The sequence below is a fragment of the Neolamprologus multifasciatus genome, chromosome 6 (genome assembly GCF_963576455.1).
Source record: "Neolamprologus multifasciatus chromosome 6, fNeoMul1.2, whole genome shotgun sequence".
In the NCBI taxonomy this organism is placed as follows: Eukaryota; Metazoa; Chordata; class Actinopteri; order Cichliformes; family Cichlidae; genus Neolamprologus; species Neolamprologus multifasciatus.
This window is the reverse complement of record NC_140444.1, coordinates 38,495,998-38,640,176: the sequence shown is the minus strand read 5'-3', so window position 1 is coordinate 38,640,176 and position 144,179 is coordinate 38,495,998. Positions and strand designations below refer to the sequence as shown.

The following is a 144,179-nucleotide window of genomic DNA, read 5'->3' as shown; positions in this document are numbered from 1 at the left end:
AAAATAAAACTATTATTTTATAATTGATTGATAACTGATTGATAATTGGCCACATTCACAGCGGTATTGACTTGTTGTGGAGGCGGTCTACTTCATGTTAAAGGACTGTAATTAACAGATTGAAAACAGCGACATTAAGGGAAGAAGATGCAGTGCCGCACTATCAGATGCAGTGACGGTCAGTGATGAATCAGGTGAGCTGGATTCATGGCTGAATCAGCACATAGACAAGGTCACGGAGATATGAGGATCCTTCGCAGCAGAGACAGACACAGAGACTGCCAAGACAGCAGTTGGGGTCAAGGGTCATACCGTTTGGGCTCCTGCTAGTCACCAGAGGATGGACCCCATAACCACAGCAATAACCACGAAGGGGTTGGCGAAAATCCAGAAGCACCAGACCAAGGAGGGTTTGGCCAAAAAAGGGGGACACGGCTGTGACCCCAGAACACAGATCCCAGCCAGCTGGGGCAGAATAAATCCCCTGATCTATGCAACAAACTGAAGGGTAGTCTAACCCCTGACACTGAAGAAAGAAGAGCGCAGAGAATCGTCCATTTGTTGTTTAACTGTAAAGAAGGTCAAAAGCCCCTCAGACAGAGGTTCTAGTCTGAGCACAAAGGTGGAAGCAGGAAACAACCAGAACGGGAGATCTGACAATTAGCTTTAGTAGTCGTCTGTGATTTTTATGTTATGACCATTGCCCAAACATAGCAGCCATCCCATATATGCTCCACCTGGTAAAGAGAGCCAGAGAGGGAACAGAAGCAGGATAACTAAGAGAACTGACACCTATTCTGATGATTCTTGGCTTTTTGTTTTCTCCATTAATCATTTTATTTATTTGTTCATATTTTCAAGATTGTTGACTAACCTTCAAACGTTAATCTAACTTGTCTTTACATAAAGACAGCAGATTAATATCAAAATATATACAGTGGGGCAAAAAAGTATTTAGTCAGCCACCGATTGTGCAAGTTCCCCCACTTAAAATGATGACAGAGGTCAGTAATTTGCACCAGAGGTACACTTCAACTGTGAGAGACAGAATGTGAAAAAAAAATCCATGAATTCACATGGTAGGATTTGTAAAGAATTTATTCGTAAATCAGGGTGGAAAATAAGTATTTGGTCAATAACAAAAATACAACTCAATACTTTGTAACATAACCTTTGTTGGCAATAACAGAGGTCAAACGTTTACTATAGGTCTTTACCAGGTTTGCACACACAGTAGCTGGTATTTTGGCCCATTCCTCCATGCAGATCTTCTCAAGAGCAGTGATGTTTTGGGGCTGTCGCCGAGCAACACAGACTTTCAACTCCCGCCACAGATTTTCTATGGGGTTGAGGTCTGGAGACTGGCTAGGCCACTCCAGGACTTTCAAATGCTTCTTACGGAGCCACTCCTTTGTTGCCCGGGCGGTGTGTTTTGGATCATTGTCATGTTGGAAGACCCAGCCTCGTTTCATCTTCAAAGTTCTCACTGATGGAAGGAGGTTTTGGCTCAAAATCTCACGATACTTGGCCCCATTCATTCTGTCCTTAACACGGATCAGTCGTCCTGTCCCCTTGGCAGAAAAACAGCCCCATAGCATGATGTTTCCACCCCCATGCTTCACAGTAGGTATGGTGTTCTTGGGATGCTACTCAGTATTCTTCTTCCTCCAAACACGACGAGTTGAGTTTATACCAAAAAGTTCTACTTTGGTTTCATCTGACCACATGACATTCTCCCAATCCTCTGCTGTATCATCCATGTGCTCTCTGGCAAACTTCAGACGGGCCTGGACATGCACTGGCTTCAGCAGCGGAACACGTCTGGCACTGCGGGATTTGATTCCCTGCCGTTGTAGTGTGTTACTGATGGTGACCTTTGTTACTTTGGTCCCAGCTCTCTGCAGGTCATTCACCAGGTCCCCCCGTGTGGTTCTGGGATCTTTGCTCACCGTTCTCATGATCATTTTGACCCCACGGGATGAGATCTTCCGTGGAGCCCCAGATCGAGGGAGATTATCAGTGGTCTTGTATGTCTTCCATTTTCTGATGATTGCTCCCACAGTTGATTTTTTCACACCAAGCTGCTTGCCTATTGTAGATTCACTCTTCCCAGTCTGGTGCAGGTCTACAATTCTTTTCCTGGTGTCCTTCGAAAGCTCTTTGGTCTTGGCCATGGCGGAGTTTGGAGTCTGACTGGTTGAGGCTGTGGACAGGTGTCTTTTATACAGATGATGAGGTCAAACAGGTGCCATTCATACAGGTAACGAGTGGGGGACAGAAAAGCTTCTTTTTTTTTTTTTTTTTTTTTTTTTTTTTTTCGCCTGTCCCATTTGGTTCTTTAGCCGTCAGAATTGTTGTCTGAGGACCAACAAGGATACCCAATGGATTTATTTTGCCAAATGGATCATCATGGCATTGCCGTATTGGTCCATTTGATCGACCTTTGTTTTTATTATTTATTTTATTTTCAGTTGTTACAGACGGGACAGACATGAGTGAGGGATAGGAAAGGGAGAAAGAAAGAGGAAGGAAAAGAAAAACAGAAGGGGAGAGGGACAGTGAGAAAGGGGGGAAGAAAAAATATCTCCGGGATCACCTGTTGAGAGAAAAAGAATAGAAAACAAGCAAAAAAAAAAACAAAACAAAACAATGCAACATACTATACACAACACCATCGCATTAATCTAGCTAAGTGTAAACAGCAGTAAATACTAAATATTGAATGTTGTTGTGCAGCACGCAGGACAGACAGCGCACAATGTGCTTTGAAGTAGCAGCCAAGAAAGGTGTGATTTAAGTCTACGAATAGTGAACACCCATGTGCACACCTGTGTGGATCGGCGCGCTTGTATTCAAATGGTTTCCCCATGTAATGGTCTGCTAGAGGATGTAGAGAGCCATAGCCCCGTCCCCCAGGGCATGAAGCAGGCATGGAGGAGATCCAGGCCCCAGACATCCAGAGGCCCCAGAGTGCAAGAGCCCAAGGAGGACCACCGGAGGGGCATCCGTGCCACCTTCATGGGAAGGGCTGAGGATCCCCAGATGAGGGGTCACCCAGTAGCCACCGGGCAGAAGCTAGAGGGGGCTGCACCGGCGTGCCCGCCGGCTCTGCCGGCAGCCAGCTGTGCCAGAGTGAACCGAGCCGCAGGCACAGAGGCCGGAGGCCCGAGGGCCCCCCGCGCCCCGGAAGAGGCCTGACCGAGCAGCAGGCGCCAGGCCCCGCCAAGTAGTCACCGGGAGTGAGCTGGTACATACCTGAGCGCCCAGCCCCGGACACCAAGAACCACCAACGCACCGACCCCTGAGGGCATCAGTCACCGGCAGGGAGTGTGGTGAGGGGAGATAGGCCTCCACACTTTGGAGGGCCTTGGAGTTCCCAGAGAGGTGAAGTCTAAGACCCGACCTGACATATAGACACAGACAAACAGGCACACACAGACACAGACATGCATTCCCACCCTCATGCACACATATACAAACACTCAGCACTCACCCAACGCAGGAATAAACGTAAATGGACATGTACACACAATCACACTCCCCAAACATACTCTATATCCCGGGTCCAGGTATCCTCACCCCCAGAGATGGAAACGGCACCCAGACCCAAGAGATGTTACCCTTCCCTCCGGGGTGGAGGCAAGCAGGCCGCCCCAGGCTCCGCAGCAGCAGGGAGGCCAATCGGACAGCCAGCATCTCTTCCCAGCCCCCCCGCCCCGATGGCTAGCAGAGAACAGGGGTGTGTTAAGACCCCATACCTCCCTCCTCCCGCTCAAGTGTAGTGTTGCTGCGTGTTGCTCTAAAGTGTATTTAAAACAAGGGAGAGCATGGTGCTGCTGCCAGAGAGCAGCAGGTGTTAGCACGGCCCCTCCCGAGAACCCTCAATGTCTACATGGATTTAAAATTGAGAGGTGGGCACCGGCGCCAGAGGCAGGTTTGAATACACAGACCGTCTACTGGACGCCGTTAACGTGCCCACCCTCAAGGCCCTATATATATATATATATGTGTGTGTTATGAGAGTGTAAGTAATGTGGATGTCTAAGTTGTGAGATAAAATTGAGGCACAGGTGGCCAGAAGAGGACAGAGGGGGGGGGAATGTCTCCCCTGCACCCTGGTGACACACCCGCACCCCAAAGCCCTACCTGTGTGGGTGGGTGTGGTGGAGCGTGAAGAGGGAGGCAGCCGGGGATGGGGAGGAAAAGAAGGGAGGGGAGGGTGTCCCTCCCTAGGGCCAGCTCCCCCGCTGACCCCAATATGCACCCCCGTCCTCTGGTATCCACCAAGGCAAGGGAGCCCAGGCCCATCCAGACCGGGGCCTACGGCAGCAACACCGCCAAGCCCCACAGGACCCGGGGCAGCCCACTCCACCCCACCGCAGAGGAAACTGTACCCACCCCAACATTCAATCATCTCCCAGACTACACAAGACACAGACACCCAGGTTAAGTTTATTCTCCACCTCTCCTATGTCTCTCCCCCACCTGCAGAGTGGACTCCTGCAAAGATGGAACAACCTCCCTGCCAGTTCAAGAGCCCCCCGGTTAGGCCGATGCACAAGAGGCCCCCTGCGCCAGGGCTGAGCCCCCGTGCACCCACCCGCCCACAACCTCGGCGACACACCGACGAGGACCGAAGCCCCCAAGGCCCAGCCAGAGCCCCAGCAAGGAGGCGAAGCACCCCCGAACCCCAAACCCCCACGCCCGCCCCGGATCCACTCAGGGGCAGCCAGGCCACCAGGCCAGTAACCTACGTCCGCCAGCACAGACCATCCTCCAGCCCCGCTGCACGCGGCCACGAGGAGAACAACCTCTGAGAGCGACCAGAGCCACTAACCAGGTTATGAACACAACCCCCGGGTTAAGCCCTCCAGGGATAACGTCTCTAGGGGTCCTCCAGGTGCCCTAAGCCCATCCCAACCTCCACATCAACCACAATAGCCAAGGCGGGACCAAACCACGACCCCCCACCCCCGCTAGGTGATGGAGCCGATCAAAGGAGCCCAGAGGGATTGATCTAATGTGGTGGCAGAGGCTATATCGAGACTAATGTGATCTATTAGATAGTTTCTGTATTGGCTAGAATTAAGATTATTTTTATTTTTCCAGTTCATGAGGACCGTTTTCTTGGCGATGCATAGGGCAATAAAAACCATGTGGACTGTATTAATTTCTGTAGTGACATCATCCAAATTTCCCAACAAGCATACTAAAGGGGAGGTTGGAATTTTACATTTCAGACACTTTGATAAGTCCTCACATATCTCGTGCCAAAACTTCTGCACTGGTGGACAGAACCAAAGAGCGTGGATGTAACTGTCTGGTGTATTGCCTTGACAGTGTGAGCAGTTGTTGGCGGATGTAAAGCCCATCTTAAACATTCGATGACCTGTATAGTGCACTCTATGCAGTATTTTGTATTGTATTAATTGCAGATTGGGATTTTTAATAAATTTAAAGGTTTTTAAGCAAATCTGAGACCAGACGTTTTGGTCTAAGCTGACTGATAAATCTGCTTCCCACTTTGCAATAGGAAGGGATATTGATTCATCTATTTTAGAAAGTGTTCTGTATATTTTAGATAATAGTTTGGGGGATTTAAGAGTAAGAAATTGAACCACACTTGGTGGTGTTTGTAATTCAACTTGACTGAGGATAAATTTCTTTTTTACTATGGATTTAATTTGTTGATATTCTAAAAATCTTTTCTTGTTGATCCCATATTGTGTAACTAGTCTGTCAAATGGAATAAATTCTGTTCCCTCTAATATATGTTCTAAGTATTTAATTCCTTTACAACTCCATTCTGGGAAATTAATCATATTTTTGTTTTGTAATATGTCAGGGTTATTCCAGATAGGTGTACGTTTGCATGGGATTAATGAAGACTCCGTTATTTTTAGAAACTCCCACCATGCTGACAGAGAAAAGCTGATGTTGATGCTTTTAAAGCATTCATGTCTTTTGATGTTTGAGCTAATAAATGGTAGGTCTGAAATCTCTAGATCATTGCATAGTGCCTGTTCAACATCTAGCCAGGGCTCATCTAAGAGGGTACATTTTAACCATTCTGAGATGAACTGAAGCCTGTTGGCTAAGAAGTATTGGTGAAAATTAGGCAGATCTAGTCCTCCTCTATCCTTGGTTCTTTGTAGCGTTTTTAAGCTGATGCGCGGGGGTTTATCTTTCCAAAGGAATTTAGAAATATGTGAATCCAGAGATCTGAACCAATCTTGTGATGGTTTGTTAGGGATCATTAAAAATAAGTAATTTATTTTTGGCAAGATCATCATTTTTATAGTGGCGACCCTTCCCATGAGTGATATGGGTAGAGATTTCCATCTAGTCAGATCGCCTTCTACTTTCTTTAGAAGTGGGATGTGGTTTAATTTAATTAAGTCTGAAAGCTTAGGAGAAACAATAATACCTAAATATTTAATATTTCCAGATTGTAGTGGGGCAGAAGATGAATTGTGGAAGGAGCAGTTAATGGGAAGAACTGTAGATTTTGGCCAGTTAATTGAATAGTCTGAAACTCTTGAAAACCAGTTTATTAGAGTAATTACCTCAGAGAGGTTGATTTGTGAGTTTTGCAGAAAAAGCAACACATCATCTGCATAGAGACTGATTTTATGTTCTACGTTATTACATTTTATGCCCTTAATTGTTGTAGCCTGTCTAAGTGCTGCTGCTAGAGGTTCGATAAAAATTGCAAAAAGTGAAGGGGAGAGTGGGCATCCCTGTCTGGTGCCCCTCAGGAGACAAAAGCTGGAGGATGTCTGGTCATTTGTTCTGATACGAGCTGTTGGGGAATTGTATAATATTCTTATCCAATTTATGAAAGAGTTTCCAAAACCAAATTTGTGTAAAGTTGCAAATAAAAATTTCCAGTTAACTCTGTCAAATGCTTTTTCTGCATCTAGAGATAATATTATGGTTTCAATGTTTTTATTGTATGAGTAGTCTATTAAATTAAGAAATCTACGAGTATTTGTTGAGGAGTGCCGACCTTTTATGAAACCAGTTTGGTCAGGATGAATTAAGAGGGGGGTTATTTTCTCTAATCTCTTTGAGAGAGCTTTGCAGATTATTTTAAGGTCTACATTTATAAGGGATATTGGACGATAACTTGAGGGAAATAAAGGGTCTTTTCCTGGTTTTAGCAGGAGACTAATGTTAGCAGAATTCATATTTGGTGGTAGTCTGCCATTTTTCTTGATTTCCTGCAACATTCCATGGAATACTGGTGCCAAAATTGTCCAGAATTCTTTGTAGAATTCTGCAGGAAAGCCGTCTGGACCTGGAGCTTTATTAATGGGCATACTTATCAGGGCTTCCTGGAGTTCACCTGGCGTCAGTGGCGAATCCAGTGCCATTGCTTGACTGTCTAGTAATTTTGGAAGAGTTACGTTGTCAAGAAACAAATCAATTTCATTTTTAGACGGGTTTATTTGTGGTGAATATAAAGTTTCATAGAAATCCCTAAAAATCTTGTTTATTCTTCCAGGGTCATATATTGTGTTCCCTGATAAATCTTTAGTGGCACATATAGTTGTTTTTTCTTTATTTATTTTTAACTGGTTTGCTAGAAATCGACCTGGTTTGTTACTGTGTTCAAAATTCTGCAAGCGAAGTCTTTGTACAAGGAATTGTGTTTTTCTATTAATAATTTCATTTAATTCTAGTTTTGTTTTGCATATTTTGTTCATTATTTCTTGATCTTGGTGGAACGCGTAGGCTTCTTCTAAGGATTTGATGGTTTTTTCTAATTCCTGAATATTTTTGTTTTCTTCTTTCTTTTTGTGTGATGAGAAAGAAATTATTTTACCTCTCATCACAGCTTTTCCTGCTTCCCATAGAACAGAAGCAGATGTTCCGGGAGTGTCATTAAAGTCTAAATATGAAGTGACAGAAAAGCTTCTTACAGAAGACGTTACAGGTCTGTGAGAGCCAGGGATTTTCCTTGTTTGAGGTGACCAAATACTTATTTTCCACCCTGATTTACAAATAAATTCTTTACAAATCCTACCATGTGAATTCAAGGATTTTTTTTTTTCACATTCTGTCTCTCACAGTTGAAGTGTACCTCTGGTGCAAATTACTGACCTCTGTCATCATTTTAAGTGGGGGAACTTGCACAATCGGTGGCTGACTAAATACTTTTTTGCCCCACTGTATCTGTAGCACTCTGCCTGTTAGCTTAGCACAACAACAATAACAAAAAGTCGCTCTCTCACCCAGGAAACACGCAGAGAGAGAGCGTCACCCTGTAACCATGGCAACCTTAACGCTGCCGCCTGGAACAACAGAACGTAGCTGTCAAACAAAACCCAAACAGTCCTGACCCGCTACAATATGAAACAGGGAAGTACCGCCGTGTAATCCATTTATTTCAACAAAGTAACTGTATTCTAAATACCACCTTTTTAAACGGTAACTGTAACGGAATACAGTTACTCATATTTTGTATTTTAAATACGTAACGGCGGTACATGTATTCCGTTACTCCCCAACACTGCTCAGCGGTAACACAAGGTCGTCGACTCTGTGGAGGAGGAAACGGCGGGGCTTTCATGGGAGACTCCAGCAATTCAATCCACAGATGATTTTACACTAGAACAACTTGTGACAACACTGATCAAAATCGTTGGTCACATGGATGCAGCGTTCACATTGCCATACTTTGTGATGATTAGGGACAGATTATATCAAGAAAGTGTTGACACTTGCATCTAGGAAGAAGACACCCAGTTGTTAGTGTTTAAGATCCACTGGGAAATGATTTTCTAGGTGGCTCATTACAGCCCTATGGCTGTCACATGGGATATGAAAAAACTCTATGCTCCAATTTGGAACAAATAATGTTGTGTAAAGATGAGAACACCACACACACATAGATAGTGGAGGGACAGGTAGAAATGGCACCATTCAGTTTCCACCTTCCAGTCGCCATTCACCCGGCCACTCCCTCAAACGGCTTTATATACTGTTGGGAATAAATAATTCGCAGTGCTTCAATAATGCTCTGCTTTTTCTTAATAATAAGTGTTATAAAGTTATATAGTGTAGTATTAAGTGGACACAGCCCTGAAAAATAAAGGCATGAAACCATGTGTCCTTGGGGAGTAGAAAGCTGCAGACTCTCGCTCACGCTTGCCTGGGAAAATGTAGATAACAGGAGACCATCTCTAGAGAAAGTTACTGAGACACTGTTGTTTCGACTAGAATGAGAGAGCTTCTGTAATAAAACTGTTAGGGGCACACCACCATTTGGAGATCCGTGGCAGCGTGTCATGCAGGACGCATCTCCCTTCTAGAAGTAATAAAGTGTTAAATCAGGGGTCGGCAACCCTGGGCACGCGTGCCACAGCTGGAAGGGTTAACTGATGGCACGACCATAGCTGGACTGGCCATTGGGATACCGGGCATTTGCTCGTGTGTCGATGGTGATTTTTCGTCTTTATGGGTCGATGATTTTTTTTGTAATGGTATAAACAATGAAAGGTGGTGGATTGGCCAGATGCTGGCAGATGTGTAAAAATAGGTCAGTTGTTTGGTGGTGGCTATGGCGGAGCTTCCACAGAGGCCAGCAGGTGGATGAGGCAAAGGGGAGGCAGGAGGAGGAGAGACCCGAGGCAGCCGCCGGTCCGAGTGTCAGGTGAACTGAACTTCAGGTAAGAAGTTATGAGCTGCAGTCTATCTGGGTCAGATATAAACCAAGTTTAGGTGGAGTTTATTTTCGTTATGCTGACTTTTTGCAGTCAGTTACAATAACTCGTACTGCGTACTAGCTAGCATGACGGAGTTTATATACAGCTGGGTGGGTGCTATGATGTTAGTGATGTTGAACTTTATTCATAAGGTTAGTTAGTAGAGTTGCCAACTGTCCCGTAAAAATGAAATCGTCCCGCATTCAGAGAAAATATTACGCGTTTCGTATTGAGCTGAAAAGGAGCTTCACAGTCTGTCCCAGACAGAGTTAATGCCAGTTAATGCAACATCGAAGCAGCTGGAATCCACAGCTGTGTGTGTTCATGGAGCTGCATGTTCACCTGCTGGACGTCACTACCTGACAGGTTTAACTGTCTTCAGAACTTTGCAGAGGCCTTATTGACAGTATTTGGCTCTACATGTCTGTGTGAGCAGATTTTCTCTCACATGAGTCCTCAGGTCTGAATGCTGGACACTGGGAGACCTGTGTCTCTGAGTGGGAGACCAGAGATCACATTAACATGTGTATCTCTGTATTAACAAACATGCCATATTGACCCAGTTTATTTTTCTTATCATTGTTGTGAGGAGACCATAAACAGCATTTGTATTTTCTGTTGTTCAGTTCATTTGCTGTTATGGATAAAAAGTCTTTTTTTGTTTCATAATAGCTGATAACTATTCACTGACAGCTGCCAACATCTGTGAACAAATATAATTCTATAAAGTGGTTCTATATAGTGTGTAACTGTTGATATAGAGCGTTATTACATTTATTGCTAATGCATCATTTGGCACACTGACCTCTGAGGAAAGTTTAAATGGCACTCGCCATCAGAAAGGTTGCCGACCTCTGTGTTAAATGGTCTACTGAGCAGTGTTTTGTCTTCCATCAGATGCCTCTGAGAAATCAAAAGAACTCGGTGAAGTGTTGATATTTACAACTGGGGGCTCGTCCGGGATTCCAATAGGAGGCTAAGGAAGACTATGAAATATTCTTACTGGAAACAGTCGCAAAGTGTGTTTCTCTATGATTATAATGGGCTTTGGAGAAATTCACTTATATGATGGGACACTGATCATGGTAAGTCCTGAGTCCAAAAGGATTACAGCGACTCAATCCAGTCAAAAGTCATAAAGAATAGTTTTCCTTTTAAAAATGATGATGTGATCTTGCTGGTGATGGAGACTGGGCTAGGTTGCGCGTGAGACTCCACTGTCAGCAATACCTGGTATGGATGTGTGTGAATGAATGCGTGTGACTGGACTGTGATGGACTGACGATGTGGACTAAAGTTTTGACTGACTTGATGCTGAGACAAAGACTGCACCAACCCTAGGATTAGTAAATGTGGACAAACACCCAGCTGGTAAGGAAAGGGTGGATGCTTTGTGTTGTTTGTTTTGCAGGAGCAGGAGGGCAAGAGAGACCGGAGGGGGAGACTGTAGCTTCACATGAGAGTGTGGAGCTGCAGACTGAACCCTTTGGCTGCTAATTTTGAGTTACTGATGTTTGCATGAAGAAAACTGTGTTTTATTGGCTGTGTTTCGATTACAGTATCACATTATATCGTTGGGAAGGCCAAATGCTACAGTGGAGAAACTTTTGATATCACTGGAATCTGTTACTATCAACCATAGCAGGCCACTGTAAGAAGTCTATTACATTTTATAGAGGACAGCCAAAACAATATTTATGAATAAAAGGGGAACGGTAGATTTGTCGTGTTCAAAATAGAGCTATGGAATAACAAACACTGGTCCACGTGACCAAGGTTTTTCCCCTTAAAATAGTCAATTATTAAAAGTAGAATACAACTGACAGGGGCATGTGACAGGATGTGGTACTGCAAAAAGAACAAAAGCAAAATAAAGAAAAAACTATTGTGTTGAACTTGTACCATTACACTCAGAGGATCAAGATGAAATCAAAATATGCAAATTTTGCATGAAGCACATGACTGATAACAGCTTTTGTTTTTTACAGCACCCACTTGGCCACACCACCAGTTTTACGCCGCCAAAGGAGGGTAATTGCAAATGTTTGAGGGAGGAATATCACGGAAAAGTGGAAAAGGTAAGCCCCGATGGGGTGATAACACCATGAATGTCACTTATGGTCACATTCCTAAAATGTGACACAAAGCATAAAACTCAGAGACAGAGAGGAGTTCTATATAAATACAATTTAGCAAACCCCATGGGGATTGAGGGTGAGAATCTATAATATTTTGAAATAACGCTCAATTGGCCATGTTGATTATGTTTATTCCAATGTGCAGAGATTGGCTAATATGAGCAGGACTGTCAGAACAGTCGCTGTTAAAGTCGCCTTTGACAGTCCAGACTAGGGTGGCGTTGGACATCCTCGGGGTGGAAAAGGGTTAGTGTGACCAAGGTGTGGTTTGGCTTGTTGTATGTACATTTCAAAGTGATAGCTCTGGAGGGGCCAGTCACCAGGGCATGGAAGAATGACACATTATCAGAAGATGAAAGGGAATTTTCTGGGATTGAAGATCCTCTGGGTGAGTGGTTGACTGGAGCATGCAGAAAATAAAACTATTATTGATAACTGATTGATAATTGGCCACATTCACAGCGGTATTGACTTGTTGTGGAGGCGGTCTACTTCATGTTAAAGGACTGTAATTAACAGATTGAAAACAGCGACATTAAGGGAAGAAGATGCAGTGCCGCACTATCAGATGCAGTGACGGTCAGTGATGAATCAGGTGAGCTGGATTCATGTTTGAATCAGCACATAGACAAGGTCACGGAGATATGAGGATCCTTCGCAGCAGAGACAGACACAGAGACTGCCAAGACAGCAGTTGGGGTCAAGGGTCATGCCGTTTGGGCTCCTGCTAGTCACCAGAGGATGGACCCCATAACCACAGCAATAACCACGAAGGGGTTGGCGAAAATTCAGAAGCACCAGACCAAGGAGGGTTTGGCCAAAAAAGGGGGACACGGCTGTGACCCCAGAACACAGATCCCAGCCAGCCAGGGCAGAATAAATCCCCTGATCTATGCAACAAACTGAAGGGTAGTCTAACCCCTGACACTGAAGAAAGAAGAGCGCAGAGAATCGTCCATTCATTGTTTAACTGTAAAGAAGGTCAAAAGCCCCTCAGACAGAGGTTCTAGTCTGAGCACAAAGGTGGAAGCAGGAAACAACCAGAACGGGAGATCTGACAATTAGCTTTAGTAGTCGTCTGTGATTTTTATGTTATGACCATTGCCCAAACATAGCAGCCATCCCATATATGCTCCACCCGTTAAAGTGGGACAGAGAACTGACACCTATTCTGATGATTCTTGGCTTTTTGTTTTCTCCGTTAATCATTTTATTTATTTGTTCATATTTTCAAGATTGTTGACTAACCTTCACAGACTTAATCTAACTTGTCTTTACATAAAGACAGCAGATTAATATCAAAATATATATTTATGCCATGAAGGTGTCATGAGTCATCTCATCTGTCAAGCAAAGAAGGAAACAGGATAATTCCCGATCCTTTAAACTATTTCTCTAATCCATTCTGCATATATTAATGCGTGTCATCAGGTGAACCAATGTATGAGAAGACAGTGGACTGGTTCACTTGAGAGCTGAGTTATGTCATTATGTTACGAAGATAAAAACAGCGCAGCTTCTTGTCAGCTGCCCGCTGAGTTTTCTGACAGATTTTTCCTGTTTGAGGTGAAATATGGTTACGCTAAACCCCCGGGGCCCCTCCACCCACACACTCTTTATGACCCCAATCATGGCTGGCGTGTTCGAGCACACATTTTATAGATACCACACACCCCACTACTGCTGCTTTATTTTTCCATAAAGTGATATGAATATAATGAGTTTATGGAACAGCTTCTTTAGGACTCACCGCAGACACTGACGGGGGCGGTTGTTGGGTGAGGCAATGGCCTTCAATCAGATTTTACTGCTGTTAACCGTTTGAAAATGACAGATTTGCACAGACACGACGAACCTCGAGATGAAGTTTGATGGGATATTTTTCATGGAAGGAACAGCTTCAGTGATATGTGAGCTTAGTCACAGATCCAGGGACTTGTCAAACATAGCCTGTTCGGGTGCATGCATCTGGTTTTGGTCTAAAATCATATATAAAATAGAATTTTTTTATGTGAATTTATTGTGTTGTGGGTGTTTTGGATTGTTTTTTCCCACTGACACTCTGTTGCTTGACTTTAAAGACTGGCACAGTTAATGGGAAACACAGGTAAGGGCTGCCATACAGAGTTTAACTGGAATTGTACAGTACAGTTAAATATATTTGGAGAATTGTCTAAATTTGAATTCCACAGCTTCTGTCTAAACAGTGTTGTTATTATTATTTCATGCCCTCACCCCAGAATATGTTGTCCCCTTACCAACCAGTCCGCCGCCTGAGGAAGGAAACAACTTGCAAGAGAAAGTCCAGCTTTCTGCATCAATCAACCCTTTCAAGTTATTGTTGAAGACGTATTTTATAAAATGTGTTTGTAACATTTCTTTTTAAAAATTTAAGGTGATTTTATTCTTAACTATTGAGTTATTCCTGTTGCTGTTTACTTGGTTTGCTTCAATCAACAACTTCTCTCAAGCTGCAGTTCCTCTAATGGCCACATGAGTATTGGCTCCCAGATACAGGAAGCATTAGACGTGCTCGTAGCTTCAGGTCTGAAAAATGAAGCCAATACAGCAGTGTCTTAAACCTGCATTCTATCTAAAGACCACCAGATGGCGATAGCTGTGTTTGCAAAAAGGCTTCCAGTCCTATAGACAGTGTTGGGAAGGTTACTTTTAAAATGTATTCCATTACAGATTACAGATTACATGCCCCAAAATGTATTCTGTAACGTATTCCGTTACGTTACTCAATGAGAGTAACATATTCTGAATACTTTGGATTACTTAATATATTATCATGCTGTTTACAACTACATGAATGTACTATTGCTGTGATTTATTACTGTTACTGAAGGTCCGCGGCTCCGAACCGTAGTAAAGGGACCTCTGGCTAATACGGTGGGTTCTGTGTCGGGCTTGTAGCCGAAAACTAGCTTTACTTTGTTGTCTGGGTCAACTTTGCTAGCGAGAGACAGAGAGAGGCGTTGAAAGGCTGCTCCAACAGAACTTATTGTTTTGGAGGAAAACACGAACACGGTGTACAGTCGAGTCTTAATAGCTTACTTACAGCTGGGCTCGTCAGGCTCTCTTCTTGGCTGCAGTGGTTATTATTATATTTACATGCTTCCAGCTCCCGTTTCTGCTCGATGACAGCTCGTACTTTTCCTTTTTCTCCCTCCCTCGCTCACAGACACATAACGTGTATGGCAGTCCATTCTCCCTGCAGCACGGACTACACTGCCCATGATGCTACATTCTTTAGAGCTATACCTGTAGCATTCTGCCTGTTAGCTTAGCACAACAACAACAGGCGCTCTCTCACCCAGGAAACACGCAGAGAGAGAGCGTCACCCTGTAACCATGGCAACCGTAACGCTGCCTGGAACAACAGAACGTAGCTGTCAAACAAAACCCAAACAGTCCTGACCCGCCACAATATGAAACAGGGAAGTACCGCCGTGTAATCCATTTATTTCAACAAAGTAACTGTATTCTAAATACCACCTTTTTAAACGGTAACTGTAACGGAATACAGTTACTCATATTTTGTATTTTAAATACGTAACAGCGGTACATGTATTCCGTTACTCCCCAACACTGCCTATAGAAGTCTATGTGAAAACAAAGCCCTCTAAACACTGTTGGTCATACTGTGTTTCAAATTGGAGGGCAAACTGCAGTCAACGTGCTTTCTCATTAGCAAACGAGTCAATCATGAGTCATAGTTAGGGGTGTGGTCACTTTGATCAACAGGTATTTCAAGAGTTGTAGCTAGTTGCTTTCTACAAAGACCTCACACTCACTAATTTGAGTTACTAAATCATATTGGTGTTGTTGACCTCTGATTAGGATTAGGAAATCATTGTAATTGTCCTTCAGCTCATCCAAAAAACTTTTCCTGAAATTTTTGCTGAGTGAAGTCCAGTGTCCTTTTGCTCTGTTATCACTAGCTAAGTGCTAGCAATCAACCGCTGATAGCTAGTGCTAAGGTGGCCAAAACACAAGCAATGATGCTTCAAAATGCCAAGTCCAGACGTCAGTTGCTGAAGTCATGGTGGCAAAATGCATGTTTGATTTTACTCTTTTTATTCCAGATGCCAGCCTCTGTATTCATGCATGACCACATGCAAAACACTTTGTAATGCTGGGGTTTGATAAGCGCTATGCTAATAAACTTCATTTTTTGTTATTACTGTCATTTCTGATGACAGACTCTGAGAGGGTGAGAGGCAGGGAAGTAGAGAAGTTGCCTCCAGTCGTATGTTAGGTGACAGCTGGACAACTGGAGACTGTGATTTCTGCTCTCTTACCCTGGAGCCGCAGTCTGGCAGTATCAAGAGGGAAGAACACTGTCATTGCAGTCACGCTTCCCTAAAGGGGCAACAGTAAGAAATCCATGGCATGCCATTTTTTTCACATATGGAACAAACCCTTGAATGAACCCCATATAAAAATCGAGGAAGTTACAGGAACATACATGTAAACGGCTTAAAATGCACACTAGGATCTAAAATAAGACGTTTTATATATGATATATATAAAAGGTATATTATTCAGTATTCAGTTTGGCGCGTTTAATAAGTTGCACGTACATACAGGTTATTGTAAACACTTTTACAGCTACAGTAGTTCTGTTTGGATATCTTTAAAGCATATAGGTAGTGACACTACAGCAACTCCCATTTGTGACTTTAAATTAAGCAGCGCATACTGAAACTAAGATCAACTTACCACTGCTCCTGAGACAGCATGAACCAAACTCTCATACGAGAAAACCTCGTTCATTGTCACCGCCAAATTGAGCCTGTTACATTCAATAATATTCGATATGCTTCGACAGCCAAATAATTATTATTCTCTTGCTAGCTGTTCTTGTTTGCCTCTCTCTAATAAACAGCTCGCTGCCTCATTTCAGACTTCAACATTTATTGTATTTGTTTTAAATGTTATATACTTATGTGGTATGTGTATTTTGACTTTTGTTGCCATGAGGCCAGGTCTCTCTTGGAAATGAGATTTTTGATCTCAATGAGATGTTTTTACCTGAATAAATACAGGACTAATAAAAATTTAGATACAACATGTGGGTTTGGCTACAGAGCTTTATGCATCAGTTTCTCATACAGTCACTGACCACTTTATTAAGTGCTAGTACAGAGCTAGACACCTTCAGAACCTCATTAACAGCTGCTAGTTTAAGTGAAAATATATTGATGGGTTTTTTTGCACTAATAAAGTTGTGGAGTTGTAAAGTATCTTGTCTCGTGTCAATTATATCGTCAGTTATATCGTTATCGCAAATTTTCAAATGTATATCGTGATAAATATTTTTGGTCATATCGCCCTGCTCTAGAGACAACTGTTTATAAAATGTATAGTCATACTCAAAAGGTCTCATCAAGTCCATATTCGATTTATGCTGTTATCAGTGTTTGCAACGATAGCATGGCTGTGGTGTCATATCAGTGTATGCTCTCGGTGTTTGCTGATATCAAACTGTGGTGTGAGGACCACTGTAGATAATCTTTGTAGTGATACTCAGAAGGTTTATCTTATAAAGTCCTTCTTTGGTTCTGGTTTAATTCTGGTATAGAACCAGTTGAATATTTGTATATAATCCCTGCAGCTGACTCTAACAGGGGTCACCAGCCTTTTTAAAACTGAGAGCTAGACCTGTGAACAGTTTGGTTCATCTTTAGTTATATGATAATAACAATTCTATCTTGATATGCTGTCATATCACAGGTTAATTTTCAAAACAGGCCTGGGTCGTGTAGCAGCCAACAACTCCACAGAGGCTGTCCTGGTGAGGGAGATGCCCCACTTCTTGGCGGAGGGAGCAGCGTCTTTGCAGCCAAAAGAACATTTGAAGTCCCAGCGACTTCCCCACAGCGGCTCTGAGCCACCCACAAACCTCGAAAGAGCGTTCCTGCCTTTTTAAACATTTTCTTAATAAATGGAGCTCTACTCCAAAATAAACTAACCTCTCTTTATTCTCTTAAATAACTGGCCTTCACTATGTTCCTATGTTGTAGTATATTTTTTCATTAGTATAATATGAAATCAATTCTACATGTGTCATGTTGTGTGCCAGTATTTGCTGTGTAACTGAGACATTAGTCATTACAAAAATGTACTTGAAATAATATTAAAATTCTCAAACATTAAACATAAATATATAAAATATTTTTACAGAGAGACAGGAATAAGAATGGGGGAAGAATTACATACATTTTAAAGCCTAGCTTTAAACCCAGCTGTATTCATTCAAGACGTCAGATAAATAAGTGTATTAAAGAGATAAAGAGTTGAAGAGTTTCCTGCTGCTCTCCTATGGAGCTGCTGGGGACTTGAACACCACTATTTAGACACTGGTGTTTAATTATGTAATTAATTATTAAATAATTAGATAAATAATAATTAATTACTAATAATTTTGTAATGATTAATGATGTGTCCTGTCTCCCTCTGCTCTCTTCCCCCTCACCCCCACCCGGCCACAGCAGCTGGCTGCTCCTCCCTCAGCCTGGCTCTGCAGGAGGTTTCTTCCTGGATCCTTTTCCACCCCGACAGTCAGCCGACTGACTATATTTATTTATTGCTAATGCTCATATTCTCAGGGTGTTCCCTCCTGCTCACTCCCCAGTATACACACTACTTTTGCTTTCTTCTCAGGTGTCGCTCTGTTTTCATCGTTCCAGGTCGTCTGTCTTCTCACCGTCCACCTGCACTTTCCTCCTCTGAATCAGCGGTTCGGTGTAACTGGAGACTCAAGCTTTGACTCGTGACCCAGTACTTCCTGCCATCCTGCAAGAGAGGGATATCCCTGCAAGCTGCCACACCGACTGTCTGCAAAGAAATTTCCCAGATAGTTAAAGACCCGTTAAATTATGCAGACATGAAAACTGGGTATGCCAGATGTTTTATTTACCGTCATTGTCTCAGTTTTATCCTGTTAGTTCTGTGTCATGATTCTTTTTAACCCTTTTTACTTTAGTGGGAGAAACGAGGGTATGGATGTCTGAGTGAGGTAATAAAAGTTAATGTGTGTGTGTGTGTGTGTGTGTGTAATGCTTAGGTGGGAGGGAGTAACAAGGCGACAGAGCAGGGTCATAACACTTTAAACTGTGCTGCCAGCAAAGGGAGGAGTGTTCACTATTCGCAGTTTAACTCCCTTGCTGTGAAATGTTTCAAGGTTAAATGTTTTGGACTTATTAGCTTTGGTCTGTCTTCCCTTACTCTAAACACCTCTAAGACTCTTTACCAGACTGTGATTCAGACAGAGCGCTCAGGAGATGCAGAAGACCGGCAGGAAGAAGCGAGTTCCAAGGACCAGCAGGAACCTCCCAAAATCAGCTCCTCAGTGAGTAACAGACAGAGTATCATGTCTGGAAAAGATTTGCTTCAGTTCCTCCTGCATGCTCAAACAGACACCCATTCAGGGACATTCTTATTAGTAAAATATAACAATTATACAGAAGGAAAAAGAAAATTTAATAGGGTGTAACTTAAACTTAAGGGGGGAATCTAGTTTAACAGTGTTGGGTGATTTATTCTTTATTTACAAAATGTTTCATCTGGTGAAATAGCTAGCGTTGTGTAGACTGTGTAGAAGGTTATTTCCCTTTTTTACCCAATACTACACACATGTATGCATGTATGCATGTATGCATGTATGCCTATTATACTTATATTATTATTATATTGTTATATTTTTGTAAGTGATGATATGATAATAGGAAACTCATAGCTTCCAAGATGGTAGTGTACTAGTGATTCTGACTGATCATATACACACACACACATATATATATATGTATATATATATATATATATATATATATATATATATATATACATATACATATATATATATACATATATATATATATATGTATATATATATATATACATATATATATATATGTATATATATATATATACATATATATATACATATATATATATATATATATATATATATATATATATGTATATATATATATATACATATATATATACATATATATATATATATGTATATATATATATATATATATATATATATATATATATATATATATATATATATACATATATATATATATATATGTATATATATATGTATATATATATATATATACATATATATGGTGGGGCTTTTGTTTGCTAAGCTAAGCTACGCAGTCACTAGCTGTAGCTTCATATGTAAAAAAAAAATACTTCTCAATAGTCTGAATAAAATTAAATAATGACATAATTTTATATTTGAACCATATTCCTAGAGTTATATGTGCGGCCCCACCTCAGTTCAGAAAACTGGTAGCCATTCCTGAAGATGTTTGATTCAGGGAGTTAGGAGTTATGTTGACTTTACCATGACCTGAACAAATGCCCCACTTTGATGAGTTAAAAATAATGAATTGTTAACAAAATGACTTCTTGTTTTTATCTTGTTTTTGTTTTGTTTTTTACAGTAGTTTGTATTATGTGGTGGTCCAATTAGATTTAATGGTATGGTCACAGTATCTCTGTTCTGGCTTCAGCTTAGTAGACATAAATGAATCATGTGGTTCCTGTTTGTGGACTCTAGTCTCAAAATAGTTCCCAAAATGTCATTAAATCCAGTTGCAGTGCCCGTCTCAGAAGACCAGAGGTGATACTTTTGGCTGTCAGTCACACACGTTTATACCGTTTGAATCCTCAGAGCTGTTACATTTTCTTATTTTTACTTTTCACTTTTGATTTTTACTGTTTACTTTTATAGAAAATTACTTTTCAGGCACTGCAACAACTGAGGAGAAGATCATGACTGGAGATCAAATATTCTGTTCACCAAATTCAAAATAATGGAAACACAAACATCAGTTAGACTTTGGAATAAATGACATTAGTTTCAGCATTCATCACGTCACAAAAATGACCGTAAACACGTATGGCTGCATTCATGGGTGTAGATGTCCAAAAGGTCAGAGACTCATAATAAGACTGTGAGCAGAGTGCTATAGTGCATATGGATGTGTGCTGGTAAAGATATGGCCCATAATAATAATAAATCTGACTCGTCACACAAACACAGTGGACGCTGTTCAACGTGCCGTCACTTTCACTGTCTGATGAAGCAACGTTGTTACCTCTCACAGGTCTTAGGACAGTGATGCTGCTGTCAACACCTCCTGAGACGTGCATCATGTGAGATCAGACACGTGTGTGCAGCACTATTATTTAACTTTAAAAACAAATGTTCTTGGCACTATCAAACATTCAGGCATCGGTAAAGTTTCCTGCTGCTTGTTGCGTCTTCTATAAAAGTCAAAGGCTACAGTTTGGCATTTATAGTCCACAAGAGAGGAGCGGGCACCGTGTGATCGCCCTGCTGCTGCAATCACAGACAGCTTTACGACGAGCAGCCGCTTTGGTCTGTCCCGTCCAGACGGCTCTCGGACGCCGGTCACAAGACAGACAATATGGCAGCCATTTCCCTGGACACGCAGACGGGGAGGGAGAGAGCACTTGAGCACATCCTTTCACGGTGTCTTGGACGGTCACGTACATGGAGACAATCACATCCAGTCTCAGCCTTTTTTGAATTACAGTTATTTTAGCGTTTGAAGCTTCACCATCTCTGACTAACTGCTTAATCTAATTTTTACAGACGGACAAACTCACACCACCCATAGCAAAAATGATTTGTCCGTGATCATCAACTGTATCTAAACAGTGATGCACAGCTTCCTGTTCTGAAATGTGAAGCCAGCGCTACAGCATCATAAACCTGCTGTCACAGTCTGGCAGAGGCAGAGTGGATGGAGCGACGAAGAGGACCCCAAACGCACACACCAAGGAACGTGGAACAAAACTTGAATGTTAACAAAAAGCGAGCTGTTTAATAAGGCTGATTAAAAAAAAAAACATTGCAAAACAAAAGGCACACGGACACTGGGGGAAACTAACTCGAACTAAACTTTGAAAACTGAATGCTGAACATAAAATACAAAGAGCAAAACCTTAAACGTGGAAAATCCTGGAAACATGGAAACATGACGAAGAAAAACTGACAACCTGACAATGAATGAAGAGACTAAATTCACACAAAGGTGATTATGGGAAATGAAAACAACTGACACTAATCTGACATAACGAGACAAAGGAAGCAAAGCTGACTACACTGACATAGGACAAAGACCTTCAAAATAAATTCTCTCTAAAGACCATCAGAAAGCGACTGCTCTATATTGCTGTCATTGCTTTGGGCCCATTGTTACATAACTTGTGCCATTTAAGCTTTGAAGTCATGTCTAATCAATTTAACAATGCAGTGGAACCATAACAGCTGAATGGGCTCATCAAAATGATCTATTCCTGTGAGTCCCTGCAGTGAAACGGCACCTGAGGCCCACACAGAGAAAAGGTCTGGATAGATGGTCGAGTTGAATTATCCCTAATCCTGACCATAGAGAAGTACTTATAATAAAATGATCTATAAAAGTTAAAGACACACAGACAGACACTATTTGACCTTCAGACATCAAGGAAACTGACGACCATTTAAAGTAGAGAGTCATGGTTCTGCTGTCCAGAGCTCATGTGGTCCACAACTTTGTTCTTGTTTAGACAGACTCTTAAAATAGTTGTACTAGACTCACAGCTGTCACTGTAAAGTCAATACAGAGTGGAACATACCAGCCAAAGTCTGGAGGGTAAACTTGCAGTAAATTCATGAATTCAGTTCGATTCAATTTGATCTATATAGCACCAAATCACAACAAAAAAACAACTCAAGGCACTTTATGTTGTAAGGTAGAACATACAATCATACAGAGAAGCACCAACAATCATATGACCCCCTATGAGCAGCACTTTGGTGACAGTGGGAAGAATAAACTCACTTTTAATGGGAAAAAACCACCAGCAGAAACAGGCTCAGGGAGGGGCGGGGCCAACTGGTTGGGGATGATGGGAGGAAGACAGAAAGACATGCTGTGGAAGGGAGCTAGAGGTTAATAATAACTATTAATTAAATGCAGATGGGTGTATAAACACATGAGGTGACAGAAAAAATAACACCCAGTGCATCATGGGAATCCCCCAGCAGCCTATTGCAGCATAACTAAGGGAGGATTCAGGGTCACCTGGTCCAGCCCTAACTATATGCTTTAGCAAAAAGGAAAGTTTGAAGCCTAATCTTGAAAGTAGAGATAGTGTCTGTCTCCTGAATCCAAACTGGAAGCTGGTTCCACAGAAGAGGGGCCTGAAAACTGAAGGCTCTGCCTCCCATTCTACTTTTAAATACTCTAGGAACAACAAGTAGGCCTGCAGAGCGAGAGCGAAGTGCTCTAATAGGGTGATATGGTACTACAAGGTCATTAAGATAAAACAGGCCCCACTGCAGTGCAATACCTGTAATACCTACAGCATGTTCTAATCGCTCTAATAGGATATTATGGTCGACAGTATCGAACGCTGCACTAAGGTCAAGAAGGACAAGCACAGAGATGAGTCCACTGTCAGAGGCCATAAGAAGATCATTTGTAACCTTCACTAAAGCTGTTTCTGTGCTGTGATGAACTCTGAAACCTGACTGAAACTCTTCAAATAAACCATTCCTCTGCAGATGATCTGTTAGCTGTTTGACAACTACTCTTTCAAGGATTTTTGATATGAAAGGAAGGTTGGAGATTGGCCTATAATTAGCTAAGACTGCTGGGTCTAGAGATGCTTTTTGAGTAAAGGTTTAACTACAGCCAGCTTGTCTTATTAAAGACTCACTCATTTAAATAATTTAGTGAGTTTGTTGTGGTGTATAGACTTGCTAATTAGGCTCTTTTAAACACACTTTTTATAAATACTTTATATGAACAAATGAGAGCAAACACAACACCAATGATTCAGTTAAATTCAGATGAACCCACCGCTGCAGTCAAAAAAGGGAAACCCTAACCCTTCACTATAATGTAAAAAAACTATAATATAAAATTACAAAGACTTTGAAGATCACTTCAGGAATCTCAATGCTGAAAATGAACAGTGGGCCTCCGTGATCTTCAGGCGCTGCATTTCGAAACAAGCTTGATTCTGTCGTGGAAACCACTGCATGGGCTCAGGAACAGTCCCATAAATCATTGTCTGCAGTGTTGGGGAGTAACGGAATACATGTACCGCCGTTACGTATTTAAAATACAAAATATGAGTAACTGTATTCCGTTACAGTTACCGTTTAAAAAGGTGGTATTTAGAATACAGTTACTTTGTTGAAATAAATGGATTACACGGCGGTACTTCCCTGTTTCATATTGTGGCGGGTCAGGACTGTTTGGGTTTTGTTTGACAGCTACGTTCTGTTGTTCCAGGCAGCGTTATGGTTGCCATGGTTACAGGGTGACGCTCTCTCTCTCTGCGTGTTTCCTGGGTGAGAGAGGCCTTTTTGTTGTTGTTGTGCTAAGCTAATAGGCAGAATGCTACAGGTATAGCTCTAAAGAATGTAGCATCATGGGCAGTGTAGTCCGTGCTGCAGGGAGAATGGACTGCCATACACGTTATGTGTCTGTGAGCGAGGGAGGGAGAAAAAGGAAAAGTACGAGCTGTCATCGAGCAGAAACGGGAGCTGGAAGCATGTAAATATAATAATAACCACTGCAGCCAAGAAGAGTGCCTGACGAGCCCAGCTGTAAGTAAGCTATTAAGACTCGACTGTACACCGTGTTCGTGTTTTCCTCCAAAACAATAAGTTCTGTTGGAGCAGCCTTTCAACGCCTCTCTCTGTCTCTGCTAGCAAAGTTGACCCAGACAACAAAGTAAAGCTAGTTTTCGGCTACGAGCCGACACAGAACCCACCGTATTAGCCAGAGGTCCCTTTACTACGGTTCGGAGCCGCGGACCTTCAGTAACAGTAATAAATCACAGCAATAGTACATTCATGTAGTTGTAAACAGCATGATAATATATTAAGTAATCCAAAGTATTCAGAATACGTTACTCTCATTGAGTAACTGGAGCAAAGCCCATTTAAAATGGACTGAATGCTCTGTGGAGCTGCAGAGTATCATCAGAACTTGGTACAGAAACCTTTTACCAACTGACTGCAGCTAGAATCAGTCACTATGTCAGACCACAACTGAGCCGTGTTGCTTTCCCAAAGTTAAGCAGCTACTGGTGTGAGATAGTGGACGTGTGTAAATACTGTGAGTAGAGGAAAAGCTGAATAGTTGGCCAAAATATTGCAGAGACAGAGTGACAACCATTCTTGCTCACATTCACTGCTACAATCAGTTTAGATAAACACGCTTACATGCATGTTATGACTGTGGGGAAAGACTCTGTGGCACCACCAACTCAGAGAAACTGCACCACACTTCCAGCCTGTTCTGCTCCATTCAGGTGACCTAAACAGTGGTTGTTATTCCTGACAGTATATTAATCTACTCTCTACGCAAACACACGATATGGATGCGCTAATTAAGTCATCTGGATGACTCAAGGCAGGAATCTATCTGGGTGTAGATACAGGTATCGAGTTGAGTGGGAACATGAGGTCTAACTCCACAGCATGTGGCTCATCCTGAACAACACTGCATGTGTCCAAGTATTCTCAGTGGTAGTGTGATTTAAGTCAGCAACTCAAATTCATCAAACTAATGGGAGTTATGTTGAAAGCTATACTAAAATAGAGCCCTGACCAGCTTCACACCAGCGGTCTCCAACCTTTTTTGCGCCACGGACCGGTTTATGCCCGACAATATTTTCACGGACCGGCCTTTAAGGTGTCGCGGATAAATACAACAAAATAAAACTAGTACCGGTACCGAAAAAAAGAAGATTTATTCATAACACACGTGAAAAGACCCAGGAAAACCGAGTTAACGATAAAAACGATAACAAAATAACGATAAAAACCCTGAAAACTATACATTTCACACCTGAGCCTCAACTCTCGCGGCCCGGTACCAAACGACTCACGGACCGGTACCGGTCCGAGGCCCGGGGGTTGGGGACCGCTGCTTTACACAATTCAACCTCAAAACAAAGTGTGAGAGACATGACCGACAGAAACTTCAGTCACAGCTGACAAGAAGCCATAACGCATCACCACAAACACACACACACACACACACACACACTCAGTGAACAGTTGCTAATAAAGTTCAACCCCTGACATTCAGTTTAAAATGAGCCAGCAGTGCAAACTCATTGCAGAAGCAGATGACCACATTGCAGCCATTAGACTCGAGTCTCTCACATAACACATACGTTGCATAATTGAACTTGAGAGAGTTGTTTTGGTTTATTTTTAATGTCTGACTGCTCGACAAAGACTGCAGATTCTAAATCAGCAGGAAGGCCCATTAATCATAGTGGCACTAACCAACAAGTCATCTATGAAATGTGGAGGGGAGATTGCTACTCTGACATTTGAGTCAAATATTATCCAGAGGTGTGCTGGACACTAGTTTACAACTTCAAACTGCGCCTCAGAATGTGAAGTAAGAAAGAAATGGAGCTTCTCAACCCTCGGTCTTTGAGTTTGGACTTTTCAATTCTTTGTAATCTAGATTTTCATTTGCTCTTGTTTCTGTTGCCTCCTGTTTCAGCTGCTCTCCGACCTGTTGCTTGTTTTCTCCCTCGCTGTTCGATCCCTCTCAAAAGCTTAATTAACCATTATCTACATGGTGGGCGTCCTCAACTGAGTAGCGAGTTCAACCACAGAAAATGGGATAGTGTTTTCTTTTCTGAAGAAGTGTGTGTGTAGGTCTGCAGTCATCCAGGTCATGGTAGTCTAAGGAGCTTGGAAAGAAAGCGACTGGACTTTTTTAAGTTGCTTGAAGACGTTTCACCTCTAATCTGAGAGGCTTCTTCAGGTCTAAAACCGAATGCTGGAGATTCCCAGGCATTTAAACCCAAGTGGGAGTTCCATCTACTCGGATCGACTAAGAGGTTCATTGACCCACTATTGATCATCAACCGCACCACATGAGCCAAGGTGTGAAAATCAGCAGAGGCTTCGTGTTTCCTGTGAGAGCTTGCCTAACCCAGTCATGTGACCTAGTGAGGTCACCTGACCCAAGATGTGCGTGGGAGGCTGTGGCACCTGGGAAGTCATCTCAAATCTGCATCATAAGTTGCAGACAGTTGTCGTAAGCCACACCCTATATTCAAAGATGGTCGTTTACGGCGTACATAAACGACCCCTCTCAAACCGTCATGTCTGTCCAAAATGTGAACTATGGTGTTTATGTTGGCACAAACCTGTTGCTGGAACAGCTGAGACAACTCTACTACAATGGCAAAAGCAAGACACAAGTCACCAGAGCTCTTTGTGTGATCGCGTGCACGAGGGAGAGGACTGAGACGAGCTCTGTTCCTGCCACTCGAACCCCAGTCGCTCTCAGTCTGCTCCCCCGTAGCACTGCTCTTTATTGTGGTTACGTGAATATGCATAGCTCCATTAACATGTGACGTCTCAAACAGGCAAATATGTGAACGAAGAGTACCGTCTGTGTGTACATGTAGGTATGTGTGTGTGTGTGTGGGTCAAAATATGACCCTGCGAAGGACTCCCCAAAGCTGGTGCCAGGAGTCCAGCAGTCCACCTAAACAAAGGGCTCTTATACTTAAACAGATACAGAGTAGGTGTCCTGCTATACTATAAATCAGGAAGAGAAGGTACGACCTCTCTCATGACCTTAGGATGCCAGAGCACTCTGGCATGCACACACAGAGTCTTTGCAGACTGCTAAGGATCAGACATCCTATCAATAATCAATCGATTATATACCTCTAAGCATAAATAACAATCCAACAATATAAACCTGACAAATGGCATTCTGGAAAGAGTGACCATCATCCTTTAGATGCTTTTGATTTGAGATCCCCTCCGAGGCACCTCAACCCCCACTCACATCTTGCATCAGGTGATCTCAATGGGACACACGATAGGGTGACGCATCTCTCACCTGCTTCACCGAAACCTCTGCTCATAATGACCCACACCTTTTTTCGTACCTTGGCTCATCACACATGATCAACAGTGGGTCAACAACCCTCTTAAGGGACAACTCCCACGAGGGTTTAAATACCTGGGAATCTCTACCACTTGGTTTTAAAACTAAAGAAGCCTCTCGGATTAGAGCTGGAACGTCTTTAAGAAACTTAAAGAATTTAAATCGCTTTATTTCCAAGCTCCTTAGACTTTTTTGATGAAGCTTTAAAGTGCACACTTTGCCTCTCAATAGCTGCAAATTGCATCTAATCATTAAAGTACACTGTTAAAAAAAACGGCAATATTCCAGCAGCTGGGGCCAAAATACGACCGTAAAATATCAGAAAATAACTTCCTCATAAAAATACGGTTATTTCCAGTAATGACAATAGAGTTTGTTGTGCTAATCTTACATGGGATTCTGCCTTTTCCAAGTGCTTTTAAACATTAAATTAGGAACATTTTAACGTGATCAAACAATGAAATTACCTATAAACAAGGTCAATGAATGTGGCAATATGAATAATAATACTGTACAGAAATATACAGTTAACAGTTGGTTTCAATAATAATGGATTGCCCTGGGACAGACTGACAGAGGCGAGGCTGCTGTATCGGACCATCGGCCCCTCTGACATCACCAGTAGATGAAGAGTCTTGACCACGGACACGACACCGAGAGCGTCCGAGCCGGGGCTCAAACCGGCAACCTTCTGATCACAAGGCGAACAGCCAACTCTTGAGCCACGATCGCCCTAAACAGCAACGATAATAATACTTATGTGATGTAACACAAGCTTATAGGAATCATGTTATCTTCCATAGCATCACATTTGAATTCAACAGTTCAATCTTTCAAATAACGGACAGATATTTGTGAAATCATGTGAATTATTTTAACAATCTAAATAAGCTCATGTACAGACAGATACATTTAATATTCATGACAATTATGTTTTATTACATTACAGTGATTTAACGTTAATTTACATTTGAAATGTGAAATCAGTCTGTTTACGTAACTTTAATGATGTTCTAGAAGAACAAAACTGTAAAATGCAGTAAAATACTTTTATATCAGGATTTTTTCCTGCAGTGCAGCCAAACCCGCGACCTCGTGGTTGTTAGTTCACATTCATTGGCCGATGCTTAGCGTCATGTTATTATTCAATTCAATTCAATTCAATTTTATTTATATAGCGCCAAATCACAACAAATGTCGCCTCAAGGCGCTTCATAGATACAGAGAAAAGCCCAACAATCATATGACCCCCTATGAGCAAGCACTTTGGCGACAGTGGGAAGGAAAAACTCCCTTTTAACAGGAAGAAACCTCCAGCAGAACCAGGCTCAGGGAGGGGCGGCCATCTGCTGCGACCGGTTGGGGTGAGAGAAGGAAGACAGGATAAAGACATGCTGTGGAAGAGAGACAGAGGTTAATAACAGATACGATTCAATACAGAGAGGTCTGTTAACACATAGTGAGTGAGAAAGGTGACTGGAAAGGAAAAACTCAATGCATCATGGGAATCCCCCGGCAGCCTACATCTATTGCAGCATAACTAAGGGAGGATTCAGGGTCACCTGGTCCAGCCCTAACTATATGCTTTAGCAAAAAGGAAGGTTTTAAGCCTAATCTTAAAAGTAGAGATAGTGTCTGTCTCCTGAATCCAAACTGGAAGCTGGTTCCACAGAAGAGGGGCCTGAAAACTGAAGGCTCTCCCTCCCATTCTACTTTTAAATACTCTAGGAACAACAAGTAGGCCTGCAGAGCGAGAGCGAAGTGCTCTAATAGGGTGATATGGTACTACAAGGTCATTAAGATAAGATGGGGCCTGATTATTTAAGACCTTGTATGTGAGGAGCAGGATTTTGAATTCAATTCTGGATTTAACAGGAAGCCAATGAAGGGAAGCCAAAACAGGAGAAATATGCTCTCTTTCTAGTCCCTGTCAGGACTCTTGCTGCAGCATTTTGGATTAACTGAAGGCTTTTCAGTGAGTTTTTTGGACATCCTGATAATAATGAATTGCAGTAGTCTAGCCTGGAAGTAATAAATACATGAACTAGTTTTTCAGCGTCACTCTGAGACAGGATATTTCTAATTTTAGAGATGTTGCGCAAATGGAAGAACGCAGTCTTACATATTTGTTTAATATGTGCGTTGAAGGACATATCCTGGTCAAAAATGACTCCAAGGTTCCTCACAGTGTTACTGGAGGCCAAGGTAATGCCATCCAGAGTAAGAATCTGGTTAGATACCATATTTCTAAGCTTTTCAGCACCGAGTACAATGACCTCAGTTTTATCTGAGTTAAGAAGCAGAAAGTTAGTGGCCATCCAAGTCTTTATGTCTTTAAGACATTCCTGCAGTTTAACTAATTGGTGTGTGTTATCTGGCTTCATGGACAGATAGAGCTGGGTGTCATCTGCATAGCAGTGAAAATGTATGCTATGTCTTCTAATGATGCTGCCTAGGGGAAGCATGTATAATGTAAACAGAATTGGTCCTAGCACCGAACCCTGTGGAACTCCATAATTAACCTCAGTGTGTGAAGAGGACTCTCCATTTACATGCACAAATTGGAGTCTATTAGATAGATATGATACAAACCACTGCAGTGCAATACCTGTAATACCTACAGCATGTTCTAATCGCTCTAATAGAATATTATGGTCAACAGTATCGAATGCTGCACTAAGGTCAAGAAGGACAAGCACAGAGATGAGTCCACTGTCAGAGGCCATAAGAAGATCATTTGTAACCTTCAATAAAGCTGTTTCTGTGCTGTGATGAACTCTGAAACCTGACTGAAACTCTTCAAATAAACCATTCCTCTGCAGATGATCTGTTAGCTGTTTGACAACTACTCTTTCAAGGATTTTTGATATGAAAGGAAGGTTGGAGATTGGCCTATAATTAGCTAAGACTGCTGGGTCTAGAGATGCTTTTTGAGTAAAGGTTTAACTGCAGCCACCTTGAAGGCCTGTGGTACATAGCCGATTATTAGAGATAGGTTGATCATATATAAGATCGAAGAATTAATCAATGGCAGGACTTCTTTGAGCAGTTTTGTAGGAATGGGGTCTAAAAGACACGTTGATGGTTTGGAGGAAGTAATTATTGAAGTTAACTCAGAAAGATCGATTGGAAAAAAAGAGTCTAACTTAACATCAATGGAACTAAGAGTAGCTGTAGATAATATTACATCTGTGGGATGATTATTGGTAATTTTTTCTCTAATGATAAAAATTTTATTTGTGAAGAAGTTCATGAAGTCATCACTAGTTAACGTTAAAGGGATGGTTGGCTCAAAAGAGCTCTGACTTTTTGTCAGCCTGGCTACAGTGCTGAAGAGAAACCTGGGGTTGTTCTTATTTTCTTCAATCAGTGATGAGTAGTAAGCTGTTCTGGCTTTGCGGAGGGCTTTCTTATAAAGCAACAAACTATTTCTCCAGGCTAAATGATGATCCTCTAAATTTGTGACACGCCATTTCCTCTCCAGATTACGAGTCATCTGCTTTAGGGTACGTGTTTGAGAATTATACCACGGGGTCAGGTACTTCTGATTAGAGACCTTAGTTTTCACCGGAGCTACAGTATCCAGAGTCGTACGTAGTGAGGAGGTGAAATTATTAACAAGATAATCGACCTCTGTTGGGGTAGCGTTCAGATAGCTGCTCTGCTCTGTGTTGGTACAGGGCATTGACGATGATAACAGTGGCTGGATTATATTCTTAAACTTAGTTACAGCGCTTTCAGAAAGACATCTACTTTGATAAAGTCCACTCTCCACTGCTGCGTAATCAATTATTGTAAATGTAAATGTTATCAAGAAATGATCAGACAGGAGAGGGTTTTCAGGAAACACTGTTAAATGTTCAGTTTCTATGCCATATGTTAAAACAAGATCTAGAGTGTGATTAAAGTGGTGGTTGGGTTCTTTTACATTTTGAGAGATTATGTGTCCCAACATCCACATGTCACTTTGTTTTCATGGCCACACCCTCACCCCAGGTGCAGAGGCCTGTTTCTGTTCAGGAATGTTGGGAATACTTTGAGATTCATATTAATTGCAATTCCTGCCTCTACATTTATTTTTAAAATATATAATTAGCACAGCGTGACCGTGCAATGTTTAAATTTTTTTGTTTTTATTCCTATTAATTATATTTTCACTTGTTACCTCTGAATTATTGAATCAGACCTAGATGACATGAACTTTTCAGCACAATTATAATTCAAATACTCCTTTAATTATTGATTATTCTCATTAATTTTTGATCATTTTATATATTTTTCCATTGTATTACATTTGAATTTAACAGATCAATCTTTCAAATAATGGACAGATATTTGTGAAGTTATGATACATTTCTAAATGTATTTTTACAATCTAAATATGCACATGTACAAAAAAATATATTTAAAAAACAAGTAAATTGTGTTTTACTATATTTACAGTGATGTTATGTTATTTTACCTTTGACTTGTAAAATCACAGTGTACTTATGTAAATTAATGATATTCTAGAAAGACAAAACTGTAAAATATACAGTAAGATACTTTGACATTACTATTTTTTGGAACAGTGCAGCTACCAACATATTGTAATGAGTAGCCAGATAACAATGTAAACAGCTGTAGTTTAATATTTTTCTACCATGTCAAGTTGAAAACCTCCCACAAAATTGTGGCAGCAGTATAAATGTATCAGGATCAGTTTTTCAGAGATTATTATCGATAAGGATAAACTTGGTGAACCAGATTTACTAAATTAAGGTTAACTTAGTAAATTGGATCGGCGTCTTTCAGTGTGTTTAATGATGTCTGAACATTTTCTAGTAATTTTTAAAAATACAACTGTTCTGGAGTCCCAAGGAGCTGCCTATGAAACTTCAATTACTATTTTCTATTCGTGCTAAATTGAAATGTCACAGAGTACCAGGGGGATAGGCCCACTCTGTCGCTCGTTGTTAAGAAGGAAAGCATAGATGCAGATGCTGCATTCATCAAACTGATGCTGAACTGTGATGTGACGACTGAAAGCCTTTTTTCCTTCAATGCTCAAACAGTGGTAACAGTGTAAATTCAAACGCAGTAAATTATTGTACATTAACCGTGTTTCCCTGATCATGAGAAGTATACATTTACTACATTAGAAAGTTTTAAAAAATCTTTTCAACATAAACTCAGCTGTGTAAAGTAAGAAATCCCGAGCTATATCACTGCATCTGTCACATTAAGGGACGAGCATGACTTGTGTTGCTGTCAACATCTATGATTCAGATATTTGAAACTGTGCTGACCGTCTCGCTCCAACCAGCCACGTGGCTGCCGCCCTACTCTTGGAAACTATAGCAACCAAATGTGCACTGTGAGAGTGAAGTGCTTCACTGGGATATTATACTATGAGGACTTTCATATTTCATGAGCATCGTGTGACAAGAACATTTAAAGTTAATAGACATACTACGTAGAAAGTGTACGGCCATATTCCTCACAGTAACCCTCTCTGTCATGAGTTAAAGCTATTAAACTATTCCCATACAAAAAGGCTGTGCTATTAAGGCAAACTAATCAGACTTTAAAGTGTAAATGAAGACACTGCTGAGCAGGTTATCTTCTGCAGTTACTTAACTGTCCCCCATGAAAGAGATCGTTGGGTTTATAACAGTCAAAGCTGATTTGTACAGAGGTTCATGAAGTCATTAGTACTGAGAATTAAATGAATATGAGGCTCGACACGACGCTGTACAGTGTTTACAGGACTGAAAAGTAACCTGGGATAGTTTTCCTCTATAAATGATGAAAATATAGCTGTTTGTTCACATAGAAGAAAATGATAACAGAAGGTATGTCCTATCTGAGCTTAGTGCATTTCCACAGCCTCGGTGCATTTTGCATGATAACGTATTTAGATTCACGTTCACGCAACAACCCAGGAGCTGTCTCACATTTTCACATACCTAGACTGTGCTAGTTGTTATTTCCATCCAGCCATTCTGTAGGTTTCTGTTTTCTTGTGTAAGGCCAGCAGGCAAGTACCTGTGACAGGTGCTCCGTCTTTGCCTCAATTAATTAATAAAAACGTAATTTAAACTGTAGTATGAAAGAGGCTGTCCTGTTAGTGTTTATGAGGAAGAAAAGTAAATGGAGTCCAGTTTATGACTGACAAATGTTTCTCTCACCTCTTTCATCACACCAGTTGAAAGCAAAGAGTGCTTTAACAGATGTGTGTGTGGGGGGACTTTACTGTCCCAACTGGTCTGAATGCGGCATTGCAGTTTATCAGGGCGACCGTGGGGGGCGATCGTGGCTCAAGCAGGACCGTGCAGAGATGTTCAAAGGGGCGGGTGCTCAAAGTTAAAAAGGGGCACATTGAACCAGGCTGAATAACAACAACACACATTCATCAAGAATCTAATATGGAATTGCATCATACTATATCACTGTTGTGAGGTGGCGACAAGGCAAAGCAATCGTAGCCGATGTTTTACCTGATGGTTACAATGTTGCTGTTGAGGGGTTGCTGTGGATAGTGCTGGAGGACAGGGCTGTGCTGATCTGAGACTGTAGACAGTAAAAAGTCCATAGGAGAGATGGTAGCTGATTAAACAAGTATCATGAGATAATAACAAAATGCAAAGATTGGTGACAGCGCTTGGAACCATACGGCAACAAAAAACTGTAAGAAATAAATTAGGCACAACTTGCTACTGCAATAAACTATAATCTAATTATCCACACTAGGGGTGGGTTTTTATAATCGATTTATCGATTAAAATCGATTCTGGCTTGGATAACGTAAAATGATTCATTAAAATCCTGAATCGATTTTTTAATATAAATTTATTTTGCCCAAAATGCCAGAATCTCAGGTGAAAGATCACAAAATTTCAACAACCACCAAACAGCTAAGACAGTAAATGAGAGCAGGTACACGGATTTTGCACAAAGACGTAAACACACAGCGCGGATCAGAATCAGTGAGATGTCGCCTTTCTCAGCTGACGGTGGGGCTGAAAGCCGACAGATTCTGATTCTGATCCGCGGGTCCGCGCTGTGTGTTTACGCCCTTTTTGCGCTGATCATAAAGCTGTTAGTTTGATCTCTCTCCAAACAATATTGACTGAACCAGGAGCAAAAGAAGATCCAAACTACGCTTCACATAAACATCGTCATGAATTCCCTCTGACTTTTGCTGTTTTGCTTCCACCAGGATAAAATCACACTTCATGCACAGCTCTCTCTCTCTCCCTCTCTCCCTGTCTGTCTGTTTTCTTTATTATTTGCTTGCTTGTTACGCACAAGTCTACCGTTGTTTACAGCGCTGTCGGCCGACGTTTTTTTTCGTTTTACATACTTCCGAAAAGAAAACCTAATTTCTGCCGTTCAATATTGAACAAATTTCAACTTTTTAAAATTATGCAAAATGCAAAAGGCTCTCTAATAAAACCGCTGTAACTTCAGAGGTAACATTCATGTGTTGATTAATGGTTTTCTTTCGTTTTTGATGTACTGCAGAATATTTTTATAAAATCCCAGAACAGGAAAATCACCTTCATGTGTTTCTGTGTTTTATCTTCAGCTACTTTGACACAAAGGCCTCTGCTGTGATGCTCACACCTTTGATAAAGTCTGGAAAGTGGCAGCTTCCTTTTTATAGATACAAAAATATGTAAATGTACTGATCTGAATTATAATATTTCTGACTGTCAAAATTTCCCAGATTCAAATCGAATTGAATCGAATCGAATCGAATTAAATCGAATCGTGGATCAAATCGATTCGGGACCTTGTGAATCGGAATTGAATCGATTCTAGAAATCAGTGACGATACCCAGCCCTAATCCACACCTAACAACTCTTGCACTTAATCTATAATAAAATGACGACAGAAAAATGTTATAGCACTCCCTTTAGTAGCCTCACACAGCTCCTACTGTTTCCTCCTCATGTCCTTACCAGCCATGTCTGGACAATGTTATATCATGAGTAATAATTTTTTTAAAAATCCATCTAAATAAAACACACACATGCACGCACACACAGGGACATTTTAGACCTTCTTCAGAATACTGTATATACTATGGGCATCACGGTGCTGATCCAGAATCCTTACATTATTATTTATTACTAGAGCTACACTAATAAAGCAATGGGGTGGGGGAAGTAATAAATATGAAATAATGTATTTATGATGATTCCATTTGTTTCACTATCCACTCTGTGCAGGAGCAAAGCTTATTACATTTTTAAACTGTAGAGATACAATCATTTTACTGCTGTAAAATCAAATTTTTTTTATTTAAAATATAAATCTAATATAATCTGCTTCTTAATGTATGTTCTTTAAAATACAGCGTGTGTTTTTTAAAATATTATAATAATGCATAATTATGTGGACATGCATATTAGATCGTTTTTTAGTGAAATATAATCCCTCCAGAAAGGCAGGAAATGCCCGGAAACTTACTTTAAAACTAAATATGTTCCCTAAAACGGTGACAGAGCTACAGACCCATGACAGCCTTACACAGGTAGCCAGCAGCTATGACCAGCACTACTTGTGCAGTTAATAAAAGGACAGGTAATGTTTGTCGCGCTGTTGCACACACAGCACGCTCGTTTGTTTCAGTTCGTCAGTTGCCGCAAAACAACTTACCAACGTGTACATAATAAGCTAATACTCCTGTGTGCTACACACTACAGTCTACGCTGTACACCTACTTACTGGTTTTGTCGCATCAGTCTGTGTCTCTGAGTTAACTTGTGTTTCTCCTACACCTCCGGACTACAAAAAATGCGCGTGCTCTTTGTGAGCTCGTTGCCGGCTCGTAACCAGCGCGTTGCCGTCAAGGGCGATCATTGGTTCAATGTGATCATGTGACTGATCCAAGCCAGATCCTTTTATTTAGCAAAACTGTGATTAATAGTTAAATATTATTGTTGAGGGGCACAGACAGGACTCCGCACGCCCACACACATAAAAATATATATATATATATATTTTTTAAAAGTGGCCTTAACAAAAGGGCACTTTGGGCACCCATCAGGAAAGGGGCGGGTGCTCAAGCCCCTCCAGCCCCCCCCCCCTGCACGTGCCTGGGTTCAAGAGTTGGGAGTTCGCCTTGTAATCGGAAGGTTGCCGGTTCGAGCCCCGGCTCGGACAGTCTCGGTCGTTGTGTCCTTGGGCAAGACACTTCACCTACCGCCTACTGATGATGGCCAGAGGGGCCGATGGCGCGACATGGCAGCCTCGCTTCTGTCAGTCTGCCCCTGTCAGTCTGTGGCTACAACTGTAGCTGCCTCCACCAGTGTGTGAATGGGTGGATGACTGGGTGTGTAAAGCGCTTTGGGGTCCCTAGGACTAGTAAAAGCGCTATACAAATACAGGCCATTTACCATTTATCAGCAACAATATTTTTGAGAAACACACTCGGTTTTGCTGCTTTTGGTGAGATACAGATTTAACACAATGCACCCAAATTACTATTATGAATATTTTTTGAAATATGGTTAGAGGTAAGGGTCAGGTTGCTTTTATTTTGAAAAACCACGGCGGAAGCGTTTCCCGTTGCAGCCGATGGCGGAACACGGGCAAACACTAACTGGCTGAAGAGGATTCGCGGTTTTCGGCAAAAACAAAGACCTACGTCAGCTCACAGTGAAAGGTATTTATTCAGATGCAGGGACGTGTTCTAGAAATTGTATCGGCGGCTGTTCGTGTGACGGAACTGCTAGCATGCTTTCCAGTAGCAGACGTTAGCGGTAGCTAAAAACCAGTTAAAGCCAAAATGGCTGGTATGTAGAGACTCAGTGTTTTCCCGGTTTTCTTTAGAACAAATATAGTATTCCGTTCACTCCAGCGCAGGCTGTTGTATTCCATTTAGGGACTCGATTGATTGTACGTCTGCACCGGTGTGTAAGCGGTAACGCTAAGGGTAAATAAGGTAGCTGTTCCCGGTTCAGAACACCAACACTAGGCCCTGCAGCACGAGCGGATTTCTGCGCACCGTGCAGAAAATTCACGAAGTCTCTGTGGGGTTGTGAAAATCAGGAACATTAGACTACAAGACAGACATAAGAAAATATGCTCGCCCTGTGCATTCTGCATGCGGCAGTGCAAAGGCCACATTGTCGCACTTGAAGCTCTGACTGTCCGGAGGATTGTGCTCTTTCAGTCCATCTGCACCTGAAATTGCGGATAGTTTCACTTTTAGATGGTCAGAAAACAGTGCTGCGTGAAATGACGAGGCGTGGCTCCTGTCCGAAATATCAAGCTGAGATGTCGATTTCTCCCAAAATCTACATTTGTGGAATCAGCAGCAGCTGTAAAAATCCTTACAACATATGTGCTGTGGGTCCCACAGGAACTTAGCTCTGTCGGCGTCTCCGTACTCGTCACAGGTGTTTCTGTACACTATGACAGCCACTTAGTTATGGCTTTCCATGTATGCCCTGCATGCTAGCATTTTGCACCCGGCTGTTATAAAGGATAAATACCCTACAATAATGCAAAGAAAGTAGAGAAATCCCAACAATCATCATCATCATAGTTTATTTATATAGCACTTTAAAAACACAAGATCAAAGTGCTGAACAATAGAAATATCAAAGATGCAATAAGAATAATAAATACGATAAAATAATAAACATAGTAAAAACACTAAAATATGTAAAAACAGTGGAATAATAATAATTATATGACCCCCTGTGAGCAAGCGCTCAGCAGAACCAGGCTCAGGATGAAATGTGTGGCTTGTTCTGACAGCACCCTGCAGCACAGAGGTACCTTTTCATTATCTGGATTCATTTACACTGACAATGTTGATCACATGAATGAAGTGCTCCAGGCACATCTAACCAATCTGGGTGTTTCATAGATCACATGACTCTTCTTCCACAGAAGATTGGTCACATCTACCTCAGAGACATTATCAAAGGTTGATGAAAAGTCTGTAAAGACTTCAATTGAGTTTCATTCATATTGTGCCGAATCACAACTTGTAGTTATGTGTAAAGTAAGACCATACAGTAACTGAGAGAAAACAGAGACAACCCCAACAGTCAGATATCCCCCTATGAGCAAGTGTGTTGGCAACAGTGGGAAGGAAAAACTCTTTATACAGGAACAAGCCTCTGGCAGAACCAGGCTCATGCAGACTCTGCTGCAGCCTCTGGCTCCCAGCAGCCTAGCTAAGGGAGGAGACCTGATCCATCCCTAACTATAACTATATAGAAGTCCAGTTAGTTAATTTATCACCGAGCGCGTTCTTGGTGCTGCTGTTTATTGCTAAGGTAACAGCTGCATACCAGAGCTATGAAACTTTAAATTGGATCCATGTAACCATTAACGTTTACAGTCCCACAGCCTGATAGAGGAGACGTGGAAAGTGCTTCAGTTTGTCACAGATCAAAGTGAAAAAATTTGATGGATTGAGCAGGTGTATTTCATCCTGTGTGAAAAACACTCATCGGCAGACTGGAGTCAAGTAGAACGATACTTTATCAATTTCTACACAAGTTAATGCACAGATATTTCCTGGAGAATGTGATACACAGTTTGTGTTTCATTCATTGGCTTCAGTAAGGTACAACACATCATATCTGTTTTTCATGTGAGAAGGGGTCCCCTTCACCAAAGGCGTGAAAACACAAAGGAAAGAGACAGTGCTACCTGTATCTGGATGTCATCCTTTTCCTCCTTAAGTCAGGGCTCTAACACACAAAATGGGCTTAAAAGGCTGATTTATTTACAGTATAGTTGTAGTTACTGTCAGCAGATAATACAGACCCTCCTGTCTCCAGACAGTGGACAACAAGCTGGCTAAACAACAACAGCCGATATTATGTCAGCTAATGTTGGGCTTTAGGGTCCTAAAACTCACATTTTGCTCTGATAAACAGTTTGAGTACATTCTCATGTTGAGTTTATTTCCTAAGTGCCCAGGTCCATGATGTCACTAATGCTGGATAACAGCAGCTAATAGTAGTGATGGGTAGATGATGCTTCATGGAGTGTGTAGCACTTTGCCTTTATTGTGTCGGCACTGTTAGACAGACACTGTGTTGGTGTGCTGCTTAACAGTGACATCTGTTGGATTTCAAACAATATAACCTGGATAAAGAGTGTGGAGAGAAACTAAACCAGTTTGATATGTGGACACCAAACGAGTGATAAACGTCGTCTCCTTTACATGTGTAGGAGTACTCTACTCTGAACCCCTCCGTAATAACTGCACTTCTCACTGCATCGCTGCGAGAGAGCCCATCCACCTTTGGGAAGAAGGTCATTTAAGCCGCTGACGAGCTGAAAACATAAACACACAAACAGCACCAAAGACGGTTTCCTCAGCACGAGTGCACATGAACCCACAGTTGTGCTTTCGAATGAACAGAATTTGCCACCTCAGCGCTACGTGACACAGCAGCTGTATCGGTCACATGATTTTTCTTGCACTGGTGCAAGCTTGATACCTGTGGTACATATCAACTTTGATTCCATAATTGTATTTTTTAACTTGAGTATCTCAGGGTCGGTCTGATGCTTTTTACATTTTATTGTAAGCGGTCGTCAATTCCACGGAAACGCCTTGGATTACTGCACCTCTTCTAGCTTTCTTCTTGGACCTAACACACTGTTACTCTGTTACTAATGTCTTCTTCATCTGGAGGTAAACATTAGGGGTGCAACGATACACAAAATTCACGGTTCGGTTCGATACTTTGGTGTCACGGTTCGATATTTTTTCGATACAAAAAATGTTCATGCTTTTTTAATTTGTCATTTATTAAAATTATAAATATATATTTTAACTCAAAAGTACAGTTTTTAAATTTAATGTTGCTGAAACAACAAAGTAATAAAAAATAAATCTATCTCATGGAGAAATCACTCATCTTTGGAAAACAGAGTTTATTACAGAGAAATGTCTCTTTCCAAAATAAAAGCTATACTATACGCTTCTTCTGGGCTATACTCTCAGCAGCATATTAAACATATCAGGTCCCCATAAGGAGAATCATGTGCTAACGGCTGTCTAAATGACTCGGGTAAAGTTTGTAGCTGCTGCTTGTTGTTTTTGTCTGCTTCCACTTGTCTTTGCACTAGGATGATGTCGGAGTAAATGTGCAGTCATATTCGTTGTGTTCCCACTAGTGCTGTCAGCGTTAATCTGAAATGACGTTAACGCCACAACACGGCAAATCTCCGTTAACGAGCTACCGCGGATCGCCCCGTACGTGGGGCTGGACGGCTAACACGTTAACGAGCTAACTGCGCTAACGCACTAGTTCCCACCAATGTAATTGAGCATTGCTGGCACATCCGACATACTGTTTTACTATAGTCCATGACGCGCTTACCTTCAGGGTCATACGTCACATGAAAACCAAAATAGTTCCAAACGCCAGATCTGAATGAGGGTGGGGGAGGTTCAATTTGCCATGTTGCAACGAGCTTAACTTCTGTCTTGCTAGCTTGCCCTGCGCTCAGTGAATCTGCGTTCGACTACTCCGCCTAGGCTGCACTGTCGACCACAGATCCACTGAGCGCTCAACACAGACAGCACCGTCAGAAGAAAAGTTGATAAAATAAATTAAAAATTTTGTATTGTTCGATACATATGCATACCGAACCGAAAGCACTGTATCGAACGGTTCAATATCGATACGAGTATCGTTGCACCCCTAGTAAACATGTCTACTTATTTAGAGAAACTGGGGTGGGACAGTATGAAGAAATCTGGAGATTGTCTTTGGTTCCAAATAATTCACATTTACTAGTGCCATGATGAGAACAAAATAGGGCATGTTTCATAAATCTAACGGTAACTTTGTGTGCAAACTAATTTTTTTGTGCAGGGTAAGAATATTTCCATGCAAATATGAGTAAATACAGACCCCTTACAAAAATTAGAATATCATGGAAACATTCATTTATTTCTGTAATTCCATTCAAAACGTTAAACTTTCATAGATTATAGATTCAGGGCCCACAACTTAAATGATTTTAAGTACTTGGTTGTTTATTGGTACATAATTTGGGCTTCCAGGTCATAAAACCCACGAAAACAGAATTTCAAAAAATTCCGTTGAGTTTGCTGGCCAGTCAAGCACTGTGATGGCATGGCCATCAAACCAGGCTTTGGGGCTTCTGGTGTTATGGGCAGGGGCCAGGTCCTGCTGGAAGATACAATCTGCATCTCCATACAGATCCTCAGCAGAAGGAATCATGAAGTCATCTAAAACACTCTGGTAGACTGTTGTGGTGACTTTGGATTTAAGAAAGCAGAGTTTACCAACACCTGCACCGGACATTACACCCCAAATCAAGACTGACTGTGGATATTTCACACTGGACCTCAAGCAGCTTGAGTTGTAATCCTCACCCGTCTTCCTCCAAACCCTTGGACCTTGATTCCCGAATGAAAAGCACACTTTCCTTTACCCGAGGACCCCAACAGTTGTAGCCCATCTCCTGCATGCGTCTGAATGTGGTGGTTTTCGAAGCTGTGACTCCTGCCTCGTTCCCCTCTCTCTGGATCTCTGCCAGATGAATCTTCTCTGTTTGAATTAAAACAGTCATGCCCTGTAAAATTTGGGTTGATGTCTTCACAGTGTTCTAATTTTTTGAATTCCTGTTTTCGTGGGTTTCGTAAGCTGGAAGCCCAAATCATGTACAAATAAACAACTAAGTACTTGAAATTGTTTAAGTTGTGGGTCCTGAATCTATAATCTATGAAAGTTTAACATTTTGAATGGAATTAGAGAAATAAATCAACTTTTCCATGATACTCTAACTTTTTGGAAAGGGTGTGTATTTGGTCCAATATCATGCTGAAAAATGGAGTCTTGTTCCAGATAGATCTAATGGCACTTTTCTCCTTTCATAATTCCATCAGTTTTGATGAGATCCACAATACCACTGGCTAAAGGGTTTTAGGCCTCCCAATTATTCTTTTGTTATTTACTTTTCTTGACTATTTCAAAATATACTGCATATCAGCCGAGATACGCCAGGTTAACTCACCTTGTTGTGGAACTTATTTTATGCCTATTAAACTGTTAGATTTAGCATTTTTATAGATTCAATTTGAGAAAATGGAACCAAGTTATGTATTTTGTGGCAGGGTTCTAGTAAAAAAGTGCAGTAAATTATAATTTGGTTCTTTGTTGTTTATATGTAGGCACAACACTGGTTTGTTCCACTAGTTAAGAGCCTTTTTTTATATTTGTGTGATTCATATGTCAGCATCACGTGGATTAACAAAGAAGATAATATTTCTCTGAAAATAGTCAGGTACAAGAATTGGACTGAAAATAAATGAAAAAGCAGCCAAAAGAAGGACTTTGAAAGACCGACGTCATGGTAGTCAGTAGGGCTGTTCGATATAACGATATATATCGGATGATGATATAAAAACATCTATCGTTTGTTTCGTGGTGTCACAAAATAAACAGTTTACGTTGATATTTTTTTCATGATTTGATGGTCACTGTAGTTATTATTAATTTCTTAAAGTTCTCTCTTTCTCTTATATTTAATATAACCACACTACAGACAGACAAGCGCCTATTTTTATGCGTTGTCGTTAGCAACAACGATGGTAAAACCACCGCGTGTCCGCTGGTTTATTTTCCACATAAACCTTTCACAATAAAGCTCAAGATCCTGTTGAGATTTTTCAAAATAAACTGAATCACGTGAAAGAGCAGAGTATTTACTGATGAGAAGTAAAAAGAGCCGCCAGGTGCTAAAAAATAAACCTTAGACTGAAATGTTAGAACAGGCTTTTCCCCGCAGCACGCCGTGTAATAAATACTCACAAAGAAAACGGCGGCCGTTACAACTTATGTCTAAAAATGTATCGTTTCATGCATCGGTTAAAACACTCGACTCCAGCTACATGACGCGCAGCTGGAAACACTTCACACAAGTCGAGCTGCCCGAGATTCACAGAATTTACAGAGAATGTTAAATGTTTGTGATTTATATCGTTATCGGGACGATAGATGTCTTATATCGGGATATGAGATTTTGGTCATATCGCACAGCCCTAGTAGTCAGTAATAGTTGGTTGATGTTAACAGCCATGTGAACATTTATAACTGTTGGATAGCTGTGGAAAAGAGAGTTTTACTAATCTATTGAAATTCCTCATGATGTGTCCTTTGGTGCTGTGAACATCAACTACGTCAGCTGTTAGTGACGGAGGAGCTGGGCCTGTCTGCATCCATGCTGTGTCATGTTTTGTGTCAGGGTATCAGTGATCTTGCAAATGTGTCCAATCCAGCAGTAAGCTTTACTGTCACTTGATATCAGTGTATCCATTTTGTTTTGTCTGTTTGTTTTGACAACTCAAGTCTCTGTTAGAGATGGAAAAATGTTGCGTTTGAAGAGCCTAGATTAGGGCTGTTCGATATAACAATATATATCTGATGACGATATAAAAACGTCTATCGTTTCATTTTACGCTATCGTTTGTTTCGTGGTGTCGCAAAATAAACTGTATATTAATTTCTCAAAGTTCTCTCTTTCTCGTATATTTAATATAACCACACTACAGACGGACAAGCGCCTGTTTTTATGCGTTGTCGTTAGCAACAACGATGGTAAAACCATCGCGTGTCCGCTGGTTTATTTTCCACATAAACCTTTCACAATAAAGCTCAAGATCCCGTTGAGACTTTTCAAAATAAACTGAAAGAGCAGATTATTTACAGATGAGAAGCAAAAAAGAGCCGTCAGGCGCTAAAAAAATAAACCTTAGACTCAAACGTTAGAACAGGCAGCACGCCGTGTAATAAATACTCACAAAGAAAACGGCGGCCGTTACAACTTATGTCTAAAAATGTATCGTTTCATGCATCGGTTAAAACACTCGACTCCAGCTACAGGACGCCCAGCTGGAAACACTTCACGCAAGTCGAGCTGCCCAAGATTCACAGAATTTACAGAGAATGTTAAATGTTTGTGATTTATATCGTTATTGGGACGATTGATGTCTTATATCGGGATATGAGATTTCGGTCATATCGCACAGCCCTAGCCTAGATTCACTGTTAGTTTAAAAACTGCATTGCTTTTAAATTTTGAATCATCATAACAAACGCTCTCTCGGTCTCTCTCTCTCACACACAATTTGGTTAAAGGTTCTTAAGATTCATTCAAAAACATTGACCTCAGACGCAGGAAATTTGGTCATGCTATTTACTATAAGGATCATTAAAGAATGCAATGCTTACTCATGCTGTTTAAAAACCCGTTCAACCCGACTAGTCCATCTTGTTAAAGGAAGCATATTTAGTTTATTAGCTTTAATATATCGTGTTTGGATTTCTATAGTGCTTTTTCTAATCATACAGACTAATCAAAATGCGTTGTTGTTTCTGCTTGATCATGTTGACTTTCAGCAAATGGTAAGTGTTAATCCTAATTTCTAAATATTAGAATGGTGGGAGGTAAAACTGCATTATGCACTTGTAGGGTGATTTTGTTCTGTACATTTTACCCAGGAGACGACTGTCATTATAGCCACATTGCATTGTGTTTAATATATATAGGAGGGTAATGATTGGTGCTTTGGATGAAATGTTCAGGTTTTTACCTGTCAGGTTAGATTAACATGTGTAGTGTTTAATTTGGTTGTTTCGTTAGTATTTGTTGTTTGGGGTCATCGTTCTCACTGTTAGTTGTTTGTGCATAATGTTGCTTTGCTTTTCCATGACAAAGGAAAAGCAGGATGGGCGACACGCTCCACTACTAGACTTAAAGCTGACCAAATTTCTTAAAGTTTTCAAGAAGGCACCGCAAACACAGCGAGGACTGGTAAACCTTTTCAAGTGCCTGGAAGATAAAACAGAGACTTTATTTAAAAGCTGCTGTTGAAATGAAAAATGAACTCTCGTTTATTTGTAATAGTATATTTCTGCTTTTCACCTCAGCCTCGCTGTCCGTACAGACAGTAATTCACGTCTTACTCCTGTCCTTAATTTGGAGCCCATCGCCGACACTACCAGAGGGACCCATTTCATATTTGGGCCTACGGCTGGTCTTGCTGGAGTGATAGCTCTCCGATTGGCGCAGGTTGAGACCGAGGCACAGATTGCTCTCCGGCAGCTTGCTGCTTTAGCGACCATCACTTTCGGCAGCCAGTGTCACAGCAACTGGTTTACAGCAGCGCTACCTCCTCACCTGGCCCTCCTGACTCTTCTCAATCGACCTCAGGCTGTGGGGTACTCAAGCTATAAAACCTACAGAACCACACGGCCTTGTCCGTCTGCTGCCATGTATCACCAACACCCACAGGGCTCACAGCCATTTTCTAATGGGGGCAGACCGCCACCTCGTCAGCCACCTCCGAATCAACATCAGACTCGCTCTAATATGCAGGTGATGGGTTTCCAGTTTCCTCGTCCGACCCAACTACCTGATGAGCTTGAGTCTGCACTGGCAATCCGGGGTGCCAGGGACATGGACCACCGCCAGATTGATCACATGACCCAACCAGATCCACACCAGAACCAAGGTTCTGGGACCAGTCAGCATGGAAACTTTGGCTCTAACCCAGTATCCCTCCCCACTGACAGTCAGTCTGAACACCATCAGAGAGTAGATTGGTCAAGCTACCAACCTCCAGCTAAACTGTTTGCTGCTCCTCCACCTTCTTCAAGTCATCAGTCACAACAAGCAGCCCAACAGCCTCAGAACACCCAAGCAGGATCAAGACTCTCAATTTGGACTCCGTCTGTATGTGAATCTCTTTCGAACCAAGTTCGGCATGTCCACGGTGCCAGTGGGGAGGGTCCGAGTTTATACACACCAGAGAGCGCAGGAAGTATCTTGGCTAGCTTTGGACTTTCAAATGAGGACTTGGAAGTCCTGAGTCACTACCCTGATGATCAGTTAACCCCAGACACCTTGCCGTTCATACTCCGTGATATCCAAATCAACAAGTCAGGGAAACAGAAGACTTTGGCTTCCACTAGCTCATCCTCATTTTCACACGGCGCCCATGACATGCCATTGCCTCCTTCCCACTCGTCTGCATTGGCATGTCCTCCCTCTCCAGAAGTGCCCAGCCTCCTTACTGTTACACAGACAGCCGGTAAAGTCATTGACTATGGGCATGCCAGTCGCACCAAGGACGAAGGCGCTAACGTGGGGAACTTCAAAAGAGAACCACTGTCTAGTGAACGGACAGTTAAAATGTTCCCAGCCTTGTCCTCTTCATCGGCTACAAAAGTAGATAAAAGTGAAAGACGGCAGGTTCATTTGGAACACACTGAACCAAGCAAGCATGGAGACAGTGACTATCGCAGGACGAGCAGCCTCCAGCGCGAGAGCAGTCATTCACCAGGGAAAGAACTTTCGCTATCTCCTAGATCCCGTGATCTAGACAGAGACTACAGGCATGATGGAACCAAACAAAGATCTGAAACGAGGAGTGACGTTTCTTCGAGAAGGTCCCTGTCCTCTTCCTGTGGGTCAAAACCACACAGCAGCGGCAAGAAGTTACCTACACCCACCATGATAAGTGATTTCTCAGCTGTGTCTCCAAAGGTGTATCCCCATACCTGCTCCCTATGCCACATAGTGTGTGACCAGGAAAAGGTGAGTGCCCTCGTGAATGCCCATTTAACAGTGTCCAACAGTTTTCCTAAACGAGTACCTCTGAGTAATAAATTGTAGTCCGCAATCTTCACCAGACAATTGTCGAGATGTTGTGTTTTATATATTTTTACATGGATGATGTTTCCTATACACAAAAAAGGCAGAAATCATCAATCATTAAGCCAGATATTTGTACTTCTGACAGCTACACGTGGCCGTCACCGTCTTGGATATAAGCTGTTGTCACAGCTGAAGTTCCCTTAAGTGTTGCTAACATACCCTACCACAGGGATAAAAAGAGAACTGTGGAGGTACTAACATCAGTAGGTAGGACTTAACAAGCTTTAAATAAAATTCATTGGGACTTCATGTGTTTCCCCACTTTAAAGAAAGCAATCCCACACTTTCAAATTACTCCCTGTTATATTTAATTACTCTTAAATATCTATGGAGTGCAGTAAATGGTTATTTGAAAACATAATTTCCTTCCTTAGGGATTATTAAAGTATTCTAAATGTTGCCACATCCTGTGAACTTTGACTAAGATGCCTCTCACTGACCAACTTTTAGTCAACTATTTGGGGACAGGTAAACAAAAACATTGGTGATGGCAAAGCCTCGTGGAGAGTCCATGATGGTAAATCACAATAGTAATTAAATCGAGGTTTGGGTTTTTGTTTTGTTTTGTTTTTTTGCTTGTTTGGTTCTTTGATTGTTTGGGAAATCAACTTGCTAAGATGGCAACAACTTAAAGACCAATTTTTCTTTACTTCCTTTTGTCTCGTAATGATTTCATTGATACGTTAGAACAACCATTAGAGGTGGGGGTTGGTGTGTAGTCATCCGACAGCATCTGCGTATCCTCGCCCAAATTAGGAGGTGCTTCCACAAACAGAAGAGTCAGACGTTTGGTTTTTCCTCTTCAGAAACCTCAGGGTCTTGTCACTACCAGGTTTTCTTCAAGAGAAGAGGCAACTGTCTGGTGAAGTTAAATGATTTGAAAGCGTTGCCACTATGGCAGGAGAAATCGGCTGTTTCTTAACTGTGAAACATGTTACTCCGCAAACTTATCAAAAGGTTAAACCTGGAACTGCTTCTTCAAAAAGTACTCTCCCGATTAGCTGTTTGATATAAAACTCCATCGAGTTATTGCTTAAATAGGATACTACTTCTTGGTTTTTTAATAGCTGTAGTAATAAACGTGTGTACTGAATAAATCCTTTTAAAAAGCTGTTAAAACTCAGGAAAATCAAGGATAATGAAATAATTCTTAAAATTACTACTGTTAAATAAACTCTTTTACTCAGTGCTTTGGTTTTTGGTTTTGTGGTGGGTATCCCTGCAGGTTGTGTTTTCATTGAGACATCAAAGTTTGACAATTGTTTGTACTGTCTTTGAAGCACCTCGAGGCAACTGTTGACATGATTTGGCGCTATATAAATAAAGTTGAATTGTCTGTAATCACCTATGTTTAGGCTTATAATTAATATAACTTTAAGAACCTGTATAGTTGAGAGACACAAACATTTCCCATATTTGACAGTTGGTTTAACTTTTCTTAAGAAAAACAAAAAGACAGAATAAGTAAGGTGGAGACAATCTAATCACTTGGCATAATGACCTTTTTAAATGGTTGAATATATTCATTTTCATACATCCCAGGATCTAACAGGGATTCCACAGCATAGGAAACTGATTGGTACATAAATAATGCTGTTCAGACCAATCCAGTGTCCAAAAAAGACATTGGATTGGTCTGAACAGCATTTGCCTGACTTTTGTTAGTTTGAAGATGAGTAACTACACTTCAGATGGTGGAAATAGAAGAGTGCAACCAGATAAACAAACGATGTCACTTCTGCCAGCATCTGTAACAGGATGTGAGCAGAAAGACCAAATCCCAGACACGGGCCTTTTGCACACCATGCTGCCAGCTGACACAAAGATCCACTACGCAGAATTTACATTAAATTTCTTTGACTTTCTGTCTTTGATGAAGATTTGATGATTTTATTTTTTTTTCCAGGACTGGGTTAAACATGTTAACACTGTCAACCACACAGCTGCCTGCAGAGATCTGCGCAACAAGTGAGGAATCTTTAATGTGTTCCTGAAACCTTCTACCTGCAGTGTAGCAGGATAAATAGTGATGACTGTTGTGCTTTTTTAGGTGTCAGAAAGTAAGAAATGCATGCAAAGTTACACGCATATTGTTTGTGAATTACTTTGTGACAGATGAATACCGGGGCAATAAGTTAAATGCTCTGTCATGTAAGTGGACTCCAGCTCTATTGGTGCTGGTGGTCTGGACAAAAAGAGCCTATACTATTAGAAAGGAAAGCCCAACAATCAGACGCTCCCCTATGACAGAGCATGTGGCAACAGCGGGAAGGAAAACTCCCTTTTAACATGAAGTCACCTCTGACGGAACCAGGCTCCGGGAGGGGCGGGGCTATGTGCAGCGATCAGTTGGGGTGAGCACCAGTAGTGACGTTTCAGGGGAGAATACAGTTAGACAGGGGAAGGGATGAGACCAACAATGATTCAACTGTCAAAAAAGGACAATGACCTTTTAAACAAATACCTTCCAGGCTATTGAAAGTATTTTTCCTCAGGATATGATGGTCTCATCATATACTGAGGAAAAAGACCTAGAGTCTTGTATTTGATAGGTTCCTGACTCTCTTGATAATCCCATCTGCTTGTTTTTCTCTAAAGGTACCCTGGCTGGAAACCAAATCTGCGAAGGTCAGTCAGACCTGTCCTCTAATGGTTCCCATAAACTGTTTTTAGCTCCACAACCAGTGGAAGTCGCTTTAATCAGATGGCTTGAAAAGGTTTCACATAACTTGATAGTGTTTAAAAAAGGAGAAATTACTTAGAAGTTGTGTTGCTTATACATTTGAAGGTGGTTCTGAATTGTCTTGTTCCATAAATGAGTCCATATGTGATGGATGAGTAAAAGTAATCTTCACTACAGTTTGCTTCCTTGCATAGAATGTGCTTTATTGTTATTAACAGCTTTATCAAATTGCTATTGTTCAGTATGGGCACTTGAACACTCTGTAGGGTTAACTATACACAACAGTGTAACAGTCACATGTCTGTGCAGTATTGGCTGCAGTTAAGAAATTGATGACAAATAGAAAGAAACAGCAAACAGAATTTCATGAAGCTCCTCCTGCATCGCTCTCCTGATCCAGAAATGTGTCCCATCATAGAGCCAAAGCCCCCTGCAGTTAGAAACAGGAGCCTGACCTCTGATTGGGCCTCTCCATAGTGTGAGTGGCTAAAACGAAGGCTCATTACAATTTAATCTTTTTTTCTTTCTGTTTCTAGTCGGAGTGGACGATATGGCAGCCGTGCTCTGTGGGATCCCAAGGATGGCTCTCCATCCCGCTCCATGTCTCAGTCCCTGTCTCGTTCTCGTTCTCCAAGTCCTCCTTCAAAAAAACGTCGGGTGGACAGCCACCCATTCAGGCCACAGAGGAGGCGTAATTCCCCTCAGCGTTACCCACAGCAGACGCATGACACAGGTACATCTCATGCCAGAAGGGAACATGATGTACACAGTTCACAATGTGTAATCACGCTACACTCCTCTGAAATATAATTTTGTGCCATTTCAATTCAGTTTTTGTTATATAGCCCAAAATCACAACAGCAGTCACCTTTAATAGCTCCCCAACTGAGTTCAGCTGTTCACGAATCAGTTTTTAGGTTTGGTTTTAAAGATGACTTTTGTTGCATTGAGCCGTAGTTTAAATGCATGGGCTCTAATTATATTGTATGGAGGCTTGGGGTGTGGAGTGGGCTGTTTATTTCCCACTAACAGGCAGCTTTTTATTTATCAGGAGACCACTGAAGCACGGCTAAATGAAGAGAGGTGTAGTCTGTCTTAATTAGTGGATATATTTGGACTTGTTAGTTAAACAAGTCAAATCTTTAATCACTTTTTAACTTTGTGGTAACAGTTAACAGGACCAGTAGCCTAATGAAAACCATTTACATAGATCAGATATGGTGCAACCTGTGGCTTTTAAATAAGGTGTGCACTATGCTTTTGTTATGTACGAGGTGCTGTGCTGGAAAACCTCTGACTTCACTCATCATTTTGCATTTAGAACACAGGGATCGGTTGAAGTACCGCCACTCTGGCTCACACAGTCCGTCTAATATGAACCGAACATTCAGAGAGTACTGGAGCGCCCGGAGGGACAGGGTTTCAACAGGTTAGTGTGTGGTGGGTTTTTGTTTGTTTTGGTCAGAAAACACCCAACATATGTCTGATATATAGGGATGGGTATCGTTTAGGTTTTATCCGATACCAGTACCAAACCGGTACTTTTGAAACGGTGCTGGTGCTTAAACGGTGCTCGAACCGGTGCTTAAAGAATGGAGAACACAAACTTTGTCCAAAAACCTCTCATGTTCAGCTGTTTTTTTGTAAAAAGATAACAATGTTAGCCTTTTCTGCAGCTATGGGGCATATATGGTATCACTCTTGGCTGGAAGCAGTGCTTAAACAATGGAAATGTGAGGGAGCAAACTCCTCAAGATGGGCGGTGACCATGGTGGCCATTTAGAAGTCGGCCATCTTGGATACAACTTTTGTTTTTTCAATAGGAAGAGGATCATGTGACACATCAAACTTATTGGTAATGGCACAAGAAAAACAATGGTGTGCTTGGTTTCAACGTAACTTTATTCTTTCATGAGTTATTTACAAGTTTCTGACCACTTATAAAATGTGTTCAATGTGCTGCCCATTGTGTTGGATTGTCAATGCAACCCTCTTCTCCCACTCTTCACACACTGATAGCAACACCGCAGGAGAAATGCCAGCACAGGCATCCAGTATCCGTAGTTTCAGGTGCTGCACATCTTGTATCTTCACACCATAGACAATTGCCTTCAGATGACCCCAAAGATAAAAGTCTAAGGGGGTCAGATTGGGAGACCTTGGGGGCCATTCAACTGGCCCACGGTGACCAATCCACTTTCCAGGAAACTGTTCATCTAGGAATGCTCGGACCTGGCACCCATAATGTGGTGGTGCACCATCTTGCTGGAAGAACTCAGGGAACGTGCCAGCTTCAGTGCATAAAGAGGAAACACATCATCATGGAGCAATTTCAAATATCCAGTGGCCTTGAGGTTTCCATTGATGAAGAATGGACCCACAGCCATCGACATGTCAATGGCTGTGAACAAAGAGAAACTTGTAAATAACTCATGAAAGAATAAAGTTACGTTGAAACCAAGCACACCATTGTTTTTCTTGTGACATTACCAATAAGTTTGATGTGTCACATGGCCCTCTTCCTATTGAAAAAACAAAAGTTGTATCCAAGATGGCCGACTTCTAAATGGCCACCATGGTCACCACCCATCTTGAGGAGTTTGCCCCTCACATATACTAATGTGCCACAAACAGGACTTTAACATCACCAACCATCCCCATGTTATTACGGTGTATCCATATAAACGGCCCCTCCCTGTACACTGGTGTAACTGTGTGTGTTTGCACATGAGAAACATCCTGGTTTGGTTCTGGTGTCCGTCCCACGTTTTCTACATTTACAGATCCTGACAGAGCAGTTTGATGTTATTATACATGTACTAGCTCTTAGTAATGAAACAAATACACAGGTCAACATGCTGTCATTTTGTTTTCCCGGCATATCCGTTTTAGGGAGTTTCTCTCGCGTTGCTGTGAAGCGTCCACGCCGTGACTCAACCAAGCACCCCACTGACACTAGCCGAGATCGAGCCTCACACTTGGGGGGTCACGGCTCCAAGCATGGGTCATCACAGCCCTCCACCAAAAGCCTTAAGGCTCTGAACAAGCATGGACCTAAGACGGCTAAGATGGTAAGTGACAAAACTAACATCACCTTTAATATAGTTTATTTTAGTTCTGACAAAAGCCACAGTTCAGACACACCTCGGTCCACATTTTCAGTTTAACTTGGTAACACTGTGGAAGAACGTGTTGGGTAAATAACTGATAAAAAGCAGAACAGATGGAGGGGTAATATTCTAGAAAACATTTAGATCATATAATCCTCACGCTTACACTGCAGCTCTGTAGCGTAATGTAGCGTCAGACATGCGGTGCTGCCTACAGTGGCAGCTGCTGGAAGAGCGAGGACAAGATTATTTAATTTGAGACAACACAATAAAAAAGTTACCTTGGCAACAAAGGTAACTAAGGCAGTAAAGGTGTGCTACAGGTTTCCTTCCTCTCCTGTGTAATTTCATCCAGAGCTTGTTCAAATCATTTACTGGCAGCTATATCTCCAACTTAAACCTGTGTTCTTTAACCCATATTGACTGTCAGGCTCATGTTTGTCACAAACTGCGGTTAAACATGTGCTGTTGCTTTCTCTTTGGTAAGTCTGCCAAGCCTCCACCGGCCAAGAAGAAGAAGAAAACTGTGACTCCAGCCTCACAGGACTCTCAGTCTGTTGCCAATCGTCTGGTGTATCTGACGGGCATCCCAGAGGACGCCTCTGAACAGGAGGTCACCGATTTGGTCGGGGCCTTTGGAAAGATCAATAACGTCATCCTCATGCCGCGTTCAGAGGAGAGCGAGAAGGGCCAAGGACAGAAGGTGGGTCAGTGGGCAGGGTGTTTCTTTTTTAAACAGATGATAACTAAAAATAAAAAGTGTTTTTTGTGTCATTTATCCTTTCTGTAAATGTGGTGATCTGTTAGTTTAGTTTAGTCTGGCTAGTCTAATCTCTGTCCTGGTGTTTCAGGCCTCTGTATGCATGGTGAAGGCTGAAGACGCCCAGGCTCTGGCCACCTCCACAAACCTCTCCATCAGAGAGCAGCACATCACAGCTTCAGTAGCTAAGGTGTGAGAAATGTTTTTCCTATTTTGAATCATGTCCGTGTAACAATCCAGACAATCCGGCTTTCTGGCTTTGAGAAGGTTCCAGAGCAACATGATCATCTAGAACTTTCCTCAGTGAGGCTTAAAGCTGAAGACAACTGTTGTGACACCTACAGAAGGTGTTCTGTGCCACAGATGAAGAAGTGTTAATACACACCTGTGTTTCACTGCTCCTCCCTCTTTCTTACAGAGCCCTGAAGGAGAACAGTCCACTGATGCTAACAGGTTTGTCACAGTTATTGGCTCAACACTAGAACTACCAAACACCCTACAATAATCCATGTAACGTGTTTCTGTTTGCAGTCAGCTGTTCAGTCTGTCTCATCTTTATAACTAGTGCCACACGCTATCCAAAACTTCATGTTCTTCCTCTGTAATAATGACATTATTTACATCTCTTATTTATTGAACCCTTTATTAGTTTCTTCTAATCTCTATTTTAACTTTATGAGCTGTAAACATTTACCTAAATACTTGTTTTGTGTTAATTAAAATGTAAAGAAGAATATGATTAAAGAATGAAAAACGTGACTGTTGTTGCAGGACAGGGTCAGAATGACCTGATGGTGCTTTTGAAATCCTGTTTTTCTTTCGTTCACAGCAAACCGTCCGTAGAACAGAACAAAGATGCAGCTGGAACAGACACAGGTAGGAAACATCTGCAGGTAGGAAACATCTGCAGTACCACCAAAGACACGAGTCATGGTTTACTTAACTACCAGCTACTGCCACGAATGTGTAGTTTGTGTTTTTAAAAATTCAATTCAGTTTATTTACATTTTTATTTATACAGACCCAAATCACAACAGGCTCTTTATATTGTAAGGTAGGCCCTACAAATCATGTGACCCCCTATGAGCAGCACTTTGGTGACAGTGGGAAGGAAAAACTCCCTTTTAACAGGAAGAAACCTCCAGCAGAACCAGGCTCAGGGAGGGGCGGGGCCATCTGCTGTGATTGGTTGGGGTGAGAGAAGGAAGACAGGATAAAGACATGCTGTGGAAGAGAGACAGAGGTTAATAACAGATACGATTCAATACAGAGAGGTCTGTTAACACATAGTGAGTGAAGAAGAAACACCCAATGCATCATCATCAGCCTACGTCTATCACAGCATAACTAAGGGAGGATTCAGGGTCACCTGGTCCAGCCCTAACTATATGCTTTAGCAAAAAGGAAAGTTTGAAGCCTAATCTTGAAAGTAGAGATAGTGTCTGTCTCCTGAATCCAAACTGGAGGAGAGAGACCTAATATTTAATAATCCACATTTCACAGTTTTACTCTGTGGTTCAGATGTGGATACTGTGTTGTTCTTTCTTTGTGATTTTCTATGTTTAAGTTGTTTGTTGCTGGTATTTAGTTTGTTTTTTTGACACAGTCTCTATGGAGATGGGTTTTTGGGGGGTAGCAGGAGGAGAGAAGCTGCAGAGAGGCGTGTAAGACTGCAGCTGTGCTTCCTGGTCCCAGCTCTGGTCATATTTTGGGGGGTTTAATAAATTCGTCCATATTTCTAGAAATGAGAGCTGCTTTTAATGTATTCATAGTAACAGAAGATAAGACTCAGTCATCACTACATGATCCAAATACCTCACTTCAACAAAATGCAAACATCATGACTTCCTCTGAACTGTCTTAATGAATTAAACACCAGCTGATGTGCAGATGAGTTTGTATCTGAAAGCTCAGTTTAACTCACGTTGTCGCCCTCTCACCATGACTCTCAGCTGCAGAAGGCAACGCTGACCAGAAGACGTCTAATGAGGTACATAATCTGTATACTGAAGCTTGATTAGTGTAACATATTCCACCATGTCTGTCTGGGAAGGAGAAAGACATCGGTTAATACAAACTGTCTCATACAGAAAGGCAGGCTGCTGATCACAGGACTTCCTGAGAGCGGCTGGTCAGAATGTGACATCATTAACTTGATCCAGCCCTTCGACACTCCCTCTGACATCATCCTGGCAACACAAATGGGAAAGGTTAGTAATTATACTTTGTTGTTTCTAATAGATGAGAAAATGCTTTGACACAGCAGCGAGGTGAGACAGACGTCCTCGCCTGCTGTCGTTTTGCTGTCGGGTCACTGAAAGTGTCAGGTTAAGATGAAGGAACTGAAGTGTCGTCTCTCCCATCAGTTTGCTTTAGATATTACATTTGTGCATGTCGAGGATGTCTCGTTTCATCACCGAGCAGCAACTCACAAGTTTGTTTTATGCAGCGAACAGCAGTGAGTCATGTGACCTGCTCTTATTAGTGAGCATGCACAGATTCTGCCAACTGAAAGCAGAGCTGACAGTTGGTTGACTAAACCAACTCTTCCTAATGTTACACATACATGGGTTTGGCTTTTGTAGGTCAACTCTTAGACCAGCCTTAACTGTCTCTATGGTTAGTTTCTCAATAAATGTCATAAATACACAATGATGTTTCTGCCTGGCTGGGATCAGCTCGCACTGGGATGGTTAAAGCCAGTACCTGGATCAGTGGGTTTCCCCTTCGTCTTTTTGCATCAGTAAACACATTTCTCCAGAGTGTGTTTTCACTTTTAATAGTGTCCATAAGTAATATGTCTGCAGACTGTTTCCTGTATAGATTCAGTGTCCTCGTTCAGAAATGTTGACAGTGGAAAATGATGCTGTTTGTGTAACAAATGACTTTCCTTTGGTGTGTTAGGCACTTGTGTCAGTGCCACACATGGACGTTGTTCAGGAGATGGTAAAGGTCCACACGTTCGTGCCTGCCAAGGTGAAAGACTGTGAGGTTAAACTGACGCCGCTGAAACAACACATCAGCTTCAACACACCGGTACGACTCGGCTGATCGTCTTCACTCCTCTGTTGCTTCTAGTTTTCTGTGTCGTGCATCTTCAGTTGAACGATGTGATCTGGTTTCCTTAAACAATGATTGATTTGAACACAACACTCTTCACACAGGTGGCGCTCTACAATCTTCTGATGGGACCAGTGGATCCATTAGTGAGTACATCTTCACGTCCTTCATCCCAGCATTATGAGCTCTTTTGAGTTTTGAGTCATGAAAGGCTGCTGGTGGTTTGTACATCAGCTCGAGAGCGAAGTGACGTAGGAGTTTAAATTAATACCAGAAGTGTGTCTACAAAGACCACAGTGACCTCCAGAGCAAAGGTCAGCTCCTGAAGGTCACCTGTTGACACCAGAGATGTGTGTACTTAAAAAATGACCATTTTGAATCTCAGTGACGTTGACTTCAAAGTCAGAGCAGGGGCGTTTATTTTCCACTCATATGCAGGTGTTAGCTCTGTAATGTGCATTAAATGTGGTTCAAATACAGTAAGTACACACGTTCATATACATGTAGTCTATAGCTTTATTTTCTGTAGCCCATAGCTTTGGTGCCTATGTGGTTTATTTAAGGTTTATTGACCCTGTGCACGAGAAAATGCTAACTTCCTGGTTCCTAGTTTAGATCGATCAGTTGTTTACATCACTCAACACAAGCAGAACTGCAGCAGAAGACACATCGTCCACATTCAGAAGCACATCTCTGTACAGTGACTGTTACTATGATTTAAACAGGCAAATGTTCAGCATTCAAACTACAGGTGAACAATAGTCAAACCAGATGTTTCCGTTATGTCGTTATCAGCTAGTCAAGTACACACCTACACAGCATGTTAACAAACCGTGAAAAAAGCCACACAAAAAATGAACGATTGCTGGTAACGGTTTCTATACATTAGTATTTACGAAGGGTATGTTGTGACTTACCCTCAAAATTACAGCGGTCCCTCGCTATAACGCGGTTCACCTTTCACCTCGCTGTTTCTTTAGTGCAAGTTTGCATGCTTTTTTTTACATCACATTGCGTCCTGATCGCTGCAGACGATCTCCTCCGTGACGTCTCTCCTGTACAGAATCGCTGCATCGGTGCAGCAGTGTGACTCTGAAGTGCAGGGCTGTATGTCCACGATGTCCACGAAACGTTTTGCACCGTCAAAAATAAAATTGGCTTCTTGATTTCACCTATCGCTGGTTATTTTTAGAACATAACACCCGCGATAAACGAGGGACAGCTGAGAAATATAACATTTGAATCCATTTTCTCTTTTGCTCTGAGGCGCGGGGAAAAATATCGACAAGTCGATGAACATCATTTACAGATATATTGGGTAAATGCCCGAGACATCTATAGAAATGTAAATCGCCGCTTGATTCATTCATTTGCTTAACTTGTTTTGGACCGTAAACAAGGCGCGAATAGGACACCGGAAACAAAGCTCCCCACAGGAGTTTTCGCACCGGAAGTAGCATATGCTAACGTGCACGTAGTCAATTGTAGCCATGCTAAAAGTGTTACTGTCAGCTTGCTTTAATAAACTGCACTGTCATGTACAAAACTGGAGTAGCTGTAGAGGTGGCACCCCTGTAGATCCACGGCTGAGTGACCGCTCATGCTTTCTGAACATCTTCTGAATGCAGGAAGTTGAGAAAAAGGCGAAGGTGGATTTTGATATTTTGAACACATTCGAGCACATTTTTTCCATGTTCCATATATTTATTCATTATTTACTTGACCTAAATCAAATCTAATGACAAAAATACAGCTGAAGGAAATGATCAACAACCATATCCGCTGCTAGTTTGCATTAAAGTCATTAAATGTTGCTGCGTGTTACAGAGTCGAGCTCCAGTCAGCTGGAACAGCCTGCTGGTTATTGGGAATGTTCCCGACACACCAAGCGGGTCCTCTGAGGTCGAGAAATTGGTGCGACGCTTTGGAACAGTCATCAAGACCCTCGTGCTCAGCAGCATGGTGAGAGCTGTGCAGCTGTGCAACACTCAGCTGCTCGGCTTTAAAAACCTCGAGTCACCTCGAGGAAAGTTGTAAAGACACAGGACTCAACTTCATAGCATTAAACTGCTGTTTGCCCGACTGTTGCAGACATGCAGTTTGCTAACAAGCTTGTTTGTTTTTGTGGTTGAGAGTAAGCATTTAAAACCAGTGGGTGACATCCACATGCACCCCTCACAGTCCCTACAAACATTTTGCAAAACAAAGAAACCTCACGTGCTTCACGTCACGTTTTCTCTTCCTGCTCAGGTGATTTGTGAGATGGCCACTGCAGCCATGGCCCTGTCCGTGTACAAGCGCTTCCAGGCGTTTCCGTGTATAATCCAGAACAACCCGCTGTTCTTCTCCCGCAAGCCCGACCCCAAAGCCAGCACGCAGACTAAAGCCATCGCTGCCCCTCACGATGCATCCGAGGTCACTACCACTGATATTTGGTTACAGTTAACACGGTCCATGTACGTTTACTCATTTCTGGAGATTCAGCTTTTCTTAAATGCTTGTGTGTGCGTGCGTGTGCATCTGCAGGATCCACCTGCGAATGGCCAAGCAAAGCAGACGTCTGCAGACAGAGAGGAAGCAGCGCACAGTTCAGGATCTCCCGAGGAGAGGATTGACAAACACGGAGATGCTAATAAGATGACGGGCAGGGAGGAAACAGCTGAAGAGGTTTTAGAGGCGTGCAAAGACGGTGACGTGGAAAAAGACGAGCTCACGGTTTGTGACTCTGCACCGGAGAATCAGTTAGAAGCAGACACAACGGGAACGTCAGGCATTGACGTCAAGACGACAGAGGAGAGTAAAGTCAGTGCATCTGAAGCAGAACAAACTCCTGCAGACGAAGAGTCACAGCCGCCTCGCCTGGACGGCGAAGCAGGTTCTGAGGAAGCAGCCGAGCTGCCCAAGGTGTGTGCACACAAACACGTGATTACATGCATACAAATGATGTTTGACAATTAAAACAGTGTTTCTGCTGTGACGTCACCAGGTAACTCAAGCCATGGTTAATGCGCTGCTTGTGGAGTGCAGAACAGGGCCCACCGGCAGCAGCAGAGCAGCACCCCCCGGTGGAGAAAAGGGGGAACACCAGACAGAGACTAAGCTGGGCCAAAAAGCAACAGAGACTAAAGAGATGACCAAAAAACAGATGGGTGTGGAAGGTGAGGTGAAGAGGCAGGAGAAGGAGAGAAAAGAGGCAAGAAAGGAGAAGGAGGTGAGGGAGCGAATGAAGAGGCAACGGGAGAGGGACCGAAGGGGCTGGGAGAAGGAGGAGAGAGCCAAGAGGGAGTGGGCTGAGAAATCCAGGAGGGAGAGGAGGGAGGAGGAAAGAAGGGAGTGGGAGAGGAAGGAAAGGGAGAGAAGGGAGAGGAAGAGGGCCCACGGCAACGGTTTATCGGGGTCGAGGTTTTCCTCCAGGTCGGAGGGATCCAGGCTAAGCTACGGGAGGGATGAGCGCCACAGTGTGGAGGCTGACGCCAACGCGGTGAGGAGACGTGAAGGCTGAAGTTTACAGCGTGTGGAGGCCATCGCTTTATCTGCAATCCTGTGTCTTTGTCCTTCCCTGATCGTAGGAGGAGGAGCTGGACGAGTTCCCGTTCGACATGAGTGACTTTGTCACCGTGGACGAAGTCGGAGACGTGGCCGAGCTTCCACTCAAAAGATCAGAAGAAGGGGAGACCCCGCCCACATGTGTCCCACAGGACACTCCACAGGTAGCTTCACTGTGGCTGTGCACACAGAACTTATCATGTTTGATTAAGGACGTTTCAGCCGATGCTCTTCTCCTGTTACCCACTGGTGTTTTTATACTCGCTGAAGTCCAGCCTGTCACTCGGGACGGTTCATGTAACTTTGAAATGATACGGAGGCTCTCGGGGTTATAAAGAAGAAATACCCAGAATATGTTTTACTCCTCTGCTGTAAAGGCTGATGCTTCCACCCTGCCAGGCGGTGGCACAGACACCTGACTGTGTGAATGCAGTGACCAGAGAACGAGCTTCCAATAGATACCACGGGTGTTTCTACTAGGAGGGAGACCGCTAACACCGCCATTATTTCTTTCTTTATGGGTCTGTTTGGTTTCTTGTCACCACAGACCTTCCTGGTTTTAGCTGTGCACAGACTGTCTCCATCACTCTGTCCATGTTTACACTTTAAGTCTCCTTCATGACTCCACTGCTTCGTCTGCACCCACAGACATCCGAGAGTGGATGCTGCAGGCTTGTGGTAAAAACAAAGATCCTGTGTTTCAGTTCTTTAGTCAAACTGAAACTAAATCTAAGCTCAAAGAAGACTTTAAAAGCCTGATATGAAGCTGGAGGAAGGGCTGCTACAAATCTGGGAATTATTAAGCAGGCTTTCGGTCAGTAATTGCAATCTTAGTGACTTTTTAATTATTCATACATATTTGATAAGAAGAAATCAAAAAGATGTGTTGTGATGTGTTGCTGCTAGTCTCTGGACTGCAGCAGCACAAGTGTTGTGTTATAGAGTCACAGAGAGTCTAATCCACTCAGAGGCTCTAAACACTGAAGCAGTTTTATTTTTACAGAACTAAATCACAGCGACAGTCGCCTCACTGCGTTTCTGTATTATAGGTTGGGACAATAATACAGAGAAACCCCACAGTGGGAAGCAAAAACTCCTTTATAACAGGAAAAGCCTCTGAAACTGGCACAGGGAGGAGCTCCGCCTCCCAGTCTACTAACAACAGGTAAACAGCAGTGTGAGGGCTCTGTTGGGCTGATACAGCACCGCCTAGAAGACGGAGCCTGAAAATTCACTTGTATGTGATTCAGTTCTGGATTCACTGCCACTGTGGGAGAAATAGTTCCTGCTGCGGGATTTTGGATCAGCTGAAGAGAGTTTTTAGGACTTCCTGATAATAATTACAGTCGTCCAGCCTGGCAGTAAGAAATGCAGGAAGTAGTTTTTCAGCGTCACTCTGAGACAGGATATTTCTTAGTTTTAATGTGGTTCGGTGTATGCATTATTGATCCCTGTGTCATTTGTACATGAGGTGGACCTGAGTGTGAGTGAGAAACTTTACAGCAGCATGTGCCGCCTCTTGTTTTCTACTTCTAGGACGCAACCATTGATGTCACAGCAGCTCCAGCGAAGCCTGAGCTCACACCTGAGGGGGATGTAACAGCTAATCTGCTCCCCAGTGCTGCTGTGTCCCCACCGCCAGCTTCACAAGCCGAGCCTGCACACAGCCCAGTGCATAACCCATCCGAGGCTGACGTCACACCTCAGCCAGGTACTCTGAATAAACCATGTTTTTTTCAGCCCTTCTGTATGTGGCGTACTTGAACCTGAAGTCTGTCTTTGCCCTTCAGATTCCTCATTAACTGCTGAGTTCGCCCCAGAGGACCAAAGTGTTCCCGTCCCTGCAGCTGCAGCAGCTTCCTCCTCAGCAGCAGAAAGAGGCCAAGATGGCGATGAGGAGAATCTTCTGGAACCTCGTGAGTCTGTTGAAGAAGAGAAGATGGGATTGGTCAAACAGGAGGAACACTTGAAGGTGCAGGACCAGGAGAACAAGGACAGGAGAGAGACAGCTGCAGAAACTGGTGAGGTGGATTCATTTAGCATCTTGAGAAGAAGAAGTGGTTGGCTGATGGTGTCATACACAGATTCACCCCCCGAACAAACAGCACTGGTGACCTGGGATGAGATCAGGGGTTGAGTTAAGCCCTGTTTTTGTCCGGTCTGTTGCAGGGAAACAGGAGCAATCTGAACAAAACCCCAGTGCTGAAGAGGAGAGCGAGAAATTAGAAACAGAACATTCCCTCCCTCCTTTTGACCCCAGCAACCCAGTGGGTAAGAAACTGTGTTGTCTGTATTTGTGTAGCATGGCTCACTCACAGCTGTTCAGATGTCCTGACATCTGAATTCAAACTCTGAGTCAGCAGGATTTATGCATTAATGCTAACATGCACCCCACAGTTAGACCAAGAGTCATTCTGTTTGTGTGTCCGTCCACAGGTTTGGAGTTCCTGGTCCCGAAGACGGGTTTTTTCTGTAAGGTGTGCGCTCGGTTCTTCAGCGGCTCCAAGGAGGCTGAAATCAGCCACTGCAAAACCCGCAAACACTACGAGACGCTGCAGGTAGAACACGTAGTTATTAGTCTGGATGTATGAAGACGGAGTTCAGTCTGTTGTTTGTTTCCTACTCATTACCAGTCTGAGTGCACCTTTAAATAAGTAGGACTTAAGTAGGCAAGAAGTCCCAGGTTTGCTAACGTGACCAAAATAAAAGCCTTACAGGTAAAACACACCTGGCTGAGGCTCATCTTACACTTTTAGCTCTGATTGTAACCAGTTTACACGCCCACACATCTGTTTGATCACAAAGAACTTGTTCTGCTCTAATCGCTTTCTTATGGATTTTGTCCACGTTCTCCTAGAAATACTTGAAGACGTCCAAAACTACGAGCGAGACTGCCAAGCCCGACTCCAGCTGAACTCCTGATGCTTTGGGTCCAGATTCTCATGTAGATTTAGGAAACTGTCACATTTTAAACTTGAACTGTTAACTGTTTTTTTGTAATGTTTGAGGTTTAATTGAACACTTTAACTCCATTTCTAAAGACAGTTGCTGTTTGCTTCACGGCGTCGCCACGTCCAAATCTGATGTTTGTTTTGGTTCTTGATGGGTGGGGGAGGCTGAATTTGATTGCATCTCATAGATAACATTAGTGATGGAAACTGTGCGGCTGAAGATGAACTCCATCAGGAATCGTACACAATCGAAATGTTTTTAGTGAACTATTGTTTTCCTCCTGAGTCTCATTTCAGCTGTGAAATAAAGATATCAATATTCTGAGCACCCACATCTGTAATATTTGATTGGCCAGATGTGTCCATCACACGCTGTTATCCAATAAGCAGCGTTTAGGTTTCACAGTCAGGGTAAAAAGTAGGGATGCAACGATACCGATTTTTACAAACCGATACGATACCGATACTTGGATCTGAGTACTTGCCGATACAGAGTACAAAAACTGATACTTCTACCACACACACACACAAATGCAATGAATTGGAAGACAGATTTTATTATATTCTCTGCTGATAAAAAATAAAATCTTAATAAAAATGACCACAAAAAAATTTCAAGTGATAAATAAGCACTTCTGTTAAATTATTGCAGAGTCTCCACATTGTAATTTTACAAAATATCACTGAACTATTGGCACTGTCTCGAGCTTTCAGAATAATAAACACTTCTGTTGATTTATTATATTTCATATCGCAGCTCGAGTATGCTGAGAAGACGGTGCAATCCTATTTTTTCCATGACCGGCATTGGCTGGTCATCCAGAGCGATAAAATGAGTCAGAGCCTCTGTTATTTTAACTGTTCGTGGATTTTCTCTTGACATTTTTCATCGCTTTTCCAAAACCTGAGTTAAAGTTGGCTGTTCCACACTGCTGACATTTTGTTTAGCCTAGCTACAGCAGCCTCCAGTTTCTCTTTTTTATCTGGAGCTGCCAGTCTCACCCGCCTAACCCTGTGCCTGTTTAGCGCGGGATGTCCCCCTAGTGGCCAATCTAAAAAACTACAACAGAAATGACAAGCCACTCTCTGACTAATGAAATAAGTTGGTATCGGTTCATGGTATCGGTTAACTTTTACGAGTATGAGTACACACATATTTTACAGTATCGGTGCATTCCTAGTAAAAAGTGTAAAAATGTTCTGCACACTGACTGACGAGAGTTTGGAGCATCTGAAGAGAGAAGGAGAACTTCATTATAGAATAAGGGAACAGTTTCGGTTAAAATACACACAGTACACCTGCTGATCAGTGCTGAGTCATGGAGAAGCTCAGTTACCAAAACAAACTTGTTGGTCAGGCTGTACAACTATTATTATCCATAACACAGCCTAGCATCACACACAGTCTGTTTGCAGGGTAGTGATGTTGTGTTTGCAGTAAGAAAACGATTACTGTTATCGTGCACATGTTTCCATCCAACGAGGCTCCAGCTTGTTGGCATCGGTGGAGCCATTACAGCAGGGCAACAGGGTGAACGGGCCTCCCAGCAATTATTACCCAATGGGAGGCGATTGCCCACCAGGTTGCCAAACACTTTTTTTCCCTCAACCAGACTGTGACAGCATTCCTGTTTGAACAGCTTCCAGCTGAAACGAAACAGCCTCGGGCGCTCTGTCTGCAGAACGAAAGACGGAAACGTTAGGAGTGTGGGCTCCCTGATAGACTTGATTGATCCCACAAGAGAAATGGATTTACAGCAGCAAGAGTGAAACCAGTACAGTCTACAATAAACAACACAGTTAAATAAAAGTGCCGTATACGCTGAGATAATACAGAAATGTAAATATATAAAGTGATAAAAGTTCAAATGAAGTTGGTTAAAAACAGTAAAATTAAGACTGATGTGTAGGAGAGAAGTGCAAATTGCTTTAAAGTCTTAAACGCCAACTTTTTTCCACTCAATAAAAGTTAACGTGAGGATTCCTGATGGTTATATACTGGAATATACTGCTGCATGTGCTGGGCTGTAGTTACATCGTATGGGTTTAAAATGAACAGTGATAATAAAAACTGAGAGGCTGACAGTGATCACTGCCTTTCTTTAGGGCTTGTTCAGATTCAACAGAACAAGATAGAAAACATTAAAGCATATTAAAAACATAACAGAGCAGTTTGGACCCAGAAGCAGGATTCATATGTCATCACTTATAGACCGCATAAAGCTGTATTTATATAACCTAAGATTAATCTTCATGTAGTTGTATGTATATCTATCTCACAGATTATTAACATTGGATACAATAGATTGCATAACATGGAATAACATTTGTATGATTTATAGGGTTTCTATTTCTTTCTGTGCATTTAAATAGATGTTACTATACTTTCCCTCTTTGTTTAGATAATAAAAGATGCTTACTGCATTATTTCCCCTAATTAGAAAGAATTTATTTTGATCGTTAAATCTGTTAAATTATAATATATGTTATCAACGCATTTCTTTAAATGTTCTGAGCCGAAGCCTGACTGTGCAAAATACCTGCACATCCTGTTTCCAAGGTGGTAGATTATGGAGAGTCAGGGTTTAAAAAACACAACCTTAACACCTTTAATGGGCCTACATCAGCAGAAAACATGACGACACATGTTAGGGAAAAATGCTAAATTAATAGAATATATCCGTGTGGGGATCTCCAGGGCTCGAGGGCTGGTTTTCCTGCAGATTTTAGATCTCTCCCTGGGTAAACACACCTGAATCACATGATTATTTCATTACCAGGCCTCTGTAAAACCTGAAACCTTTTACATCAGCTGTGTTGGATCAAGGACACATCTAAAACCTGCAGGACGCCGGTCCTCAAGGCCTGGAGTTGGACTTGAAATAAAAAGCACATGCATTGTCTAATTAGAGCTGTGTTTGCTCTGTGAGACAGAATTTATCTAAAACAGCATACCTCTACAGCTGCACCTGTCGAGCAGGTCTGTTTGGATAAATGCCGTGGGTGGGGTGGGGTGGGGGGGTTAAGAGGAGGGATCAACTAAACAATGAAGGAAAAATGACACGAATGTGAAAAGTGAAATCCAGACTGAGAGGAGCAAGAGAAGGAGAGGAACGAGCTACAGGGAACATCTCGTACAAACACTCAAATATAACCTCAGATAAGGTAAGACGTGTTAACATGTGAACTGTGGACTCTGTTCCTGTTGTTGGTCAGGATTAGTTCACCCAGCAGCCTGTAGAGCGTCATCTGTCTGTCAAAGGAAGCTCTGTATGTGCTTATATGTAACATAAGTACTGATATTTAATGTTATCATCCAGAGGACGGTCCACAGAGAGCTCGCTTACACTTATGGGTTATGTGCTTGATCGATAGGTGATTATGAGCAGTGTGTGAAAGTGTGTGAAAACATGGCTGTTGGTGGAGAACTCGTAAATCTCGTCTTTGTTCAACAGACCACAAAATTATCTGAGCATGTAAAAGTCATACGTGGCTGACGACACACGCTACCTGTTTATACGGCAGCTTTACAGCTTTAATAAATGATCTCACTGTGTAACCTCAGGAAATGGTTGTGCAGGCAGGTGTTATCGAGCTGCCTGTACGGTCGGATACTCCAAATCTGTTTCATGATGACGTGAAAGAAAGCAGCCGTGTGTCGCCACATGAAACTTCATATAAGCCTTTGACACCAGTGTGCTCACCAATCATACAGTCTGTTGTCGACATGTGTGCGCCGCCACGATACTTTTACCAAAGCTGGACTTATAAACCAAACACATTAATCGAATCACAACGACAGTGATGATGCGTCATTGTCGTCACACTGACTGTTGATCAGAGTTTCCCCCAAAGTCAAAATGGTCAAACTTCACATGGTCTTTGTGTTCTTATTGGTCAACAGTAATGTTCTGTCATGATGGGTAGGCGGGGCTAAATCACTATTTAAAAACCACGTTTTGTATTCAGTTAAGTTCATCATCGTCTAATAAAAAAGTGATTATTAATCTCACACATTTAATTGTGACCTAGACTTTTTCTAAGCACTGAGGTTGAAAGAACAACACAAACCTCCATCATAGGTTCACCAGTGTTAATATAAAGCATTGTGTTGCACACAGTTGTGATTTTACACATTACTTTTCATTAAATGTTGTCATCTTCTCTCTGAGGAAGCTTCAGGACACACACAGCTCTGTGATGTCTCTCATATCTCAGTAATGATCACTGTCTTCAGATTGTTTACCACATGACTGAGCAATGTACAAAAAGCAGCTGATCTTTGGATTTGTGAAGCTTCCATTCTGCTAATTTAACACGACAGCACGTTTCTGCCTGGTATGAAGAAACTAACAGAAAGATCACTGAGGTCACTGTGACACAAGCAGGCTTCCTTTCACGTCTCTTATTCATTCAATTCAATTCAATTCAATTTTATTTATATAGCGCCAAATCACAACAAATGTCGCCTCAAGGCGCTTCATAGATACAGAGAAAAGCCCAACAATCATATGACCCCCTATGAGCAAGCACTTTGGCGACAGTGGGAAGGAAAAACTCCCTTTTAACAGGAAGAAACCTCCGGCAGAACCAGGCTCAGGGAGGGGCGGGGCCATCTGCTGTGATTGGTTGGGGTGAGAGAAGGAAGACAGGATAAAGACATGCTGTGGAAGAGAGACAGAGATTAATAACAGATACGATTCAATACAGAGAGGTCTGTTAATACATAGTGAGTGAGAAAGGTGACTGGAAAGGAAAAACTCAATGCATCATGGGAATCCCCCGGCAGCCTACATCTATTGCAGCATAACTAAGGGAGGATTCAGGGTCACCTGGTCCAGCCCTAACTATATGCTTTAGCAAAAAGGAAGGTTTTAAGCCTAATCTTAAAAGTAGAGATAGTGTCTGTCTCCTGAATCCAAACTGGAAGCTGGTTCCACAGAAGAGGGGCCTGAAAACTGAAGGCTCTCCCTCCCATTCTACTTTTAAATACTCTAGGAACAACAAGTAGGCCTGCAGAGCGAGAGCGAAGTGCTCTAATAGGGTGATATGGTACTACAAGGTCATTAAGATAAGATGGGGCCTGATTATTTAAGACCTTGTATGTGAGGAGCAGGATTTTGAATTCAATTCTGGATTTAACAGGAAGCCAATGAAGGGAAGCCAAAACAGGAGAAATATGCTCTCTCTTTCTAGTCCCTGTCAGTACTCTTGCTGCAGCATTTGGATTAACTGAAGGCTTTTCAGTGAGTTTTTTGGACATCCTGATAATAATGAATTGCAGTAGTCTAGCCTGGAAGTAATAAATGCATGAACTAGTTTTTCAGCGTCACTCTGAGACAGGATATTTCTAATTTTAGAGATGTTGCGCAAATGGAAGAACGCAGTCTTACATATTTGTTTAATATGTGCGTTGAAGGACATATCCTGGTCAAAAATGACTCCAAGGTTCCTCACAGTGTTACTCGAGGCCAAGGTAATGCCATCCAGAGTAAGAATCTGGTTAGATACCATATTTCTAAGCTTTTCAGCGCTGAGTACAATGACCTCAGTTTTATCTGAGTTAAGAAGCAGAAAGTTAGTGGCCATCCAAGTCTTTATGTCTTTAAGACATTCCTGCAGTTTAACTAATTGGTGTGTGTTATCTGGCTTCATGGACAGATAGAGCTGGGTGTCATCTGCATAGCAGTGAAAATGTATGCTATGTCTTCTAATGATGCTGCCTAGGGGAAGCATGTATAATGTAAACAGAATTGGTCCTAGCACTGAACCCTGTGGAACTCCATAATTAACCTCAGTGTGTGAAGAGGACTCTCCATTTACATGCACAAATTGGAGTCTATTAGATAGATATGATACAAACCACTGCAGTGCAGTACCTGTAATACCTACAGCATGTTCTAATCGCTCTAATAGAATATTATGGTCAACAGTATCGAATGCTGCACTAAGGTCAAGAAGGACAAGCACAGAGATGAGTCCACTGTCAGAGGCCATAAGAAGATCATTTGTAACCTTCAATAAAGCTGTTTCTGTGCTGTGATGAGCTCTGAAACCTGACTGAAACTCTTCAAATAAACCATTCCATTTTATTCATGAAATAACAGTTTATTGTTGAATGCTGGAGCGATGTGCTTATACGACATGTTATCCTGCCAATCAGCTGATCTCAGTACAGCACACACTAAAGAAACATGAATGACTTGCAGGATTTTTTCCTCGTTGCCTCATTTAACTCGGTAATGATGACGTCCTGGCCGAGAATATTCCAGCCGAGCCTGAATTTCTTGATCTTGCGCAACTACTCCTTTGTATATTTTCACTGTGTGTTTTAGCTTTAGTGTGTTTAAGTTAAGGAAGTGCACACTCGCACTGAGAGGCTCACGTATCATGCTGCCAGCTCCAAAGAGCTTCTGAATCAGTTGATGGATTAGGCGAACAATTAATGTTTTAGAGTACACTTAGGTTACATGTTACCCAGGGGCAGGAATCCTCTCGGCACCTGTTTGTCCTTCACTTTTGATTCTTGATGGATATTGCCGAAGTTGAGCTTTAGACCAGTGATAATGAGATCATTTTAATGATAGTAATATATGAGCTAAGACTGGGGCTGTTAGGCTGTATCAGGCTGGACGAGTGAAAGCAGCCTATCAGTCCAGCTCATCCAGGTTTCAGGATGAAGCGAGTGTTTGCAGCAATACTGTCACTGTTCTATTCAATTTCAATTCAATTTTATTTATATAGATACAGAGAAAAACCCAATAATCATATGACCCCTATGAGCAGCACTTTGGCGACAGTGGGAAGGAAAAACTCCCTTTTAACAGGAAGAAACCTCCGGCAGAACCAGGCTCAGGGAGGGGTGGAGCCATCTGCTGTGATTGGTTGGGGTGAGAGAAGGAAGACAGGATAAAGACATGCTGTGGAAGAGAGACAGAGGTTAATAACAGATATGATTCAATACAGAGAGGTCTGTTAACACATAGTGAGTGAGAAAGGTGACTGGAAAGGAAAAACTCAATGCATCATGGGAATCCCCCGGCAGCCTACATCTATTGCAGCATAACTAAGGGAGGATTCAGGGTCACCTGTATATTATTGTGTAACAGTGACTGTTCCTCGTCTGCGGTCATGTGTTTTGAGTAAGTTAGCTGGGCCAGGACTTGCTGAATGGAATATGGCTCCCATCTTTCATAGCAGTGACCGACAGGTGCTTCGACAGGAAATGAAGGAAGCTGGTCAGAGGGCGTGGCTTGGGTGTGTCAGACACTTGAAGAACAGGTGGATGGATCGATAAAAACATCTAATCGTTCAAAGTTTATCACTTCAGCTTGTATTGGAGAGGTGGATGTTGCCCAAGATAATACCTCCATCCACTCCATCACTCACTGGCCAATCACAGGAGCAGAATGAGATTACCCATAATGCACCACTAAATGACAGGATATCATTCCTGTCTCTGGATATCTCTGTACAACTCCACAGTGCAGTAGTTCCAGCCTTACTATTGCATCCTCTGCAGAGAGAATAACAAGGTAACATACATATCCATGTATATATAGTTAATATTCTTTGCTATTAGTATCTCTTAGAGCTATTTTGTTTCTATTTTGTAACTTTGTAACATATTGTATTATTTCGTCGGTTACTGTTCTCACTCACTGGGACACATATTTTCAGGGATAATTAAAGAGTTCTGGTTCTGATTCAGTGTCGTTTGGAGTTCCCATGAACAAGCTCCAGACCAGTTCTGTATGAACTCGGTCTTTTCCTGTGGCAACGAGGATTAGATGAGATCTGAACAGTAAGGCTTTTGAAATTCATGTCTGGGACATTTATTCAATAGTTTGCTGATGCACACGGTTTAATATTCTTCTAATCTTCTGTCTGTCTCTATATGCAGCTTAAAACTAAATGGCTATGTCACTACCTGCTGCCTTCCTGTCTGAAGACCAGTTCACCTGCTCTATCTGTCTGGACGTATTTAACAAACCAGTCACAACACCATGTGGACACAGTTTCTGCCAAACCTGCATTTCCTCCTACTGGGACGGAAACAGTTCAAAAATGTACCAGTGCCCTCTCTGCAAAGAGTCCTTCCTCAAGAGACCAGCTCTCCACATCAACCTGACCCTGAAGGAAATAACTGAACAATTCAAGCAGATGGCCGGCTCTCCCATGGCTGAAAGAGGAACGGAGCCTTCCAGGTCCCCTTCCCATCATAATCAACCACTGTCAGCCAGATTCCAGAGGCAGGGCGAGATGCCCGAGAACATCTTTGCAGAAATGATGTCACGTTTTCAGCGCCTGCCAGACCCCGGGCTGCCTCAGAGTCGAGATGGTGCTCCCTTTGTCAGGACGGAGCATCACGACCCCCCACCACCTTACCCCAGGTACCGAAATACACTGAAATATTGCATTACAATATATTTGACTGAACCACATTAATAGTAAATGGACTGGATCTTATTAAGTGCTTTATACATGCCTCATTCACCCGTTCATGCAGCCACCTCTACCCTTCAGTGCTTCTCATGCAGCAGTCACACATTCACACTCTGGTGGATGTGTCAGCAGCTTGGAGTTGCTGTCTTCACTGAGGACATTTGGCGCGCGAACTGGTGCAGCCAGGGATTATATGTCTCCAAATCACAGCAGCAGTCACCTGAGGCCACAAAAAGTCTGTAAAGTTGGACTCAGTAAATGACTTCACATTTGTAAAGAGACGTTCACGAAGTTACCAAATAGTACCAAACAATCATCCAGAGAAAGGTTTGTCATTAGTGTCAGCGGGATGTTTGTGAGAGTAGTGCCACAACAAAGCATAAATTATTTAATATATTTTTTTATTTGTTCCAAATTTGACTTTATAACTTTTCAGGTCCATGCCTGTAGTGGTGAGGTATGTGGGGGACATTTTCATGTCCTCTACACAGAGTCATGTGAATGTTTGGGCACCCCTGATAATTCTCATATTTTTCCTTCATAAATCGTTATTTGTTTGGATCAGCAATTTCATTTCAGTATATCATATAGGAGACACACACAGTGATATTTGAGAAGTGAAATGAAGTTTATAGGATTTACAGAAAGTCTGCAATTGTTACTTAAACTAAATTAGGCAGCTGCATAAATTCGGGCACCCTTGTTGTTTTATTGACTTGAACACCTTTAGCACTGATTATTGAAACATAAAATTTGTTTGGTAAGCTCATTGACCCTTGACCTACATACACAGGTGAATCCAATCATGAGAACGGGTATTTAAGGTGGCCAATGGCAAGTTTTTCTCCTCTTTGCATCTTCTCTCGAGAGTGGCTACAAGGGAGCCTCAAAACAGCCTCAAATGACCTGAAAACAAAGATGGTTCACATCATGGTTTAAGGGAAGGATACAAAAAGCTGTCTCAGAGATTTCAGCTGTCAGTTTCCACTGTGAGGAACATAGTGAGGAAATGGAAAACCACAGACACAGTCCTGGTTAAGGCCGGAAGTGACAGGTCAAGGAAAATCTTAGATAAGCAGAGACGAAGGAAGAACAGTTAGAGTCAACCCACACACCAGCTCCAAACACCTGCAACATCATCTTGCAGCAGATGGAGTCGCTGTGCATCGTTCGTGGGGGCGATCGTGGCTCAAGAGTTGAGAGTTCATCTTGTAATCGGAAGGTTGCCAGTTCGAGCCGCGGCTTGGTCAGTCTCGGTCGTTGTCTCGGTCGTTGTCTCCTTGGGCAAGACACTTCACCCGTTGCGTTGTGGTGGTCAGAGGGCCCTCTGACCACCACAACGCGCCAGTGTTGTGGTGGTCAGAGGCGCCAGTGTCCGGCAGCCTCGCCTCTGTCAGTGCGCCCCAGGGTGGCTGTGGCTACAATGTAGCTGCCATCACCAGTGTGTGAATGTGTGGATGACAGGGTGTGTGAAATGGATGTGTAAAGCGCTTTACAGACCATTTACCATTGTTCAACTATTCTGCACACTTTACACCAGCAGATGCTGTATGAGAGAGTGAGGAAGCCTTTCTGTGCACGTGCCACAAACAGAGTCGCTTGAGGTTTGCTAAAGCACATTTGGACAAGCCGGCTTCATTCTGGAATAAGTTGCTGTGGACTGATGAAGCTAAAACTGAGTTATTTAGACATAACAAGAGGTGGTATGCATGGCGGAAACAGAGCACAGCACAGAGAAACACTTGCTGCCCACAGACAGTAAAATGTGGTGGCGCTGAATGAAATTGCTGATCCAAACAACCAGTGATTTATGAAGGAAAATCATGAAAATTATCAAGGGTGCCCAAACATTTGCATACCACTGTAAATGCTATAAGGCTCCCACAGAGAGGACCAGATTTACTAAGTGGACACATTAGCTTGATTCCACAGCAGAAACGCTTTGATGGGAGGATTCAGCAGCAGCAGTGGATGAGCAGACCTGATGAGGGAGCGAGAAATTAGGCCTAGACAACCTGCTGATACTTTTCATTCCTCGTGGGTTTGTAAACAATAACAGTTATATGTCGTTGGGCTGCTCTATGCTCTGCTGTATGCAGAGATCAGCACCTCGTGGCTGTTTGGTAGTTTGAGCTAAAATGCTTCAGACAGTCTCCGACCCCTGCTCTCAGCGAGTCCTCACCACGCCGACTGTCGAACTTTACAACAAAACGACTTTCCAGTATTAAGCACATTTTATGTTTATGCCTGTTTGATAAACCGTCCAAAGCCACAGAGATTCCCTTTGTTACCATGAATAGCACGAGTCGTCGTTTGCGTTAGAACGACCTGAGCCCCTCCACTCTTTTCCTTTGTTATTAAACCAACTCAGCAGTTTCAAATGATTGAAGAGAAGGCGAGTGGGCTTCTTTAGGTTTGTGAAGACAGCCGGCCTGGCGTCCACGAGGCTTCTTCACTTTTAAAACCACAGACGCCGACTCTGGTAATGGTTGTCCTCTTGGAAGGAGTGCTGAGACTTCTTAACCATTACTAATGGTATTAGTCCTCAAGTGAGACAAGGTTTTAGTACTGATGTTTACAACAGAAACATTTGTATGGTGCACGTTTCTGGAGTATTTTTGCATTACTCACAGCTCAAAAGCATCTTTTGTTTTATACGGGGTGTTGCTCCGGTCACCCACTGCCTAAAACAAGTGTCTCTTTGCAAACAGGAGGTTTGAACAGGAGGTGAGTGGTTGTGCTGTGTTCACAGATATCTCATCAGTATGACATTATGAACATGTAGGACAGGAAAAAACTGTGTGAAACAGATTGTTCAGAGGAGTGTCTGCATGTAGTATCAGTGTACGTATGACAGGAAATAAGAAAAGCAGAGTAAGGAAACCTAAACAGCTAAATGTAACCATGCACGTGTCAAACTGTAAACAACTGAATAATATGTCCTGGAAACCAGACGACGGGTTAATCAGTCACTTACATGTTACGGCTTTATTCAAATGTTGACATGTGCAGTGACTCGGATCTGCCGCCGTGCCCCGTCCACCTGAGAGGTCTGGAATTCTTCTGTCGCACTGATAACGTGTGCGTGTGCAGCACGTGTGCGGAGACATCGGATCACCTAGGACACAACATCGCCCCCGCCAAACGAGAGTGGCACTTGAAGAAGGTTTGTGCATGTGGTGGTTGGCTCACAGCTAACTGGGCCTCATTGACTGGTTTAGTAAAAGTTCTGTATTTCTTTAATTTTCAGAATGTTGAAGGTTTTTCCCTCACAGGCTCCTGATATGCTGTCATGGCATGATTCTCATTTTCATGCCAGTCCAAACTGGAATGATGAATTCCAGTTTGGACTGGCATGTCCAAAGGTCAGAGTATCAGGTGGAGCTGTGAACATCCTCACTGCTAAACTCTGGTCTGGACCACACAGCTGTGCTTTCATGCACAGTCTGTTCGAACTGTGTCTCTAGGTTTGTGTCTGTGCAGAACCACAGTGGATGAATCCAGATGTGACTGCAGGCTTTCAGCTTTGATTCAGCAGCTTTAGCAGAACTGCTGCACTCACTGTTCAGGAGTTAGAAGCATTTCTACACAGTCTCGCTTTTTCAGACGCTCAAGGTGAACGAGAGTATTTTCAACATTTTAATTTTTAAAAGTTGAATATTAATACACACACATTTAAATTAGGGATGCACCGATACCGATACTGGTATCGGGTATCGGGGCCGATACTGTAAAATGTGTGTGTACTCATACTCGTAAAAGTTAACCGATACCATGAACCGATACTAACTTATTTCATTAATCAGAGGGTGGCTTGTCATTTCTGTTGTAGTTTTATAGATTGACAGGCACAGGGTTAGACGAGTCAGACTGGCGGCTCCAGATAAAAAAAGAGAAACTGGAGGCTGCTGTAGCTAGGCTAAACAAAATGTCAGCAGTGTGGAACAGCCAACTTTAACTCAGGTTTTGGAAAAGCGATGAAAAATGTCAAGAGAAAATCCACGGGCAGTTTAAATAACAGAGACTCTGAGTCATTTTATCGCTCTGGATGACCAGCCAATGCTGGCCGTGGAAAACAGGATTCTTCTCAGCATACTCGAGCTGCGATATGAAATTCCCAGCCGCCCACACAGTGCCAATAGTTCAGTGATATTTTGTAAAATTACAATGTGGAGACTCTGCAATAATTTAACAGAAGTGCTTGGGAGGGTTTTCTCCAAGCATGACATCCCGGTGTACTTCAGACCCAGCAACACACTCAGACAAAAACTGGTTCACCCGAAAGACAAAACGCCAAAACACAGACTTAACAATGTGGTGTTTGCTGTACAGTGCAGCGAGGAATGCCCAGACCTCTACATTGGAGAGACCAAACAGCCACTTCACAAGCGCATGGCACAACACAAAAGAGCCACCTCCACAGGACAAGACTCAGCAGTCCATCTGCATCTTAAGGATAAAGGACACTCTTTCGAGGATGCCAATGTTCACATTTTGGACAGAGAGGACAGATGGTTTGAAAGAGGAGTGAAAGAAGCATCTATGTCCACTGTGAGCGACCATCTTTGAACAGAGGCGGTGGTTTACGACACCAACTCTCTGCCATCTATAATCCAGTTTTGAGTTCCCTCCCCAGACACCTTAACGCCCACCCACACCCTGGGCCATCTGACCTCAGGAATTCGCATGATAAGGTGGGGCCAGATTTCACAATGAACTCACCCGAAACTCTGGCTGATTGGGACCCACACCCAGTTCCACACCTTGGCTCAGGCGATTAGAGGATAATCAGGGGGTCCTTTTGTCCCTCTGTGGGGGGACACTCCCACCAGGTTTATATCTGGGACTCTCCACAATTTGACCTTAGAACTGAAGAAGCCTCTCGGATGAAGGTGAAACGTCTTCAAGCAACTTAAAGAAGTCCAGACGCTTTTCTTTGCAAGCTCCTTTGACAACAGAAGTGCTTATTTTTCACTTGAAATTTTTGTGGTCATTTTTATTAAGATTTTATTTTTTATCGGCAGGAAATATAATAAAACCTGTCTTCCAATTAATTGTATTTGTGTGTGTGTGTGTGTGTGTGTGTGGTAGAAGTATCGGTTTTTGTACTCTGTATCGGCAAGTACTCAGATCCAAGAATCGGTATCGTATCGGTTTGAAAAAATTGGTATCGTTGCATTCCTGGCTCGCTCTGTGGTATAGTATCACTTCCTGTTCCTGCTCAAACACAGTGGTGTTTCTGAGTAGCTTATTTGCTTAGCAGTTTAATTAACAACTTTTAAATACATTCTTTTTTCATAGTATATTCTTCACGTGCTTCATCCGAAGCACACTTTCTGTGTACTCACTACCTAATTTTTAGCCAAAGTATTCACTCACTGTCTCTGTACTGTTTCGCTAGCTTAGCTCGTAGCCGACTCGTTAGCACCATGGCTACTTCACCTGTCCCTCCTGCACTTTCTTGCTCATTGTGTCAGATGTTTAGTTACTCCTCGGCCTCCTTTAGCAGTAATGATATCTGTAACAAATGTAGCATATTTGCAGCTCTGGAGGCCAGGATTACTGAATTGGAGACTCGGCTTCGCACCCTTCACTCACCCTTAGCTAGCCAGGCCCCTGTAGCTGGTGCAGCCGAAGATAGCGTAGGCCCCGCTAGCTGTTCCCCGGCAGATCCCAAGCAGCTGGGGAAAGAGGGTGGCTGGGTGACGGTGAGGAGGAAGCATAGTCCTAAACAGAAGCCCCAGGTACACCACCAACCCGTTCATGTGTCTAACCGTTTTTCCCCACTCGGTGACACACCCGCTGGGGCTCAAACTCTGGTAATTGGTGATTCTGTTCTCAGACATGTGAAGCTAGAGACACCGGCAACCATAGTCAATTGTCTTCCAGGGGCCAGAGCAGGCGACATTGAAGGAAATTTAAAACTGCTGGCTAAGGGTAAATGTAAATTCAGTAAAATCATAATTCACGTCGGCAGTAATGACACCCGGTTACGCCAATCGGAGGTCACTAAAATCAATATTGAATCGGTGTGCAACTTTGCCAAAACAATGTGGGACTCTGTAGTTTTCTCTGGTCCCCTCCCCAATCAGACCAGGAGTGACATGTTTAGCCGCATGTTCTCCTTAAATTGCTGGCTGTCTGAGTGGTGTCCCAGAAATGATGTGGGCTTCATAGATAATTGGCAAACCTTCTGGAGGAAACCTGGTCTTGTTAGGAGAGACGGCATCCATCCCACTTTGGATGGAGCAGCTCTCATTTCTAGAAATATGGACAAATTTATTAAACCCCTCAAAACATGACTATCCAGAGTTGGGACCAGGAAGCAGAGTTGCAGTCTTACACGCCTCTCTGCAGCTTCCCTCCTCCTGCTACCCCCCCCAAAAACCCATCTCCATAGAGACTGTGTCAGCTTCCAAAAAGACAAAAAACAAACTAAAAACCAGCAACAAACAACTTAAACATTTACAAAGAAAGAACAATACAGTATCCACATCTGAACCAAAGAGTAAAACAGTGAAATGTGGATTATTAAATATTAGGTCTCTCTCCTCCAAGTCTCTGTTAGTACATGACTTAATAATTGATCAACAAATTGATTTACTCTGCCTTACAGAAACCTGGTTGCAGCAGGATGATTATGTTAGTTTAAATGAATCAACACCCCCGAGTCATTCTAACTACCAGAAACCTCGAAGCACAGGTCGAGGGGGAGGTGTGGCAGCAATTTTTCACACCAGTCTATTAATTAATGAAAGACCAAGACAGACTTTTAATTCATTTGAAAGCCTGATGCTTAACATTGTCCACCCCAGCTGTGAAACTCAGAAACCAGTCTTACTTGTTATCATCTATCGTCCACCTGGGCCTTACACAGAGTTTCTGTCTGATTTCTCAGACTTTATATCTAATTTAGTTCTGAGCTCAGATAAAATAATTATTGTGGGTGATTTTAACATCCATGTTGATGCTAAAAATGACAGCCTCAACATGGCATTTAATCTGTTGTTAGACTCAATTGGTTTCTCTCAAAATGTAAAAGAACCCACCCACCACTTTAATCACACTCTAGATCTTGTTTTAACATATGGCATAGAAACTGAACATTTAACAGTGTTTCCTGAAAACCCTCTCCTGTCTGATCATTTCTTGATAACATTTACATTTACAATAATTGATTACGCAGCAGTAGAGAGTAGACTTTATCAAAGTAGATGTCTTTCTGAAAGCGCTGTAACTAAGTTTAAGAATATAATCCAGCCACTGTTATCATCGTCAATGCCCTGTACCAACACAGAGCAGAGCAGCTATCTGAACGCTACCCCAACAGAGGTCGATTATCTTGTTAATAATTTCACCTCCTCACTACGTACGACTCTGGATACTGTAGCTCCTGTGAAAACTAAGGTCTCTAATCAGAAGTACCTGACCCCGTGGTATAATTCTCAAACACGTACCCTAAAGCAGATGACTCGTAATCTGGAGAGGAAATGGCGTGTCACAAATTTAGAGGATCATCATTTAGCCTGGAGAAATAGTTTGTTGCTTTATAAGAAAGCCCTCCGCAAAGCCAGAACAGCTTACTACTCATCACTGATTGAAGAAAATAAGAACAACCCCAGGTTTCTCTTCAGCTCTGTAGCCAGGCTGACAAAAAGTCAGAGCTCTTTTGAGCCAACCATCCCTTTAACGTTAACTAGTGATGACTTCATGAACTTCTTCACAAATAAAATTTTTATCATTAGAGAAAAAATTACCAATAATCATCCCACAGATGTAATATTATCTACAGCTACTCTTAGTTCCATTGATGTTAAGTTAGACTCTTTTTTTCCAATCGATCTTTCTGAGTTAACTTCAATAAGTTACTTCCTCCAAACCATCAACGTGTCTTTTAGACCCCATTCCTACAAAACTGCTCAAAGAAGTCCTGCCATTGATTAATTCTTCGATCTTATATATGATCAACCTATCTCTAATAATCGGCTATGTACCACAGGCCTTCAAGGTGGCTGCAGTTAAACCTTTACTCAAAAAGTCATCTCTAGACCCAGCAGTCGTAGCTAATTATAGGCCAATCTCCAACCTTCCTTTCATATCAAAAATCCTTGAAAGAGTAGTTGTCAAACAGCTAACAGATCATCTGCAGAGGAATGATTTATTTGAAGAGTTTCAGTCAGGTTTCAGAGCTCATCACAGCACAGAAACAGCTTTAGTGAAGGTTACAAATGATCTTCTTATGGCCTCTGACAGTGGACTCATCTCTGTGCTTGTCCTTCTTGACCTTAGTGCAGCATTCGATACTGTTGACCATAATATCCTATTAGAGCGATTAGAACATGCTGTAGGTATTACAGGTACTGCACTGCAGTGGTTTGTATCATATCTATCTAATAGACTCCAATTTGTGCATGTAAATGGAGAGTCCTCTTCACACACTGAGGTTAATTATGGAGTTCCACAGGGTTCAGTGCTAGGACCAATTCTGTTTACATTATACATGCTTCCCCTAGGCAGCATCATTAGAAGACATAGCATACATTTTCACTGCTATGCAGATGACACCCAGCTCTATCTGTCCATGAAGCCTGATAACACACACCAATTAGTTAAACTGCAGGAATGTCTTAAAGACATAAAGACCTGGATGGCCACTAACTTTCTGCTTCTTAATTCAGATAAAACTGAGGTTATTGTACTCGGCGCTGAAAAGCTTAGAAATATGGTATCTAACCAGATTCTTACTCTGGATGGCATTACCTTGGCCTCCAGTAACACTGTGAGGAACCTTGGAGTCATTTTTGACCAGGATATGTCCTTCAACGCACATATTAAACAAATATGTAAGACTGCGTTCTTCCATTTGCGCAACATCTCTAAAATTAGAAATATCCTGTCTCAGAGTGACGCTGAAAAACTAGTTCATGCATTTATTACCTCCAGGCTGGACTACTGCAATTCATTATTATCAGGATGTCCAAAAAACTCATTGAAAAGCCTTCAGTTAATCCAAAATGCTGCAGCAAGAGTCCTGACAGGGACTAGAAAGAGAGAGCATATTTCTCCTGTTTTGGCTTCCCTTCATTGGCTTCCTGTTAAATCCAGAATTGAATTCAAAATCCTGCTCCTCGCATACAAGGTCTTAAATAATCAGGCCCCATCTTATCTTAATGACCTTGTAGTACCATATCACCCTATTAGAGCACTTCGCTCCCGCTCTGCAGGCCTACTTGTTGTTCCTAGAGTATTTAAAAGTAGAATGGGAGGGAGAGCCTTCAGTTTTCAGGCCCCTCTTCTGTGGAACCAGCTTCCAGTTTGGATTCGGGAGACAGACACTATCTCTACTTTTAAGATTAGGCTTCAAACTTTCCTTTTTGCTAAAGCATATAGTTAGGGCTGGACCAGGTGACCCTGAATCCTCCCTTAGTTATGCTGCAATAGACGACGACTGCCGGGGGATTCCCATGATGCATTGAGTTTTTCCTTTCCAGTCACCTTTCTCACTCACTATGTGTTAACAGACCTCTCTGTATTGAATCATATCTGTTATTAACCTCTGTCTCTCTTCCACAGCATGTCTTTTATCCTGTCTTCCTTCTCTCACCCCAACCAATCACAGCAGATGGCCCCGCCCCTCCCTGAGCCTGGTTCTGCCGGAGGTTTCTTCCTGTTAAAAGGGAGTTTTTCCTTCCCACTGTCGCCAAAGTGCTTGCTCATAGGGGGTCATATGATTGTTGGGTTTTTCTCTGTATCTATGAAGCGCCTTGAGGCAACTTTTGTTGTGATTTGGCGCTATATAAATAAAATTGAATTGAATTGAATTGAATCCCTAATTTAAATATAAGACTTGTATTTAATATTTTAATGAAAAACGGCTCCCTTATGTTTCGAACCCTGAACTGTAACCATCTCCAGCTGCTTGTTCGTGTGTCTCTGTGCCTTCAGTTTGTATTCAATAAGCGGCTCTATAGAGTTGAGTTAGGCTGACTGACTTTGTTATAATATCCCATTTCTTTATCTTGATAAACTCTTCGGTTGCTTTTGCTTTGGCCCATTATCCAATCATGTTGGCTCTCACTCATCAGAATTCACACGACGTCTATCAGCAGTAACACAGATACCTGAAAGCCCTGAATTAAAGCTGAAGATCTGCACTTCAATCATATATTCAGTGTTTGTCAGTTGATTTTAAATCAAAGTCAACTGTCACTGACAAACAAACTGTGCATCTAATTGTATATAAACATGCACCTGCAGCAGAGCATGTTTAATTCATTGGTTATTAGACACAGTGTGTGTTTTCTGTCTCATACAGGCTCAGTTAGGCCTTACTGAGGCGGAGCTGAAGGAGCTCATCAGTGAGAGAGAGAGAAAAGTGGAGGAGGTGCACAGCTCGCTGCGAGAGATAAAGGTGAGTGATGTGGTGTCAACACGACTGCAGGATCGTATGTGTTTATTCTCTCACACGTGCACTTTGTTTGTTTGTTTTGTTAAGATAGCATGCTACATTGTTCCAGGAGCCAATCAGAGAGCAGAGATCTTTAGCTGACACTTAAAAACTGTTTGTATTCATGTGGCCGAGCTGTTCATGTTTAATGAAATCAGAAAAGAAAATGACAGAATAGATACACTTTCGTTTGTCACATTTTGCATTTATGGTTGTCTCTGAATTCTTCTTTTCTACTTTTCCGCTGGTCGCTGTGCTTTAATCAGGATACTGCAGAGAGAGAGACGGAGGGAGCCGTTTGTGCTTTTTCCAAGCTGATCTCCAGCGTGGAGCACTGCCAAGCTGAAGTCTTGGAGGTGACCAACTACAGAGACAATCATACTATTTTTGTCTCAAAGCAGACGAGACATTTGTCGGCATATTTGTGAACACACGCTTTCTGTGGCACCCAGGTGATAGAGATGACTCTTCGAGCGGCAGAGCGCAGAGCTCAGAGCGTGCTGAGAGAGCTGGAAGAAGAAATAGCTGAGCTCAAGCGCAGGAGCTCAGCACTGAGTCAGCTGGCTCTGTCTGAGGACTACATCTTCTTTCTCAAGGTATGAAGAAATAATGAAATGACGCACCAGATAAAATAATACAGACGTTTGCAGTGCTCCACTAGTTACTCTAAGAAAGTAGCTATAAGTCCAGTTAAGGAATATACTGACGAGGTGAGAACTGAGATGCAGAGATGTGAAACCCTGGATCAGGATTACTCATCTTGCTAGAGGCACTCGCTGCTGGGAGACATGAACATGTCTTCTCCGCTCTCCACTCTACTCCTGATGCTTTTATGTTATTGTTTGCATAAAACTACCAAATGATTGTCAGCAACGAGTGAATAAAGCTGATGAGCCCATTCAGTTGCTAGAGGTTGCTGTTAGTCAGTGGGAAATTTCTTCCTCAAGCCTTGGACCAGTCGACCAGTCATTAGAAAAGAAGCATCCCCAAGCAGCTGGCAAAAAGTTTGTGATTCATTTGTCAGCAGCATGTTGTAGCACTGTAGTTTAGCTGAAGTGAAGATTTAAACTAAATGTTGTGTCTTTTGAAACACATCGGCTGTGGCTGAGGCATGACTTTTCTGGTTTGTGCCACACCTTATACTCCTGCTCAGCCAGCAGGTAGTCAGTAGCAATCTGCTAGCAATCAAAGCATTTACTGGGAGGTTTTTGGTGCAAACTCCAGGAACCACTGCCAACTACCTTTCCAGCAGAAACTACTGATGTTTCCAGATGTAATCTGCAGTGAGGGGAGGGAGTGCATGGACGAGAGTCTGGAAAAGAGCAGATATGTTCTGGAGAGAAGAGAGAATGAAGGTTAGAGTTCAATGAGAGGGAGACAGGTGAACATGTAAGGAGTACATGGATGAGTTTGAAGGACGGTGCATGAGAGCGGTGCAGAAGAGAGAGCAGCAGGGTGGACCTTTTCCTAAACCGCCGATGAAAATGAAATCGGTGATTACTGGAATTTGTTATTTGGCCCTAAGTAACTGGAATTTGGCTACTTTGAGCATATAGTGTGATTAACATGATATGTAACATAGACTGTATGTCTTTACGATACTGGTATCGGGTATCGGGACCGATACTGTAAAAATGTGGTATTGGTTAACTCGTAAAAGTTAACCGATACCATGAACCGATACTAACTTATTTCATTAATCAGAGGGTGGATTGTCATTTTTGTTGTAGTTTTTTAGATTGGCCACTAGGGGACATCCCGCGCTAAACAGGCACAGGGTTAGACGAGTAAAAAAAGAGAAACTGGAGGCTGCTGTAGCTAGGCTAAACAAAATGTCAGCAGTGTGGAACAGCCAACTTTAACTCAGGTTTTGGAAAAGCGATGAAAAATGTCAAGAGAAAATCCACGGGCAGTTAAAATAACAGAGGCTCTGACTCATTTTATTGCTCTGGATGACCAGCCAATCCCGGTCGTGGAAAACATAGGATTGCACCGTCTTCTCAGCATACTCGAGCTGAGATATGAAATTCCCAACCGCCCACACATCAGGGAGATAATGGTGCCAAAACTTTCTAAAGAGGTAAAGACAAGCAGTGTGTGTGCGATGTCAGTCCTTGGTTTAACGGCACAGTGGACTGATGATCCACGGGCAGATGAGGAGTTCGTCAAAGCCAAATACTTTCGTTATTTTGTTTGTTTGTTTACATTATGGACACTCTGCAATAATTTAAAAGTTTATTTTATTCTCAAACCTAATTTGTATTTATTTTATTCCAAACAGAAGTGTTTATTTATTATTCTGAAAGCTCGAGACAGTGCCAATAGTTCAGTGATATTTTGTTAAATTACAATGTGGAGACTCTGCAATAATTTAAGAGAAGAGCTTATTTTTCACTTGAAATTTTTTTGTGGTCATTTTTATTAAGATTTTATTTTTTATCGGCAGAGAATAAAATAAAACCTGTCTTCCAATTCATTGTATTTGTGTGTGTGTGTGGTAGAAGTATCGGTTTTTGTACTCGGTATCGGCAAGTACTCAGATCCAAGTATCGGTATCGTATCGGTTTAAAAAAATTGGTATCGTTGCATCCCTACTTTATGACATTCCTATCCCCCTGCAGACGTTCCCTTCCCTGTCTGCACCTCCGCCGGCTAAGAACTGGTCCGGAGTCTCTGTGTCATCTCAGCTGACGTCAGGTGTGATTCTCAGGTCCGTCAATCAGATGATGGAGCAGTTTCACAAAGAGCTGCGAGTACTGCCAGAAATCTGTAAGTCTTCATTCCCACCTCAAGTTACACTGGGCAGTAAAGTCATGTTGAAGATTCAAAAGAGCAAATAGTGTCTGTAAACCTTTGCAACTCAATGGAACGTCTGTACAACAGCAACGTAGCCAAAAAAAGACCATCCACCAAGTTCAAACTCTGCATGATCATGTTTTCATTAACAAACATCAAATATTAACTGAACATTACAAAAATGTGTCTCTCCGTACTGGTAGGTCAGCAATCGTCATCAATCCAGTCGTTATCTAGACCCAACCTGAGTAAGTGTTTTAATGACAGCACACAGTTCTTTACATGCTAATATTCTTCTTCTAATGACTTGAAGAAAATGTCAAGAAGTCAATTTATCACATTTTCTTTGCAGAGGTTAGGAGGGTTCAAGAATATGCAGGTATGGACTTAAATCCTTTTAGCATTTACTTTTGTTTGAGCCCCGAGCTAAACTGTCAGGTTTTTAGAAACTTTCAAAGACGTTTTGGCATTTACAGTTTACCGGACATCATTCATCTTTAACCCGAACTCAAGTCAAGTCAGCTGTTACAGGATGGAGGAACTAACCATTGCTCTATCACTGTATCTGTCAGTTGACATCACTTTGGATCCCACCACAGCCCACCCACGTCTCACCGTCTCAGCAGATGGGAAGCGGGTTTACTGTGGAGATCGCCATCAGCTGGTACCAGACAACCTGAAACGCTTTGACCGGGTAGTGTGTGTGCTGGCCAACCAGGGCTTCAACTCAGGGCGCCATTACTGGGAGGTAAGCAATACGGAAACAAGCTGTTTTAGTTTAAACTCTCAGTCTCTACAAACAAAGCAGTCCATCTGATGGGGACGTGGAGACATGAGCAAGGGGAGCTTTATGACATCTTGAGTTTAGTGAGAAGATTTTATGTTTCTTTTTGCTAAATTACTGATTAATTAGTGTTTTTTATTTATTTTTTAACATATGGGGCAAATTCGGTGTCCAATGTCTAAATTAATCATTAATGTCCTCTTACAGGTGGAGGTAGGGGGGAAGACTGATTGGGACCTCGGCGTGGCCAGTCGGTCCATCAACCGTAAGGGTAAAATCACCGTGAGCCCCGCCCATGGATACTGGTTTCTCAGCCTTCGGGATCACTCCGAGTTCGCCTTCAGAACAGAACCATCGACCAACTTGACGGTTCCCATTAGACCGTCCCGGGTGGGAATCTATGTCGACTATGACAAGGGACTGTTGTCCTTCTACAACGTAGATGCCAAAGTGCTAATGTTTACATTCACAGATAGTTTTTCTGACACCATCCATCCGTTCTTCAGCCCCTGTACAAATAAATCGGGACGAAATGAGGCTCCACTAATCATTTGTCCTGTTGCGATGACAGAATGAAACTATATCAACTGCTTCAAGACTTGGATACAGAAACATCTGCAACTAATAACTGATCATTTTATTCTTTGCAGCACATCCATCCATCCATTCGCTTCCGCTTATCCTTTTCAGGGTCACGGGGGGTGCTGGAGCCTATCCCAGCTGTCATAGGGCGAGAGGCGGGGTACACCCTGGACAGGTCGCCAGTCTGTCGCAGGGCCAACACACAGGGACAGACAACCATTCGCACTCACATTCATTCGCACATTCACACCTAGTGACAATTTGGATTATCCAATTAACCTATCCCCACAAGCTGCATGTCTTTGGACGGTGGGAGGAAGCCGGAGTACCCGGAGGGAACCCACACAAACACGGGGAGAACATGCAAACTCCACACAGAAAGACCTGATGGTGGAATTGAACTCAGGACCTTCTTGCTGTGCGGCAACAGTGCTAACCACCGTGCCACCGTGCTGCCCACTCTTTGCAGCACAATAAAGAAGAATATGGCCTTTGGTTAGCATATGCTAAAGCTGCCATTGTGATTAATGTTGGCAGAAAATGTGAAATTCTTTCTGGAAAATACGGACATCCGTCAAACTAAAGATGAGCGAGGCTATCTGGCCTACTTTCAGCCTCAACGGCCTGCATTACCGATGGCATGGAGTCACATGTGGATTTGGCAGTTTACACTTCTGGAAAGGCGCACTTACTACATCATGAAACAAGAGCCAGGACTGTTATATCAGAAAGTGCTCTCCTCGGCCGTCAGACGTTTAGAGACTGCTGCACAAAAAGAAACACTTCATTGTGTTCCTAAAGTTGGACTTTAGGATGTGTTGCTGTCATCACATTAAAAATGGGAAAACATTTTCTTTAAAACATTTACAATGGCCATATTTTGGTCATGAATCAGTGTGTGTGTTGGTATGTCTGGACTACATTTTGTATGTGTGCTCTGTGCCTTTAAGAGTCTCTGCAGTCTCTCCTTTTTCTGATTGGCTGCCACTGTCTCCGGCAGACCTGTATGTAGTGTATAGTACTGTAAATAGCTTTGTCCATTTGTAAACAGCACTGAAGCCCATTTACTCGTGTACGTTTTCTCTTGTTTATTAAATTTGGGAGTTTGGGGTAGCGCTAGTTTAGGAGCACTTCTTTGGAAAAGCTTGTTTCCTTTGTAACTTTGGCTGATTTTGGTTCACCCTGGAGTTTCTGCTTTCAGTTTTGGTACGACTGATGTAGCAACAAACCTCACCTTTATCTGTGACGTGGCTGTTTCTGACTTTGGGGCCCAGGGCACCTTTTTTTTAGCCCTTATGTTGCGCTCCTGTACCCCCAGAGCGACAATATGTTCTCTGTGTTAATGTCCTATTCTGTGTTCTGCTGATGAATCATTTGGAAGTAGTTTTTGAATGAGGGTTTTACACATATGTGATTCACTGATGTAAGGATGATGTTTGCCACCTCTGTCACTGTTCGTGATTATTGTTTTGTCTTTCTTAGATTAATTAAATAAGTATAATTGATGTGATTTGATCGTTATTATGTGATTATGAATATAATTTGATTCTGCTTTTCTTCTTTAAAATACTTTTAAAAACTTCAGCAACTGAAAGACTAAATTGTGGATATTCCCTTTCTAACCCTTAGTGAAGGTAAGAATTTGAGCATTAACCAGTTTTAGTGTGAATAGCTGTTACTGGTTACAGGCCCGTTTGGCCTGCTGTCCAGAACCCAAAAATGAACCCGGTTAATTACCGGTTGGTTAATTACAAAGCTGCCAAAGCAGGGACGGCACTCGGACAGTGGGGCAGTGAGAGCCGAGCGAGTCCCCTCACCCACATCTGCTCCATCTGAACTCTGCACTGGCTGCTGGGTAATACTCGCAGGATCAGACATTAGGACTCCAGTCCAGACTTCCTGTACAGGGCGCTGGTCAGAGGTCGACGTACTGTGGGAATGCTCTCTCTGTTATGCAGATAAAAAGGATCTACTTGTCGTAGTTATCTTAGCGACTTCAAACATGTCTTTGTCATTTCTTTGTTCCTCTCTGTGACGTGACAAGCATGGTTTGAATGTTTGGAATTATTTCCATGGAGACGGTCACAGAGCAAAATGTTGATGCTATCTGAGACAGAGAGAGACTGTTTCTGGTTAAAGACTTTAAGATGCTTAAATTTGGTGCTACACACGTACACACACACACACACACACACGCACACACACACGCACACACACGTACACACAGGTACACACACACGTACACACACACACACACACACACGTACACACACACACACACACACGTACACACACACACACGTACACACACACGAACACACACACACACACACGTACACACACACACACAAGTACACACACAGACACACACACACACACACACACACACATACACACACACACACACACACACACACAGATACACACACACACACACACACACACACACACACACACACACACACACACACAGCGTGAGTGTCACACATGTGTAACAGTAATGACCACACTAACCTTGCATGTTATGTCACAAACACAAAGCCAGCTGGCTGGTGTCATGTTCCCTGTTTCTTCTCTGAAGCACCTGAAGGTAGAAAACCTGAAATTAGAGTGAAATTCCAAAATAGACGTTAAGTCTCTGAACGTTAATGCCACTAACAGTGTTCATGAAAGATAACACAGACATTTTACACCGTTTACACTTTTACACCACATGTAGTTGCACAGCAGCTTGATTAACCGACTCACCTGTATACTCTTCTCATGACAGACTCTGTTATCATGTAACCATACAGCTGTGTGCACTGTAGACCTTTTAAATCCCACCAAGCTTGACTCTGACATGAAGCATACACATGTGTAATAGAAGTAGAGGCTCGCTGCCTTTTCCTTTGTGCTGACCTCTTTTTCTAATGGCTATAAACACGTGTCTTATGTCACCTTCTCCTGTTTTGTTTTCATATGTTGAAAAAGTTCACTTGTGTGAAGCGATCCTGAGCCCCAGTTTCAGTGTTTTTCTTTGTCGGATCAGTCAGCTTTCCCGCTGCGTTGCTGAAAAAGGGGAGACTGTGACTGCTGCGTGCCACAGACCACGCCCCTGCCACACTGTGAAATGTACTTTTTTCCCCAGTGGGCGGCGTGGGCACCCAAATTCCTGAACACAGTAACTTGACAACAAGGCACATAGAATTGTTAAAATGACAGCGCAGGTGCATCTACTAAACATACTGAACAGGTTTGAATCTCAAGTTTGACGTTTTCTTCTCTGAAGTCAAACGATCACAGAAAGAAACGAACAGTCTCATTTTCATGGTAGTTTTATTTTAATGAAGAGTATCAACCATAATCCTTACATAAATGTAATAAATTGATTTGCATGTCATTGAGTGAAATAGTTTGATCCTTTGTAACCAAGGCACTAAGGTCCTAAATGAATGTTGAGCATACCGGCGGTCAAATGGGTGAACGATGCTTGTGCTGTATAAAAAAGGCCATTTACCGTTTCATGGATTTAAGGGTCTCTGCTGAAGAAGCCACGTTTTTAACTTTTCCAGTGAACAGTAATGATTCAGAGGATTTTAGTTCAGATGAAACCAAAGTCAAACTTTTTGGTATCAACTACACCCGCCATGTTTGAAGGAAAATACTGATGTCAACCCCAAAGAACATCAACCCCACAGACACGGAGGTGGAAACTTTATTCTTTGTTTTTCTGCTAAAGCAGCTTCACCAGGACATGAAACCATCACATCTTGGACAGGAGCCTCCTTCCATCAGCCTGAAACCTGAAAGATTAAGAGAGTTTCTTTAAAGAGGAGAGCGATCTGTGCAAACCTGGGGCCCAGCTACAGATGTCTAACTGCTGCTGTGTCCACAAGGTTTCTCCAGATATGCACTACGACATATTTTGCTCAAATACTTATTTCACGCAGTGACAAGCACGTCTATTTATAACTTTGATGTGATCTGTTTGTTTAGTTTGGTGATATTCTGTCTCCATTTAATCATACTGTAAACTGAAATGCTGTGTTGACTGCTGGAGCAATGATTTATTAATGTAGGCTAACACTTTCTATTCCAGCTCAGTAATAATATGTGTAATAAGGTAGAAACAAGGTAATGGAAGTGTGAGTTATTCCTACTCACAGAGTAACATTTAGATAACAGCCAAGCCTGTATGAACAGTGAATGTAGCTGCGTAACATTACACTGGAATTCATATAACTGAGTTCTAACCAGATACTGAGTGCAATAATGTGGAAATACATGTGACTGTGACACCAAGTGATGATAATATTATAGCAATATATTGGTAATATATTATAATTCAGTTCAATTCAATTCAGTTTTATTTTTATAGCCAAATCACAACAACAGTGACGTCAAGGAGCTAATATTGTAAGGTAGAGTCTACAAGTGAGAGAGGGCAACGTTCAGTGCATCATGGGAATCCCCGACAGCCTATTGCAGCATAACTAAGGGAGGATTCAGGGTCACCTGGTCCAGCCCTAACTATATGCTTTAGCAAAAAGGAAAGTTTGAAGCCTAATCTTGAAAGTAGAGATAGTGTCTGTCTCCTGAATCCAAACTGGAAGCTGGTTCCACAGAAGAGGGGCCTGAAAACTGAAGGCTCTGCCTCCCATTCTACTTTTAAATACTCTAGGAACAACAAGTAGGCCTGCAGAGCGAGAGCGAAGTGCTCTGATAGGGTGATATGGTACTACAAGGTCATTAAGATAAGATGGCGTGGGGTGGCGCTGTCACTTGGTGTTCGCTCGCTCGCTCTGTGGTATAGTATCGCTTCCTGTTCCTGCTCAAACACAGTGGTGTTTCTGAGTAGCTTATTTGCTTAGCAGTTTAATTAACAACTTTTAAATACATTCTTTTTTCACAGTATAATCTTCACGTGCTTCATCCGAAGCACACTTTCTGTGTACTCACTACCTAATTTATAGTATTCACTCACTGTCTCTGTACTGTTTCGCTAGCTTAGCTCGTAGCCGACCCGTTAGCACCATGGCTACTTCACCTGTCCCTCCTGCACTTTCTTGCTCATTGTGTCAGATGTTTAGTTACTCCTCGGCCTCCTTTAGCAGTAATGATATCTGTAACAAATGTAGCATATTTGCAGCTCTGGAGGCCAGGATTACTGAATTGGAGACTCGGCTTTGCACCCTGCTCTCACCCTTAGCTAGCCAGGCCCCTGTAGCTGGTGCAGCCGAAGATAGCGTAGGCCCCGCTAGCTGTTCCCCGGCAGACCCCAAGCAGCTGGGGAAATGCTGGGTAACGGTGAGGAGGAAGCGTAGTCCTAAACAGAAGCCCCAGGTACACCACCAACCCATTCATGTGTCTAACCGTTTTTCCCCACTCGGTGACACACCCGCCGGGGGTCAAACTCTGGTAATTGGTGATTCTGTTCTCAGACATGTGAAGCTAGAGACACCGGCAACCATAGTCAATTGTCTTCCAGGGGCCAGAGCAGGCGACATTGAAGGAAATTTAAAACTGCTGGCTAAGGGTAAACGTAAATTCAATAAAATCATAATTCACGTCGGCAGTAATGACACCCGGTTACGCCAATCGGAGGTCACTAAAATCAATATTGAATCGGTGTGTAACTTTGCCAAAACAATGTCGGACTCTGTAGTTTTCTCTGGTCCCCTCCCCAATCAGACCAGGAGTGACATGTTTAGCCGCATGTTCTCCTTAAATTGCTGGCTGTCTGAGTGGTGTCCCAGAAATGATGTGGGCTTCATAGATAATTGGCAAACCTTCTGGAGGAAACCTGGTCTTGTTAGGAGAGATGGCATCCATCCCACTTTGGATGGAGCAGCTCTCATTTCTAGAAATATCGACAAATTTATTAAACCCCTCAAAACATGACTATCCAGAGTTGGGACCAGGAAGCAGAGTTGCAGTCTTACACGCCTCTCTGCAGCTTCTCTCCTCCTGCTACCCCCCCAAAAACCCATCTCCATAGAGACTGTGTCTGCTTCCAAAAAGACAAAAAACAAACTAAAAACCAGCAACAAACAACTTAAACAATCACAAAGAAAGAACAATACAGTATCCACATCTGAACCAAAGAGTAAAACAGTGAAATGTGGATTATTAAATATTAGGTCTCTCTCTTCCAAGTCTCTGTTAGTACATGACTTAATAATTGATTAATTCTCCTGTTTTGGCTTCCCTTCATTGGCTTCCTGTTAAATCCAGAATTGAATTCAAAATCCTGCTCCTCACATACAAGGTCTTAAATAATCAGGCCCCATCTTATCTTAATGACCTTGTAGTACCATATTACCCTATTAGAGCACTTCGCTCTCGCTCTGCAGGCCTACTTGTTGTTCCTAGAGTATTTAAAAGTAGAATGGGAGGGAGAGCCTTCAGTTTTCAGGCCCCTCTTCTGTGGAACCGGCTTCCAGTTTGGATTCAGGAGACAGACACTATCTCTACTTTTAAGATTAGGCTTAAAACCTTCCTTTTTGCTAAAGCATATAGTTAGGGCTGGACCAGGTGACCCTGAATCCTCCCTTAGTTATGCTGCAATAGATGTAGGCTGCCGGGGGATTCCCATGATGCATTGAGTTTTTCCTTTCCAGTCACCTTTCTCACTCACTATGTATTAACAGACCTCTCTGTATTGAATCGTATCTGTTATTAATCTCTGTCTCTCTTCCACAGCATGTCTTTATCCTGTCTTCCTTCTCTCACCCCAACCGGTCGCAGCAGATGGCCGCCCCTCCCTGAGCCTGGTTCTGCCGGAGGTTTCTTCCTGTTAAAAGGGAGTTTTTCCTTCCCACTGTCGCCAAAGTGCTTGCTCATAGGGGGTCATATGATTGTTGGGCTTTTCTCTGTATCTATGAAGCGCCTTGAGGCGACATTTGTTGTGATTTGGCGCTATATAAATAAAATTGAATTGAATTGAATTGAATCAACAAATTGATTTACTCTGCCTTACAGAAACCTGGTTGCAGCAGGATGATTATGTTAGTTTAAATGAATCAACACCCCCGAGTCATTCTAACTACCAGAAATCTCGAAGCACAGGTCAAGGGGGCGGTGTGGCAGCAATTTTTCACACCAGTCTATTAATTAATGAAAGACCAAGACAGACTTTTAATTCATTTGAAAGCCTGATGCTTAACATTGTCCACCCCAGCTGTGAAACTCAGAAACCAGTCTTACTTGTTATCATCTATCGTCCACCTGGGCCTTACACAGAGTTTCTGTCTGATTTCTCAGACTTTATATCTAATTTAGTTCTGAGCTCAGATAAAATAATTATTGTGGGTGATTTTAACATCCATGTAGATGCTAAAAATGACAGCCTCAACATGGCATTTAATCTGTTGTTAGACTCAATTGGTTTCTCTCAAAATGTAAAAGAACCCACCCACCACTTTAATCACACTCTAGATCTTGTTTTAACATATGGCATAGAAACTGAACATTTAACAGTGTTTCCTGAAAACCCTCTCCTGTCTGATCATTTCTTGATAACATTTACATTTACAATAATTGATTACGCAGCAGTGGAGAGTGGACTTTATCAAAGTAGATGTCTTTCTGAAAGCGCTGTAACTAAGTTTAAGAATATAATCCAGCCACTGTTATCATCGTCAATGCCCTGTACCAACACAGAGCAGAGCAGCTATCTGAACGCTACCCCAACAGAGGTCGATTATCTTGTTAATAATTTCACCTCCTCACTACGTACGACTCTGGATACTGTAGCTCCAGTGAAAACTAAGGTCTCTAATCAGAAGTACCTGACCCCGTGGTATAATTCTCAAACACGTACCCTAAAGCAGATGACTCGTAATCTGGAGAGGAAATGGCGTGTCACAAATTTAGAGGATCATCATTTAGCCTGGAGAAATAGTTTGTTGCTTTATAAGAAAGCCCTCCGCAAAGCCAGAACAGCTTACTACTCATCACTGATTGAAGAAAATAAGAACAACCCCAGGTTTCTCTTCAGCACTGTAGCCAGGCTGACAAAAAGTCAGAGCTCTTTTGAGCCAACCATCCCTTTAACGTTAACTAGTGATGACTTCATGAACTTCTTCACAAATAAAATTTTTATCATTAGAGAAAAAATTACCAATAATCATCCCACAGATGTAATATTATCTACAGCTACTCTTAGTACCATTGATGTTAAGTTAGACTCTTTTTCTCCAATCGATCTTTCTGAGTTAACTTCAATAATTACTTCCTCCAAACCATCAACGTGTCTTTTAGACCCCATTCCTACAAAACTGCTCAAAGAAGTCCTGCCATTGATTAATTCTTCGATCTTAAATATGATCAACCTATCTCTAATAATCGGCTATGTACCACAGGCCTTCAAGGTGGCTGCAGTTAAACCTTTACTCAAAAAGCCATCTCTAGACCCAGCAGTCTTAGCTAATTATAGGCCAATCTCCAACCTTCCTTTCATATCAAAAATCCTTGAAAGAGTAGTTGTCAAACAGCTAACAGATCATCTGCAGAGGAATGGTTTATTTGAAGAGTTTCAGTCAGGTTTCAGAGTTCATCACAGCACAGAAACAGCTTTAGTGAAGGTTACAAATGATCTTCTTATGACCTCTGACAGTGGACTCATCTCTGTGCTTGTCCTTCTTGACCTTAGTGCAGCATTCGATACTGTTGACCATAATATCCTATTAGAGCGATTAGAACATGCTGTAGGTATTACAGGTATTGCACTGCAGTGGTTTGTATCATACCTATCTAATAGACTCCAATTTGTGCATGTAAATGGAGAGTCCTCTTCACACACTGAGGTTAATTATGGAGTTCCACAGGGTTCAGTGCTAGGACCAATTCTGTTTACATTATACATGCTTCCCTTAGGCAGCATCATTAGAAGACATAGCATACATTTTCACTGCTATGCAGATGACACCCAGCTCTATCTGTCCATGAAGCCTGATAACACACACCAATTAGTTAAACTGCAGGAATGTCTTAAAGACATAAAGACCTGGATGGCCACTAACTTTCTGCTTCTTAATTCAGATAAAACTGAGGTCATTGTACTCGGCGCTGAAAAGCTTAGAAATATGGTATCTAACCAGATTCTTACTCTGGATGGCATTACCTGGGCCTCCAGTAACACTGTGAGGAACCTTGGAGTCATTTTTGACCAGGATATGTCCTTCAACGCACATATTAAACATATATGTAAGACTGCGTTCTTCCATTTGCGCAACATCTCTAAAATTAGAAATATCCTGTCTCAGAGTGACGCTGAAAAACTAGTTCATGCATTTATTACTTCCAGGCTGGACTACTGCAATTCATTATTATCAGGATGTCCAAAAAACTCACTGAAAAGCTTTCAGCTAATCCAAAATGCTGCAGCAAGAGTCCTGACAGGGACTAGAAAGAGAGAGCATATTTCTCCTGTTTTGGCTTCCCTTCATTGGCTTCCTGTTAAATCCAGAATTGAATTCAAAATCCTGCTCCTCACATACAAGGTCTTAAATAATCAGGCCCCATCTTATCTTAATGACCTTGAAGTACCATATCACCCTATTAGAGCACTTCGCTCCCGCTCTGCAGGCCTACTTGTTGTTCCTAGAGTATTTAAAAGTAGAATGGGAGGCAGAGCCTTCAGTTTTCAGGCCCCTCTTCTGTGGAACCAGCTTCCAGTTTGGATTCGGGAGACAGACACTATCTCTACTTTTAAGATTAGGCTTAAAACTTTCCTTTTTGCTAAAGCATATAGTTAGGGCTGGACCAGGTGACCCTGAATCCTCCCTTAGTTATGCTGCAATAGACGTAGGCTGCCGGGGGATTCCCATGATGCATTGAGTTTTTCCTTTCCAGTCACCTTTCTCGCTCACTATGTATTAACAGACCTCTCTGTATTGAATCATATCTGTAATTAATCTCTGTCTCTCTTCCACAGCATGTCTTTTATCCTGTCTTCCTTCTCTCACCCCAACCAATCACAGCAGATGGCCCCGCCCCTCCCTGAGCCTGGTTCTGCCGGAGGTTTCTTCCTGTTAAAAGGGAGTTTTTCCTTCCCACTGTCGCCAAAGTGCTTGCTCATAGGGGGTCATATGATTGTTGGGTTTTTCTCTGTATCTATGAAGCGCCTTGAGGCGACATTTGTTGTGATTTGGCGCTATATAAATAAAATTGAATTGAATTGAATTGAATTGAATTGAATCCCTAATTTAAATATAAGACTTGTATTTAATATTTTAATGAAAAACGGCTCCCTGATGTTTCGAACCCTGAACTGTAACCATCTCCAGCTGCTGCTTGTTCGTGTGTCCCTGTGCCTTCAGTTTGTATTCAATAAGTGGCTCTATAGAGTTGAGTTAGGCTGACTGACTTTGTTATAATATCCCATTTCTTTATCTTGATAAACTCTTCGGTTGCTTTTGCTTTGGCCCATTATCCAATCATGTTCGCTCTCACTCATCAGAATTCACACGACGTCTATCAGCAGTAACACAGATACCTGAAAGCCCTGAATTAAAGCTGAAGATCTGCACTTCAATCATATATTCAGTGTTTGTCAGTTGATTTTAAATCAAAGTCAACTGTCACTGACAAACAAACTGTGCATCTAATTGTATATAAACATGCACCTGCAGCAGAGCATGTTTAATTCATTGGTTATTAGACACAGTGTGTGTTTTCTGTCTCATACAGGCTCAGTTAGGCCTTACTGAGGCGGAGCTGAAGGAGCTCATCAGTGAGAGAGAGAGAAAAGTGGAGGAGGTGCACAGCTCGCTGCGAGAGATAAAGGTGAGTGATGTGGTGTCAACACGACTGCAGGATCGTATGTGTTTATTCTCTCACACGTGCACTTTGTTTGTTTGTTTTGTTAAGATAGCATGCTACATTGTTCCAGGAGCCAATCAGAGAGCAGAGATCTTTAGCTGACACTTAAAAACTGTTTGTATTCATGTGGCCGAGCTGCTCATGTTTAATGAAATCAGAAAAGAAAATGACAGAATAGATACACTTTCGTTTGTCACATTTTGCATTTATGTTTGTCTCTGAATTCTTCTTTTCTACTTTTCCGCTGGTCGCTGTGCTTTAATCAGGATACTGCAGAGAGAGAGACGGATGGAGCCGTTTGTGCTTTTTCCAAGCTGATCTCCAGCGTGGAGCACTGCCAAGCTGAAGTCTTGGAGGTGACCAACTACAGAGACAATCATACTATTTTTGTCTCAAAGCAGACGAGACATTTGTCGGCATATTTGTGAACACACGCTTTCTGTGGCACCCAGGTGATAGAGATGACTCTTCGAGCGGCAGAGCGCAGAGCTCAGAGCGTGCTGAGAGAGCTGGAAGAAGAAATAGCTGAGCTCAAACGCAGGAGCTCAGCACTGAGTCAGCTGGCTCTGTCTGAGGACTACATCTTCTTTCTCAAGGTATGAAGAAATAATGAAATGACGCACCAGATAAAATAATACAGACGTTTGCAGTGCTCCACTAGTTACTCTCAGAAAGTAGCTATAAGTCCAGTTAAGGAATATACTGACGAGGTGAGAACTGAGATGCAGAGATGTGAAACCCTGGATCAGGATTACTCATCTTGCTAGAGGCACTCGCTGCTGGGAGACATGAACATGTCTTCTCCACTCTCCACTCTACTCCTGATGCTTTTATGTTATTGTTTGCTTAAAACTACCAAATGATTGTCAGAGAATTGTGAGAGCCACGGTTACTAATGGTACTAAAAGCTGGGGCGCCCCAGTCACGCTCACAGCACAGTTCGGTATAAGCAGCGTTTGTTAGGGTGCAGACACGTGACCAGGGAGGAGAGGGTTGTAGAGGTGCTCGTGGTGGCAACAGCAACGAGTGAATGAAGCTGATGAGCGTCGCCCATTCAGTCGCTAGAGGTTGCTGTTAGTCAGTGGGAAATTTCTTCCTCCAGCCTTGGACCAGTCGACCAGTCATTAGAAAAGAAGCATCCCCAAGCAGCTGGCAAAAAGTTTGTGATTCATTTGTCAGCAGCATGTTGTAGCACTGTAGTTCACTGGAATCGACAGATTCTCTGAGCTGAAGTGAAACAAGAACAAGAGAAGATTTAAACGAAATGTTGTGTCTTTTGAAACACATCGGCTGTGGCTGAGGCACGACTTTTCTGGTTTGTGCCACACCTTATACTCCTGCTCAGCCAGTAGGTAGTCAGTAGCAATCTGCTAGCAATCAAAGCATTTACTGGGAGGTTTTTGGTGCAAACTCCAGGAACCACTGCCAACTACCTTTCCAGCAGAAACTACTGATGTTTCCAGATGTAATCTGCAGTGAGGGGAGGGAGTGCATGGACGAGAGTCTGGAAACAAGCAGATATGTTCTGGAGAGACGAGAGAATGAAGGTTCGAGTTCAATGAGAGGGAGACAGGTGAACATGTAAGGAGTACATGGATGAGTTTGAAGGACGGTGCATGAGAGAGGTGCAGAAGAGAGTGCAGCAGGGTGGACCTTTTCCTAAACCGCCGATGAAAATGAAATCGGTGATTACTGGAATTTGTTATTTGGTAAATGGACTGATTGTTATATAGCGCTTTTCTACTCTCACTTGGCCCTAAGTAACTGGAATTTGGCTACTTTGAGCATATAGTATGATTAACATGATATGTAACATAGACTGTATGTCTTTATGACATTCCTATCCCCCTGCAGACGTTCCCTTCCCTGTCTGCACCTCCGCCGGCTAAGAACTGGTCCGGAGTCTCCGTGTCATCTCAGCTGACGTCAGGTGTGAGTCTCAGGTCCGTCAATCAGATGATGGTGCAGTTTCACAAAGAGCTGCGAGTACTGCCAGAAATCTGTAAGTCTTCATTCCCACCTCAAGTTAAACTGGGCAGTAAAGTCATGTTGAAGATTCAAAAGAGCAAATAGTGTCTGTAAACCTTTGCAACTCAATGGAACGTCTGTACAACAGCAACGTAGCCAAAAAAAGACCATCCACCAAGTTCAAACTCTGCATGATCATGTTTTCATTAACAAACATCAAATATTAACTGAACATTACAAAAATGTGTCTCTCCGTACTGGTAGGTCAGCAATCGTCATCAATCCAGTCGTTATCTAGACCCAACCTGAGTAAGTGTTTTAATGACAGCTTCTTTACATGCTAATATTCTTCTTCTAATAAATGACTTGAAGAAAATGTCAACAAGTTAATTTATCACATTTTCTTTGCAGATGTTAGGAGGGTTCAAGAATATGCAGGTATGGACTTTTTAGCGTTTACTTTTGTTTGAGCCCCGAGCTAAACTGTCAGGTTTTTAGAAACTTTCAAAGACGTTTTTGCATTTACAGTTTACCGGACATCATTCATCTTTAACCCGAACTCAAGTCAAGTCAGCTGTTACAGGATGGAGGAACTAACCATTGCTCTATCACTGTATCTGTCAGTCGACATCACTTTGGATCCCACCACAGCCCACCCACGTCTCACCGTCTCAGCAGATGGGAAGAGGGTTTACTGTGGAGATTGCCATCAGCTGGTACCAGACAACCTGAAACGCTTTGACCGGGTAGTGTGTGTGCTGGCCAACCAGGGCTTCAACTCAGGGCGCCATTACTGGGAGGTAAGCAATACGGAAACAAGCTCTTTTAGTTTAAACTCTCAGTCTCTACAAACAAAGCAGTCCATCTGATGGGACGTGGAGACATGAGCAAGGGGAGCTTTATGACATCTTGAGTTTAGTGAGAAGATTTTATGTGTTTCTTTTTGATAAATTACTGATTAATTCGTGTTTTTTATTTCTTTCTTTAACATATGGGGGATCTCCCATCATAACTGGAAAACTATGGCATCCACATTAAAGATCAAAGCGCACTGCAAATTCGGTGTCCAATGTCTAAATTAATCATTACCACAATGTCCTCTTTCAGGTGGAGGTAGGGGGGAAGACTGATTGGGACCTCGGCGTGGCCAGTCGGTCCATCAACCATAAGGGTAAAATCACCGTGAGCCCCGCCCATGGATACTGGTTTCTCAGCCTTCGGGATCACTCCGAGTTCGCCTTCAGAACAGAACCATCGACCAACTTGACGGTTCCCATCAGACCGTCCCGGGTGGGAATCTATGTCGACTATGACAAGGGACTGTTGTCCTTCTACAACGTAGATGCCAAAGTGCTAATGTTTACATTCACAGATAGTTTTTCTGACACCATCCATCCGTTCTTCAGCCCCTGTACAAATAAATCGGGACGCAATGAGGCTCCACTAATCATCTGTCCTGTTGCGATGACAGAATGATAAACTATATCAAGTGCTTTAAAGTACTGCTTCAAGACTTGGATACAGAAACATCTGCAACTAGTAACTGATCATTTTATTCTTTGCAGCACAATAAAGAAGAATATGGCCTTTGGTTAGCATATGCTAAAGCTGCCATTGTGATTAATGTTGGCAGAAAATGTGAAATTCTTTCTGGAAAATCCGTCAAACTAAAGATGAGCAAGGCCATCTGACCTGCTATCATCCTCAACGGCCTGCATTACCGATGGCATGGAGTCGCATGTGGATTTGGCAGTTTACACTTCTGGAAAGGCACACTTACTACATCATGAAACAAAAATGACACCAAAGAAGAGCCAGGACTGTTATATCAGAAAGTGCTCTCCTCGGCCATCAGACGTTTAGAGACTGCTGCACAAAAAGAAACAGTTCATTGTGTTCCTAAAGTTGGACTTTAGGATTTCTTTTAGGATGTGTTGCTGTCATCACATTAAAAATGGGAAAACACTTTCCTTAAAACATTTACAATGGCCATATTTTGGTCATGAATCAGTGTGTGTGTTGGTATGTCTGGACTACATTTTGTATGTGTGCTCTGTGCCTTTAAGAGTCTCTGCAGTCTCTCCTTTTTCTGATTGGCTGCCGCTGTCTCCGGCAGACCTGTCCTCAGCTGCCCAATTCATAGTATTTAATCCCTGTGTGTGTCCTGACAACAGCTAGGATAGTGTATAGTACTGTAAATAGCTTTGTCCATTTGTAAACAGCACTGAAGCCCATTTACTCGTGTACGTTTCCTCTTGTTTACTAAATTTGGGAGTTTGGGGTAGCGCTTGTCCTCGTCTAGTTTAGGTAGCACTTCTTTGGAAAAGCTTGTTTCCTTTGTAACTTTGGCTGATTTTGGTTCACCCTGGAGTTTCTGCTTCCAGTTTTGGTACGACTGATGTAGCAACAAACCTCACCTTTATCTGTGACGTGGCTGTTTCTGACTTTGGGGCCCAGGGCACCTTTTTTAACCCTTATGTTGCGCTCCTGTGCCCCCAGAGCGACAATATGTTCTCTGTGTTAATGTCCTATTCTGTGTTCTGCTAATGAATCATTTGGAAGTCGTTTTTGAATGAGAGTTTTACACATATGTGATTCACTGATGTATGGATGATGTTTGCCACCTCTGTCACTGTTCGTGATTATTGTTTTTGTCTTTATAAATTCTTAGATTAATTAAATAAGTATAATTGATGTGATTTGATCATTATTATGTGATTATGAATATAATTTGATTCTGCTTTTGCTTTTCTTCTTTAAAATACTTTTAAAAACTCCAGCAACTAAAAGACTAAATTGTGGACATTTCCATTCTAACCCTTAGTGAAGGTGAGAATTTGAGCATTAACCAGTTTTAGTGTGAATAGCTCTTACTGGTTACAGGCCCGTGTGACCTGCTGTCCAGAACCCAAAAATGAACCCGGTTAATTACCGGTTGGTTAATTACAAAGCTGCCAAAGCAGGGACGGCACTCGGACAGTGGGGCAGTGAGAGCCGAGCGAGCCCCCTCACCCACATCTGCTCCATCTGAACTCTGCACTGGCTGCTGGGTAATACTCGCAGGATCAGACATTAGGACTCCAGTCCAGACTTCCTGTACAGGGCGCTGGTCAGAGGTCGACGTACTGTGGGAATGCTCTCTCTGTTATGCAGATAAAAAGGATCTACTTGTCGTAGTTATCTTAGCGACTTCAAACATGTCTTTGTCATTTCTTTGTTCCTCTCTGTGACGTGACAAGCATGGTTTGAATGTTTGGAATTATTTCCATGGAGACGGTCACAGAGCAAAATGTTGATGCTATCTGAGACAGAGAGAGACTGTTTCTGGTTAAAGACTTTAAGATGCTTAAAGTTGGTGCTACACACGTACACACACACACACACACACACGCACACACACACGCACACACACGTACACATACGTACGCACACACACACGTACACACACACAAACACACACAGACACACGCACACGCACACACACGTACACATACGTACGCACACACACACGTACACACACACACAACACACACACACACGCACACACACGTACACACGCACACACACACGCACACACACACACACACACGCGCGTACACACACGCACACACACACACACACAGACACACACACACACGCACACACACGTACACACACACACGTACACACACACACGCACACGCACACACACACACACACACGCACACACACACGTACACACACACACACGCACACACACGTACACACACACGTACACACACACACACACGCACACGCACACACACACACGCACACACGCACACACACGCACACACACACGCACACACACATATGAGGTGCCGTAAGGGACATTATTACTGAAACGCTCTCACACACACTACTGAAACACTCTCACACACACAACTGAAATTTTAGCTCTCACACACACAACTGAAACGCTCTCACACACACAACTGAAATTTTAGCTCTCACACACACTACTGAAACGCTCTCACACACACAACTGAAACGCTCTCACACACACTACTGAAACGCTCTCACACACACTACTGAAATTTTAGCTCTCACACACACTACTGAAACACTCTCACGCACACTACTGAAACGCTCTCACACACACTACTGAAACGCTCTCACACACACTACTGAAATTTTAGCTCTCACACACACTACTGAAATTTTAGCTCTCACACACACTACTGAAACGCTCTCACACACACAACTGAAACGGTCTCACACACACAACTGAAACGCTCTCACACACACTACTGAAACGCTCTCACACACACAACTGAAACGCTCTCACACACACAACTGAAACGCATTTCCGCTGAACAGGAAGTTGTTTCCTGACAAGGAAACTGATGGAAAAAGTGGTATATTTCAAAAGACTACAAGGATGTCTACTCAGCAACCTGCTAGTACAGCAGTTCCCAACCTTTTTTGTGCCACGTAAACGATATAAAAATAAAATAAATGATAAATACCATGAAAACCATAAATTTCAAACTCAAGCCTCAACTCTTGCGACCCGGTACCAAACGACTCACAGACCGGTACTGGTCCAGAACCTGGGGGTTGGGGACGGCTGTGCTTGTAGCCTAAGTGAAGCAGCCGCATTACTTAACAATATTTTAGCTTCCTTGAATCAAGGAATGGATTCAAGGTGCAACAGGGAATTCGGCAATTATGTCCTGTTTCCCCTAAGCTTTTTATATTGGCAACTCAGTTGTTAACACTATTAATCAAAAATTCTAACGACATACAAGGAATATCAATTTTTAATAAAGACTTCAAAATAAGTCAATTCACAGATGATACATCTATGTTTTTGAAAGATAAATACATGGTAGAGAAAACTAAAGCTTCTCGTTTATCTCTCAGTATCAAACAATGTGAACTTCTCCCGATTCATACAAGCTCTGACTCCTCAATAGCTTTGGTTAAAGTTGAATCTAAAGTTAAATATATAGGGCTGATAATATCTAAAAAACCCAATTAGCAGAAAAGACACCAATATTTCTAACTGTATCAGCGAGATGAAGAAATCACTTAGCCACTGGTTAAGCAGACCCCTCGCTTTTTTTGGCGGAAACATCCTATCTAAAGCTGAAGGCATCTCCAATTGATTTATCCTTGTCACTCTCTATATATCTCCTCTAAAAGCATTAATAAGGCTAACACAGTTATTTTCGAATTTTTGTGGAGGAATAAAACCCATTACATAGAAAGATATCAGCTTGTGAAGGAATACAATAAAGGTGGTATCAAAACTCCAGAATTAGAATTTATGGATGGCACCCTTAGAATTAAATGGTTAAAATCTTGTCTGTCACAGCCAGACTCTACTTAGCTCCACATCCTATGATCCTTGTTTAATAAAATAGTATACAGGATTAGACTTTATTTTGAAATGTGATTTTGCGGTAAATAAAATCCCCATAAAGATATCAAACTTTCCAAAACAGACTGTGCATTTTTGGGAAAATGAGATTTACCCACAACTTCTCCCCATAATTCAACCTTATGGAATAATAGGGTAATAACACTTAATCAAAAATCAATTTTCAAGAGTGACTGGTTTGAACAAAAAGATTATATTCATAACAGATTTGTTGGATGATAACGGTGTAATTCTAAGTTACCCAGACTTTTCAGAAAAATATTGTCTAAACTGTTCTCAAAGAGAATATAACAAATTTTGTGAACTGGTCCCACTGCCTCTGCTTCATTTGATTAAAATTTTTATGATATACAATAATTTCTCATCAGAGCTCCCAAATTTATTGCTAGGGCAATGTCAGCTGTTTGATAAAAATGCAATAAGAAATTTGTTAGTAGTTTCTTCAAAGACAAAAATATTTCATAGTTACAACAGAATGGTTACATTGCATGGTTCTAATTTAGTTATTTCATATACACTGGATAAAGCATACTAAAAATTTATGAAATAGCCTATTCTACCTAAAGTTAAAGAAACACACTTTAAAAAAAATTAATCCTGTAGCAGAATTTCTAAAAAAAAAGAAAAAGAGATTTGGCTTTGAGGTGGATCAGTGTTCTTTTTGTACTGATGAAAATGAAACCCTAGAACATCTTTTTTTTTTCTATGCCCTATCACACAATGTATTTGGTGCAACTTAAAAAATTGGATTTTCCTAAATATTAATGATGTGCCACTATTTGAATTACATCATAATTTTTTTTATATGGATCATCTGTCTCAGACATTATTAACATCATCATACGTTTGAGTAAATATCATATCCATTGTGTTAAATGGAGGAACGCTAAGCCTTCTCTTCCTGGTTTTATTGATGATTTTAAGATATTTTTTTCTTTGCTAAAAAAGACAAAAAGCACATATGCCAAAAAAAAAAAAAAAACAGGATAATGCCCGTCTCCTGCTATTCTAAATTTTGACTTATGCTGAGGCTAATATATTTTTAAGTAATGCAGCTGTCTCACTAAGACTAAGCTGTCTAACTTATCGTTCCATGATTCGATTCAATTCAATTCAATTCAATTCAAATTTTATTTGTCACATACACAGTCATACACAGTACGATATGCAGTGAAATGCTTGGACAACTGCTCGTGACCTAAAGAAAAAAAAAGAGAAGGCTATAAATAAGATAGGAAATAAATATGGAAATAAAAAAGGGTCAATTTAACCAGGAAGGAATAAAATAAAATAAAATGTAAATATTAAGTTAAGAATGAGATAACTGTACAACACAAATTAGAATGAAGGGTAAATTTAACTGGGAAGAATAAGATAAAATATATAAATTAAAGTTGAAAATAAAATAACTGTACAGCAAAATACACAGTATAGAAATATATAAGAATGTATGAAGAAATATAAATATAAATATATATATACACACAATAACAGCAGCTGTACAAATATTAACTGGAAATGAGGAATATAATGTCCAGTGTTGTGCAATCCACATTATATAGTGTCTTGTGCAGTGCAAATATGCTTAAAGTGATTTAAGTGATGAAGTGAAAACAATGTCCAGTGTGTGTGTAAGAACTATATGTGTGGGTCAGTACTATGTGGTGGTGTGATTGAGAGACCGTATCGCCTATCGTAAGCTCCTCCTCAGTCTCTCTGTGTTGGTCTTCAGGGAGCAGAATCGCTTTCCTGACCTCAGCAGAGAGAACAGTCCGTTGTTGGGGTGGCTGAGGTCCTTCACGATCTTCCTGGCCTTGGTCCAGCACCGCCTGCTGTAGATTGAGTGCAGGTCAGGGAGCTCTGAGCGGACGGTGCGCTCAGCTGAGCGCACAACCCTCTGTAGAGCTCGTCTGTCCTGCATGGTGCTGTTCCCGAACCAGGTTAAGATGTTTCCCGTCAGGATGCTCTCTATGGTGCAGGAGTAAAAGTTCCTGAGCACCTTGGGGGGCAGTCGGAAGTCTCTCAAGCGTCTGAGGTGGTAGAGACGCTGACGGGCCTTTTTCACCACGGTGTTGATGTGACAGGACCATGACAGGTCCTGCGTGATGTGAACTCCGAGGTATTTGAAGCTGTCCACTCTCTCCACTGGGCACTCGTTGATGACGGGGGTCTGGTAGTTCCTCTCCTGCTTAGTGCTGAAGTCCACTATCAACTCCTTTGTCTTACTGACGTTTAGAAGGAGGTTGTTCCTCTGGCACCAGTTCTCCAGATTCCTAATCTCCTTCAGGTAGGCCGCCGCGTTGTTGTCAGAGATCAGGCCCACCACGACGGTGTCGTCAGCAAACTTGATGATGGTGGTGGAGCTGGTAGTGGCCACACAGTCATATGTATACAAAGAGTACAGCAGGGGGCTCAGAACACACCCCTGGGGGGCTCCAGTGCTGAGAGTGGTGGAGGCTGAGACATGTCCGCCCATCCTTACTGCCTGTGGTCTGCCAGTTAGGAAGTTGGAGATCCACTGACACATAGATGAGCTGAGTCCCAGATGCTCCAGCTTGGTGGTGAGTGTGGAGGGAATTATGGTATTAAATGCAGAGCTGTAGTCTATGAAGAGCATTTTAACATAATTCCCCCTTCTAGTGTCCAAGTGAGTAAGTGATGTGTGGAGGAGATGAGAGATGGCATCGTCTGTGGAACGATTTGGACGGTAAGCGAACTGTAGTGGGTCCAGTGTGTCTGGTAGTGAAGAAATGATGAAGTCTCTGACCAGGCGTTCAAAGCACTTCATCACTACTGAGGTGAGGGCTACAGGGCGATAGTCATTGAGAGAAGCAGGGTGGGGTTTCTTTGGGACAGGAACAATGATGGACTCTTTGAAGCATGTGGGGATCACCGACTGAGATAAAGAGATGTTGAATATCTCAGTGAACACAGGAGCTAGCTGGTATGCGCAGTCTCTGAGGATACGACCTGGGATGCCATCTGGTCCTGCTGCTTTCCTGGTGTTCACTCTCTTGAAGGCTCTCCTTACTTCATGCTCGGAGATGACGAGCACGTTTCCGGTGTTGGCAGTATCTTCCTGTGTGCAGCCGTTAGCGCCGCTAGCACTAGCATCATTGGAGTCCTTAGCTGCAGCCTCGAAGCGAGCATAGAAAGTGTTCAGCTCATCTGCCAGAGTCACGGCCGTGTTCGTCATACCGGTTGTTGGTGCTTTATAATCCGTTATTGTCCTTAGTCCCCGCCACAGGCTCCTAGAGTCACTCTGTTGGAGTTGTGACTCTAGTTTCCTCCCGTAGCGCTGCTTCGCCTCTTTCACCGCCTTCCGCACGTTATATGACGCAGCTTTGTACGGGTCCATGTCCCCCGTCGTGAGTCCTGTGTTGTAGGCAGCGGTGCGGGATCTCAGAGTGTCGCGGATGGTTTTATCCACCCACGGCTTCTGGTTGGGAAACGTTGTGATAGTCTTTGTCTCCACGGTATCATCCGCTAGTTTCCCGATGAATCCCACAACCGCTTCCGTAAACACGTTGACATCATCGTCTGAGCTGTTTCTGAACAATTCTGATTCAATTCGATTCGATTCAATTCAATTCAATTCAATTTGATTCTGGGAAATTTTGACAGTCAGCAATATTATAATTCAGATCAGTACATTTACATATTTTTGTATCTAAAAAAAGGAAGCTGACACACGCAAGACTTTATCAAAGGTGTAAGCGTCACAGCAGATGCCTTTGTGTAAAAGTAGCTAAAGATAAAACACAGAAAAACATGAAGGTGATTTTCCTGGCCTGGGATTTTATAAAAAATATTCTGCAGTACATCAAAAACGAAAGAAAACCATTAATCAACATATGAACGTTACCTCTGACGTTCCAGCGGTTTTATTAGAGACACGGCTGAGCGTTTTGCATTTTGCATAATTTTTAAATGTTTAAATTTGTTCAGTATTGAACGGCAGAAATAAGATTTTCTTTTCGGAACTATGTAAAACGAAAAAAAAACCAGCGGCCGACAGCGCTGTAAACAACAGTAGACTTGTGCATAACAAGCAAGCGAATAATGCAGAAAACAGATTTTTAGACGGGAAACAGTTCTTGAAGTACAGAGTGAGAGAGAAAGAGAGAGAGAGAGCTGTGCATGACGTGTGATTTTATCGTGGTGGAAGCAAAACAGTAAACGTCAGAGGGAATTCATGACGATGTTTATGTGAAGCGCAGTTTGGATCTTCTTTTGCTGCTGGTTCAGTCAATATTGTTTGGAGAGAGATCAAACTAACAGCTTTAGAATCTGCGCAAAAACGGCATGAAAACAAAGCGCGGACCGCCGACAGATCAGAATCAGCGAGCTGTTGGCTTTCAGCCCCGACCGTGTCCGTGCCTTCGGGTGAGAAAGGCGACATCCCATTGATTCTGATCCGCGGGTCCGCGCTGTGTGTTTACGTCTTTGTGCAGAATCCGTGTTCCTGCTCTCATTTACTGTTTTAGCTGTTTGGTGGTTGTTGAAATTTTGTGCGGTTTCACCTGAGATTCTGGCATTTCGGGCAAAATTAATTTATATTAAAAAATCGATTCAGGATTTTAATGAATCGATTTCACGTTATCCAAGCCAGAATCGATTTTAATTGATAAATCGATTATAAAAACCCACCCCTAACTAGCAGGTTGCTGAGTAGACATCTGTGTAGTGGTTTGTTTGAAATCTACCACTTTTTCCTTCAGTTTCTTTGTCAAGAATTAACTTCCTGTTCAACTGAAATGCCTTCCTGTTCAACTGAAACGCCTTTCTGTTTAACTGAAATGCCTTGGTTTTTCAGTAGTGTGTGTGAGAGCGTTTCAGTTGTGTGTGTGAGAGCGTTTTAGTAGTGTGTGTGAGAGCTAAAATTTCAGTAGTGTGTGTGAGAGCGTTTCAGTAGTGTGTGTGAGAGTGTTTCAGTTGTGTGTGTGAGAGCGTTTCAGTAGTGTGTGTGAGAGCGTTTCAGTAGAGTGTGTGAGAGCTAAAATTTCAGTAGTGTGTGTGAGAGCGTTTCAGTTGTGTGTGTGAGAGCGTTTCAGTAGTGTGCGTGAGAGCGTTTCAGTAGTGTGCGTGAGAGCGTTTCAGTAGTGTGTGTGAGAGCTAAAATTTCAGTAGTGTGTGTGAGAGCGTTTCAGTAGTGTGCGTGAGAGCGTTTCAGTAGTGTGTGTGAGAGCGTTTCAGTAGTGTGTGTGAGAGCTAAAATTTCAGTAGTGTGTGTGAGAGCGTTTCAGTTGTGTGTGTGAGAGCGTTTCAGTAGTGTGTGTGAGAGCGTTTCAGTAGTGTGCGTGAGAGCGTTTCAGTAGTGTGTGTGAGAGCTAAAATTTCAGTAGTGTGTGTGAGAGCGTTTCAGTAGTGTGTGTGAGAGCTAAAATTTCAGTAGTGTGTGTGAGAGCGTTTCAGTTGTGTGTGTGAGAGCGTTTCAGTAGTGTGTGTGAGAGCGTTTCAGTAGTGTGTGTGAGAGCGTTTCAGTAGTGTGTGTGAGAGCGTTTCAGTAGTGTGTGTGAGAGCTAAAATTTCAGTAGTGTGTGTGAGAGCGTTTCAGTTGTGTGTGTGAGAGCGTTTCAGTAGTGTGTGTGAGAGCGTTTCAGTAGTGTGTGTGAGAGCGTTTCAGTAGTGTGTGTGAGAGCGTTTCAGTAGTGTGTGTGAGAGCTAAAATTTCAGTAGTGTGTGTGAGAGCTAAAATTTCAGTAGTGTGTGTGAGAGTGTTTCAGTTGTGTGTGTGAGAGCGTTTCAGTAGTGTGTGTGAGAGCGTTTCAGTAGTGTGTGTGAGAGCGTTTCAGTAGTGTGTGTGAGAGCGTTTCAGTAGTGTGTGTGAGAGCTAAAATTTCAGTAGTGTGTGTGAGAGCTAAAATTTCAGTAGTGTGTGTGAGAGTGTTTCAGTTGTGTGTGTGAGAGCGTTTCAGTAGTGTGTGTGAGAGCGTTTCAGTAGTGTGCGTGAGAGCGTTTCAGTAGTGTGTGTGAGAGCTAAAATTTCAGTAGTGTGTGTGAGAGCGTTTCAGTAGTGTGCGTGAGAGCGTTTCAGTAGTGTGTGTGAGAGCGTTTCAGTAGTGTGTGTGAGAGCTAAAATTTCAGTAGTGTGTGTGAGAGCGTTTCAGTTGTGTGTGTGAGAGCGTTTCAGTAGTGTGTGTGAGAGCGTTTCAGTAGTGTGCGTGAGAGCGTTTCAGTAGTGTGTGTGAGAGCGTTTCAGTAGTGTGTGTGAGAGCTAAAATTTCAGTAGTGTGTGTGAGAGCGTTTCAGTAGTGTGTGTGAGAGCTAAAATTTCAGTAGTGTGTGTGAGAGCGTTTCAGTTGTGTGTGTGAGAGCGTTTCAGTAGTGTGTGTGAGAGCGTTTCAGTAGTGTGTGTGAGAGCGTTTCAGTAGTGTGTGTGAGAGCTAAAATTTCAGTAGTGTGTGTGAGAGCGTTTCAGTTGTGTGTGTGAGAGCGTTTCAGTAGTGTGTGTGAGAGCGTTTCAGTAGTGTGTGTGAGAGCGTTTCAGTAGTGTGTGTGAGAGCGTTTCAGTAGTGTGTGTGAGAGCTAAAATTTCAGTAGTGTGTGTGAGAGCTAAAATTTCAGTAGTGTGTGTGAGAGTGTTTCAGTTGTGTGTGTGAGAGCGTTTCAGTAGTGTGTGTGAGAGCGTTTCAGTAGTGTGTGTGAGAGTGTTTCAATAGTGTGTGTGAGAGCTAAAATTTCAGTAGTGTGTGTGAGAGCTAAAATTTCAGTAGTGTGTGTGAGAGTGTTTCAGTTGTGTGTGTGAGAGCGTTTCAGTAGTGTGTGTGAGAGCGTTTCAGTAGTGTGTGTGAGAGCGTTTCAGTAATAATGTCCCTTACTGCACCTCATACACACACACGTACACACACGTACACAAATCTCACACACACACACGCACACACACACACACACGTACACACATCTCACACACACACACGTACACACACACACGTACACACATCTCACACACACACACACACGTACACACACGCACGCACACACACGCACGCACACACACGCACACTTACACAAACACACATCTCACACGCACACACACGTACACACATCTCACACACACACGTACACACACGCACACACACGTACACACATCTCACACACAGACGTACACACACGCACACACACGTACACACATCTCACACACACACGTACACACACGCACACACACGTACACACATCTCACACACACACGTACACACACGCACACACACGTACACACATCTCACACACAGACGTACACACACGCACACACACGTACACACATCTCACACACACACGTACACACACACACACACACGCACACACACGCACGCAGACACACACACACACACGTACACACACACACACACGTACACACACACACACGCACACACACGTACACACATCTCACACACACACGTACACACACGCACGGACACACACATGTACACAAACACACACGTACACACACGTACACACACGCACACACACACACACAGACACGTACACACACACACGCACACACACTTACACACACACACAGACACGTACACACACACACATACACACACACACGTACACACACACACACACACACACACACACGCACACACATGCACACACACACACACGTACACACATGTACACACACACGTACACACATGTTCACACACACACACGTACACACACACACACACGTACACACACACACACACGTACACACACACGCACGTACACACACGTACACACACACGTACACACATGTACACACACACGTACACACACACACACACACGTACACACATGTACACACACGTACACATGTACACACACACGTACACACACGTACACATGTACACACACACACACACACACACACACACACTGATCTCAGGTCTGCTTGCTCCCAAGGACTGACCCCTGACCCCTGGGCCCCCTGTAGGGCCTCTCTCCTTCTGCTGGGATGGCCGTGCACAAACCCCCCAAATGTGTGGCTGCAGACGGCCCGGCTCTCCTGGATCCATCTCTGTCTGCCTCTGGCTCCTGGGGACTGTTACATACTGCAACACTCCACACTCTGTTTTATATATTGTTGACTTATATGCACATTTAAATTTTTGTGTTTCATGTATGTTTTCTTACAGCTGTGGCAGTTAGGGTCATCACATATATGTAATAACTGAAATAAAGTGAATAGAAATGAATAAATAACCAAACGAAACCAGTTGTGGTAATCTCACCAGAATAATGCCGTGGCCGACTCGCTCACTGTGTTGAAGAGAGAGGGAGGATAAATAGGAACCAAGGTTCTGTTGTTTTTGCACGACAGTACATATTTCTGCCTCGTCTCTGTGCAGTTCTACAAAGTTCTTGAAGTACAACTGAGTATCATCTGCAGAGGAATGGTGGGATAAATAATATGCTTCCTTATGACAGTACCAAGTGTGACTATGGTCCAGGGACAGACCCCTGACCCCTGACCTGGAACCTGTGACTGATTTTACATTTGTGCAGATCTAAAACAGAAAACTGAAATGTAAGACATGTTGACTCTTTAGATATGCCGAGAGCCGATCAGGAGCCTGACCTGTTAAACTGACTGAATCATGAAACCTTTTAATTCAAAAGTCATTAACAACAGTATCAAACACAGCAGTGAGATCAAGAAGAGTTTCTCACTCCTCAGGTCACTGATGACTTCAGTAAGACCTCTCTGTCCTGTGATTGGGTTCATTCAGCTGCTGTTTTTATATCTAATAAAGATACAGGTTTGTGATGTATCACCACTGGATGTGAGTCGTGATGTGATTAGAGCAGAGTGCAGAGGGCGACAGCAGCCTGCAGGGAGCTGCTGGTGATTTTTTAGATTTTACAGGTGAACATGTGGACGTGATGCTTATGGCAGTCATCTGTATGCATGGCAGAGAAATGACGAAATATTCCCTCTAATATTATAAACTTTGTTTAGAAACACTCATCACTGAAACAGCTGATAGAATAATTACAATGATTAAAAAGCCTTTAGTTTAGTTTCATAGATTTCAAAATGAATTCATTGCTCCTTCCTGTATTCAGCAGATTCTTCTTCTCCAGGATGATTTAGGTGGACCATGTTCTGACAGGAGCAATGTGATCAATAACTCAAGAAGGTGCATTAGAGAAATCATTTTATAATAACAGTACAGGTAACGTGTAGCTTTAAAACGTACTAATGAGCGTTTAGATGGATGAACAATAAGCTTCTGAGAAAACGCTGTAATGATAAGAAATGGAAACATTTGTGATGTGATACTGACACATCTGGAAGATCAAGACTGTGGTTTTGTAAAAGGCCACTCCTGATTGGTTATTTGAGTTTATAGGCAGAGGATTTTAGTTGTGGGACATTATGAACCTTTTCTGGAGTCATTTCCATCAGTAATAATGTTTGAATATGCAGCGTTACACGATGTGGATGATAGCTGTGGTTCAATTCTTTCTTCTTAAATTCCTTTACTGTGAATCCCCTGCTGCATGTAAATGTCCTGCTGTGATTCTTACCAAGATCTATGTGAATTTCATGTTTGTTTTCAGAACTACGCCCACTACAACAGACTGTAACAATAAAGAAATCATTGAAATGTCATTTTAATGACATGTGAGCAGAGCTTTATTCACATAAACAGACACATGATCAGGTCACCAGTGCAAAGAAAGACATGATGTTAGTGACACATTCACAACCAACATGTTTGTACAGATGTATGTGAGCCACGAGTATCATCATATTTAAGACGTTAAGAAGACCTGTTCAGTCAAATAATATCAGCAGAAGTTTCTATTCCTGCTCATCGTCTGCTTCCAATATTGTCCAATGTTACTATGAAATGTAGTAATAGTAAGTTTGTATTTTGCAGACCTGATTCAAAGTTATTACACATATTTCCAAGTAATCATCACACTTCTTGAACTTTAATAACTTATTAAACTGAAATTAGATTTAATAATAATAAGAAGAAGAAGAATAGCACGTTTTGTGTTTTGTAGTCCTCCCTGGTTATTACACAGACGTTACTGAACATTTGCAGGTAATAAGCCACAGCATTAAACATAATAGTCAGATTGTTACCTTCACACAAAGAAGAATCCTGGGGACACAAATCAGGGCTCCAGCACTGAAATACAGTTACTGTAATACTATAATACCAAAATGCTGCAGCAAGAGTCCTGACAGGGACTAGAAAGAGAGAGCAGATTTCTCCTGTTTTGGCTTCCTGTTAAATTCAGAATTCAAAATCCTGCTCCTCACATACAAGGTCTTAAATAATCAGGCCCCATCTTATCTTAATGACCTTGTAGTACCATATCACCCTATTAGAGCACTTCACTCTCGCTCTGCAGGCCTACTTGTTGTTCCTAGAGTATTTAAAAGTAGAATGGGAGGCAGAGCCTTCAGTTTTCAGGCCCCTCTTCTGTGGAACCAGCTTCCAGTTTGGATTCAGGAGACAGACACTATCTCTACTTTTAAGATTAGGCTTCAAACTTTCCTTTTTGCTAAAGCATATAGTTAGGGCTGGACCAGGTGACCCTGAATCCTCCCTTAGTTATGCTGCAGTAGGCTGTCGGGGATTCCCATGATGCACTGAACGTTGCCCTCTCTCACTTGTAGACTCTACCTTACAATATTAGCTCCTTGACGTCACTGTTGTTGTGATTTTGCTATAAAAATAAAACTGAATTGAATTGAACTGAATTATAATATATTACCAATATATTGCTATAATATTATCATCACTTGGTGTCACAGTCACATGTATTTCCACATTATTACACTCAGTATCTGGTTAGAACTCAGTTATATGAATTCCAGTGTAATGTGTTACAGAGTATAGCATGGTGGAAAAGGATGGAGAGAATCCCCCACTAAGCTTTTGGGTTGGCATAACTTTAGATTTTGTTTTGTATTAATTGCATGCTTTGGTGTTTGTGTTTGATGTGAGGTGTGGGCCACACCCATGTGGGAGTGGAGATTCTACTCTAGTCCAGCTGCCAGCTATTTGGAGTTGAGTACAGGGAACAGCTGATTGGGGAGGATTGGAGCCCTTCTCTATAAAGGGGAGAGGATACAGGAAGTAGGTGTTGTCGTTTTTTTTTTTTAGTAGGACACTGGTGTAGCAGGGAAGCCTCGAAGATCCAGGATGAAGTGTGCACATTTTAACGGAAAAGATTTTTAACCTGGCCTGGTTTTGCTTTTAAAATAATCTGAGGATGTTGGAGGGAGGACTCATTTTTATTGGGATGTGAGTGGATGTGCTGGGAGGCAGGAAAACAAACACTGGACTGGAGACTCTCTGTGCCCCTGACAAGGAAACTGGACCAGTTTTGGGGAAGTTCCAGCTCCCAGGGTGTGATGTGGAGACCCAACCTCGAACGAAGTCAGGCCTGAAAAGGTGGGTGGCAAGCCTTTTTGAGGAAGATGCAGTATTGATACGTCTTGGCTGCTTGTTCTTCCAAGTGACCACCTTTCCCCTGTTTGTAACCAGGCTAACAACCCTGACCGCGGTGGCTTTGGGCCTTGGATTCCTGGCCAGAGTTGTGTCTTCAGCCAGTAGTTTTACCCGGAGAAAGAACAAATAAATCTTGTGTAACCCATTGCAGTGTGCGTGTGGTGGTTCGTTACTGGTCAATATTAGAGCTACTACTTTCTTGTACGGAGGCCATTTTGGGCCATACGTAACATTTGGCGTTTGTCGACAGGATTTGTGACCAGTATACAAACCCACCTGCCTTAGACTGATCAATATGGCGGATGAGCTATCTGAAACCATTAATATGGTGTCACCATTCTTTATTGGTGCACCCTGGGTACCAAAATTTTGTTGGCTTAACACAAATTATGAAGATTGGGAGAGCCAAATTAGTGCAATGCTCCGTGCTCAAAAGTGGTCGATAGAACAACAGTGTGATTTTGTACTGAGTGCATTAGGAGGAGAACCACGACGTGAAATTCTTATTTTGGAGCAAGTGGAGCGGGATACGCCAGATAAGATCTTTCTTCAACTTAAAGAACTGTATGGGGATAAAACAGCTGTGGGTACCTTGCGTGCCATGTTTTATGAGTGCAGACAAAGGGCAGAAGAGCCTATTAGAAAGTTCACGTTACGTTTAAGGGAGATAGGCCATCGCCTGCAAACAAAAGAGCCACAAGACCCTCGGCGGGCCGACCTGCACATGCGTGATCAGTTTGTCTTGGGCCTCAGGGAGGGTGAGATACAGCGCGATCTACGGCGTCTGTTAAGGCATGACCCTAATCTCTCATTTGAACAGGTGCGTAAAGAGGCTTTGCAATTGGAAGCAGATGCGCTGCATAGTTTGTATGAAGACTCCGCTTGTGCCGTAGTAAAAGGGGATCTAAAGTGCCAGGATACCTTGAATTGGAAAGATAAATTTAAAGCAGAGATTCTCGCAGAAATGAAGGAGCAAATTATGGATCTCAAGAATACTCTTCAGGAGGAGCTGAGGGAATTTGTTCGACCAGCACCAATGCCACAGACGTGTTCAGCTCCCAGAGTTGAGAGAGAAAGGCGGAACTTTAGTTCCTCTCAGTATAGGAGATGTGCTGAAGTGTCTGAGCCACCCCCAGCGACAAAGCAAATCTCACGGTTGGTGGAACGACCACGGCATAAGTGGGATGAACAAGGGCAGCCCATCTGTAGTAAGTGTGGAGCCAGTGGACACATGGCAAGAGAGTGTCGGGGCACTCCAGCTCAGATGGCTTTAAACGAGTAAATCCAGTCACTATGGGCCAGGTGACTGGAAAGGATGACAGTGGTCCAGCCCAGTTAAATCACTCTCAATTTCTAGGGACATGCCGTCAAGTAGAGGTATTCGTTGATGGTAAGGAAGTGACATTTTTGCTAGATACTGGGTCTAATGTAACATTAATGCCACAAGCCTGTTTTAGGAGATTGTTTGGTGAGCAGGAGCAAGGAAAAGAAAGCGACCTCATTTGGTTAAAGCTGAAGGCAGCGAATGGATTGGCTAGTCCTTATGTGGGCTATGTGCTAGCTGAAGTACAGGTGGGAGGCATTACTTTGAAGGATATGGGAATTGTAATTTCAAAGGACGATCCCAATAATCCTAATGCATTACCTATCTTAGGTATGAATGTCATCGTTCCATGCTGGGATATGCTTTTCTCAAAGCCTCAGATACAGACCCAGACCTGGCCTGTTGGCTCAACTGTAGACACCCAACAAGCGTGGGCATCCGCTTTTCAGGACTGTCAGAGAATTCAGGCGGCTGCCCCTGTACAACAGGTAGGGACCCTTCGACCAGCTTATCGCCATCCGGTGATGGAATTGTCCCTAGGAATTGTCCGTAGAGGCCGAGTCCCCATCAAAGTAAGGAACCTCAACCCTTTTCCTATCACGTTACGACGTTACGAGGCCCTTGCTACATTCTCCAAGGAAAATGTTGACATTCAGGAGCCTTTTGAAGTTACTTTTGAGCAAACCAGGCCAGGTATTGTTGAAGTTGGTGTGCACCAGGTGAGCTCGGAACCGCCTGGTAACGGCCCTCATATTGAACTTATGACACAAGGGAAGTCAAACCTATCCATAGAGGAGCAAGAAAAGTTAAATGGTCTCTTGAGGAAATGGGGCGATGTGTTTGCTGCCGACGAAGAGGATTATGGCCACACGGATGTAATCACGCACTCTATCCCGACAGGTATGGCACCTCCCATTAGAGAGCGGTACAGGCCAATTCCCCCTAAAATGTATCAGGAAGTGCGAGAGTTGCTGAATAATATGATTTGATCAGGGGTGGTGAGGGAGAGTACAAGTCCCTGGGCAGCACCCATTGTCCTGGTACGGAAAAAAAATGGGGAATTGAGATTTTGTGTGGATTACCGCAAGTTAAATGCAGTGACACATAAAGATGCCCATCCACTACCTAGAATTGAAGAGACCTTGACAATGCTGACTAAATCAAAATACTACTCCACTCTTGATCTAGCAAGTGGATATTGGCAAGTGAAAGTTTCCGAAGCTGACAGAGAAAAGACTGCATTTTGTACTCCTTTTGGCCTGTATGAATTTGAAAGAATGCCTTTTGGTTTGTGTAATGCCCCAGCAACATTCCAAAGGTTGATGCAAAGTTGCTTGGGAAGTCAAATCACAGAGTCTGCTTTTGTATATCTGGATGATGTGATAGTATACTCACCGGATTTCAACAGCCATCTAGAGCATCTGCAGGCTGTGTTTACAAGATTGAAGAGCTATGGGCTGAAGTTGCGACCTGATAAATGTGTTCTTTTCCAGCAGCAGGTGAAATTCCTGGGTCACCTGGTGAACAGTGAGGGTGTGGCTCCGGACCCTGATAAGATTGCTGCTGTACAGAAGTGGCCGGCCCCGCAGACTATTCATCAGGTGCGTTCCTTTTTGGGCTTTGCCGGTTACTATCGGCGGTTCATTGCAGGATTTGCAAGTGTTGCTAGGCCTCTTAACTCATTGCTGGTGGGAGTACCTAAGAATAAAAAACAGAATATTCCCATAAACTGGGATGAGAATTGTCAACAGTCCTTTGATCTTCTGGAGCAGAAACTGCTAGAGGCGCCTATTTTAGCTTTTGCTGATTTCAGATTACCCTTTCGGCTCTACACGGATGCCAGTAAAGTGGGCCTTGGTGCAGTACTTTCTCAGGTACAAGATGGGAAAGAATGTGTGATAGCCTATGCTAGCAGAAGCTTAGCACCCACAGAAAGAGATGATGCAAACTATAGCTCCTTTAAATTGGAGCTGCTCGCTCTGAAATGGGCGGTGACTGAGAAATTTAAAGACTATTTATAGGGGTCTCTGTTTACAGTTTATACTGACAATAATCCATTGGTCCATTTATCGACTGCAAAAGTGGGCGCAGTGGAGCAACGGTGGGTAGCACAACTTGCAAATTATCAATTTGATATCAAGTACCGGCCCGGCCAGGAAAATGTGAATGCTGATGTTCTGTCTAGAATGCCATTACAGGTGCAACCCCAAGATCTGGTGTCCCCACAGAGGATGGGTGAAGGAGCACGGGTTCAGGCTGTGAACATTGATTGGGATCCAGGACACTGGAAAAGCTTACAGGAGCAGGACCCCACGTTGTATAAAGTGAGACATTATATGGCCCAAGGAAGGACACCATCGGGGGAGGAGAGACGTCAGGAGTCTACTGCAGTCTTAAATTACATGAGACAATGGTCACGGCTGGAGCTGTTGGAGGGTGTGTTGGTCCGCAAGGGAGTGGATTCCAACACATATGAGGTTTATTATCAAATCCTTGTTCCTTTGCAGGAACAGCAATTAACATGGAAGGCTTTCCATGAAAGGAATGGTCATCTGGGGGTGGCAAAGACACTCTCAATGTTGCGCCGTAGTATTTACTGGCTTCAAATGGAGAAGAGAGTGCGCGACTGGACAGCATCCTGTGAACGGTGTGTACGTCATAAAGGCCATGGTGACGGTAAGGCCCCGCTTGTTCCTGTTTTTACACACGCACCTCTCCAAATTGTGGCGGTTGATTTCCTTACACTAAGTAGACCGGCAGACTCATACCAGTACATTTTGGTTGCTACTGATATGTTTACCAAGTACGCTTGGGCAATACCTACCAGGGATCAGACTGCTTCAACCACAGCTAAGATGTTGTTGAAACACATTATTCAGCCAATTGGATGTCCAGAACAACTGCACTCGGACCAAGGCACCAACTTTGAGTCCGCCCTCATAAAAGAACTCTGCCAGTATTATAATTGCCAGAAAAGTCGAACCACTGCCTATCACCCTCAGGACAATGGGGCCTGCGAACGTTTCAACCAGACATTAATAAACATGTTGTCCACCCTAGAGGAAGAGAAGCGAACTCGGTGGGTGCAATATTTACCAGAACTGCTCCAGGCCTATAACAATTCTGTCCATGCATCTACAGGTTACACCCCCCACTACTTGATGTTTGGATGGAATGCTCGTCTGCCAGTTGAGCTGTCTATGGGGATGAAGAGATCCACAGAGCCAACAACCACCCAAGAGTGGGTTAAGAGACATCATGAACGCTTGAGGCTGGCATACCAAATGGTGGAGAAGAGCAGTCAGAAGGCTGCAAGCCGGATGAAGGGCAGGTATGATGTTGGAGCTAGAGCAGCTCCATTGCTCCCAGGAGAAAGGGTTTTAGTCCATACAACAAGAAGAGATGGACAAGGTAAACTGGCAGCACACTGGGAGGAAGAGATCCAAATTATAGTCGGCCAGCCAAACCCTACAAACCCAGTTTACAGAATTCGGCCGGAAGGTAAAGATGGTCCTGTTAGAGTGGTTCATCACAATCGCCTGCGCATATGTACTTTCCTACCTTCAGATGACTATAAAACAGGAGATGGCACCCCAGAACCAGAGACGACAGCCACGCATGACATAGCGACAGTCTCAGATCAGTGGTTGCTTCTATGGAGCATGGCACAGCAGAGGCCAGGGTCAGATCACTATCCCCCTCCTACCAGTCTGCCCCTGTTATTCAGGAGGGTCTAAGGAGATCTGCCCGTGAAAATTTTGGGAAACCCCCATCTCGATATAGTTAGTAGAGTGCCCGAGGACAGGCTAGGAAAAAGTTGGGGTGTGTGTTACAGAGTATAGCATGGTGGAAAAGGATGGAGAGAATCCCCCACTAAGCTTTTGGGTTGGCATAACTTTAGATTTTGTTTAGTATTAATTGCATGCTTTGGTGTTTGTGTTTGATGTGAGGTGTGGGCCACACCCATGTGGGAGTGGAGATTCTACTCTAGTCCAGCTGCCAGCTATTTGGAGTTGAGTACAGGGAACAGCTGATTGGGGAGGATTGGAGCCCTTCTCTATAAAGGGGAGAGGATACAGGAAGTAGGTGTTGTCGTTTTTTTTTTTTTAGTAGGACACTGGTGTAGCAGGGAAGCCTCGAAGATCCAGGATGAAGTGTGCACATTTTAACGGAAAAGATTTTTAACCTGGCCTGGTTTTGCTTTTAAAATAATCTGAGGATGTTGGAGGGAGGACTCATTTTTATTGGGATGTGAGTGGATGTGCTGGGAGGCAGGAAAACAAACACTGGACTGGAGACTCTCTGTGCCCCTGACAAGGAAACTGGACCAGTTTTGGGGAAGTTCCAGCTCCCAGGGTGTGATGTGGAGACCCAACCTCGAACGAAGTCAGGCCTGAAAAGGTGGGTGGCAAGCCTTTTTGAGGAAGATGCAGTATTGATACGTTTTGGCTGCTTGTTCTTCCAAGTGACCACCTTTCCCCTGTTTGTAACCAGGCTAACAACCCTGACCGCGGTGGCTTTGGGCCTTGGATTCCTGGCCAGAGTTGTGTCTTCAGCCAGTAGTTTTACCCGGAGAAAGAACAAATAAATCTTGTGTAACCCATTGCAGTGTGCGTGTGGTGGTTCGTTACTGGTCAATATTAGAGCTACTACTTTCTTGTACGGAGGCCATTTTGGGCCATACATAACATAATGTTACGCAGCTACATTCACTGTTCATACAGGCTTGGCTGTTATTTAAATGTTACTCTGTGAGTAGGAATAACTCACACCTCCATTACCTTGTTTCTACCTTATTACACCATTATTAGCATATTATTACTGAGCTGGAATAGAAAGTGTTAGCCTACATTAATAAATCATTGCTCCAGCAGTCAACACAGCATTTCAGTTTACAGTATGATTAAATGGAGAGACAGAATATCACCCAAACAAAACAAACAGATCACATCAAAGTTATAAATAGACGTGCTTGTCACTGCGTGAAATAAGTATTTGAGCAAAATATGTCGTAGTGCATATCTGGAGAAACCCTGTGGACACAGCAGGAGTTAGACATCTGTAGCTGGGCCCCAGGTTTGCACAGATCGCTCTCCTCTTTAAAGAAACTCTTTTAATCTTTCAGATGTGATGGTTTCATGTCATGGTGAAGTTGCTTTTAGAGATGGCACGATACCACTTTTTTATGTCCGATACCGATACCGATATCATGAATTTGGATATCTGCCGATACCGATATGAATCCGATATAGTGTGTTTTTTAATCAATAAAACGTTTTTTTAATATCTTGCTGCATTTTGTATAAGTTTATACTCAAGTTTAAATAAATAACAACACTAAAGCTATTCTGTTATACCTGTATGTAAAAAAAAAAAAATAAATAATACACTGCGCCCAAAATATTTCATAGTTCAGCAACACTGATCAATCTAATAAACTTAAACCTACTCAATCCTTCCTATTCTGGTATTTTAAAGAGTACTTAGCAGAAATATTAAGCAACCTAACTAATAGGCAGTGTTGGGAAGGTTACTTTTAAAATCTATTCCATTACAGAATACAGAATACATGTCTCAAAATGTATTCTGTAACGTATTCCGTTACGTTACTCAATGAGAGTAACGTATTTTGAATACTTTGGATTACTTGATATATTATCATGCTGTTTACAACTACATGAATGTACTATTGCTGTGATTTATTGCTGTTACTGAAGGTCCGCGGCTCCGAACCGTAGTAAAGGGACCTCTGGCTAATACGGTGGGTTCTGTGTCGGCTTGTAGCCAAAAAATAGCTTTACTTTGTTGTCTGGGACAACTTTGCTAGCGAGAGACAAAGAGAGGCGTTGAAAGGCTGCTCCAACAGAACGTATTGTTTCGGAGGAAAACACGAACACGGTGTACAGTCAAGTCTTAATAGCTTACTTACAACTGGGCTCGTCAGGCACTCTTCTTGGCTGCAGTGGTTATTATTATATTTACATGCTTCCAGCTCCCGTTTCTGCTCGATGACAGCTGTACTTTGCCTTTTTCTCCCTCCCTCGCTCACAGACACATAACGTGTATGGCAGTCCATTCTCCCTGCAGCACGGACTACACTGCTCATGAGGCTACATTCTTTAGAGCTATACCTGTAGCATTCTGCCTATTAGCTTAGCACAACAACAACAACAGGCGCTCTCTCACCCAGGAAACATGCAGAGAGAGAGCGTCACCCTGTAACCATGGCAACCGGAATGCTGCCACCTGGAACAACAGAACGTAGCTGTCAAACAAAACCCAAACAGTCCCGACCCGCCACAATATGAAACAGGGAAGTACCACCGTGTAATCCATTTATTTCAACAAAGTAACTGTATTCTAAATACCACCTTTTTAAACGGTAACTGTAACGGAATACAGTTACTCATATTTTGTATTTTAAATACGTAACGGCGGTACATGTATTCCGTTACTCCCCAACACTGCTAATAGGGTTGCAAACTCCCAGCAAAAAACAAACAAACCACCCTCCACCTCATGATGCTTAATCGATGTAATCAAATTTAATTTGATGCAGGGGGAAAAATGCACAGAAATAAATTATTTTTCAAGAATAATTAAATAGATTCAACATCTTTCTTCAACAGAATTGCAGACTGCACAGATGGTATCTTCCCAAAGGAAAAAGTACTATAGCTTACTAGGGTATATTAGACTTAACAGTTACTATATACAGTAATGGACTTCTATAGATTTTACATCAGATTAAAACTTTGGGTGTAAGAGTCAGATAATTATTTATTAAAAGCTAGACATTTTAAATGAGAATAAGAAAGAAAAGTATGTCTTTGTGCCCCCTTTTCCCTGTTCATGCCCTATCGGCCCCCCTGGCTAAACTTTGCTAGATCCGCCCCTGCACAGTTACCAGCCGTCAGCTGCGTAGAAAAGGATCCTGGTGAAGAAAGTAATATTAAATAAATTCTAACAACAGCTTATCAAGTTTAAACGTGCTGCTGTTGTTCAGCCGCTGGTTTCCTCTTTCTGGTGAGAAGTGGGCCAAAAACTAAGAAGAGAGACGGACTCGCGACAGAAAAGCCGATCAGCTGATCATTAAGCAGTAAGTAGCAACAGGAGAGAGAGAGAGAGAGAGAGAGAGAGGCAGTCGCTCCTAATATCTGTTGTTAAGCTTAACATGGGAATGCTTTACAGACATTCAGAGATGAACTTACACACTTGCTTTACTTCTCTCTGGGATAACTTCCTCGGAGATGAAATGCTGGTTTGCTAGTGAGGCTACAAATACACACAGCTTCTCTATCACGTGACGCATATTGCTGCTACGGTTATGAGCCGAGTTACGCCGTGTAGCAAGTTTTATGAGGTGCTTTTTTGATATTTAATGGATCGGATTACATTTTTTATTTCTCACCGATATCTGATCCAGTAATTTGGGTCAGTATCGGACCGATACCGATACGTAATATCGGATCGGTCCATCTCTAGTTGCTTTAGCAGAAAAACAGCCCAAAGAATAAAGTTTCCACCTCCGTGTCTGTGGGGTTGATGTTCTTTGGGGTTGACATCAGTATTTTCCTTCAAACATGGCGAGTGTAGTTGATACCAAAAAGTTTGACTTTGGTTTCATCTGAACTAAAAACTTCTGAATCCTTACTGTTCACTGGAAAAGTTAAAAACGTGGCTTCTTCAGCAGAGACCCTTAAATAAAACGGTAAATGGCCTTTTTTATACAGCACAAGCATCGTTCACCCATTTGACCACCGGTATGCTCAACATTCATTTAGGACCTTAGTGCCTTGGTTACAAAGGTTCAAACTATTTCACTCAATGACATGCAAATCATGTAAGGATTATGGTTGATACTCTTCATTAAAATAAAACTACCATGAAAATGAGACTGTTCATTTCTTTCTGTGATCGTTTGAGTTCAGAGAAGAAAACGTCAAACTTGAGATTCAAACCTGTTCAGTATGTTTAGTAGATGCACCTGCGCTGTCATTTTAACAATTCTATGTGCCTTGTTGTCAAGTTACTGTGTTCAGGAATTTGGGTGCCCACGCCGCCCACTGGGGAAAAAAGTACATTTCACAGTGTGGCAGGGGTGTGGCCTGTGGCACTCAGCAGTCACAGTCTCCCCTTTTTCAGCAACGCAGCAGCTGACTGATCCGACAAAGAAAAACACTGAAACTGGGGCTCAGGATCGCTTCACACAAGTGAACTTTTTCAACATATGAAAACAAAACAGGAAAAGGTGACATAAGACACGTGTTTATAGCCATTAGAAAAAGAGGTCAGCACAAAGGAAAAGGCAGCGAGCCTCTACTTCTATTACACATGTGTATGCTTCATGTCAGAGTCAGGCTTGGTGGGATTTAAAAGGTCTACAGTGCACACAGCTGTATGGTTACAGGATAACAGAGTCTGTCATGAGAAGAGTATACAGGTGAGTCGGTTAATCAAGCTGCTGTGCAACTACATGTGGTGTAAAAGTGTAAACGGTGTAAAATATCTGTGTTATCTTTCATAAACACTGTTAGTGGCATTAACGTTCAGAGACTTAACGTCTATTTTGGAATTTCACTCTAATTTCAGGTTTTCTACCTTCAGGTGCTTCAGAGAAGAAACAGGGAACATGACACCAGCCAGCTGGCTTTGTGTTTGTGACATAACATGCAAGGTTAGTGTGGTCATTACTGTTACACACGTGTGACACTCACGCTGTGTGTGTGTCTGTGTATCTGTGTGTGTGTGTGTGTATCTGTGTGTGTGTGTGTGTGTGTGTATCTGTGTGTGTGTGTGTATTGAGCCAAGATTGCAAAACTGCCTAACTGCCTTAGTCTTCCTCCCATTAGGTTCTACATGGATGACATGACCATCATTACAACAACAGAACCATGTACTAGGCCAAGGGCGTAGATTTGGTAATGGTAAATGGACTGGTTCTTATATAGCGCTTTTCTACTCTGTCCAAGCACTCAAAGCACTTTATACAGCTAATTCATTCACCCAATCACACCCATTCACACAAGCACTTCTAAGCTTAAGTGCTGAGTATCTAACATTCATACACATTCACACTCCGATGGATGCATCGGAGAGCAACATGGGGTTAGTATCTTGCCCAAGGATATTTGGCATGCAGACTGGAGCAACCTGGGATTGAACCACCGACCTTCCGGTTAGTGGCTGATCCGCTCTGCCACCTGAGCTACAGCCACCCTGCCAGATTTGGCATGGACAGAGGGGGCATGGCCCCACCAATAATTTGATTTCTTCAAGTAAAGAAAAACAAATGCGATAGAAAGAAAAAAACAATCTGTCAACGTCTCGTTCAACCAGCGGTGAAGAAAGATTTAAATGACGTTCTCTACCTCATGTGACAAATATGGCCAATGTGATTGGCTGTGCCTTTCAGGGAGCTCTGTTTAGTTTTAGCAGCAGCAAGCCTGCACTGTGAGGACCTGCAAGTAGGAGAGGAGGACGGCAGCAAAAAGGAAGAACCTGGATATAAGAAAGTGTTTTTCAAAGAAACCTGTAAGTCACTTAAAGCCAAGTTCACTCATAAAATGTGCCGGTCATAATAACGTTACAGGCTATGCTAGGCTTTGGCCCACATCAGTCTAAAATTGTATGCAACCATGAATAACGTGTTTTGGAAACGAACTGCACAACAGGCAGCACTATTAGTTCTCTCAGTCTCAGAGCAGCATTTCTAATTTTGATTGAAACTGTCAGAGAAAACGGAGCCTCGAGCAGCCAGGATAATAATACTAAAATGTTTAATTATTACTACATTACCTTTGACTAAAACTCTTGTTTGCGAGCAGCTTATTGATCTTGATAAAGACGTGCTGCTTACTTGTGTAAAAACAGTGAAATATAAAAAGTGTTTACTAATTTGTACCAATGTGAGAGAGAAATGGATCTGAAACCACTGAAACCAGAGAGTTTGCAGACACAGATAATGAAGACATGCTGCTCGGAAATGCTAGATACAGATAAAAATGGAGTGTGTGTGTGTGTGTGTGTGTGTGTGTGTGTGTGTCTGTGTGTGTATTGAGCCAAGATTGCAAAACTGCCTAACTGCCTCAGTAATTATGGACCTTATAGTCCTTACAAACACTGTTTCACTAACTTCAGTAAACATTTTACATACATATGTCCCACCGTGAACGCAGCGGTGCACGAGCCACTGCAGTGGAGCTCACGTACAGCTTTGTGCTTCAGACTGTTATCACACACAAACAATCAATGCAGGAGAAATAGCGCGTGCACGTGGTAGATGCTGTCATTTACACAGTGCTTCATGCAGGTGTGATAACGAGACTGTTTGACTGCTGCAGGAGAAGATTGTTGATTTATGTATCTGTGCATTTTCAGATTTTTGTGTTCCAGCTGTTGTATGTTTGTTTTTTCTTACAGGTGCAGCAGTTGGTGATTGTGCTTTTCTATTTGGACTCTATTCTTTTATTACATCTTGCACTACGACCCCCATGCACCAATGCCGTGCACCGGGTGTGGTAGGCCTTTGTGTTGCTCAGTGAACGGAGTTGATTCAGCACAGTCCTCCAAGCTATGTGCAGTAAACGTACTATCGTCAAGTAAAAAGATTTTAAAAAATAACGCTAAAAAAATTCATAGTTTTTCATTAAAACATTTTAATTAATTAAAATAAAATATTAAAAAAAACACCAAAATTTAAACTCTACCACCACCAAAAATAGAAAAATAAAAATAATAATAAATGATGATAACATGTATTTATTATGTTGCTCTTTGTTTGATTTCTCTTGTTTTTTTTCTCCATACAGGTGATCCAGGTGTTTTGTTTGTTTTTCTTTTGTTCCTTCCCCCCTTTCTCATCATCTCTTCTGCCCTCTGTTTTCTTTCTCTCCCTCTCTTTCTTTCCTTCTTTCCTTCTCCCTGTCCTATCCCCCAGTCATGTCTGTCCCGTCTGTAACAACCGATAATAAAATAAAATAAATACACAATTATAATAAAGGTCAATCAAATGGACCAACATGGCATCTTTCTTGGCCTTCAAACAACAATTCTGATGGCTAAAGATCCAAATGGGACAGGCAAAAAAATAAATGAATAAATAAATGATGATAACCATGTGCAGCTTCTCTCGTCTTCCATTTTTCCATGATATGTTTCACTCTACATCAGACACGTGTTAAAGTGTGTTGGCTGCATATTAAGTTCAAAATGCTGATGAGCTCTGATCCAGTTGACTGATATACTCTGCTCTACATCCTGCACTGAAATATGAGGATTGTGTGTTTATTAAAATTTAAAATCATCATGGAGTCATTGACAGAAGAGCATCAACGTTCAGCCTGTTAAATTAGATTTAGATATTTTTATTTCAGAAATGATTCCTAACAAAAATGGAGAATATAAAAAACACAATCAAGCAGTAACGTCCATATTATGAAGTGTTTGCTGTATCAGACAATCATGTTTATTCACAACAATGAAAACAATATAGTGCAGATGAACATGGTGCTGTAATGAATCTGCTCTTAAACACAATAACAAAATACATTTTCCAAGAGAGATGATAATGATTCACATCAGAGTGAAGAACGAATACATTTACAACTGGTTTCTAACATTTATTATAGATCGAACTGATCACTGATAGAAACAGAAGAATATTCAAAATGATACTCTGAGAGATACATGAATGAGATATGGTTAAACATCAAATCACATGAAACAAAAAAGCACATAATCATTATAACTGAAATAAAATATGAGCAGAAATAAACAAGAATTAAGTCGAAAGATAGAAAAAGGCAAAATGTTTAAAATATATAATCATATAAGAGACTGAACCGTCCAGTCAGGTCACAGATTCATATCTACAATAATATTTTTGTTTGTTTTTGTTTTGATTTCTTCACTTCTATGTATTATTATTATTATTATTATTATTATTATTATTATTATAAGCATATTAAGTGTGTGTCTGAGCTGAAAGCTGCTCTCCTCTCCTGGTTTTCTGTATCACACAGACCACAACAACACAAAGCATCACCTGCAGACCGCTGAGCAGTATCCACCTGACTCTGTAGAAGGTCGAGTAAACCCCAAAGGGCTCTCTGTAGATCAGAACAAATTTTTCTGCTGACACACACTCACCACCTGACTCTAAATTTGAAACTGCACACACATACTCTCCTGCATCTTCCAGTGAGACATTAGAGATTATCAGGCTGCCATAGGAACAAGTGATTCTATTGTCCCTGCAGAACTTAACATCGTACAAAATGTTACCTTCTGTTTGAATCAACTTAATAAAGAACGAAATACTATTTTTCCAATCATCAGAGCATCTCATAGTGACTTCATCTCCCTCTGAGAAAACCTTTACTGCAGGTGGACCAAATTTAGGGCACACCAAAAGCTCATACGCATGTTTTACTGTTTCAACCTACACAGTAGTAAGACCTGTATCATTAACATTAGTGATTGGAAGTACCAGCGAGAAGTTTCTACCAATTTCTTGAACAGTATTGTAGGAAATTGTTTCCTTCATCCAAACTGGCGGCTGGTCATGAATGGGGTCCATGAAGGGACACTCCAGCACAGCTGTGTCTCCCTCTGAAGCATAACGTAGCTTTATTTCTTTGGTCAAACGTACAGAGTAAGTGCTCACACACTGCTGTTGGTTCATCACCAGGCAGATGTAAACAGTTTGTTGTTCATTGAAGACATGAAGAAGTGATGTGTTTTTCACCTCCAGGAAACTTTCTTGGACTTTATTCACCTTAAAAATTATTCTGTCTTCGAAATACTCAGCATTCCTGTCGCCACTTACTGTCATGTCTGATCCAACGCACCGTCAGATTCTCACCTGCTCCTTTACATTGTACGTCTACAGTGTCTCAGGACTTGTGATATCTTCTCCCACCTTACTGTCTTACACACAGTCAGGCTGATGTTCTCTCATATGTCACGCTGCCCTGAGTCCAGCAACTTCTTGGTACAGTCCAGAGTCTGAGTGGGTCAGGCTTTTAGAGTAAATGAAGGAGAACCATGAAATGTCTCAGGAAATGCTGAGAGTCGTCCTGTCAGGTCTTCATGTACTGTGAAGTTTCTGTTCCAGGTGTCAGAGATGTTCCACAGGACCAGAGTATCTTCACCAACACGTCTGGAGGTGATGCAGGAGCTGTTTTGATCTGGGAGCTTGAACTGTAAAGACTCTCCTTCTTTTCTTATGGCGATAAATTCTTCTGCATGAATGTTGCTGATGAGAGTGAACAGCAGGGAGAAGCAGAGCTGTGCGACTGCAGCCATCCTGCTCAGAGGTCTCGTGGTGAGTGTCGTACAAGCACTGACACTGCTCGCTTCAAGAGCTTCCTGTTTGTGGTTGGAGGAGGAACGCCACTTCTTTATCACATCATCAAGGAACACTTTGAAGCATTTGGCTCGATATCAGTGCCGTATATCTGCTTTCACTCTTCACAGGCCAAAGTGTGGACACGGTTTTTTATACTTCGTTGCATGGGTCCAGGGGTATCAAACATGTGGCCTGGAGCACAGAACCGGCCAGTCACAGTGTCCAATCTGAACCATTACAAGTGAGATCATGTCAGCTTTACCACACAGCCATGAATATTATGAAATGTAAAAGTCCTTTCTAAACTATTTTTTCACAAAAACAACTAAAAAATGTTGTTTCTTATGTGATCCTTCATAAAACATCACATATTTTCCAACATAATTCAGGGTTTGGTTTGGTCTAAGTAAGCAGAGAAGTCCAGGCATCCAGTTTCCATGCAGATGTTTACATGAAGTTCATCATCTGATGATGAAACTTACTTTGTACCCAAGCAGCCCAACCAGAAATTGAAAGTGTACATGCATCAAGGGACGGAGCGCATCCCGTCAATAGGTCCAAAGTGCAATCGAGGCTAATCCCATGATCTTCTTATTTTCTTGTAGACCGAAGTTGAAAATCTGGCAGTATTTATTTTTGTGATTTTTTTTCCACTCTCAGCTGTCCTTCTCCTGTATTTGGGCCTGTTTGTTAATTTATTTCAATCATGTAAACAATACACAGGTACATTTAGCAAAGAAAATCTGAGAAAGAGATACTATACAAAATAAAGTTAATACATTTCAATATTGCTTCTGTTCTGATTCAGTTACATGTCGAAAGGGAGAGGGAAGAAGTACACACTTATTTAATCCCACCCCTTTGCCATAAGTTATCAGTCAATATTTAGTCACTTACTGATATAATCTGTAATAAAAATAGTGAACAGATTTCTGATATAATATATACTATAATATCACATCATGAAGTTTTCTAAATAGTGACATTCACTTAATTTCAACATTTTCCCTTTTCTTTATAGCTCAAGAAGATCATATCTTTATAACTCTTTTTAAACTGTTTTATGTTTGGATATTGCTTCAATTTCATATTCAAACTGTTCCACAGCTTCACTCCATGCACAGAAACACAAAAGCTTTTTCCTGTTGTACGTACCTTCCCTGTTTTGAAGTTACAAAAACCCCTTAAATTATAAATTACTCTGAATATAATCTGGCAGTTCTTTATTTTTTGCTTCGAATATAATTTGTGCTGTTTGGAATTTCACTAGATCAGCAAGTTTCAATATTTCAGACTGCAAAAATATTGAGTTTGCATGTTCCCTATAACCTGCATTGTGGATGATTCGAACTGCTTTTTTTTTTGAAGAGTAAAAAGTGAATGTAATGTGGTTTAATAGTTGTTGCCCCAGACCTCTGCACAAAAGCTTAAGTATGGTGAAACCAGTGAACAGTAGAGAATATGAAGTGATGTCCCGTGTGATACCTGCTTTGCCTTGTTTAGTATTGCAATGCTTCGTGATACTTTGGAATGAATATATCTTACGTGAGCACTCCAGTTTTTCATCTATTATTACCCCCAGAAATTTATTTTCCCTGACTCTTTCAATATCAACACCATTTAGTTTAATCTTAGCATTGTATTTAAAGTACTATTTCCAAATAACATAATTTTAGTTTTATTCAAATTTAATGATAATTTGTTTTTATCAAGCCAGAACTTCACTTTATTTATTTCATTAGTCATATCATCCAATAAATTATGCAGATCATCACCAGAGCAGAAGATGTTTGTATCGTCAGCAAAGAAAACCATTTTTAATACCTTGGACACTTTACAGATGTTGTTAATGTTTAAGTTGAAGAATTTTGGGCCCAAAACTGAGCCTTGGGGTACACCACAAGCAATGTCCATACATAAGGAGCAACCACCATTTAATTTCACAAACTGCTTACTTAAATAATTCAGGACCCAATTTAAAACTACCCCTCTGACACCATAACGTTCCAGTTTTCTTATTAATATATTGTGATCTATAGTGTCAAATGCCTTTGTCAAGTCTTTGAATAACCCAGCCACATATTGCTTTTTGTCTATGGAATTTGGGATGTATTCTATTGAATTCTGCTTGATCCGTACTCTCAGTGAGTAGTTTATGTTTATCTATAAATTTGTCCAGTTGGTTGTTAAACAGTTTTTCAAGAATTTCTGAGAATTGAGGTAGTAAAGAGACCAGCCTGCAGTTTATGAAATGGTGTTTGTTGCCAGATTCGTATAGGGGTATAACTTTTGCTATTTTCATTCTGTCTGGAAATCGACTAGTTTGAAATGATAAATTACAGATGTACGTAAACGATTTTATAATAGCCTTACTATATCTTTTAACCACTATCATATCAATATCAATTGGGTTCCGGCTTGAGTGAACGCTGGTGCGTCTGGCTGAGCTACTCACCGGTACATTTTTGATTATTTAGATTATTTGGATTCAGATTTGAATGAACAGGGACATTCACACTCAGGACCAGCTCGATCTCTGCCAGGGATTGATTTGCAACGCTTGTCCTCAACATCTGCTATTTCAGCTGAATGTGCTCTGACGTCTTCTTCTCAGTGAGCTGCACTAGCTTAACTGTTTGAGCTATTTTAGCCTACCTGTTCGTCGCGCCGGCTGGCTCGGCTCCTTTTCCTCCACATAATCGAAGATGTGGCCCAAGATGTTCCTGAGCTGGTCGGCACTATTATGGATTCTCCTGACGCTGGTCTACCATCCTATGGCTGGTCTGCTCCGCTATACAGCCGCTGAGCTCCTGCACCTTCGCGAGCAGCTGTCTCTCCCGTCGCCGGTGGAGCTCCACTACCACCCAGACATCACTTTCCAGCCTCGCCGGAGATACATCCATCGCGGGTCCCGCAGGATTTTCCATAACTCCAATGGAACTAAATCGTTTTGGTCTGCTACTTGCCGCCCTCACAGGAACCCTGATCGGGTTGTCAACAGTGTTGGGTAAGTTACTTTAAAATAGTAACTTAGTTACATTACTAGTTACTTCTATCAAAAGTAACTCAGTTACTTCAAGTTACTCGTTACTTTCAAAGTAACTAGTTACTTTGAAAGTAACTTTGGTTTTACTCAGAATTCTCTTGTTAATGTTTTGCTTCCATAACTTTGCCAGTCTTCTAGCTTGCTTACTTGCCACAAGTGCACTGTGCCACCTACCAATAGAAAGGAAAAGATAATGTGCATATTTCCACGAGAGAAATCCCACGCATTGACTGCTGCCATGATCCTAGCCTATGTCACAGCATCATGTGCGCCTTTTACATCCAACACAAAAACTGCAGTCGTGGTGCTTTGATTGTACTCAGAACTCGGAAATTCTGCCTTCTGAATAGGAAGATGTAGGTAACAGCAGACTGCAGATGAGCTGCATACAGGGCTGGACGGGGACAAAAAATCGGCCCGGGCATTTTGACCAGAGACCGGCCCGCCATTATAGGAAAAATCATAAAGCCTTTGAATGAAAACAAACGCTGTTGTGACAGTGATGTTCACTGTTTTGTTGGTATATATGCATCAATCTATCAATCGTTTGTTGTAAGATTCAGATAATTGTTTTTTAAAAGCTAGACATTTTAAATGAGAATAAGAAGGTATTTCTTTGTGCCCACCTCTCCCTGTTAATGCCCTACCTGGCCCCCCTGGCAAAACTTTGCTAGATCCGCCCCTGCACAGTTACCAGCTGTCAGCTACTTAGAAAAAGGATCCTGGTGTTATTTGTCTCTCAGAAACAGTTCATAACTTCCCTTCAACTCATTCATGTCACCTAAAAGGTAAACCTGTTTCTCCATCACCTGTTCAGCTCTGATGATTCAGTAAGGACATCTCCTGGTTTCATCTTCATGTTTCCCTCTCACCAGATAACCAAACCCACATCATGACCAGCAGCTTTACAGCTGTGGCTCCAACAAACATCAGCTGATACTAGAAATTAATATTAAATAAATTCTAACAACAGCTGATCAAGCTTAAACGTGCTGCTGTTGTTTAACGCGACATCCGCTGGTTTCTTCTTTCTGGCACAAAGTGGGCGATAAACAAACAAGAGAGACGATCAGCTGATCATTGATCAGTTTCATGATTGAAGTAGAAACAGGAGAGGGAGGGGGGAGAATGAAAGAAGAAGAGGCAGCTGTGCAGCAAACACAGAATAAATCCAGCTTTGTGTCTTTTTCATTGTAGCTGAAGTCCAGGACAAACTGTTCCTTTTCACTTCAATAATAAGAAACGCGTAATATTTTCTCTGAATACCAGACGGGACGGTTGGCAACTCTAATAACTTATGAACAAAATAAAGTTCAACATCATTAACTTCATAGCACCCACCCAGCTGTATGGAAACTCCGTCATGCTAGCTAGTACGCAGTACGGAAAAAGTCAGAATAACGAAAATAAACTCCACCTAAACTTGGTTTATATCTGACCCAGATAGACTGCAGATCATAACTTCTTAGCTGAAGTTCAGTTCACACTTGGACCGGCGGCCGCCTCGGGTCTCTTTTCCTTCTGTGTCCCCTTTCCCTCATCCACCTGCTGGCTTCCACCACTTGCTAATGTTACAGAATCTGTGGAAGCTCCGCGATAGCCACCACACGAAGTAACGAGTAACGACCCTATCTAAATCCCAGTAACGACTAACGCGTTCCTGATTTTGGCATAATAACTAGTTACCGTGCTCGTTACCACAATAATAACGTAGTTACTGTAACGCGTTACTTAATAACGCGTTAGTCCCAACACTGGTTGTCAACCACCAATCTCTAGCCCACCTGCCCAGGGCGCCGAAAAAAGCCCTGGGCAGTATGGTATTTTCTTTAGCAAAAAAGAAAATACTCCACTCAGTTTCGGTCTTCTAAACATTCGCTCACTGACAAATAAGGGGCCTCTCATCCAAGACCTCCTATCTGACCGTAAGTTTGACTTTTTCTGCTAAACTGAAACCTGACAACAACCTGATGACTTTTCTCAGCTAAATGAATCTACTCCTCCGAGGTTTGTTTACCTTTCTAAACCTCGCTGCATAGGTCGTGGGGGTGGTCTCGCGATCTTCTTTCGCTAGCATTTGAATGTCCCGCCAGTTAATCTTGATACCTTTAGTTCCCGTGAGTGCCTTGCATGTGAGCTGACTGGACCAATTTCCACCATCATAGCTACTGTATACCGCCCCCCTAAACCTAACCCTATCTTCCTCAGTGACTTTGCTTATCTACTAACCCATCTTTCATCTCTCTCCCCAAATGTGATCTTGGTGGGAAATTTCAACATTCACATGGACAATAATGACCGTCTGCTCACCAGAGACTTTTCCTCTTGTCTCGAAGGCTCTGAATTTAAACAATTTATCGACTTTGCCACTCACTCTAAAGGACACACCCTGGACTTGGTCTGCTGTTCTGGTCTTACTCCCTCGAATCTTTCTGCTGCTGAAATCCCCATAACTGACCACTTCCTCCTTTCATTTAACCTCACTCTCTGCTGCTCTTCTACCAAGCCAACCTGTCTCATCACGTTCCGCAACATCAACAACATTGATATGGACATTCTCACTACCAGTTTGGACAATGTTCAGATTCCGGACTCCTATTCTACTCCTGATGATTTCTTGTTGTATTATAATAATTGTCACCGCATTGTCCTTGATTCTCTGGCTGCTGTAAAAACCCACTCTGTTTCCTTTGCTCACTCTGCTGCCTAGTTTACCTCTGACCTCCGAGCTCTGAAGGCCAAAGCTCGGCAGCTAGAGCGTAAATATTAGAAATCTAGTTTAACTGTTGATTCAGAAATCTATAAATACCATGTACTTCAGTATAAAGACTCCATCAGCAAGGCCAAACAAAGTTTCTACTCTGGTATTATCAGGTCTTATTAGGGTAATGCAAGGATGCTGTTTTAAGTTCTCAACAAACTAATTCAACCCCCCAACGCTTTACCACCGCACTTCTACTCCTCTTAAACCTGCAACTCCTTGATGCTGTTCTAGACTACGAAAATGAATAACAAATCCACCAGCAACTCAGATCAAATGTTGTGTCTACCTCCTCTCCAGAACCTTTTCTCCTTTTTGAGCCGTTTTCCACTGTTTATCTTCCCGATTTTTCCGATATTTCCGAGTTCATATGTAAATCAAAGCCTGCCTAATGTCATCTTGACCCCATGCCCACAGGGCTTGTGAAATCCTGCCTCTCTTCTCTACTCCCACTCATCTCTGCTATCATTCACTCTTCTCTCACCACCGGTATCGTTCCCTCCTTATTCAAGACTGATTCAAAAAACCTTCTTTAAATCCTAACAACTTTAACAACCTCTGTCCGATTTCCAATTTACCCTTCATTTCTAAAATACTCGAAAAAGTGGTTGCAGCTCAACTTCATGTACACCTGGTTAATAATAATATTTACGAGAGATTTCGATCTGGTTTTCGCTCATGTCACAGTACAGAAACTGCTTTACTTAAAGTCTGTGAAGGTTCTCAGTCATCCAGGTCATCGTAGTCAAAGGAGCTTGCAAAGAAAAGCGTCTGGACTTCTTTAAGTTGCTCTAAGACGTTTCACCTCTCATCCGAGAAGCTTCTTCAGTTCTAAGGTCAAATGGTGGAGAGTCCCAGATATAAACCACACAAGAACACCACATCAAGAACTCCACCGACTTCACTGACAAGGTCCAGAAACTTACCCTGGATCCAGATGAAACCATGGTGTCCTTTGATGTAGTCTCTCTCTTCACGTGCATACCCACCACGGAGGCAGTGGAGACTGTCAGAAAACGACTACAAGAAGACAACTCCTTGGAGGACAGGACCAACTTCACACCCGATCAGATTTGCACACTGTTAGACCTCTGCCTCACCACTACATATTTCAAATACAACGAAGGCTATTACAGACAAAAACATGGCTGTGCCATGGGCTCCCCCGTGTCACCTATTGTAGCCAACCTTTACATGGAGGAAGTGGAAAGGTAGGCTCTTGGCTCTTTCAAAGGAAGAGGACCCAGCCACTGGTACAGATATGTAGACGACACCTGGGTCAAAATCAAGACACAAGAAGTGGAATCCTTCACTGCGCACATCAACGCTGTGGATAAAAACATCAAGTTCACCAGGGAAGACACAAAGGACGACTGTTTGCCTTTCCTGGACTGCGCTGTGCACATTGAAGAGAACGGCAACCTCAACATCGAAGTTTACCGGAAGCCCACACACACGGACCAGTACCTCCTGTTTGACTCCCATCACCCTCTGGAACACAAACTTGGAGTAATTAGGACCCTACACCACCGGGCAGAACATGTTCCCTCTAAGCCTGAAGGGAAAAAGAAGGAACACACACATGTAAAGGAAGCACTCAAAACGTGCAGCTATCCTAAATGGGCGTTTATAAAGTCAGCAAAGAGGCACAGAAAAGAAGATCAGACACCAGCGAGGGAGGATAAGAAGGACAGATGCAACAACATTGTCATCCCCTATGTAGCCGGTGTATCAGAGAAACTCAGGAGGGTTTTCTCCAAGCATGACATCCCGGTGTACTTCAGACCCAGCAACACACTCAGACAGAAACTGGTTCACCCAAAAGACAAAACGCCAAAACACAGACTTAACAATGTGGTGTATGCTGTACAGTGCAGCGAGGAATGCCCAGACCTCTACATTGGAGAGACCAAACAGCCACTTCACAAGCGCATGGCACAACACAGAAGAGCCACCTCCATAGGACAAGACTCAGCTGTCCATCTGCATCTTAAGGTCAAAGGTCACTCTTTCGAGGATGCCAATGTTCACATTTTGGACAGAGAGGACAGATGGTTTGAAAGAGGAGTGAAAGAAGCCATCTATGTCCACTGTGAGCGACCATCTTTGAACAGAGGCGGTGGTTTACGACACCAACTGTCTGCCATCTATAATCCAGTTTTGAGATCCCTTCCCAGACGCCTTAACGCCACTCACACCCTGGGCCATCTGACCTCAGGAATTCGCATGATAAGGTGGGGCCAGGTTTCACAATGAACTCACCCGAAACTCTGGCTGATTGGGACCCACACCCAGTTCCACACCTTGGCGCAGGCAATTAGAGGATCATCAGGGGGTCCTTTTGTCCCTCTGTGGGGGGAAACTCCCACTAGGGTTATATCTGGGACTCTCCACCATTTGACCTTAGAACTGAAGAAGTTTCTCGGATGAAGGTGAAACGTCTTCAAGCAACTTAAAGAAGTCCAGACGCTTTTCTTTGCAAGCTTTACTTAACTAACGATCTTCTAATCGGAGCTGACTCTGGCCTTCTCACCATTCTCGTCCTTTTAGATCTGAGCTCAGCCTTCGACACCATCTCTCACTCTGTACTTCTAAGCAGACTTTCCTCTCTCAGCATCTCCGACACACCGCTTGCCTGGTTTCAATCATATCTCCTCGACCGCTCCCAGTTTATTCAACTAAGATCATTCCGCTCTCGTCTATTGCCCGTCACCTCTGGTGTACCTCAAGGCTCAGTTTTAGGCCCTCTTCATAACATACATCCTCCCTCTAGGTACCATTTTCCGCTAATTTGATCTTCAGTTTCACTGTTTTGCTGATGACACCCAGTTATATCTCTCTTGCAGACCTGATTCCTCCCTCCCACCTTCCTCCCTTTCAGAATGTCTATCCGAGTTAAAATCCTGGTTTATCTCTAATTTTCTCAAGCTCAACGAGAATAAAACTGAAATCCTTCTTATTGGTACCAAATCCAACCTTTTGAAGGTGAACCATTTCTCACTCACCATCGATAACTCCACAGTTTTCCCTTCTCCTCAGGTTAAGAGCTTTTGTGTCATCCTAGACAGTTCACTTTTCCTATAAATCTCACATCACATACAAGGTCTTAAATAATCAGGCCCCATCTTATCTTAATGACCTTGTAGTACCATATCACCCTATTAGAGCACTTCGCTCCCGCTCTGCAGGCCTACTTGTTGTTCCTAGAGTATTTAAAAGTAGAATGGGAGGGAGAGCCTTCAGTTTTCAGGCCCCTCTTCTGTGGAACCAGCTTCCAGTTTGGATTCAGGAGACAGACACTATCTCTACTTTTAAGATTAGGCTTAAAACCTTCCTTTTTGCTAAAGCATATAGTTAGGGCTGGACCAGGTGACCCTGAATCCCCCTTAGTTATGCTGCAATAGATGTAGGCTGCCGGGGGATTCCCATGATGCATTGAGTTTTTCCTTTCCAGTCACCTTTCTCACTCACTATGTATTAACAGACCTCTCTGTATTGAATCGTATCTGTTATTAATCTCTGTCTCTCTTCCACAGCATGTCTTTATCCTGTCTTCCTTCTCTCACCCCAACCGGTCGCAGCAGATGGCCCCGCCCCTCCCTGAGCCTGGTTCTGCCGGAGGTTTCTTCCTGTTAAAAGGGAGTTTTTCCTTCCCACTGTCGCCAAAGTGCTTGCTCATAGGGGTCATATGATTGTTGGGCTTTTCTCTGTATCTATGAAGCGCCTTGAGGCGACATTTGTTGTGATTTGGCGCTATATAAATAAAATTGAATTGAATTGAATTGAATTAATCTCACCCGTTCTGCCTACTTCCATCTACGTAACATTAACAGATTGCTTCCTTCTCTTTCCACCCAGTCTACATCCATTCTTGTCCACAGTCTTTTTACCTCCTGTATTGACTACTGCAATTCTCTTTTGCATGGTCTCCCCCAAAAAATTCCCCCATAAGCTTCAACTGGTTCAGAACTCTGTTGCTCGCATTATCATCAGAACCCCTCCTACCAGCACATCACCCCTGTTCTTCAGGAACTTCACTGGCTCCCTGTGAAATTCCAGATAATATTCAAACTTCTTCTGCTCACCTTCAAGGCCATTCATAACCTCGCTCCTCCTTACCTTTCTGACCTGTTAAGCACTACCTGTTCTGCCCGTTCACTTCGATCTTCTTCTTCTATCCAGCTTGCTGTACCTTCTTTCCGCCTCACCACCATGGGAAGCAGAGCTTTCAGCTGCTCTGCTCCCAGACTGTGGAGCTCTCTACCCCCAAATATAAGAAACATTGGTTCTCTCCCCCAGTTTAAATCCCAACTCAAAACCCATCTGTTCAAATCTGCATATTCACTGTGAATCCACTGTTAGTTAATTTTATCCTGTGCTTTTTGTTTTATTGTTCTTATTTTGACATTGTTTTATTATGTTTTGATCCTATTGTAAAGTGTCCTTGGGTGACTTGAAAGGCGCTCATAAATAAAATTTATTATTATTATTATTAATATCAGTACAATCCAAAGATTGCCACAACCTCCATATTATATTCTTCACGGTCATTACAAATTAAATACTTGGGATAGTTCTCTTGTCCAGCCCCACGTTTTATAACACTGTTCAGTATTTCCCATAAACTTTTAATATTATTTCTATTTATATCTAATTGCTTCTTATAGTATTCTTTTTTACTATATTTAAGTATATTAATTAACTTATTTTTATATCTTTTGTATCTGATTTCAGCATCTTCTGTTCTCTTTCTTAAGAAATCTCTGTATAGAGCATTTTTCTTTATAGATGCATTTTGCAGACCTTTTCTTATCCATGGACAGCCCATATATTTATGTTTCCTACTATATCGCTTTATTGGACAGTTGGTATTATACAATAATGTAAACATTCTAAGGAATTCATTATACGCACTATGAACGTCTTGTTTCTGATATATTTCACCCTAGTTCTGTTTCATTAAATTTTTTTTCAATGCATTCATTCTTTCTTCTGTTCTTGCTTGTCTGTACTCTTTTTTACTGTCCACTTTATTGATCTTGTAATTCCTATCATAGATGGTAAAAATTGGAAGATGGTCACTTATGTCTTTAATCAGGAGTCCACTTACAGTCTTATTTTTAATGTCATTTGTAAAAATGTTGTCTATGAGAGCTGCACAATGTGATGTGATCCTGGTAGTCTAGTAATTTTTCTGCATTTTGGATGTGAAGGAGCTTTACCTCCACAAGTTCAAGGATACTTTTCTGCTGCAACCTGATAGTGGAAATTTCCTCCATTAAGAAGTAAAGATGGAGGACTTCCTCAGCTGACGGAGTCCTCTTCAGCCCCATTGTATCTGGTTCCACTGGTAGCAGGTTCAGTCAGCTGTTTCCTCGGTCAGCTGTTAGCTTTCTCAGCTGTTAGCCTGGTAGCTTGTTGGCTAGCCTGCAATTACCTCTTTAACTTTGATAATCCAGTCCAATATCCTGTATCAGAGTCATACAGTTATAACAGTCATGATTGTGTTTTTGAATGGATGTCCAAGGTGTAGTTTTTACACTGGAGTAAGTATCTTGTTTGCACTAAAGAGGTTTGATATTAATGTCATAGACGGCTGTAATGCAGACACCCAAAATGCAGACAGAGACGGGAAACTCAAAAACACTGAAAGGCAAATAATGCAAAACTTTACTGGGACATATATAAACTAAACATACGAAGAGGCACACAGGGGAAACGCACAGCCATGAGGGAGAATGCAACAGTATACTTAGGGAGACAGCGGCAAACACAAAGTACAATGACGAGGGAACAGAAGACACATAAGGAACGCAAGACTGACACATGAGTTTGACAGAGAAGTGGAGGAAAGGTAGATTAGAGGGAGCGAGGGAACGAGAGGAGACATGAGAAACATAACAGGCAGGGGGGAAGAGAGTGAAACATGAGGAGGGAAGCAAGACACAATAACTCACAACATATATAAACACAGACACACACAGAGACACAGAGGCCAAAGACACAAGAGGGAATCTGATCATCAAGACGCTAAACAGGGAATATGAGAAACTCAAAACAGAATAACTAAGACTACAAATGAACCAGAGTATGAACTATGATACAAAGTAACACTAAAACATGTGGTGGCAGATTTCTTTTCTCATGTATTAATCACATATTTAATCATATCACATTAGTTATAGTAATATCACTTTCTCACTTTACTATAGTAAGAGCTCTCCCATCACCAGTTTACATGCATGTGGAAAGTTAACACAGTGAGGCCGTTGTAATGAGAGACGTTAAACAGATAGTGAGGCTCCTTCTGCTTATCAGGGATGTAAATTCTTAGGTGATGGCTAAGCAGAAAACAAGGTCATAATTCTCTCTGTGAGGGAGGAGGTATAGCCCCCCCCCCCCCATGAGAGGGGCCAACATGTAAGAGTTTGAGGAATGTTCTTTCTTTGTGTGTCTGTATATAAGATGTGAGGGTGGTGGCCACAATTCAGAGATGGTCCTGGTGTTTCACTGGGATGCTCTCTCCACATTGTGTTTATTAAACCCACTTCAAATCAAGCTCACTGGGTGTGTTGCAGGTTATTGTTAACATTTCCATAACAAACACAAGAAGTCAAAAACACTGAGTCAAAAGGAACCAGAGCTGTGACAATTAAAAGATTCTGAGCTCAAGCACATTTTATTTCAAAACATTAAATAATTAAATTTTCTCATTAAATGTCCAGGACCTGAATTTATAGTACTGAGGATTTTTCAGACAGTTTTTCTCAAAAAGGTGTGTTACGGTGCGTTCACACCGAACGCGATAGTGCTGCACAACAGGCAGCACTATCGAGCAGCCAGGATATTAGTTTATAGAAGCTGTTAAAATTATATGTCTAACGTTAACATGTTGGTGACACAATAATTTCATCCTAATGGTACTGACATATTCATAGGGTTAATTTTTGAGGCAAAATATCATGAGGTAGTCATGATTTTGCAAATATTCCACCTTGTAGTGCAGTTTGCACAAATTGTTTTAAAAATGCACTCAGCCTACAAACATTACTGATGAGTCAAGATCTGCACAAACTGACAGAAACACTGAAGCAGCTCCACATTTTATTCTTATTGTCATGTATGTCCTATTTATCAGGTGACAGAAGAACCAACACAAAGCTCAGAGAGTAATGGTGACACAAGATCACAGGTGAAATTGGACGATGACTTGGTGGTTCATGTAGGCAAGTATATTTCTCCCTTTTGTCAATCTTTTTTTTTTGTCTTTAGCAAAGACAAAAAGGGGGCAAAAAGAAACGGGGCAGGGTTCGGTGGTGGAATCATC

The 144,179-nt window shown here is 42.3% G+C and overlaps 4 protein-coding genes across 8 annotated transcripts; all 4 read left to right on the top strand.

Moving 5' to 3' along the window:
* The first annotated feature begins 37,389 nt into the window (after positions 1 to 37,389).
* On the top strand, positions 37,390 to 63,999 carry LOC146517685 (zinc finger protein 638-like). The gene is made up of 25 exons (XM_085163859.1): positions 37,390 to 37,499; positions 45,775 to 47,443; positions 49,470 to 49,531; positions 50,162 to 50,191; positions 50,783 to 50,979; positions 51,568 to 51,675; positions 53,139 to 53,317; positions 53,844 to 54,059; positions 54,208 to 54,306; positions 54,535 to 54,569; positions 54,946 to 54,992; positions 56,069 to 56,106; positions 56,207 to 56,326; positions 57,021 to 57,152; positions 57,281 to 57,322; positions 59,004 to 59,138; positions 59,427 to 59,591; positions 59,703 to 60,080; positions 60,163 to 60,657; positions 60,746 to 60,886; positions 62,259 to 62,433; positions 62,513 to 62,743; positions 62,892 to 62,993; positions 63,159 to 63,280; positions 63,580 to 63,999. The coding sequence occupies exons 2-25, from the start codon at positions 46,118 to 46,120 to the stop codon at positions 63,634 to 63,636; spliced, it is 4,632 nt and encodes a 1,543-aa protein (XP_085019985.1). The 5' UTR covers positions 37,390 to 37,499; positions 45,775 to 46,117; the 3' UTR covers positions 63,637 to 63,999.
* Positions 64,000 to 66,716: 2,717 nt separating this feature from the next.
* Positions 66,717 to 89,567, top strand: LOC146517684 (E3 ubiquitin-protein ligase TRIM21-like). Of its 3 annotated transcripts, none has more exons than XM_085163870.1 (12): positions 66,717 to 66,838; positions 71,385 to 71,477; positions 71,577 to 72,066; positions 75,131 to 75,284; positions 82,434 to 82,529; positions 82,832 to 82,921; positions 83,018 to 83,161; positions 85,187 to 85,334; positions 85,565 to 85,609; positions 85,714 to 85,740; positions 85,934 to 86,109; positions 86,353 to 88,204. In XM_085163870.1, exons 3-12 carry the CDS (start codon positions 71,588 to 71,590, stop codon positions 86,719 to 86,721), a joined length of 1,728 nt encoding a protein of 575 aa, XP_085019996.1. In that variant the 5' UTR covers positions 66,717 to 66,838; positions 71,385 to 71,477; positions 71,577 to 71,587; the 3' UTR covers positions 86,722 to 88,204. The 3 variants fall into 3 exon arrangements, with proteins under 3 accessions (XP_085019996.1, XP_085019997.1, XP_085019994.1); XM_085163868.1 differs by lacking the exon at positions 66,717 to 66,838 and adding an exon at positions 68,947 to 71,208 and having other exon boundaries at positions 71,354 to 71,477; positions 86,353 to 89,567; XM_085163871.1 differs by lacking the exon at positions 71,385 to 71,477.
* LOC146517683 (uncharacterized) lies at positions 89,228 to 102,072 on the top strand. Its single transcript, XM_085163063.1, has 9 exons — positions 89,228 to 89,317; positions 97,402 to 97,497; positions 97,800 to 97,889; positions 97,986 to 98,129; positions 99,388 to 99,535; positions 99,766 to 99,810; positions 99,913 to 99,939; positions 100,126 to 100,301; positions 100,609 to 102,072. The coding sequence occupies exons 1-9, from the start codon at positions 89,228 to 89,230 to the stop codon at positions 100,975 to 100,977; spliced, it is 1,185 nt and encodes a 394-aa protein (XP_085019189.1). The 3' UTR covers positions 100,978 to 102,072.
* Positions 102,073 to 115,744: 13,672 nt separating this feature from the next.
* LOC146517682 (uncharacterized) lies at positions 115,745 to 122,402 on the top strand. 3 transcript variants are annotated; one of them, XR_014874362.1, is made up of 3 exons: positions 115,745 to 116,313; positions 116,407 to 120,370; positions 120,836 to 122,402. XR_014874362.1 is itself a non-coding variant. In XM_085161619.1 (2 exons), exons 1-2 carry the CDS (start codon positions 119,881 to 119,883, stop codon positions 121,429 to 121,431), a joined length of 1,086 nt encoding a protein of 361 aa, XP_085017745.1. In that variant the 5' UTR covers positions 118,685 to 119,880; the 3' UTR covers positions 121,432 to 122,399. The 3 variants fall into 3 exon arrangements, 1 of the variants encoding a protein (XP_085017745.1); XR_014874361.1 differs by lacking the exon at positions 115,745 to 116,313 and having other exon boundaries at positions 118,685 to 120,370; positions 120,836 to 122,095; positions 122,189 to 122,399; XM_085161619.1 differs by lacking the exon at positions 115,745 to 116,313 and having other exon boundaries at positions 118,685 to 120,370; positions 120,836 to 122,399.
* The last annotated feature ends 21,777 nt before the right edge of the window (positions 122,403 to 144,179 follow it).

Bases quoted from the DNA above. Each gene is read 5' to 3' on its own strand.
- LOC146517685 (XM_085163859.1), top strand. From the start codon at position 46,118: ATGTATCACCAACACCCACAGGGCTCACAGCCATTTTCTAATGGGGGC. The intron at 57,323-59,003 runs GTGAGTACATCT...TGCGTGTTACAG, and splicing joins TGGGACCAGTGGATCCATTA to AGTCGAGCTCCAGTCAGCTG. The intron at 62,744-62,891 runs GTGAGGTGGATT...GGTCTGTTGCAG, and splicing joins AGAGACAGCTGCAGAAACTG to GGAAACAGGAGCAATCTGAA.
- LOC146517684 (XM_085163868.1), top strand. From the start codon at position 71,588: ATGGCTATGTCACTACCTGCTGCCTTCCTGTCTGAAGACCAGTTCACC. The intron at 75,285-82,433 runs GTTTGTGCATGT...TGTCTCATACAG, and splicing joins GAGAGTGGCACTTGAAGAAG to GCTCAGTTAGGCCTTACTGA. The intron at 85,741-85,933 runs GTATGGACTTAA...TGTATCTGTCAG, and splicing joins GAGGGTTCAAGAATATGCAG to TTGACATCACTTTGGATCCC.
- LOC146517683 (XM_085163063.1), top strand. From the start codon at position 89,228: ATGACCACACTAACCTTGCATGTTATGTCACAAACACAAAGCCAGCTG. The intron at 98,130-99,387 runs GTATGAAGAAAT...ATCCCCCTGCAG, and splicing joins ACTACATCTTCTTTCTCAAG to ACGTTCCCTTCCCTGTCTGC. The intron at 99,940-100,125 runs GTATGGACTTTT...TGTATCTGTCAG, and splicing joins GAGGGTTCAAGAATATGCAG to TCGACATCACTTTGGATCCC.
- LOC146517682 (XM_085161619.1), top strand. From the start codon at position 119,881: ATGCCATTACAGGTGCAACCCCAAGATCTGGTGTCCCCACAGAGGATG. The intron at 120,371-120,835 runs GTAAGGCCCCGC...ATGCATCTACAG, and splicing joins TCATAAAGGCCATGGTGACG to GTTACACCCCCCACTACTTG.